At 45.4% G+C, this 144,179-nt stretch overlaps 1 protein-coding gene and 1 long non-coding RNA gene across 2 annotated transcripts in view; both read left to right on the top strand.

Moving 5' to 3' along the window:
- The first annotated feature begins 26,438 nt into the window (after window positions 1-26,438).
- Window positions 26,439-103,311, top strand: LOC146072342 (uncharacterized). The gene is made up of 7 exons (XR_014473073.1): window positions 26,439-26,530; window positions 28,181-28,231; window positions 29,412-29,532; window positions 56,560-56,722; window positions 61,637-61,801; window positions 61,909-62,069; window positions 102,797-103,311. It is a non-coding gene; the product is annotated as an uncharacterized LOC146072342 (long non-coding RNA).
- A 31,590-nt stretch (window positions 103,312-134,901) lies between these two features.
- The window catches only part of LOC146072948 (uncharacterized), an 18,173-nt gene continuing 8,895 nt past the window's right edge, over window positions 134,902-144,179 (top strand). Inside the window, exons 1-3 of the mRNA XM_083180117.1 lie at window positions 134,902-135,140; window positions 137,877-138,320; window positions 138,395-139,752. Of these exons, the coding sequence (XP_083036243.1) occupies window positions 134,902-135,140; window positions 137,877-138,320; window positions 138,395-139,752 (2,041 nt within the window). The remainder of the gene's footprint in view (window positions 135,141-137,876; window positions 138,321-138,394; window positions 139,753-144,179) is intronic.

The following is a 144,179-nucleotide window of genomic DNA, read 5'->3' as shown; positions in this document are numbered from 1 at the left end:
ATACTGCCGTATCTACCGTCTGTTTTGGGGCTCACTGCCTAATACTGCCGTATCTACCATCTGGTCTGGGGCTCACTGCCTAATACTGCCATATCTACCTTTCTGGTCTGGGGCTCACTGCCTAATACTGCCGTATCTACCTGTCTGGTCTGGGGCCCACTGCCTAATACTGCCGTATCTACCGTCTGTTTTGGGGCTCACTGCCTAATACTGGCGTATCTACCTGTCTGGTCTGGGGCTCACTGCCTAATACTGCCGTATCTACCTGTCTGGTCTGGGGCTCACTGCCTAATACTGCCATATCTACCTGTCTGGTCTGGGTATCACTGCCTAATACTGCCGTATCTACCGTCTGGTCTGGGGCTCACTGCCTAATACTGCCGTATCTACCATCTGTTTTGGGGCTCACTGCCTAATACTGCCGTATCTACCGTCTGGTCTGGGGCTCACTGCCTAATACTGCCGTATCTACCTGTCTGGTCTGGGGCTCACTGCCTAATACTGGCGTATCTACCGTCTGGTCTGGGGCTCACTGCCTAATACTGCCGTATCTACCTGTCTGGCACTCACTGCCTAATACTGCTGTATCTACCTGTCTGGTCTGGGGCTCACTGCCTAATACTGCCATATCTGCCTGTCTGGCGCTCACTGCCTAATACTGCCGTATCTACCTGTCTGGTCTGGGGCTCACTGCCTAATACTGCCGTATCTACCTGTCTGGTCTGGCGCTCACTGCCTAATACTGCTGTATCTGTAATAATAACTGCATGCTGGTGCATACTTACTGACATATTAATTGCACTCCAGTGGTGCTGTCCTGTGACATAACTCCACAAAAATAATGGAGATCCAAAATATGGAGGTTAAAAAACAAAGGAAAGATGAAGATCCACTTCCTCATAGTTCTGAAGCTGCTGCCACTAGTCATGACATAGACGATGAAATGCCAACAACGTCATCTGCCACGGCTGATGCCCAGTGTGAAAGCAGAGAGAATGTACAATCGAAACCAAACTTCCATATAAGGAATCAAAATATGAAATGTAAATTGTTGGAAGAGAAACTTAAACTTGGCAATATGCCATTTACGACACGGAGTGGCAAGGAACGGCTAAGGCCATGGCCTAACTTCATGACTAGTGGTGTAGCTTCAGATGACGAGGAAAGTCCTCCTTCTCTCCCCCGCCCAATAGGAAATTAAAGAGAGTTAGGCTGACACCGACTCAAAAAAGTCTGAAAAAATTTCAGAAAAAAATTCGGAAAATAAATCTGAAAAAAACTCAGCCTTCTAAAGACATATCCCAAATCCCCAAGGAGAGTCCTAGGGTGGCGGTGGTTGTGATGCCGGACCTTCCCATCACTGTGCGTGAAGAGGTGGCTTCTTCCACCATTTGCAGTACGCCCTCTGCATATGCTGGAAGGATCACCCAAAGTCTAGTTCCAGATTTTATTAATGAAGGTGATGTTGTACACCAGGAGGAGGATATTAATGTAGCTGGCACTGAGGAGGAAGTTGACAAAGAGGATGGAGAGATGGTTTGCTTAAATAACGCACCAGGGGGGAATGAGGCACCTGTGGGGGAAAAAGTTGTTGTCCATGGGATGAAAAAGCCCATCGTCATGCCTGGACAAAGGACCAATAAATCCACGTCTGCGGTCTGGAATTTTTTTTATCCGAATCCGGACAACAAAAGTATTGCCATTTGTAGCTTATGTAAAACTCCAATAAGCAGGGGTAAGGATCTTGCCCACCTAGGGACAACCTCCCTTCGACGTCACCTAAAGAAGCGTCACGGTTCAGTGTTTAGTTCAGGAACTGCGGCTAGCAGTCCAGCGACACCTAAATCACTTGGTCCTCCTTTTGGAGCAGAGCGACTGAAAAGCACACCACCAACTCCCTCCTCGTCAAATTCCTCCTCGATCTGGATAGGGGGGAGTCCTGCAGTCCATCTCATCTGCATGAATGACTCCATAGATTCCTCCGGAGGATCCTGCAGCGCTACATCTACTACTACTGCCGCTGCTGCTGTTGCTGCTCCTGGAAGTCAGTCATCATCCCAGAGGGGAAGTTGTAAGACCGCTACGTCTTTCACTAAGCAATTGACGGTCCAACAGTCGTTTTCCATGAGGATGAAGTACGACAGCAGTCATCCTATGGCAAAGTGGATAACTGCGGCCTTGACTGCTATGTTGGTGTTAGGAGTGTGCAGGAGATGCTTGCGGTGGCACGCAAAATTTGCGGACACTTTCGTCATTCTGCCACTCCCTGCCGAAGGCTGGAGCGGGAGCAAAAACTCTGCAACCTGCCCTGCCATCAGCTTAAACAAGAGGTGGTGACGCGCTGGAACTGCACCCTCTATATGCTGCAGAGGATGGAGGAGCAGCAAAAGGCCATTCAAGCCTACATGGCCACCTAAGACATAGGCAGAGGAGCGGGGCTGCACCTGACTCAAGCGCAGTGGAGGCTGATTTTCGTGTTGTGCAAGTTTCTCCAGCCATTTGAACTAGCCACACGTGAAGTCAATTCCGACACTGCCTGCATTAGTCAGGTGATTCCCCTGATCAGGCTGTTTCAAAAGCAGCTGGAGAAAGTGAAGGAGGAGCTAAAGCGTAGCGATTCCGCAAAGCATGTCGCTATTGTGGATGAAGCCCTCCATACGCTTTGCCAGGGTACGAGGGTGGTCAGTCTGTTAAAGGCTGAGGAATACATTTTGGCCACCGTGCTCGATCCTCGGTTTAAAGTGTATTTTGTGTCTCTGTTTCCGGTGGACACAAGTCTACAAAGATGCAAAGACCTGCTGGTCAGGAGATTGCCATCTGAAGGGCACCGTGACATGGCCCCAGCTCCTCCTTCATTTTCTCCCCCACCTGTGCCTGTGAGGAAACAGCTGCGATTTCCCACACAACCCGCTGGCGGGTATGCAGGGCATGCTGGAGGGAGTTTGGACATCTGGTCCGGACTCAAGGACCTGCCAACGATTGCTGACATGTCTACTGTCAGTGCATTGGATGCTGTCAATATTGAAAAAATGGTGGAGGATTACTTTGGTGACAGCATCCAAGTAGACATGTCAGGCAGTCCTTACCTGTACTGGCAGGAAAAAAAGGCAGTTTGGAAACCCCTGTACAAACTAGCTCTATTTTACCTGAGTTGTACCCCCTCCAGTGTGTACTCCGAAAGAGTATACAGTGCAGCGGGGAACCTGGTCAGTGAGTGGCGAAGGAGGTTGCTTCCGAAAAATTACGAGAAAATAATGTTTATAAAAAGGAATTATCAATTATTCAATATAGAGCAGGTATTGCCTCCAGAGATTATAATGGGACCTGTGATTGTGGAGTCCAGCGTGGACGAATTGATAAACTCTGAGAATGAGGAAATACACACTGAAGGGGGTGAGGAATCAGAGGAGGAGGAGGATGATGAGTGACGATGACATCTTGTTGCTGTAGAGCCAGTTTATACAGAGAGATATTATCAATAGTTTTTTTGGTGTGGGGGCCCAAACAAACCAATAATTTCAGCCACAGTTTTGTAGGCCCTGTCGCTGAAATGTTTGGTTTGTTAAAGTGTGCATGTCCTATTTTCACAACATAAGGGTGGGTGGGAGGGCCCAAGGACAATTCCATCTTGCATCACCATTCATTATTCCTACTGCTGAGAGTCATTCATATGTGGGACTTGTCTTTTAGAATAGAATAGAATCAACTTTATTGGCCATGTGTGCTTGCGCACACTAGGAATTTTTTGCGGATTACAGTGCAGCATCAAGCAGGGGATGAAGGGGGGGGGGGACATTACATACATTACATTAAGACATTACATGCAGGGGGCACATGCCCGCCGAGCTGCGCAGCGCCTAGACAGCCATCAGTGGCGCCACTGGTCGTTGCAGCAGCCAGGTGGTGACAATATAAGCAGGGACAATACAGTTTATCACACAGGGAACACATACCCACTGAGCTGCACAGCACCTAGGCAGCCATCAGCGGCACCACTCGTTGTTGCAGCAGCCAGGTATGTAACAGTATGAGCACGGTATGAGGAATAGTATGAGCAGCATGACAGCAAAGTTACAGCAGAGACAGTACAGTTATCACACAGGAGACACGGGAAACACATATGGCTGAGTGCACAGTTCCTAGGCAGCCATTGCGGCGCCATCTTGAATGTTCCTGTAGGGCAGTGTGGGTGGTGGTGAGGGCGGGGGAAGAAAGTCAGTCAGCGAGGCCGGGGGAGAGTCAGTGGGGGGGTGGGTGTGGCGCTGCCGCAGAATTACCCGGGGCTGATGTGGCCTGCTGGGGGGGGGGTGTTGTCCTACCAGCCTCTGGGTAAATGCCGAGGGTCCCCCTCCTGTCCTAGCCGGGGGGAGGGTTGGGATGGTTCGCAGAGTGAGCTGGAGCCCTTCTCACGGGGCCTGCTGGTCTGCTTGTGCCCGGCCCTCTGTGACCATAGGGAAGGGGAGGTGATCTGCCTTCCCAGGGTGCCCCCTCACTGATGTCCTGGGTGTCCCCCGGTGATGGTGTTGCCGGGGGCTGCTGCGCACTGCTTTCCACGACCGGGTGCCTCTCTGGTGTCCTGGGTCCCCCCGGCTGATGATGTTTCCGGGGGCTGCGGCGCACTGCTTTTCAAAGTCCACGGCGCTCGCCGCTCAGCCTCCTCCTTTCTCCGGCGGCGCACACTCCTCCTCAGCCTCCGCTGCCTGGCCGCCTCGTCTGCCTGTCCCCGTCCACCCTCCGCCACTCGCTGAACGCTACTTCTGAGGCCGGGGATGGTGGAACTCCGTGGATGGGGAGATGGAGCTCCACGTCCATGCGACCATCCCCGGCCTCTTCCGGAAGTTCTTTTCAATGCATACAACTGTTTGCATTCCACTAATGAGAGTAATTGATTGCTGCACCAATCGCCCACTGCCCACTGCTGGTTGCATCTCTCACCCTGCATTAATTTGGGAGTCTGCCACTGCAGCCTTTTTTTTTTGGAGCCTTGAGAGTTTTAGGGATGCTGTACTAGCCGACACCTTTAGGGTGACTCTGGTCTGTCTTGCATCAAGCACAGTGGTCTCGTGTGCATAAGATTGTTCTCTGTCCTATTCTAGAATTGTGTCACCATCACCATCTTCATTCTTGGTGAGAATGTGATCTCCCTGACCATTCTGGTCGGAACAGCTCTCCAGCTCATCCAGTACCTGTACTTTTTTAGAATCTGCATTCCAGTATCCCAGCAGCTGGCGAGTTCGGTCATTTCTCTTAGTTTTAACTCTGCTCATCATCAATCGTATCTTCTCAGTCAACGAGGTATTGCTCAGAATAAGTCCATTCACATTTTTAGAAATATGGCTATCCACAGTTTGTTCAGTCTGCCATTTGAGATTGGGATCTTTTAACACCGAGACAAACTGCACATCAGGGTCAGGATCAGACAAGGTGTTAAACGGGGTTTCTACCATGAATCAATCACATCATTAAATAAATTAATAATCAATCAATCATCAATAATCAATCAATCATAATCACAATAAAGACAGATAGGGGTCTTATTAAATATTACACAAAATAAAGAGAGCGCACTGTGTTGATCTTTTGTTTTTAAATTTTTACTTGATTGTTATTTTTAATATAATAAGTACACCTTAAAATACACCTTAAAATACACAATTATATATACATACATGTACACAATAAAAATAAATTCACTTTCAAATAAAAAATGCATTCCGACTAGCACCAATAGTGGCCCAAGTTCATATTCAATTGCCAACCTTGTATATAGCTCCCAAATAGATATAATAAAGCCCCGAGATGGAAGGGGCCAGCGCTGGGAGTTGACACAGGTGTAGACGCCCTGGTTTCTGCGATGGAGATTGCACCTGTTGTGGCGCTGGGGCACCGCCAAGATCAATCGGGTGAACGGTAGCGTAGTTCAATTCAGTCGGTTGGATACTGGGCAATAGTAGGTTTGTAGTTTTAGTTGTTTCTGATGGTGGTAGTCGGAATGTAGATAGAGTCTTGACGCGTTTCTCCGTCCAAAAATTCTGACGGTTTCCTCAGAAGATAATCTATCTGTCTTCCTGGCCAGGTTTAAAAAGGTGGGTTGTCCAATCATTGAAAGGCATTAATTAAGTCGCACCTGTGTGCGCACCTGATCAATCTGTGGTCAGGAACTTGGTGCATATATTATCGCATATTAGGTGCTGTGGAATGCAGTTCTTAATAAGATTAAAACAAAAAACATACATAGACACATTTAATACAGTTTCTATACATAGATATAATTTAATATGATTTCTATATCTTATTAGTTGTTGTTACTTTTTTGGCATCATCGAACGTTCTTCTATTTATTTATATGGAGACACCATAAAACTTCAAATATCTGTTCTTTCTCATATTAGAACACAGGAGCCCTTATGGCTTAAGTGTAGCGCGTCCGACCTGGGACTACAGCCCACAAAATGGGCTGGTTCGAGACCCAGTCTGGAGTCCACCCCAGTACATGTTTTGACAATTTATTAAAATGCTTTGATTATTCTAAATATTTAACAGAGATTTATTGAATTCATCTTTATATATATTTCTTTATATTGCATATAATAAGACATTTGCTCAATGCATATCATAAAGGAATGACTTCCTGTGTATTAGTCTAAGGAAAATGATTGAGTTTCAATCTTGTATCCCCAGGGTAATCTGTATCGATATAATTATGACCATCAATAGATTTTAAGGTATTCATTAATTACAAGATATAAAAGCAATCAACCAGTCAAAGAGTATAGGCCAAAGGAGTATAGTCAAAGAGTATAGGAATATAGGCCTCCTTATTTCTTATACTTTTCCCTATCTATTGTCGTCGTTCTATCCATAATTCAGATACATCTGAGGAAGGGGAAAGAGAAAGGGGAGAAGGGAAAGGTGAATAAGTCCTCTTAATGAAAGCGAGTAATGGGAGAGAGCTATATATCAAGAGAGAAACGGTAAAAAGGAAGAGCAGAAACCAGGGTACAAAAGAATATACGTATATGTAAACTACATAACATATGTCGACATACCATGTATCGACCGCTTCTATTCATTTCCATTTATTTCTATTACCTTCTATTCATTTCAAAGTCAGACATTCGTAGAGGTGGCTTTTTAAGATGGAATAACCTTTTTCTCGAGAAACACACCACATCAGTTCAAAAAGATTAGGAGCACGCCAGGGATCAGAACAAAATCATGTTTTTTATTATTATTTTTGTTTTTTATATATTTTATTATTATTACATTTTGTGCAGCCTCTGGGTCGCACCACACCGAACACAGAACACACAGATTCAGATGTTATTTAATTCTATATTGTCATTCAGACCAGCTGGGAACAATGTTGCTAGTGCAGATATCCAATATGCTTCTCGGGCACAGAGTCGCTCATATCGATCACCTCCTCTAGAGGTTTGTTCTATGTGCTCTATGCCCTGTAGTCTTAGTATTCGATAGTCTCTATTGTGTTTATTCTTAATATGCTTTGATAAGGAATGTTTTAAGAAACCTTTCTTGGCATTCCTTCTATGTTCTAAAAATCTGGTGTTCAGCGTTCGTATGGTGCGACCCACATACTGCATTCCACATATGCATGTTATTAGATACACTACATAAGTGGTCTGACAATCTATGTAGTTTTTGATGGGAAAATTGTGCTCGAATGGGTAGATTGAAAGCATGTATTTGGCTCCCTGATGTGTTCACAAGTCATACATCTATTTTTCTTGCACTTAAAACACCCCTTATTTTTCAAGTCATTATTACCTTCTTTTGGTGTATGGCTTTTAAAATGGCTGGGGGACAAAATATCCTTTAAAGTTTTATTTTTCTTGAAGACTATTTTAGGTTCTTCATCCAAGTGTGGAGCCAAAAGATTGTCACATTTTAGAACTCTGTAGTTATTTTTAATAATTTCTCTAAGCTGTGCTGAGTGTGTGTTAAACTTTGAAATGAACAATGGTTTGTCTAAAAAAGCTGGTTTGGGGGTGGCTTTAGATTTCAAAAGATTACATCTCTCTATTTTCATAGTGCCCTTTTCCGCTTTATCTAGAAGCCATCTCGGATAACCCTCTTCTCTAAAGGTATCTGTCATTTCTTTAATTTGATGTTTAAGTTGTATTTCATCAGAACAATTTCTTTTTACTCTGCAGTACTGATTTTTCGGAATGTTTTGTATCCATGGTTTGAAATGGCAACTATTATAATTTAAATAGCCCCCATTTATCTTTACTTTTTGTAAGTGGAAGTGATGATTTTATTATCTACAATAGAGATGGTTATGTCCAAGAAATTAATGTGCTTTTTACTGTAAGTGGAAACAAATTTTAAACCAAAATCATTAGCATTGATTGAATCCAAAAAAACTTGTGCTGAAAAGTGGTCCCCCTTCCATACAAAAAACAGATCGTCTATGTACCTACCATAGCACACCAGGTTCGCCCTGTGTGGGCTTTGCCACACATGTTGTTCTTCAAATTGCCCCATATATAGGTTGGCAAAGCTAGGGGCGAACCTGGTGCCCATGGCAGTACCTAGAGTCTGTAAATAAAAAACACCGTTAAATGTGAAATAATTGTGCGTTAGAATAAAGTGTACAGATTGTAAAATGAATGCTTTCCTTTCTTCACTTAAATTTGTGTCTGTATCCAAATAATATTGTAGGGCTATAATGCCCTTATCGTGTGGAATGTTTGAGTATAATGACTCGACGTCACATGTCATTAGTAAATAATCAGGTTGCCAATTAATGTCCATAATGAGTTTTAGAAAATGGGTGGTATCCTTAATATGTGACGGTAGTGAAAAAACTAAATTTTGTAAGTGTGAATCAACGAAAGCAGACAAATTAGTAGTGAGGGACTCAACACCTGAAATTATAGGACGACCAGGAGGTGAAGTGAGGGACTTGTGAATTTTTGGTAAGTGGTAAAAAGTTGCTACTATAGGATAAGGATTGTGTATAAAGTGATATTCTTTCTTGGAGATAGCCCCCTCTTCTACTGCATTATTTAGCATCCATTTTAGTTCTTTACAAAAATCAATTGTAGGGTTAGTACTTAGAACAGAGTAAAATTTCGTATTGTTAAGCTGACGATAAGCCTCTGAGACATAGTCCACAGTATTCTGAATAACTACACTGCCGCCTTTGTCGGCGGCTTTTATTGTAATAGAATTATCTTCTTTTAAACTTTTCAACGCCCTGTATTCGTTTGGGTGTAAGTTATTTTTCTTCTTGTTTGTACCCTGGTTCAATTCCTCACAAAAAACATTAAAATCTTTCAATGTCAGTGCATAAAATGCCTCTATGCAGCCACTTTTATGCTGCATAGGATAGAATTCAGATTTTCTTTTTAAAATTTTATTTCTGGTGGGATTTTCATTGTCAAAAATAGGAAGTAAATCAATATTATTTTCTCTCTCAAGATCCTCTAAAATAGTTAGTGCTTGGTTATCCGAGGCCTCTAACCTGTTTTGATTATAAGATTCATCTTATGTGTTGGATTCTTGGCTAAGGAAATACCTTTTTTTACACAGGTCCCTAGTATATCTATTTAGCTCTACAAATAGATCAAATAGTTGGGGTTCTTTAGAAGGGGCAAATTTGAGCCCCTTAGAAATAACTGCTTTCTCACTTTCACTCAATGTTCTAGCAGATAGATTATATATGCCCTTCTCTCTTATTCCTTTCTTGAATTTTTGGAGAGTCTTTTTCCTTCCTCCTCTGTTTCCCCTAGGTCTAATTCTTTTCTTTTCGGTGTTTCCTGACTTAGAATTTGGTATCTGTTGGTTGTTTTCCAGATTGGATATAGGTCTTTCTCTAAAAAAATATTTGGTGTTTCAATTACTGATGGATTTATGGTCTCTTGTCCTTGTTTAGAATAGTGTGAATAACTCTGTTTGGGTCTGGCTCCTCCCGCCTGATAGTCCAAGTGGGAAGAGGAGGACACATTCCTGTGTGATCCCCTCCCATTTGAATTCCTCCTACGTTGGTTTACATAATTGGATCTATTCTCATTTCTGAGTATAGGACTTTCTTTTTGATTAACATTTACATTGAATCTCTGTCTGTACGAAGAAGGGGTGCGGTTATGATTATATCTATTTTCTTGATTTTGGAACCTTTTGCTGTAAGAGCAGACCTGATCATTCTTATAATCAAAATTATCTCTTGATAATTTGTTATTTTTGAATTTGATTAGGGAGTATTCAAACTCCTCTATTTTCTGATTTAGATTTTGATCAAGGTCTTTAATTTCAGCTTTCACCCTAAAAGGTTCCAAAAGATTTTGTACTTTTTTAATCTCCACATTGGTGGAATTTATTTTATCGTCCCTATGGGTAACAAGTAATTCCATCAGGCTGAAGGAGCACTGATCCAATATGCCATTCCATTTTTTTGTCAAATTCTCATCCTCTTTAAAGGAACAAGATTTAAAAATTCTGAGACCTCGGGGTATCATTTTCTCTGTCAAGTATTTTTGTAACATTTTTTTGTCTAGCCAAAGTCTGGTTTCTATCTTGATTAGATCCTCTAATTTGTTAAACAATAAAGACATATTTGGCGTATTAGTATCTTGGATTTCTATCATTTTATCTGATGTGCCAAACAATAACCTGTCTCTCCTCCTGTTTCTATCTCCAACATTCGATGATGCCATAAGATCAAAACAGTGCTGCCCAAAAAAAATCTATCGATTTAGGGATAAACAGAAAAGGGTTGCCCAGATAGGAAAATCAGGCGCAGTTTTGCTTATGTATGTAAATGATTTATATGAATAAAAATTAAAGGTACTTGTTTCCTAGAACGGCCACAACGATTTAGATCGTTGTGGTCGTAAGATAAAAAATCGGATCGATCGCATCGCATGCAATTTGGTCGCATACGATGCGACCGATCCGATCGGCCGATTTTTCACCCGATTTTTTTTTTTTTTTCACCAGATTTTTTTAAATTGCCCCCCCAAATGTTAATAAGTGTGCTAGACCCCACGATAGACGTGAACCCGAAGCGTGGCGAGCGCAGCGAGCCCGCGAGGGGCGGCGGTGCGCGTCCTCCGACCTTTTCATTCCCCTACTATCCACTAGGGCGTGGAGTGAGAATATAATAGTGTGGCGAGCGCAGCGAGCCACCGAGCCCGAAGCGTGGCGAGCGCAGCGAGCCCCGCGAGGGGACGCGTTTAACTTCACAGGTATACGCGTCCCCTCGCGGGGCTCGCTGCGCTCGCCACGCTTCGGGCTCGGTGGCTCGCTGCGCTCGCCACACTATTATATTCTCACTCCACGCCCTAGTGGATAGTAGGGGAATGAAAAGGTCGGAGGACGCGCACCGCCGCCCCTCGCGGGCTCGCTGCGCTCGCCACGCTTCGGGTTCACGTCTATCGTGGGGTCATGGCGGGCACATAAAAAATGTGAAATGGGTCATATTGGCCCATTTCACCTTTTTTATCATTTTTCCCTATGTGAGATGGACTTAATCAAGTCCATCTCATCTTGTGCCATTATAATGGCACAAGACCGACCGATTTCAATGTTAAAAGATTTTTTAACATTGAAGTCTATGGAAAAATCGGGTCAATCGGTCGGTCGCATCGCGGCCGATTTTAATTGGTCGCGACCGACCGATTGACCCGATTTCTGTCAATCAAAGTGAAAAAATTGTTAAAAATCGGCCACATCGTGAGGATCGTGTCCCTTAATTAAGAGCCACGATCACTCACGATTGTGGCCGTTCTAGGAAACAAGTACCAAATTAAATATAAACTCAAATACACAGCTTATGTGCTGCTCCCAACAAAAGACTACTAAGCCTTGCTGGTAAACAAAATACACAAAATAAAGAGAGCGCACTGTGTTGATCTTTTGTTATTACATTTTTACTTGATTGTTATTTTTAATATAATAAGTACACCTTAAAATACACAATTATATATACATACATGTACACAATAAAAATAAATTCACTTTCAAATTAAAAATGCATTCCGACCAGCACCAATAGTGGTCCAAGTTCATATTCAATTGCCAACCTTGTATATAGCTCCCAAATAGATATAATGAATGTCACTTCCAAATGAAATTATTGTGGTTATCCAATTTAATTTAGGAAACAGTGTTTGTATGAAGTTATATTACCGGCTGATGGTGAAGGTAGCAGAAATCAAGTAGCTGCGTGTCCGCTTCCACCGGTGTTGCTCCGATGGACTGGGAGCCGGTACCGGGAGCAGACACTCCTGAAGCAGGTGAGGACTGGTCTGCTGACAACCAGCGTGGCCCCGGTGTTATGGGAGCCGACGCTGGGAGCTGACACAGTTGTAGATGTTATACCTCTCCCGGAGTATGCAGCTAATGGCGGGTGACGCTTGGTCCACTCGTTACCAGCGTAGCCCCGAAATGGAAGGGGCCGGCGCTGGGAGTTGACACAGGTGTAGACGCCCTAGTTTCTGTGATGGAGATTGCACCTGTTGTGCCGCTGGGGCACCGCCAAGATCAATCGGGTGAACGGTAGCGTAGTTCAATTCAGTCGGTTGGATACTGGGCAATAGTAGGTTTGTGACCTATTTTTTTAACTGCCATCCTGTCTGCCGCTGCAGTGCCACTCTAACATGAGCCACGTGTTTGTGCCGCACACTTGTGTGGCATACCATAGTTATCTAGCTACCTCGGTGCAACCTTTTGCCCTAAAAACAATATTGTGAGGTGTGAAGTGTTAAGAATAGACTGGAAATGAGTGGAAATGAATGTTATTGAGGTTAATATAGCGTAGCGATTTTAGCAGTTTTTAAGCTTTTTTTAACAAAAAAATCAGAACCCAAAACCCAAAAAATCCAAACACAAAACACTTAGGAGGTGTTTTGCCAAAACACATTAGAACCCAAAACCTCAAGGTAATCAGAACCCAAAACCCGAAAAGTGGCCGCTGCACATCCCTAATTAAAACTGGCTTCACTATCATAAGCCTTTTTTCTTTCTACATACATTGGAGCATTCCACCCTATGGGGAATCTTTATTGATTGGAAATGAGGATATAATGAAGCTTCGTGCCTTATAAAGGAAGTATAATATTGCATTGTATATCACCTCTGTATCACAAATTTTATTGCAATCACTTCCCAAACTCAGGCGCCGTTTAAAGTTATATACCCTGTTTTTATGTGCTAGATTGTTTAACCCCTTCCTGACAGAGCTAGTTTTGGCGTTCCTGACAGAGCCATTTTTTTCAAATCTGACATGTCTCACTTAAGTGGGGATAACTTTTTTTTGCTTTTACTTATCCCAGTGATTTTGAGATTGTTTTTTCGTGACACATTGTACTTCAAATTAGTGGTAAATTTGGGTCGATACAGTCTGTGTTTTTTTGTGAAAAATACCAAAATGTCGTGAAAAAATGGAAAATTTAGCGATTTGCAAAATGTAAAATTTTCTGCTTGTGAGACAAATAATCATACCACTCAAAATAGTTAATAACTAACATAGACCATATGTCTACTTTATATTTCCATCATTATTTCAACTTCCTTTTAATTTTTTTGGACACTAGGAGGCTTACAATATGAATAGCAAATTCTCAAATTTTCAAGAAAATTTCAAACACTGATTTTTTTAGGGACCAGTTCAGTTCTGATGTGACTTTAAAGGAATTGTATGTGAGACACCCCCATAAATGATGCCATTTCAAAAACTGCACCCCTCACAGTATTCAAAACAGCATTTTGGAAGTTTGTTAACCCTTTAGGTGTTTCACAGGAATTAAAACAAAGTGTAGGTGAAATTTCAAAATTTCATTTTTTTTGCAGATTTGCAAATTTAATACATTTTTCTAAGGAACACAGTAGATTTTACTAGAGAAATGTGACTAAAAATTGATTCCCCCAATTCTTTGGTTTTCATAAATATCCTATATGTGGCCCTAGTGTGCACGGTGACCAAACCACAGGCTTCATAATAGAAGGAGCACCTACTTGATTTTGGAGCCTCCTTTTTATGAGATTATTTTTTAGGCACCATGTAGGTTTCTAGGCACCATAAGATGCTAAAAGTTAGGTACCCCCCCACAAATGACCCCATTTTGCAAACTACACCCTTCAGGGAATTCATCTAGGGGTATAGTGTACATTTCAAACCCCCAGGGGTTTCACCAATTGTGGTACAACTGGGCAGTGAAAATGAAAAAAATTAATTTTTCATTTTCACAGCTCAGTTGTATCAAAATTGGTGAAACCCCGGGGGGTTTGAAATGTACACTATACCCCTAGATGAATTCCCTGAAGGGTGTAGTTTGCAAAATGGGGTCACTTGTGGGGGGGTTCCACTGTATGGGTGTTTCGGGGGTCATTCAACCAGAATCTGTGCTGCAAAATCCAAAAATCACTCCTTCCCTTCTGAGTCCTGCCATGCACCCAACTGGTATTTTTTGGTCACACATGAGGCATTGCCGGACTCGGGAGAAATTGGGGCACAGATTTTGGGGTGCTTTGTCTCCTTCATTCCTTGTGAAAATGAAAAATTTTGAGCCAGATCTGCATTTTTGTGTAAAAAAATGTAATTTTTTATTTTCACAAGGAATGAAGGAGACAAAGCACCCCAAAATCTGTGCCCCAATTTCTCCCGAGTACGGCAATGCCTCACGTGTGACCAAAAAATACCAGTTGGGTGCATGGCAGGACTCAGAAGGGAAGGAGTGATTTTTGGTGGTGGAATGAATGGTGGGTGCTATGTCGCATTAGCAAGACCCCCGAAGCACCAATACAGTGGAACCCCCCCACAAGTGACCCCATTTTAGTCACCAGCTTTGGGAGGGGGGCTGGCGGGGGGGTGGGAGGGGTGCTGGCGCTGCGGCAGCCGGGTGGGTGGGAGGGAGGGGGGCTGCCGGGTGGGAGGGGGGGGGGCTGGCGATCGGTGGTAAATGGTGCGGTATATACACACACACACACACACACACACACACATATATATATATATATATGTGTGTATATATATGTATATATATATATATATATATTTATATATATACATATATATACACACACACACACACACACACACATATATATATATATATATGTGTGTATATATATATATATATATATATATATAAATATATTTTTTCAGTGCTTATATTGATTTTTATTACTTTTCCTGCAGCTTGATGCTGCTGCTGCTGCTGCGGGGGGAGGGGGAGGAGGGAGGAGGGCAGCGCTGCTGCGCTGAGCTGCCGGGATAGCCGGGGAAGCTGCTGCTGCTGCCGCCGGGTGAGTGCCCGGCGGGTGCTAGGGGGTGGCTGCACATCGGTGGTGATCGGTGCTGTACTTGACAGCACCGATCACCACCGATCCCTGTGTTACCGAGCGGCTTAGCCGCCGGTAACACAGGAAACGCTGTGAATGGCTGTTCAGATTTGAACAGCCAATCACAGCGATCGCCGACCGGGGGGGGCACCCCTGCCCCCCCTGGGCGGCGAGGGGGGATGTCTGCTGTCAGGGACAGCAGACATCACCTAACTGTCACTGCGTCTCTAGACGCAGTGACAGTTTGAAGTCATGACGTACATGTACGTCAAATGTCGGGAAGTACTTCCCGACCATGACGTACATGTACGTCAAATGTCGGGAAGGGGTTAAGGGAGTTGGGAATCTCCTTTATTTATAACTTTTTTGGCAGCCATAGGGAGCGCAGAAACGGAGATACCCATTATTTCAGCTGGTGGGCCAGTAACACTTCCAGTAAATATTTGAGGGCCGTGCTCAGTTAAAGAGATTACAGATTATGCAACACAATAGTAGACCCCCTTATACTTGCCCCTTACACATTATGCCACACGGAATGAGACAAAATTAACACAGAATAAGCCAAAATTCACACAGAATGATCCAAAATGCTTGTTATGCAACCTGTATCGGGCCAAAATTTACGTTATGCCACACTGATTGAGTCTAAATTCACGTTATGCCACCCGGCTTAAGCCAAAAACCACATTATGCCACACAGTATGAACCAATATTCACATGATATTATCCAGTAATATAATAAAAAAAACAGTGTTGAAAACCAACAGCATCCAGTATTCTACTGTTATCAATCATACTTGCAGCTCCTCTTTTACCCTGGACACATAAACTAATTCCCTCCCTCCTCTTTCCCCTGGATCCAGATAGCAGCTTCTGCTACCCCCCTCCTCTCCCCTGGACCCAGATAGTAGCTTCTACCACTTCCAATACCTCATTCCCCCACCCCATGTCCCCCTGAGAGATTGCAGCCTTTCCTCCCCCCCACCCCAGTTTTTACTTCTCCCTGTGCACAGATACCAGTGGCCATACAGGGCCCTGTATACCTCGCCGGTCATGTCTGCTCTTCAGTTGCTATGTTCTCTAGTATTCCAGCCCTGCTTCAGCCAGATTGCAATCTCTTTCCTGTTTTCTGAGAGACTGTGCAGTACTACTAAATGACACCTGTAGAATTCCTAGCTAGATCTACTGTAGATCTAGATCTACTTCAGTTATAAACTCCTTAGTTACCTGCTGGGTGGAATCATGCAAGTTTCCGGCTTCTAACTGATTGCCCCATTCAGAATCTGTTCCAGTTTTTGCAATTCTCAATTGCCTTGCTGTCCAATCAGTGCAACCCAAGGGGTTTATGTTCCCAGCTCAGCTAGCAGTCATTGCTTGTGCATTGTCGCTTATCAGCTCTAATGCTGTGTGAGTTTGCTTCCAGACAGCCTTCAGTTTTCCAGAACCCCACAGCCTGCTGTATTCCTCCAGTGTCTCTGGTCCAGTCCTCTGGTCATTCTCCAGTTCAAGTCACCCATACTCCGCTACCTGCTTCATCCCACAGTCTGCTTTATTCCTCCAGTGTCTCTGGTCTAGTTCTCTGGTTATTCTCTGGTTCAAGTCACCCATACTTCGCTACCTGCATGCTGTATCCCTCCAGTTTCTACAGTCCAGTCCTCTGGTCATTCTCCAGTTAAAGCCAGTCTTCTGTTCCTCAGCCTTATACCGCCACAGTTGTCATTTCCTCAGCGTTAAAGCCACAGTATTTTACTCTTCAGCCAAATTCTACAGATGGAGCTGGCTTTAACTTTGCCCGGCGCTCGCCAGAGACTCCTCTCTGGCGTGTGCCGATGATAGGGACTGGGACGTGCGTGCATCTCATGCGAGTCCCAGTATCGTGGCGGCTGGGCAGCGTTTCCCTGCCCGTCTCTGCTTCAGGGAGACGCTGCCCAGTTCAGGGGTGGGGGGGGGGTGGTGTTTCGGGGCTGTGAGGGGGAGGCGGCAGGGACCCCCGGCAGGCAGGGACCCCCGGCAGGCAGGCTCCGTTGCCATGGGGTGCGCGAGCATCTCGTGCGCACGCCCCTGGCGGTAGCCAGGCGCTGGCTGGTGCCGGCGATAGAATTGCCAGCCCCTGCATGGATGGCAGCGGCTTCATCTGTACCTCAAGTATTTACTCTGTTTCTTATATTTTCCCTTCTCTCAAGTATTCACCTGTACTGTCATTACCATTGTGTGAATAAAGTTACTTTTCTTATCCTATTGTATCTATGGGGGTTATTCTAGTTCATTCTTTCTGACAAAATCCTTCTTAGATGGACAAAACCATGTGCACTGCGGGTGGGGCAGATGTAACTTGTGAAGAGAGAATTCGATTTGGGTGGGGTTTTTCTTCAAAGTGAGATCTATATTGCAGTGTAAAATAAAGCAGTCAGTATTTTCCCTGCACAGAAACAAAATAACTCACCCAAATCTAATTCTATCTGCACATGTTACATCTGCCCCCCTGCAGTGCACATGGTTTTGTCCATCTAAGAAGGATTTTGTCAGAAAGAATGAACTAGAATAAACCCCTATGTACTCTTCCATTTGTTATTCAGCTAACATCGCTATTCATTGGGGTGTGGTATATTTGCCTGACAGTCGGGATTCCAACAGTCATTAATCAGATGTCGGAATCCCGACTGCACAGCGGGGGGAGTGCAATGAAGCCCCTTGTGGGCTCGCTGTGCTCACCACATGGCGGGTACGGTGGCGAGCTGCGCTCGCCACCTATTTTATTCTCCCTCTATGGGGGTCGTGGAGCCCCACGAGGGAGCAGTTGGGATTCCGACGTCGGAGTAATGACTGTCGGAATCCTGACTGTCGGGGAGCCGTCTGGCAGCCATTCATTGCATGTGGTGTATGTGTGTGTGTATAAATATAAAAAATATATAATTTCTTGTGTTTATTTTCATCAGAGGGGATGAGGGATTAAGGGGGAGAAGGGGCACCAGGGGTAATAGTGTACCGGGCCCCAAGATTTCTGTTGCCAACACTGCCCATAATTACTGTAAGTATAATTTGTTGCTGGTGCTTAAATACTGGTGCAAATATCTGTTCTCATAATAATCTAAAATCTGAATTCCTAACTGCTGCTTTGTAAATTGTATCCTTAATATTTATTTATACAGTATCATTGTAGCTAGATCCAGCGCAGCCGATCTTTAGTGTATATGTGTTTTTTATGTCTGGATTTTTAATTGGAATAACAGAAGTCCTATATATATATTGGTAATCAATAAACTGATGAAAAAGAAAATATACTGTACATTCTTTCAGTATCCCGGTACCTATATGTTGCCTTATGCTGTTATCAAATAGATTCAAAATGGGTGAGAACCTTTGTTTCATGTCGACAATTACACCATGTAGTCAGTTATAGGAATACTATATTTAGTAGAATAGAATCAACTTTACTGACCATGTGTGCTTGTGCAGACTAGGAATTTTTTGTGGATATACAGTGCAGCATCAAGGTCATTTTCATACATTACATTGAGACATTACATGTGGGGAGCACATGCCCGCCGAGCAGCACAGACCTAGGCAGCCATCAGCGTCGCCACTGGTTGCTGCAGCGGCCAGGTAGGTAACAGTTAAGCAGGGACAGTGCAGTTATCGCACAGGGAACATATACCCGCCGAGCTGCACAGCGCCTAGGCAGCCAACAGCAGCGCCACTGGTCGCTGCAGCAGCCAGGTAGGTAACAATATAAGCAGGGACAGAGCAGAGAACATATACAGACATATCACACAGAGAACATATACCCGCGGAGCTGCACAGCGCCTAGGCAGCCATCAGCTGTGCCACTGGTCGCTGCAGCAGCCAGGTAGGTAACAGTATGAGCAAAGACATCGCAGTTAAAGCAGAGACAGTACAGTTATCACACAGGGGACATGAGGTTACATATGGCTGAGTGCACATATCCTAGGCAGCCATTTGCGGTGCCAACTTCCTGTAGGAGAACCACAGCAGCAGAAGTGCTCAACTGCACACAGCAGGATGGATCCTTAGGCTGTAGGGGGGGGGGGGGGGGGGGGGGCAGTGTGTGTGTCAGGGCCCAGGCTGGAGCTGCAGCTGGGGGGGGGGGGGGAGAGGGACAGCATGTAGGGAGAGGGGATAGACGGAGAGAGTCAGTGGGGCTGGAGTCCATTGCTGGGCACTGGGTGTTTGCGGCCTGGAAGCATTGCCGGGGGGTGGTTTTTTTATTTCATGGTGTCTGTATTGTGTGTGTGTGTGTGGGGGCGCTGTGGCCCTGTGTCGGGGGGGCCATCCTCCTCCGTCTCACCCCACCTCTGGCTGTGGTCCTCCGGTCCGATGCAGTGTGGACGCTTCCTCGTCCAGCACCGGGGTCCATAGCCGCATTCACCCTGAGGGGGGGTCCAGCCGCAACCTTGCCGGGGGCCTCCTCTGGATCTTGAGCTATGGCTGGGGGCCTCATCCGACCTCCTCTGCTGCCGATCTCCGCTCTATCTGTGGTCCCCTCTCCGGATCTTCATGCGCCGCGGCCGGCGGCCTCCTCTCCTGCTGCTCGCTCATCACTCTCTGCGGCGTTCTCTGGATCTCTGGGGGCCCGGGGCTCCAGGTGATGGAACCCAGGAGCCCTGCAAGTGTCCGACCTCCACCGGAAGTATAGTAGCATTTGGTAGGACACTAACCCGAAGGGGATGCGGTCACTAGGTCTACAAGTATTAGGTTGATAGTCATTAGGACCACCTCTATTCAGCAGTTCTACATGTGAAATAGGAGCCCCAGCGCCACTACAATGAGCTCCAGTGCCACTAGAATGAGCAGGGAGCCCCAGCACTGGGTGTAGACCCAGCCAGGAGTTCCGGCGCCCGGTGAGCAGAAGGAGACCCCACTGCAGCACTGCTGGAGGTACAAGTGCCACTTGCAGTGGTGGGGAGGTGGATTCAAACAGCCCCTGCTCTACCTCTCCTCATCCTCCTGCCCTACATCTCTCATCCTTTACTCCCTTCTCCTTCTCTACCCCTGCCCCTCATGTCTTCTACCCTCCCTCTCTCCTCCTCTACCCCCTCTATTCCTGCCCCTCTCCTCCTATGCCGCCGTTCACGTACTCTACCCTCCCTCTCTCCCACCCTCACATCCTCTACCCCTGCCCCTCTCCTCCTCTGCCACCCTTCACATCCTTTACCCCCTTAACCTATGCCCATCTCTCCTCAGCTACCCTGCCCTCTACTCCTCTGTCGCCCCACTGTACTCCTCCATGAACTCTCTCCTCCTCTACCCCCATATCATCCTTTACCCTCCTCTCCTCTCTTCTACCCACCTCCTCTACCTTTGCTCCTCTACCCTGTCTTGTCATCCAGTACTATCCTCTAATCCTGTACTCTCCTTTGTGGTGGTGGAGCCCTTTCAAAATTTTGCAATGGGGCCCGCACTGTACTAGTTATGCCTCTGTATACATGGGTACATTAATTCAGTGGTGATTGCTTCTGGCTGTATCCATCAGTGGTTTCCAACCTTTTTTCTCTCCTGTACCCCTTGATTAGGCTTTTCATTTAGGAGTACCCCCTCCTCTCAATCTGAAATATCCACAGTACTTATGTGTGGAGTGGAAATGAGTGGTATGGGTATCCTTATGTGTGTCCTTTTATTGAGGAGTACCAGAGGAGTAGTGCGGTCTGGAATTGGTCCCTCTGTGTCTGGCCGATGGCTGTGTACCATCTCTGGGCTTCCTGCTAACACCTGTAGTATAAATGCCGCTGCTTGCTCCACCCGTGTCAGTATGGGGCATATGATCACTGATGTCTGAAATTGCTCCCAGTGGATTGCTGGTTGAGTAAAAGCATGAGGAGACGTTGATGATGCTGCAAAGGGAACCGGATGTGACAGTGATGGTTTATCTCCATGGCAATGGGAGACTTCCTCCACAATCAGGAGACTTTTTCTTCCACCATTATCAATATTATTTTTAGTACCCCCAGGGGTACAAGTACCCCAGGTTAGGAACCACAGAATTAGGTAATATGGGTTTCTTATCCATGGCAGCTATTCTAGCTAGCAATAATATTGTTCCTATATCTGGTTTAGCAAAATCAGGTGATAATAATTCCATAAAGCCCAAGGTAGATTAATCTTAAAAGGAATACTAAGAGTATTGTCAATATAAGATTGGAAAAATGTTTGGACTACAATATGAGACCACATACAATGTAGTATATCTGCTTCAGGTAATGAGCATTTGAAACAATTTGAGTTGTCTGAAGCTCCTGTAATAAATCTGTGCACCTGTTTTATACAATGTTACACTATTACCTGGTAGAGCCGGAACATGGATGAAAATGGGCATTTGTTGTGTTTCTATAGGCCCTAGACCCTAAGCTCCTCCCTCCAGCCAATCAAAATCGAGGTTAGGTTAATATCTATATGGACCCAGGCATTGTAGTATTGATGTTTTATTCACAGGCTATATCCGGTCTAATAGTTGGCCAAACCTCTGATTTTACCATTGTATACAGTGTGTGCCACATGATAGCCATGCTTGTGCAGTTTCACAGCCAGGGTCCGAATGTCACTTACTTTTCTCTGATGGCTTAAAAGGCCTCTCATTGGAGCCTGTGCACCTACAGTGTACCTTAACATTCCTGCGAAGAAATAAAATCTTATTGCTGCAAAAAGGATTCTTAATTTGGGGGGGGGCAGATGGTTGCAATTTTCCTTAAGTATTCCCCTACAAGAGTACACATCAAATTGCCTAAAACGCATTTTTTGTAACAGAACCCTTTAAATACATATGTTCCACTTTTTACTGGAAGAGTGAGAATGAATTCTTTAAATGGAGAAATCCCAAAGGTTTTTGTTTTGCTCTCGGTGTTTTTGGTTATGTTATTTTTATGGTGTGATGTAATTGTTTGCAGCTGCTTTCTCAAATCCATTGGCTCTGCTATCCTAAGAACATTAGGCCAATGTTCTCTGTGTTCTACACAAATATTTGTTCTCAGTGGAATCTCTTTTTTTTTAAGGGACAACAATGCAATTTATGGCTTTTCTGGTATAAGTAGTTGGATGTGCTGTGAGCTTGTAGTGCACACCTGTGTTCATTCAGGAAATCTCAAGCTGTAACAGATGTTTTATCTACCTACTGTAGGATTGCTGAGAACAGATGTTTGGTGGTTCAGACAGTGCAAGTGCTGCCTATTGTTACCTGGCCTAATAGGGAACTGATAAGGACCAAACCGAGCATACAGATAGGGGGTAGGTGTACTGTATATAAAGCATTCCTTCAACTTTGCATATGAGCACATACGATGGAAGTACAATAAGTGTCTTTGTGCATTGCATAGGTAAATAAGGCACCATCAGTCTAATTGTGGCAGGTATTCAATGCTGTTTGCGAGCGGCGACAGCGAGCAGGGATTCCTGCTCGCTGTCACCACTCACCCTAACAGTATTCAACACACCCCCCCTCATACGTCACAGGACGGCGAGAATTCCCCAAAACAGCGAGACCCGCGGCTACTGCAGAAAACTCACCGTATTTAGCCGCGAGTCTCGTTGCTTCTGGGGCCGCATACGCCAATTCCCCCTCGCTCAAAAAACGGATTTCCCCAGAACGTTGAATAGAGCGAGCGGCCGGCGTGGGGGTTAAACAGCGAGGATCGCTGGTTTTCTGCAATCCTCGCTGTTTAACCCCTTCGCCGGCTGCTCGCCGCGGCATTGAATACCCCTTTAATTGTGAACTGTCATTTCTAAGGGGTTGATTCAGGATAGCTCATAGCAAGCTGAATTTGGCCCCTGCCCCGATGGTCCAGGTTAGCGCATACGCATGTGCATTACTGACTTATATTTGCGGGATTCCGGCCGAAGACAGGGCGGGCGGCTGATTTTTTTTTTTTGTGTAGCTGCAACCGGAGTAGTGGCTACTTGGAATCACTCCCCAGGAAAGTTATAGTTGTCATTCACAGTTTTCCCAGCCTGGAGAGGAGGGGCTATGGTTATGTATGCATGGATGCAGTGTAGTATGTGAGAGGTATGCACTGCAAGTGTGTGTGTGTATATGGAGGCAGTGTGTGGTATGTATGTAAGCAGTGTACAGTATGTATTGATGTTTGTACTGTATGTTTGTATATACGGCGGCAGTATGGTAAACATCCCCCGTCGCCAGTCTGAGTGGCCCGCCCATCTGCCTGGTGGCTTTGGTGGGAGTCAATTACAGGGGAACTCTTGCGAGAGGTCAGTAGTTCTCACAAGATGACTGTTAATCAGCATCAGCCAGAGACTGGGAGGTGTATTCAGCGGCAGTTACCAGTGCTTGGGGCGGCGATAGCAGGGGAATTTGTAAGTGTCATTTTTACATATGGCCCCCGAAGGATTTCTCCCCATTACATATGGCCCTTGGAAAAAGGAAAAGGTTCCCCACCCCTGGTAGTATGTTTTTCCTGTCAGCAGTGCAACCAGCAGGTGCGGATCCCCATGTTGCCCATAGCCCACACGCAGCCACCTGCAGGCGCTGGACATCACATTGGCACCCTTCTACCCAGCTGACCTCTTATTGGAGGGTTTTTAAAAGTTCCTGGATGTCATTGTTGCCAATCACTGTATAGTGAGCAGCAGGCTGTCATGTGTGGGCTTATTATTCAGCTGCTGTTTCTGCTGATATTTAAAATCTGTGCCTTTTTTCACTGTTACTGCATTTATTCAAATGTGCTGTAGTACCTGTGGTGATTGTCTCTCCTCCCTCTCTATTCCCTCCCTGCAGCCCTGCTTCTCTCTGGCAATTCTATTCCACCCAGTGTCTTATTTCTTCACTAATGCCCTGTGCCTCTCTGTCCCCTCCACCTCTCTATCTCCTTCCTACCATCCTGCACCTCTCTATCCCCTCCCTAGTACCCTACAACTCTCTATCCCCTCCCTGTTACCCTATGCCTCACCTCTCTACCATCCTGCATCTCTCTAGCCCCTCCAGAAGCTAAAAACTATTCCACATTGTTGAAGGGTTGAGCCTGATTTGCTGGGAATTGTTTTTTTTATTTTATTTGGGGCATATTTTTTTTTTCTTTTTTCTTATGGCTGAAGATTTTACTATGGGAAATGTATATGACGCATACAGCATATGCACTTTTTCCTAACTGACTGAGAAAGTGGGTAATTAGCAGTTGGGGGGCAGTCAATATAAGTCTTGCCTAGGATGACAAGGCCCTGCGTAGACCCACTATATATATATGCTAGAGGAGGCCACCTCCTCCTCTAGCAACCTCAAAAAGTGTCTGCTGTAAGGGGGCGGACATTTTGTGTGGTTCATTAGCACGAGCCAGCCAGGAGGAGAGCAGACAAGTAGATCTGTGGGTCCCGGCCACAGACCCGGCGGCACTAGCCATCGATAGCCATGCAGACCCCCGGCGCCCACACTCACTCACCTTCTCCCCGCGACTGCAGAGTCTGCGGGACCTTTGTTACGCACAGACTGGGGTACAGGTAAGGTGAGACTCCGGATGGGGCCCTAGTTTGGGTGAGGCACAGGATGGGGTACTAGGTACTGTAGGATGAGGCACAGTCAATGAGCTAGCTGCCGCCCACCGGAAGTGTAAGCAGATTGGAACCACTGCGCAGCCACCAAGAAAGTACAATACCTCTCTGGGGCACGTGTATGCCAGTGACTGGGGGAGCAGCGGGGAAGGGGCAGTGTGTAATCGGGGGGACCAGTGGGGTACAGCGTGTGACTGGGAGAGCAGCGGTGGCAGTGAATGGAGGGAACCAGTGATGGGATGGGATGAAACCAGGGGCACTTTACTTAGCTGTGCTGCTGCCTGCCAGAGGTGTAACCAGATTGGACCCACATGTATACCGGTGAGTTGGGGATCAGTGGGGGAGGGGCAACGCATAACTGGGGGAATTGGTTTGGTGCCGCGCTCTGTCACTAAGATTCTAACAATGGTTGGTTAAAATAAATGGGTATTTTTATTTATTGTATAAACAGTCTCTGTGCAACAGAACATTTGCTCTTTTCAGTACATTGTCCAGTCTGTAGAGGCTGGAAGAATGTACTCCTTCAAGAGCAACGATACGTTACAAAAAAAGGAAAAAATGTATTTACATATATATCAAAAGAATGTGTCAGAAAAAACACATAACAGAGGGGGGTGGCCAGGGGTGGCCAAACCGGTCCTCGAGATCTACCAACGGTCCATGTTTTCGAGGTGCACAGCTGTAGTCAATACTAACCGTCACATTTTCAAACCTGCTGCATTCATTCCTACTATAGATCCACAGGTTGCCTGAAAACATGCACCGTTGGTAGATCTTGAGGACAGGTTTGGCCACCCCTGACCTAGACACTGTAGATGTTTTATACCATAACCGGGTAGCCAGCTCCAGCGGCAGCTGTGATGGGAGGAGAACAGCGGCTGCATTCACTGGAGGGGACCGCAGGACCAGATTGGCCATTTAAGTCACCAGGAGGCCGGAGGAAGGTGAGGCCGAAAATTGGACATGGCTCCACTCGCTCGCAGGTGTGGCGTCACCCACAGAATTGGGCTGGGGACACTGCAGGTCAGAGACAGGGCTGAATACTTCATAATTCAGCCCTGTCTCCTGCAGTCAGTGCAGGCTGGGCCAGTATACCAAGTTGAAGTATTTGGGGGTCACACTAACCTTTCAGCATCTTACAGCCTGTGCCTGGACAGTGGACACCGCAGAGTACTGGGCTGGCTGTGCAGGCAGCAGCAATGTGGTCTCCCAGTCCCTTCTTCGTGAGTATACTGGTAGACCAGTGGTTTTTGCACCTGCGGCTGCAATCAGACTGTCACCATCAGCAGCCGCAGGCACATGATCCACCATACAGGATACGTCCAGTGTCATAAGGCTGCCTATGCACGGCAGCGTGGCTGTATCACAGACTGCTGGAAAATGGAAACTGTGGACCTTCAGTGCTACGGAAGCCATGTAGGTCCACAGTTATTACTAGTCTGTGATAAGGCTGTGTTGCTAGGCTGAGGTCAGCCGGACAGACTCTGCACTCTGCAGCACAAGGGGGCCAGCAGCACAGCAAAGAGTGACTCAGAAGCTCCCCCCTCAGCCCCCTCCACCGACCGGATCAGCTTCCTGCCTGAGTTCATCAGGAGCCCCGCCTCCAACTCACTTCCTCTCATCGTCAAGCTTCCTGGTCCCTGTTTCCCCAGCACCGCACAGGAGGGAGAAGGCAAGGCTGCACCTGACCTCAACAGCAGAGAATAACACAAAGGTACTCCCTGACCCCTGCAGTCTGTCTCTCCCCTGTTGCTATCTCTTTTAATATCTCCCCTGCAGTCTCTCACTGTCCCCTGCTGTCTCTCACTATCTCCTCTACTGTCTCTCTCACTAACTCCTCTACTGTCTCTCTCACTAACTCCCCTGCAGTCTCTCTCACCCTCTTACCTTCTGTCTCAGTCAAAATCTCCCCTGCTGTCTCTCTCATTAACTCCTATGTTAGTCTATCCTGGGCTTTTTCTCTCACCATCTCCTATGCTTAGGGCAGAGGTTCCCAATCTTTTTTGATTCACGGCACCCTAGAGAATCAGAATTTTTTTCACGGCACCCCTAGGTCCAAAAAATTTAATTAGATTGGGTTTATATGCGATTCTTAGCGGCAGTTATGTGGTAAAGGGCAGGATTTGCTTCTGTTTGTACACATTCTATGATTGGCAGCCACCAGCACTGGTTCTGTGGCAGTTTAAAACCAGGTGAAAGCCAGCCACAGAACCTGTGTAATTAATGTGTCCCTGATTAAAGGGATGAGTTGGTATCTCTACCTATGCTGTCTCTTTCAATAACTCCCCATGCGATATCTCAAACTCTCAGTACCCTGCGGTCTCTTTCACTATCTCCCCTGCAGCCTCTCTCCCCTGTGTTCTCTCTTACTCTCTCCCCTGCACTCTATATCACTCTCTCCCCTGCCCTCTCAATATCTCGCTCTCCCCTGCGCTGTCTATTTCTCTTTCTCCTGCCCTCTCGCTATCTCCCTCTCCACCTGTGCCCTCTCTCCCATGCGCTCACCCCTGCAATCTCTTATTATTCACTATCTCTCCCCTGCGCTATCTTGCTATTTTCCCCTCTCTCCCCTGTGCTCTCTCCCTCTCACCCTTTGGGTGTTTACTGCATGTTTACTGCATTTTTACTGCATTTTCAAATGTCAGGGCATTGCGGCCCATATGCCAGCTCTAGAAGCCTATGGGCTCCTCTCTGCAGCTTCCTCTCTGGAAGTTCAGGCAGTGGCAGGAGAACTGCCCTTTGTGTTGCTCATCGCAAATGTCAGAACATATGCGATGAGCATCATGACGATGGATGGCGGAATGTACTGCCACTGCTTGGAACATTCCACCCTATATCGCTCCAGAGCCACTTGCTTGTGTTTGCCCCCCAGCCCCTGGCCGCTTTCGTCTGCCCAAATTTGCTGGCTGCTCCCTGCTACTGTACGTACCTTCACCTGCTTGAACCCGGTCGGTTCCCTAACCACCGTCAAGGCAGTAAGCTAACATTTTGCATAGTGTACTGCCTTTAAAATACAGGATGATATATAAATATATTTTATATATCACCCTGATGTATTTTAAAGGCAGTATACTATGCAAAATTTTGATGATGATGACATATCACTCCCCTCCCTAAATGCCTTCCAAAATACAATACACAGACCATGCACAGTAGGCAGGACTCACATGCTTAACAAAGAAAAATTCATAACTTAGCTGTGGGATGTGTGTATATGCATGTGTATGCATTCTATTGGCCCCCTAGCGGCCAATCAGGAGCTGAATCATTCGGAGGAGAGGCACTGAAGATGAAACATCAGCGTCTCTCCTCAGTCCGTCAGCGGCTACCGGCCGGAATAATCTGTTTTTTTTTTTTTTAAAAGAACTGGACTATGTCGGAAAGAAGAGGACGTGATCTTCGCCGGAGGACCTTGGTGAGTTGGATTTTCTTCCACAGGTACCCCTATGGATTTCTTCGGTCCCTGGACCATGGAGCCACGCACCCCAGAACCAGGGACCTAACTACGGGCTCAAGATAGGTAGGTATCTGTATGAAAGGGCTTTGGATGTATTAAAGTTTTCATGTGTCATTGTGTGTGTTTAATTTACTGTTTTTAATACTGTGGAACTACAAGTGCCAGCGGGCCCTTTAATGCCCCGCATGCTGGGACTTGTGGTTCTCCAAGTACCAGCTTGCAGGGGAGGCTTGCTGGGACTCATAGTTCCACAGTATTAAACGATAGTTTATTCTTTTTTTTTTTACACAAGTTCATCAGCCTGGTGGGCCACCGGGGTTCATCAGTTCATCAGCCTGGTGGGCCACCGGGGACAGCTCCAGGCTTCAGCCTGGTCAGGTAAGTCCTGGAGGGGGGGACCCCTTTATTGGGGGGGTCCCCACTCTCCCAGGGCCCCTGGCCAGGCTGACTAGTCAGTAGGGTTAATGTTTTGGCCGCGGGAACTTATATAATAAGTGTCCCCCGGCTGTGACATTACCCTGCTGGCTGGATTGGCATGGGGCTGGTTCTTAAAATACAGGGGACCCCCACCCATTTTGTCCCCCGTATTTTGGGAACAGGACCTGGAGCCTGGGGCTGGTTTGAAAAAAATCGAGAAACCCCTATTTGCCGGGGGGGGGGGGTTTTGTTTTTTTATTATTATTACCAGCCCGGCTCTTTCAGCCTGGTGCTGGTTACGGCTGTAGAGGGGACCCCCACGCTATTTTTTTTTTTACACTCTGCACGGATCAATCAGATCCGTGCAGACTGCCTGTACGAATTCGTATTAGCGGCCGTATATACGGACGCTAATACGAATGGTTACGCCATCGGAGCGTTACAAAGCAGTCGTACTGTATTTGACTGCTTTGTAAATTCCCCTCTGGAACACGACTTTGCATACGGCTTAAACAGCCATATTCATTCGTATTAAGAATACGAATACGAAATTTCGTATTGGTATTTTTAGTAAATTTTCCCCATTGAGTCCACGCGGTCTTTATTGCTTTGTTTAACTGATTGTTACTTTTAGATATCCTGTACGGCCATCAGATCTATATTGCAAAATGTTTTCTTTTATGTACGTGTACCATGTTACAAGTTATATCTATTCTGACAGCTGTTGTTATGGTGATGGGCGCACTTGTGGTGACGTCATACAGTGGGGACGGAAAAACAGCACGGCAGCATGGCCGTCCGGCTCAGATGGCACTGGTGATGGTAATGACAGTTCATAAATGGTGAGTGCTTTATGTTTCTCATGTTTGACCTGATGAAAATCAGATGATTATATATATATATATATATATATATATATATATATATATATATATATATATATTCCTGGAACGGCACTCCCCGCTGAATGGTGCAGCCGATGGTCTCCCTCCTAGGGATTAGAAATACAAGCCGGTGCCCTCCGAACTGGCTGTAGGGCCAGAAACATATGACGATGGGGTGGCGGCGGCACTCGAATGAAAACACAGCAGGCAAGTTTTACCAACATTTCGAGACCTCTAGGTCTCTTTATCAAGGTGCTTGTGACACAGATCTGTTTCATGTATATGTAGCTACAACTTTGCTGACATGCAGCTCGTGTGAGTGCAGCAGGGACAGCAACTATGGGTGACAGCTGTACCTGGGTGACAGCTGGGCTGTCAGGGACTTGAGCCCATGCACAGGGGTCTTGGTCGCACCTCACAGGGGCAGTAAGCAGCCCATCAAGGTGCATTGTGTGTAAATGGCACTACAGGGGGCATTATGAGTGTAAGCAGCATCTCACAGGGCTTTATGTTTGAAGTCTCACTAAAATGCCATGGGGGGGGGGTGCAAAATGTATAATCACGCTACTGCGGGAACACTGGTTCCACCAGGAGAAGATGCATCCCTTGCCATGAAATTCATGGCATAATATGTAATTGGCATTACGGTGTGTGGTATTACATGTACTTGGCATTACAGTGTGAGTGTTATAACATGTACTGGGCCTTGCTGTATGTGGTATAATGTGTACTGGGCATTACAGTGTGTGGTATAATGTGTAATGGGCATTACGTACGTGGTATAACATGTAATGGACATTAGGGTGTGTGTTACAATGTGTAATGGACATTAGGATGTGTGTTACAATGTGTAATGGCATTACGGTGTGTGGCACAATGTGTAATGGGCAGTACCTGGGCATAATGTGTAATGGGCATGCCTTTTTCCATGCTAGGGTACACCCCTTGCAATTAGGCTCCACCTATTGTTGATTTGGTGCTGCCCAAGTGAGGCCACTTCCAGATATTATCCAGGGCCACTTTTAGTCCCCAATCCGCCCCTCGGGACCAGTGATGAGATTTGAAACGCTCTTCCCCACCTCTTGGTGCACAGCAGCGCGCTGTCTCTTCAAACTTAGAAAAAAGGGTACTCTTTACCTAGCACGGCGCCTATCGCGGGCATCGCGGGTACATTTATGTGTGCCCGCGACGCGACCGACGCGATGCTCACGATTTCCCATTGAAACCCATGTTAAACATGGAAATCGCGTCGGTCGCGTCGCGGACGGCCATAAATGTGCACACGATGGCCGCGACGCGATGCCCACGATTTGCCATAGGAATTAATGTTAAAAGACCCGATGGACACGATTTTAATGTTAAATGGCTCAATGGACCCGATTTTAGCATAGGAAACAATGTTAAATGGGCCTTAGAGCCCAAATAATTACCCTGAACTCTGAAATGGCCCCCCCAATTTTGTACGCCACCCCACGATCAACGTGAACCCGAAGCGTGGCGAGCGCAGCGAGCCCACGAGGGGCGGCGGTACGCGTCCTCCGACCTTTTCATACCCCCACTATCCACGTCGGCGTGGAGTTGAGAATAGAATAGTGTGGCGAGCGTAGCGAGCCACCGACCCCGAAGCGTGGCGAGCGCAGCGAGCCCCGCATCGGATACCACAAATACACATACACGATATTGAACGATGCGATCCGATTCGATTTCCCATAGGAAACAATGTTAAATGGATCAATTTACCCAAATCAGCATAGGGAAGAATGGTAAATGGGCCAGAAACCCCAAAAAAAACCACAGAGCAGTGGAATGTCCCCCCAAAAGTAGTTGACGCCACCCCGCCATCATCGTGAACCCGAAGCGTGGCGAGCGCAGCGAGCCCGCGAGGGGCGGCGGTACGCGTCCTCCGACCTTTTCATGCCCTACTATCCACTAGGGCGTGGAGTGAGAATAGAATAGTGTGGCGAGCGCAGCGAGCCACCGAGCCCGAAGCGTGGCGAGGGGACGCGGATACCTTCACAGGTAAACCCGTCCCTTCGCGGGCTTCCCAGGTGTCCGCGTCGCCATGGACACCTGGGAAGCCCGCGAGGGGACGCGTATAACTGTGAAGGTATCCGCGTCCCCTCGCGGGGCTCGCTGCGCTCGCCACGCTTCGGGCTCGGTGGCTCGCTGCGCTCGCCACACTATTCTATTCTCACTCCACGCCCTAGTGGATAGTAGGGAATGAAAAGGTCGGAGGACGCGTACCGCCGCCCCTCGCGGGCTCGCTGCGCTCGCCACGCTTCGGGTTCACGTTGATGGCGGGGTGGCGTCAACTACTTTTGGGGGGACATTTCAATGTTCAGGGGTGTTTTTGGCCCATTTACTATTGTTCCTATGATAATTTGGCTAAATTGAGCCATTTCACATTGTTTCCTATGGGAAATCGGATCGCATCGCATCGTATACCATCGTACATCATCGAGTACCGAATCCGATGCGATCCGATTTCATTACGGTGCTGTACGTAGAAAACCTGGGCGCCCAGATAGGAAACAAGTACCTAACAAGCTCTAAACAGAAACTGAATCTGACTGCTAGCAGTCTCGTTGCCAATAGTCAATGTGTATTGTAAATGTCTTCAAATGCAAAATATACCAAGCAAATCGTTAACTATCAATTCAAATGCTTGCTGTTACAAAAAGAAAATATTTTTTTTTTCAGTGAGAAAAAACATGTAGCCAGCGGAGTGAAATTTAGGGCCTTATTCTGGTTCACTCTCAGAGGCAAATTCCTTCTCAAATGGCCAAATCATGTGCACTGCAGGTGGGGCAGATGTAACATGTGCAGAGAGAATTAAATTTGGGTGACATTTTGTTTCTGTGCAGGGAAAATACTGACTGCTTTAGTTTTACACTGCAATATAGATCTAACTTTGAAGTAAAACCCCACTCAAATCTAATTCTCTCTGCACATGTTACATCTGCCCCACCTGCAGTGCACATAGTTTTGTCCATATGAGAAGGAATTTGCCTCAGAGTGAACCAGAGTGTTTGGTATCCACTTAAGTAGCTCATATATTTTCCAAAAAATACCTAAGATATATTTTCATTTTATTACCAAATTACATAAATTATAGCTATTTAAAACAGATTCAGTATAATTTTATTAACAAATATGCAACATTTTTAATAAAATTAGACTGAATACAGCTCAAATAGCTGTTATTTATACCATTTGATCATTTAAATGTGATAATTAAAAAAACAAAATCAATCCAGTTTGGATCTGCGTTAGGGTTAGAGGCACTAATGGGGACAGTAGCGTAACTATAGCTCCGCAGCCCCCGGGGTAGGCGGGGAGGCGCAGAGAAAGTGTGGGCGCCGGGGGGTCTGAGGGGCTATAGTTACCCGCTGCTGTCTGCCGGTACCAGGCCTGCGGTCACGGTCCCGTCTCTCCCAGCGCCGGCTCCTGCTGCTATAATGAAAAGTGACACTTAGAAAATGGCTGCCCCCACACTGCAGACAGTTTTTGAGGATGCTAATGTCACTTTTCATTATAGCAGCAGGAGCCAGCGCCGGGAGAGATGGGACCATGACCACAGATGCGACAGGCCAGGTGTGGGCATAATGCGGGGGGAGTGGGTGCCGAGAGGGGGGGGGGGATTGGGGGTGCCAACAAAATTGGTGGCAGGGGTAGTTACGCCACTGAATGGGGAGGTTTAGGGTTAGGCTGTGGGGGGGGGGGGGGTTTGACTAGGGTTAAGCTGCCGGGAGGATTAGGAGGAGTAGGGTTAGGGTGCTCACATTGCTTTATCACTTCATTTTATCAATTCTCAACCTTAGTACATCTGGCCCCCCCTATTACCCCTTTCACATCACAAATTTGCGATGAAAGGTCCCCCACAGCGACCCTGCAATAAGTCGGGTCACTGATGTTATTGGGTGGTGTGGCGGTGTGTCATCGGGGTGCAGGGGAGGAGGCAGAGCTTGGAGCTGATGCTGCCTCCTCCCTATAGTGTTAATGGGACCTGTTCACACTGCATAGCAACCAAGTCCAACACAGGATTAACCCTTCTTTTAACCTGGGTTGGAATGCCGGGTATTTTCCGAAGGCCCTTTCACAGAAGGAAGCGGGTTATTTGTGCAATGTCATAGGGAAATACCTCTTCATAAAACTTCAAATGGACTTTCAATACCCACTTCTTCACCAAACCAAACTCAGCCGATGCTAATCCTAACCCTCCATACCAAACTCACTGTCTACCCCATCTGTGACACCCCCACCTTTAGAATGCAAGCTCTCATGACCAGGGCCCTCTTCCCTTATGTGGTTTTCCTTCTCTTACTTAGTCTATCATCTACTCTATCCTACCTACAATGGCACCTAACCCATGGTTTCTAACTCCCTGATGCTTATTTTTTATAACCAATGATATGGCAATCTTTAGATAACACCATGTACTTGTTCTGCATTGTCTTGTACTGTAAGTGCCTGTTTTTTGGCTTTAACTGTTTATGTGCTTTGTGACACCATATAAGTGATGGTGGTAATAATAATCATAATAGATGCATTTAGAAATAAAACTGCATGGTGATAACTAAATTTTTGCCATTACATGTAAAATAAAATAATCTCTAGACAAATGTATTGGCATTCAACATACTGTACAGTAAGTCTTTTTGATAATGGAAAGCCAAATACAGTAGTCCTATGTTGCCACCTAGTAGTGAGTTGTATGTACTGCGTTTATATCAGAGCTGTAAATCTAACAAACTGAATAATAGCAAATCCTCTTTTGTGGCCACGGTGACAGCACAATGAAGAGAGGAAAAAATAAATACAGGTTGAGTATCCCTTATTCAAATATCCGTTATCCAAAAACCATACATTCCAGAAAGTGAGATTTTTTTTCCTTGCTAAAAGCACTACTAAGGGACATCTGTAACAGCACTACTAAGGACATGATATGTGACTGCCACTATATACAGTATGTACAAGAAAATGATTGCTTAGCATTCAAATTCAGTGCCTGAGATAGTCCACAATCTGTGTTTCATGTTTTGAAACCTTGTTTTATGCACAAATTAAATATTTTTGTGTGTATTCCATGAGTTTGTACAACATAAATGCAAGATACCTCAAGATACATCATTGAAATATAAAAATATTCTGAAATACGGAATAATCCGTTATCCAAAATTCTTCTGGTCCCGAGACTTTTGGATAAGGAATAGTTAACCTGCATATTCTTATTTAGGATATAAAAATGTAAATTGTTATTTGGTTGATAGGTCAACATGTTGACATGAAAAGGTCAATATGTTGACAGGGATAAAGGGGGAAATTTACTAAAGGAAATTTGTAAAAAGATTGGTGTATTTGTATCCAGAAATACACTTATTTTTGACATTTACTATCCCGAAAATACGGCAATTCGTAGTCGTATTGATGTGCTATCACTACAAATACGAATTGCCGTATTTTCGGGTTAGTAAATGTCAAAAATAAGTGTATTTCTGGATACAAATACACCTATTTTTTACAAATTTCCTTTAGTAAATTCCCCCCAAAAGGTCAACGTAGCTTAAAATGCACTTTTCAAATAGAAGTACTGCATAGCCAAAAGCCAAAAGTGCTTCTGTGTGTAAAATTGAAAGTTACAAATATTTTTTTTAAATAACCATTGTGGGGTCTCCCTTAAGCATAATCTGCACCAGACTCTTTGAGCCAGTGCTGGTTCTAAAAATACATGGGGAAAAAGATGTAGGGTCCCCCTGTATTTTAAGAAACAACACCGGGATCTACTAGTCAGTACGCTAATGCTATGGTCGGGGGCATGTTTCTATGGATCCCTGCAGCCATGACATTAACCCCCGAACTAGGCAGCCATGGCCGAGGTCCCGGGGTGTTGGGTGGCGAGTTCATATAATAAAGTATAAAGATTTAATATGGTGTTTTGGTACTTATTTCCTAGCACGGCGCCTGCGATTTTGATTGTATTGATCGTGTCGGAAAATTGCGTCCATCGCATGCCAACCAAATCGCATGCGATGCGATCGACGCGATTGACCCGATTTTTACATTGGAATCAATGTAACATGGTCCCTGAGACCCGATTTTACATTGATTTCAATGTAAAAAAAACCCAAACCCCCCATTTTAATAGAAAACCCCCTTCATGTTTTAAATGCCCCCCAATGTTAACGCCACCCCACTATTGACGCCAACCCGAAGCGTGGCGAGCGCAGCGGTACGCGTCCTCCGGGATTCGGCATGAAAAGTCGGCGGTCGGGATCCCGGGGTTCAAAATCCCGACGCCGGAATCCTGAACGCCGAAATCCCAACAAGGGGGGATGTGGATCGCCCCCCCCCTTGCGGGCTCGCTGCGCTCGCCACGCAGCGGGCCCAGTGCCTTGCTACGCTCGGCACACTAATTTATTCTCCCTCCGAGGGTGTCGTGGACACCCACGGGGGGGAGAAAGTGTCTGGATTTCGGTGTTCAGGATTCTGGCGTCGGGATTTTGAATGCCGGGATCCCGACCACCGGGATTTAAACTGCATTCTGTCCTCCGACCTTTTTCATTTCCCCAATATCCACGTCGGCGTGGAGTTGATTTTATAAAGTGTGGCGAGCGCAGTGAGCCCAAAGCATGGCGAGCAGACGCGCATAACTTCACAGGTATACCCATCCCCTCGCGGGGCTCGCCACGCTTCGGGCTCGGTGGCTCGCTGCGCTCGCCACACTTTATAAAGTCAACTCCACGCAGACGTGGATAGTGGGGGTATGAAAAGGTCGGAGTACTCGTACCACCGCCCCTCGCGGGCTCGCTGCGCTCGCCACGCTTCAGGTTGACGTCAATAGTGGGGTGGCGTTAACAATGGGGGGGCATTAACCATACTTTATAACCATACTCAATGAGAAATTGGCCATATTGGCCCATTTCCCATTGTCCCCTATGTAAAATCGCGTTGATCGCATCGCGGCCCATTATAATGGGCCGCGATCAACCCGATTTTGACTTGAAAAATTATTTAACATTATTCTCTATGGGAAAATCACGTCAGTCGCATCGTGGCCCATTATAATGGACGCGATCAACGCGATTTTCTCTTTCACCGGCAAATTAGCAGGTGAATGACAGAAAATCGGATCCATCGCGTTGATTGTATGCCTTAAGTACCTTACACTTAAGGCATACAATCAATGAGACGGGCGCCGTGCTAGGAAATAAGTACCAGTGTTTTACCTGTGGAACTACAGATCCAACAAGCTTCCCATGCATGCTAGTACTTGGAGGTTCGCAAGCGAAACAAATATTATGATAAATAGAGCACACACACCATGAAAGTAAAACTTAAATAAATAAAGCACCCTTGAATATTCCCATACATACTTTCACACATTCTTAAGCTGGCCATACATCAGAAAGATCGATCTTAAGATCGATTGCGCTCATGATTGTGTACAATTTCCCTTGAAATCCCCGGCAGTCCTTGGTGGTTTTTGGACACACAACCTACACACAATCGATCATACAATCGATCATACAATCAATCATACAATCCATCTACTGCATGATTGTGTACACAATATGTGCACACAATCTGCATACAATCCATCTTACAATCCATCTTACAATCAGTCATACAATCCATCTGCTGATTGATTGTATGATTATGTACATAAGATGTGCACACAATCTGCATACAATCCATCTTACAATCAGTTGAGATTGTATGATTGGGTACAATATCTTTCTGATGTATGGCCACCTTTACATTTCTTACATAGTGTGTACAGTATATACCAGATACATGTCCACCTTTCTGGGAGGGGGCTAGCAAGAGCGCCGCCTAATTTTTGAAGCCTCCCTTCCGTTCTGAGAGGGTAGGGAAGTATGTGTGGGACTTGGACCATGTCATTCCGAAATACACCATAGACATTATACCGGAAGACCACATCTCTCAATATTATGCACATAGCACGCGTGTTGCGGTAATTATTTGCAGTGTACTATTAATGTTTGCCTTGTGTGTATTAATGCTTGTTTTGCATTTCATTTGCTTATTGGCTTTGGCTGTTGTATGACTCCTTAGATAATGAAGCCATTGTTCTGATACACCTCAGTATACTGTATATAACATGATATCAGGTCCAGCTATACCAGGGCTGGGCAACACCGGCCCTCCAGATGTTAGTGAACTACACATCCCAGGATGCTTTGCATTAGTTTTGCTATGTGGCCATGCTGAAACTGATGCAAAGCATCCTGGGATGTGTAGTTCACTAACATCTGGAGGGCCGGTGTTGCCCAGCCATGAGCTATACCATATAGCCTATAGCTGGTCTATGTGAGCAGAAAGATTATAATATTTCCCATCCACCATAGAAGCCGATAATCCCTTTCTATGTTTACCATTATTAGTAGTACATGCTGGTTTTGATCAGGTTTTAGATCACAGCTGTCATTGTGTTTTTCACTATGGAGGTGATTCAGACCTTCTCAGCAAGGGAGTAACTACCATAGGTGCAAGGGGTGCAGCTGCTATGGGGCCCAGAGCTAAAGAGGACCACTTTTGCTGACTGATATTAATACATTTATGTAAAACATATTACTTAGTTGCTAAATAGGGGGCCCTTACAAACTTTTGCTATGGGGCCTACAAATATCTAGGTACGCCTCTGCTTCTCAATGAGGTCCGAATTCGCTCCCCCGGCCGATGGTGGGGTTTTGGGCATGCGCGAATATGCATGTGTGCAACCCCCAGAGCAACCAACTTTGGCAAGTTATAAACTCGCCAGAGCTTCATGATGGGCAGATGGGGACGAATGCGTTATGGGCGTTCCCACAAAAATGATGAGTGCACCCATAGAGACGCTGGGTGTACCCCCTGCGAATGCAGGCGTGCTAATGCATCCTTGGGGCAGGCAGCTGACGTCAGCCCCCATCCCCCAATTCTGCGGACAGTGGCCATCTGAAAAGTATTGATTTACTTTTCAGACTGAAGACATCATAGTTACATCTTAGGTAAGGCTGAAAAAAGACTTGCGTCCATCTAGTTCAACCTGGTATAGATATCCATTGCTGATTTGGTAGGTTCTGATATTTTACAGACAAATTATATTTCTTATTTGTACCCATGGATGTTTTTATCCAGTAAATGTTTGTCCAACTTTGCCTTGAACGCATTTAATGAGCCAGCCGTTACCACCTCTCTGGGAAGAGAGTTCCAGAGTTTGACTGTTTTGACCGTAAAGAAATTATTTCTACTAGCTGAATGAAATTTTTTTTCTTCTAATCTATACTCATGCCCTCGTGTCCTAGATTCCTTTCTAGTAGAAAAGAGAGTGTGTGACAGTTCCTTATATTGGCCCTTGATATACTTGTACATGTTGAGCATGTTACCCCTTAAACGTCTCTTTTCCAATGTAAATAGTCCCAAATTGCTTAATCTCTCCCCGTAGCTTAAATTCTCCATTCCCCTAATAAGCTTTGTTGCTCGCCTTTGGACTTTTTCTAATTCTATGATGTCCTTTTTATAGTGTGGGGCCCAGAACTGTACTCCGTACTCTAGGTGAGGTCTCACCAATGCTTTATACAGTGGCATAATTACCCTTGAGTCCCTAGTTTCCATTCCCCTCTTAATACATGCCAGAATTTTGTTGGCCTTTTTTGTAGCTACATTACAATGGGCACTACATCCCAGTTTGCTGTCTATTTGGACTCCTAGATCCTTTTCAAGTATGGAATTACCCAATTCCTCTCCGCTAAGGTTGTAACTTGCACACTGGTTGTGTCTCCCAAGGTGCATAACCTTACATTTATCTACATTGAACCTCATCTTCCATTTTTTTGCCCACTCATCTAGAATTGCAAGATCATTTTGAAGCATGTGACATCTTCTGATGATTTAATGGCTTTGCTAAGTTTCTCTACCGTCCAATGGGATACTGGGTTATACTATGGGATAGAGATCCTCCGCAGGAGAGACAGGCACATTAAAGCTTTCAGTGTGGGTGCACTGGCTCCTCCCCTCTATCTCCCTCCACTAGTCAGTTTAGAAAAATGTGCCTCAGGAGAGGCAGTGCTTTCTGGATGCTCCAGACTTTTTCTTCAAATTTTATTTAGTTTATTATTTTGGGGAGCTGCTTTGACCAGGCAGCTGTCCTACTTCGAGGGTGTCAGGGGTAGGGTCAGTCCCCGACCTTTTACGGTGCAGAGCTGACCCTTCTGCAGGATAATCTGTCCTGAGTGGGGCCTGTCACTGCACAGCATTGCGCTGTAGCGAGCAGGCCCCCCAGCTGCCGCACACCCCCTGACTGGTCCGAAGACGTCTGTGGTGAGTACAGGTTGGGGGTTCCACAAGGGGACACCCCAAACCATTCCGTGCGGCAAGATGACGGCAGTAGCGGCGGCCCTCTCGCAGGGACAGCGCGACCCCCCCTCATCACACTGGCATAGGGTGATGCCGCTGGACCACCAGGGATGCCCAGGGCGTTTTTTAAGCATTTTTATGTGAAAAGCGCTTCTTATGCCAGTTTAAATATACTGGAAGCGCCAGCTCCGTGTAAAGGGGGCGGGGCTTTGCTCAGAGCGGGACCAGGCTCTACTGGGCGCGCCCTGTCTCTGCTTCTTCATGCATCCAGAGGTCGCCATTACAGCTCCTCAGCGGCGTGGTGGATTTGATCCTTTGCAGCAGCAGCAGAGACAGCAAGTTATAACTGCGCAGCAGCATTGCTTAGCTGTGTTATTTACACTGTGTATGACATATCACTGTGTGTTTTGTGCGTTACCAGCTCACTCAAATCCGTGAGTTAAGGTTTAGGGTGTATTGGTCTCCTCATATTGCTCTGAGTCTACCCCACTGGCTAGTTAACCATTTGTACACACACCATAGTCTCTAATACAGAGGTGTATTACACTTATACTGTGTAGAGTTACAGTACATCAAGTGTGGGTGTTGTGTGTGTGTGCGCGCTGCTGGGGGTGTCCTGTTGCTTCATCATGGTGAAAAAGTTAACATGCATGGTGTGCAGCACAAAGTTTATTCCAGCTTCACAGTCACAGGTTACCTGTGAGCCGTGTATGCTGCCACAGCCCATTGGTGTAACCACTCAGGTCAGTGGGGTGACCCCACAACTTGTGGATGGGTCACAGGCTGATAGTCAAGAGCCTGCCTGGGCCAGCAGCATAAAAACGCTGATGGACTCTGTTGCTTCCCAGCTCTCTGCAAATACGTAGCAGACACAGAGGGTGCAAAGGGAATTAGCCATTTTGTCTGCCAGGGTTGATTTTCTCACCCCTGACTCTGATGATGATGAGGACATCCTTGAAGTGGGAGATGGGGCAAATGAACAGGATACTGTTCAGGAGCAGTCTTTAGTTCATGGTTCTGAGGCTTTAATTAAGGCCATTAGGGAAGTGTTAGAGCTTCCTATGGAGGAACCCTCTGAGGGAGATTCCTTTTTCATGACCCAGAGAAAACAGCCGGTGTATTTCCCAGAACAGGCTGAATTAGAAAGTGCTTTTAAAGGTGCTTGGCAGAACCCTGAAAAGAGGTTCCAGCTTTCAAAGAGGTTCACAAATGCGTATCCCTTTGTTCCTGTTGGTAGGAAGAAGTGGGAGGAACCGCCAGCGGTGAATTTCTCTGTTTCCCTCCTTTCAAAGAAGGTGCTGTTACCAGTCTACCAGTCCAGCAACACTTAAGTCTATGTTCACGGCCAGTGGGGCTTCACAACGCCCGGTATTGGCCAGTTGCTGGATGGCTAAGGCCATTTATACTTGGTCCACGCAGATCCAAGATTGTTTGTTGGGGGACATGTCCGTGGCTCAGATAGGTGAAAACCTGCGTCACATTCAGGACACGACACGGGTGCTTTGTGAGGCACAAAAGGAATTGGTCGCTATAAACGCGCGGAATTCTGCAATGGCCGTGTCGGCTAGGCGGGCTCTGTGGTTGCGCCAGTGGGTGGCTGATGTGGATTCCAAGAAGAGTGCAGAAAGCATACCTTTCACAGGGGAGAGGCTCTTTGGTAGTGAGCTGGACGACTGGATTTCTAAGGCTACTGCAGGGAAATCCACATTCCTCCCATCAGCACCCACTCCGGCAAAACGCCCTTTCACTGGTCAGGTCATCAGGACCGTTCCACCGCCCCTGCCGCTTTCAAGCCGGCAGCATGACGGGGTGCACCCACCACAAGACTGTCTCGAGGTGGGGGCCCGGCTGTTACACTTCAGCAAGGTGTGGGACGCCTAGATTCCTGGGCCAGGAGTCTTATTTCGCTAGGTTACAGGCTGGAGTTTGCCAGGCCCCCTCCTCGACGCTACTTCAAGTTGGCCCTTCCAGCCTCAATGGAGGATCAGTTGCTCCTTCAGGGAGCAATTCACAAGCTCCTCCTGTCCAAAGTAATCCTACCTGTACCAATACAGGAGCAAGGCCAGGGTTACTATTCAAACCTGTTCCTTGTCCCCAAACCGGACGGTTCAGTAAGGCCCATTTTGAATCTGAAGTCGCTGAACCCCTTTCTGCAGGTGTTCAAATTCAAAATGGATTCGCTCAGGTCGGTGATTGCCTCCCTGGAAAAAGGGGAATTTCTGGCCTCTGTAGACGTCAAGGACACCTATTTACACATCCCAATTTGGCCTCCCCATCAAGTCTTTCTAAGATTTGCGGTGGGAAACAGCCATTACCAGTTTCAGGCGCTACCCTTCGGGCTGTCAACTGCCCCGCGCGTCTTTACCAAGCTCATGGCAGAAATGATGGTCCTTCTCAGGCTCCAGCGGGTGAATGTCATACCCTACCTGGACGATCTGCTGATCAAGGCAGGATCGGAGGAGGCCCTGAGAAGTGTGTTAATTCTTACTATGCAGGTGCTGAGAGACCACCGGTGGATTTTAAACATACCAAAATCCTCGTTGCTCCCGAGCCAGAGAATGGTGTTCCTGGGTATGACTCTGGACACGATGGAGCAGAAGGTGTTCCTGCCGGCCGAAAAGTCTTCAGCTTTACAGGAATTGGTAAGAGAGGTCCTATCAAATCCTTTGGTCTCAGTGCACCTCTGCCTGAGGCTCTTGGGCAAGATGGTTGCTTCATTCGAAGCCATCCAGTATGCCAGGTTCCACTCCAGGACTTTTCAGCTGGATATCCTTACGAAATGGTCAGAATCCCCCCGGCAAATGCACAGGAGGATTTGCCTGTCTGCGCAGACCAAACTCTCCCTGCAGTGGTGGCTAGATTCGCCAAATCTATTGGCGGGTCGCTGCTTCCAGATACAGGACTGGCTTTTGATTACCACAGATGCCAGTCTCAGAGGCTGGGGAGCCGTGATATAGGGAGTACGCCTGCAAGGATGCTGCATATAAACAACCTCGAACTGAGGGCTGTTCACTATGCCCTATTACAGGCGGAGCCTATGCTGCAGGGCAGGGCGGTACAAGTCCAGTCGGACAATGCAACTACGGTTGCCTACATCAACCGCCAAGGAGGGACAATGAGCATGCCCTGTATGAGGGAAACCACCAGGATATTCTCCTGGGCGGAACGCCATGTAAAAGCCCTGTCGGCCATCTTTATACCAGGAGTCGACAACTGGGAGGCGGATTTCCTCAGTTGTCACGATCTCCACCCCGGGGAGTGGGGACTTCACCCTCAGGTGTTCCAGGACCTGGTAGATCTTTGGGGGCTCCCTCAGAACGACCTTATGGCCTCATGGTTGAACCACAGGCTGGACAGGTACTGTGCCCGGACCAGGGATCCAGGGGCAACAGCAGTAGATGCCCTGACTTGGACGTGGGATTTTCAGCTGGTGTACCTGTTCCCACCGCTCCCGTTGCTGGCACGCGTGCTAAAGAGGATTCGACACCAGAGAGTAGAAGCCATTCTAGTGGCTCCAGACTGGCCTCGAAGGGCCTGGTACGGGGACAGGGTACATAGCCTGGTGTGAGAGAAATGCTTTGCCACCAGCGGTATTTCGTCTTAACAATCTGTTAAGATCCCTTCAAGCCGGTTTGGACTTGGGCCTCCGGTTGGGGTCCTTGAAGGTACAGATCTCGGCTCTGTCAGTATTTTTTCAGAAGAAACTGGCGCTGTTGCCGGAGGTCCACACCTTCCTGCAAGGGGTGCTGAGGATTCAGCCTCCCTTTGTACCACCCACCGCGCATTGGGACTTGGATGTGGTCCTCAAATTCCTTAAGTCCTTTTGGTTCGTTCCTTTGGAACAATCAGAGTTGAAACATCTTACTTGGAAGACTGTTGTCCTGCTGGCCTTAGCCTCAGCCAGGCGGGTGTCTGAGCTTGGGGCATTGTCTTGTAAAAGCCCTTACCTGGTATTCCACGAGGATAGAGCAGAGCTCAGGACCAGGCCGCAGTTTCTGCCAAAGGTTGTGTCCGCATTCCACCTGAACCAACCTATTGTGGTTCCTTCCAGCACGGTACATCCTGATATCCCTCTCTCTTTGGATGTGGTACATACCCTCAAGGCGTATGTTAAACATACGGCTAGAATCCGGAAGTCGGATAGTTTGTTTGTATTGTATGATACGCAAAAGAAGGGCTCTCCTGCATCTACATAGCCCGGTGGATTCGATGCATGATACAACAGTCCTATGCATCGGCTGGGTTGTCCCTTGCTCCAGCGTTGAAGGCCCATTCCACCAGATCTGTTGGGACTTCTTGGGCGGCTGCCCGAGGGGTTTTGGCTCTGCAGCTGTGCAGGGCCGCAACTTGGTCAGGGAGTAACACGTTTGTCAAGTTTTACAGATTTGGCCAGGGAGGATTCCCAGTTTGGACAAGCGGTTCTACAGCAGACTCCGCACGTTCCCGCCTGTTCTGGTAGCTTTGGGACCTCCCCATAGTATAACCCAGTATCCCATTGGACGGTAGAGAAAATAGGATTTTGGGTACCTACCGGTAAATCCTTTTCTCGTAGTCCATATGGGATACTGGGAGCCCGCCTCTGTGCGGCTTTCTGCTGTAACGACACGGTTACTAACACGGTTAGGGCTTGTTGCCTTGTCATATATTGACCTTCTTCAATGATTATGGTGAACTCAAAAGTTGTTATGATTCACCTCTTTTGTTATTTTATGTTTATTATTTTGGTTTGGGTGTGCTGTGAGAATCTCACCACGTTATTGTTCACACACCTCCTCACATAGCTCTCCTTCGGCACAGTTTTTCATTAACTGACTAGTGGAGGGAGATGGAGGGGAGGAGCCAGTGCACCCACACTGAAAGCTTTAATGTGCCTGTCTCTCCTGCGGAGGATCTCTATCCCATAGTATAACCCAGTATCCCATATGGACTACGAGAAAAGGATTTAGTGGTAGGTACCCAAAATCCTATTTTTGTATCGTCCGCAAAGATGGATACATTGCTGAGTAACCCTATCCCAATATCGTTAATAAAAATGTTAAACAGAATGGGCCCCAAAACCGAACCCTGGGGCACTCCACTTAGTACCGGTATCGTATCTGATACAGCACCATTCACAACCACTCTTTGTTCTCTATTACATAGCCAATTCCCTACCCATCTGCAGATATTTTCACCCAATCCTAGGTTCTCCATTTTTGCTAACCTCTTCATAGAACCCTAGTAGATTAATTTGGCATGAACGATTTTTCACGAATGTGGTTAGTACTGAGTAGACGGTGATGGTCTAAATATTCCTGGATACCATCCCTTAAAAATTCCTCAAATAGTTTACCCATAATGGTCTGTAATTAGCGGGATCTTCCTTTTTCTTGAATATTGGCACTACCTCTGCTATTCTCCAATCTTTTGGTACTATACCTGACGATAGTGACTTGCTAAAGATATAATGTAGGGTGGTAGCTAGTTCATCCCCCTAATTCCATTAATACCCTCGGATGAATCCCATCTGGCCCTGGTGATTTATTTGTTTTGAGTTTGCTTAGCCTAAGTACTATTTCCTTTGGCGTGAAATCCACAATGAGATCTGACTTATTTGTCCCGTTTGTGGTAAATGTTCGTTCCACTGTCTGCTCTCCCTTAGTGAATACTGATGAGAAGAACTCATTTAACAGTTTTGCTTTTCCCTTGTCCTCAGTAACACTTTTTCCACTAGTATCAGTTAGTGGGCCTATGTTTTCCTTAGTTAAACGTTTACTATTTATGTATTTAAAAAACTTCTTTGGGTTGGTTTTGCTTTCAGTGGCTATGCGCTCTTCATATAATATTTTAGCTGCTTTGATTACCCCTTTACAAGTTTTGTTTGATTCTTTGTATTTTGTGAAAGCCTCCTCATTCTAGTTATATATATATTTTTTTTGTATAATCTGTTCTTATTGAAATTGTAGCAAACAGTAAAATGACAGCAAGTTTGTTAACATAATGCAAAGACAATTTGAATAAACACCATTCTGAATATACATTATTATTATTGTGTATATATATTTTTTTCTTAATCAAGTGTTTTGTGCTGTCATTTGAAACAAGGGGAGGGTAGAAGAGGAGAGCGGGGAGGGGAAGGGGGGGGGGATGGGTGGTGGGGCCACAGAATAGTTTGTGTAGGGTAAAATATAGAGAGATGTGAGTTCTCGGGAGGCCAAAGAAAGCATGGTCCCCGAACCTATGAAATGGCGCACCTGAAGATATCTCCAGAAGTCAGACGATGGGATGTTCCATTTATCCCTAAGTTCGGAAAATTGTTTGGTTTTAGAAGAGTTTACCATTTGGCCTGCTCTGAAGAGACCTTCCGAGGCCCAGTTGTGAAAATGTCTTAAGTGTAGGCCTGGTGTGAAGTCAGGGTTTGCCAAGAAAGAGGTTAAGGGACCAGTTTCAGAAGAGATGTGGGGGAGTTTTCTCAGGTGTTTCCAAACTGAGAGAGTGAGGGAAATCGTTGGATGTGGAAGATTGGGTTTGGGTAGCCAAACCCAAGTCCTGTTTCTAGTCCAGTCTAGAATCCTGTTAAGGATGATCGCCTGGTAGTATAGTTTTATATCTGGCAGTTGAAAAACACCTTGATTTGATGGTCTGATCAGTGTGGAGTGTTTGATTCTTGGTCGCCTGCGAGACCAGACAAATTGTTGGATTAGGAGTTTAACAGTGCGGAACCAAGATTCCGGAATGTCTATCGGGAGAGCCTGGAGGGTGTACAGCAGTTTGGGGAGCGTGTTCATTTTTACCTCATTCATCCTGCCTATCCATGAAAGTTGTTTATGGTGCCATTTGCTATAGTCGTAGCGGAGTGTTCGGATTAACGGTTGGAAGTTTAGAGAGAAGAGTTGAGAGAGATCTCTGGGGATTTTTATACCTAGATAAGTTATGAATGTATCGCTCCAGGAAAAAGGGAAAGAGCTTTTGATGCCCGCTGCAATGTGGGGGGGTGGGGGGGGGGGGGGCGGTAGAGATGTCAAGAGCGTACGATTTGGTCATGTTAATTTTAAAATTAGAGAGATGGCCAAACGTCTCTAGCTCGTGCATTAAATGTGAGAGGGAAGTGGATGGATTTGTCAGTATTGCCAGGAGGTCATCCGCGAACATTGCCAATTTATAATCCTCCTCCCCCACCCTGATACCCGAGATGTTGGGGTTGGCACGAATTGCCCTAGCTAGGGCTTCAATACATAGCACGAAGATCAGGGGCGACAATGGGCACCCCTGTCTCGTACCATTGTTTATGGGGAAAGAGGCCAGTGGCGGGCTGGGCAGGGGGGCAGGGTGCCTTCTGCCCCCCAGGCCAGAACAATTTAGTAGAAATAGGGCCACTGTGTTTGCAGATCTGACAGCCAGGAAGGTTTCTGTGCTTCCTCCCGACTGTCAGTGTGAGTGTGTGGCTGCTGCACACACGCTGCTGTGTTTAGCAAGCAGCATGAGAAGGGGGCACTGTAAGGGGACTCTCCTGCACACCCTGATTATCATTCAGGAACCTGCCATAGGAAGAATCTCATCTCATTCACAGGTTCCCCCCTCAGCCCCCCCCCCCCCACTACCAGATCAGCCTACTTCCTTATCCCGAGGTAGCTCCGCCCCCAAAGCTCGTCTTCTACTCTGGTCCCTGCTTCCCCCTGGCACCGCACAGGCTGGGGGAAAGCTGCACCTGATAATAGCTGCAGAGAACAACACAGAGGTACCCCCTGCGCTGCAGTCTCTTCTGATTTCTACTGCAGTCTTTCTACCTCTCTCTCCCTCACCCCTGCAGTCTCTGTATCTCTTCTATGGGTTTTCTCACTCTCTCCCTTTCTCCTGCAGTCTCTATCTCGATCTTGTGGTCTTTCTGACTCTCTCTTTCAGTTTCTTTCCCTCTCCCCTCACCCTTGACTCTCTCTCTGTGGTCTCTCTCACTTTTCCCCCTGCAATCTCTCTCACCCTCTCCCCTGCGGCCTCCCTCGCGATCTCCCCTGCGGCCTCCCTCGCTGTCTCCCCTGAGGCCTCCCTCGCTGTCTCCCCTGCGGCCTCCCTCGCTGTCTCCCCTGCGGCCTCCCTCGCTGTCTCCCCTGCGGCCTCCCTCGCTGTCTCCCCTGAGGCCTCCCTCGCTGTCTCCCCTGCGGCCTCCCTCGCTGTCTCCCCTGCGGCCTCCCTCGCTGTCTCCCCTGCGGCCTCCCTCGCTGTCTCCCCTGCGGCCTCCCTCGCTGTCTCCCCTGCGGCCTCCCTCGCTGTCTCCCCTGCGGCCTCCCTCGCTGTCTCCCCTGAGGCCTCCCTCGCTGTCTCCCCTGCGGCCTCCCTCGCTGTCTCCCCTGAGGCCTCCCTCGCTGTCTCCCCTGCGGCCTCCCTCGCTGTCTCCCCTGCGGCCTCCCTCGCTGTCTCCCCTGCGGCCTCCCTCGCTGTCTCCCCTGCGGCCTCCCTCGCTGTCTCCCCTGCGGCCTCCCTCGCTGTCTCCCCTGCGGCCTCCCTCGCGGTCTCCCCTGCACTATCTCTTGATATTTTCCCTGCTGTCTCTTACTATTTCTCTTCCCTGTGGTCTCTCTATCTCCATCTCCCCTGCGGCCTTTCTCACTATTTCCCTGTGATATCTCTTCTGTGGCCTCTCACTATCTTTCTCTGGTCTATCACATTATCTCACCTGCAGTATCTCACTGTTTCTCTTGCGGTATCTCTATCTCCCTCTACCCTGCGGTTTCTCTCGCTGTCTCACCTGCGGTCTCTCATTATCTCTCCTACAGTCTCTCTTGCTATCTGTCGTGTGGTATCTTGCTATATCCACTGCATTCTCTTACTAATCTCCCTGCTGTCTCTTTCACAGTCTTCCTGTCCCTTTTGATCTGTCTCTCACTTTCTCCCTGCCCCTGCAGGCTCTCTCACAATATCCCTCTCCACTGCAACCTCTCTCACGATCTTCCTGTCCCCTTTGTTCTCTCTGGCTATGGGGCCCATTTATCGACAAATCGCATATGCAGTGCGATCTGGGCATGGTATTAGCACCCAGTATCACATTGCAATATGCAATTCTATTGGCCGGATGTTCATCCCTGTGATGTGCTCCAGGTGCTACTGTGACCGCTGTACATGCACAGTCCCATTGGCCATTGCCGGAGAGGGTTCTGCAGGCTAGTTACGCAATGTGTGGCCCATAACTGTGGGGAATGGTAGCTGCGGGGAACAATTTCCAGGGATTCATAAATCAGGCAGCATCACATCTGCTGTCTCTCACTAGCTCCCTTTCCTCGGCCATTTCTTACTCCTTTTCCGTAGTACAGTCTCTATCACCCTGGGGCCACTTGCTTGTGTTTGCCCCCCAGGATAAAAGTTGCCAGCCAGCCCCTGAAAGAGGCTGATAGGGAGCCGTTGACTCGGACTCTGGCAGTGGGGGAGTTGTATAGGGCCAGTACCCTGTGCAAGGCTATGGGTCCCAGGCCGACATGCTCCAGCACAGAGCGCATAAATCTCCAGTCAACCCTATCGAAAGCCTTTTCGGCGTCTGTAGATAGGAGTATTGTAGGGATTCGGTTGCTTGATGCTAGGTGGACAAGGCTCAGAATTTTAGTGGTATTGTCCTTGGCCTCCCGGCCAGAGACAAAGCCGACCTGGTCATTATGTATTAATGAAGGCAGTAGTTTGTTGAGCCTGTTCGCTATTAGTTTAGCAAAAAGCTTGAGGTCAACATTTAAGAGGGAGATCGGCCTATAGCTGGAGCATTCAGCCGGATCCTTTCCTGGCTTGGGTAGGACAGTAATGTGGGCCTCAAGTGCTTGGGAAGGTAGAGGGGAACTTTTAGAAATAGAATTGAAGGCTGATAGGAGGATAGGTGCGAGTTTCTTTTTAAACATCTTATTATAAGCGATCGTAAACCCATCCGGGCCCGGACTTTTACCCGTGGGGCTAGAGGAGATAGCATTATCTAATTCAAGTTGAGTGAAGGGTGTTTCAAGATCTTCTCTATCGCTTTCGGGGATGGTCGGGAAGGAAACTGCATTTAAGTATGATTTTATCTGTTGTGTAGTAGGGGATTTATCAGGGTCTATGCTAGGTTGTCTCAAGTTATATAAGGCGGAGTAATAGCTATGAAAGCAAGAAGCTATCTCTGGGGTTTGGGAACACATGGTTCCAGATGGGTTCTTCATAGAGCCTACAAAGGATACTGATCTTTGGGCTTGGAGAGCATTAGCCAATAGTCGGCCTGGTTTATTGCCCCATTGATAGTATTTGCCTCTACATTTACGTAAAGAGAGTTTAACACGATTCGACACAAGTCTATTCAGTCGGTCTCGGGCCTCTGTAAGCTCCAACAGGTATGGACCTGTTACCGAGGCCTTGTGCTGGGACTCAAGAGAATGTATAGTTTCTAAGAGCTTAGAAATTTGATCTGATTTCTGTTTCTTGATGTAAGATCCCAGCTGAATAAACTTGCCCCGAAGAACGCATTTATGTGCTTCCCATATCGCCATCCTAGAGACATCGTCAGTTATGTTAGTGTCGATATAGTCCTGGATGGTCTTTTCTATTTCGCTTCTGCAATATGGGTCTTGAAGAAGGGATTCATTTAGTCTCCATGACCATTGGCCTTTAGCTCTGGGGGAAATTTTTATTGTCAAGGAGATCGGGGCGTGATCTGTCCATGTGATCGAACCAATGGATGTTTGAATTATCGAGGGAAGGTGGTGGTGGCTAATGAACAAATAATCTAGTCGCGTGTAGACCTGATGCGGGTGCGAATAGAAGGAGTAGTCTCGATCGGAGGGATGGAAGGCCCTCCAAGTGTCTGCTAACTGAAGGTCATGAAAAACCTTTCTAACCTGGCGGTGTTTCAAATTGGAGTACCGAGGTGATGAGTTTGCTGAGTCTATCTGTGGGTTCAGAGCCCAGTTAAGGTCCCCTCCACAGATAACTATCCCCTTCAGCAATGGTGCAAGAGGTGGTAGATGTCGCTTAAAAAAGGAGGGTTGGTCTTGATTAGGGGCGTAGATTGCAACTATAGTGTATTGTTGGTTGAAAATAGAGCAATTTATCAGGAGCAATCTGCCCGGTACTACCTTGTGGAGTGTAATATCGGTGACATGTAGCCTGGAGGAAAATAGTATGGCGACACCTTTGGATTTGCTATCCGGGTATTGTTGTAATACGCCGTAGGGAAGCGTTTGTTTGCAAGGGAAGGGGTTCGGGTGCTGATTTTAAAATGGGTCTCTTGAATTAAAGCTATGTCAGCCCTTTCTGTCCAAAGAGTTCTAAGGAGGGTGGAACGTTTCTCGGGTAGGTTCAGACCTCTGGCGTTAATGGAAACAATTTTAAGTGACTCTATGGTATTCATGGTGGATTCTTAGAAGGTCGTGTAGCGTGGCCTTGGGGTGTGGGGATGTGGGAGTTTTGGAAGGGGGGTGCAGGAAGAAGGAAGAAGAGAGATAGAAATGTAACATAGCAAATATTGAAATTACCCGCGACTGGAGCATCGGTTAGGGAACATAGAACCGATGTCACAGTGAACATTGAGAGGTGCGGGTGGTGGGGTACAGGGAACCAGCGATTTCAGGGGTGAGAATAGTGCCATAACATATGTGGATGAACGTTCTAGGCAATTTGCACTTCTACACATGCAAGAAAGTAGCGTGTATATTTACCACTAATCAAAACTTTTTCATTAAACCTAAGTAAACAATAACATGTAAAGCGAAACAATTTACTATAGCTATCATAACTTCCTAGTATTGTGGGGTGATAACCCGATGCTATCCAGGCTAGGCCTCTAGGATGATACGTAGGGAACGTAGTAAGACATATTAAGACAGTGTCAAATATGGTGGTAGAGTCTCTCAGTGAGTGAGCAGTGTCCGAGTATTATGAGATACTATGTGGGGGACTTGGTAGAAAAATACCAGATATAACATTGTAATCTATATAAACCCACTTGGTTGTGGGCGTAACTAGAAGTAATTAAACAATAGGTCCCATGAATAACCTAACGTGGGTTATAATCCGCTATCCTAGGGAGAGCGAAGGTTATCCTATAAAATACCATGATGGTAACTGTTGGGCCAAGATACAAAGTCTCACATGTCTGTGGAGATCAAGCCTTCGGGAGGGGCGGTGTGGCGTTTACCGGGACCTCGGACCATCTGCCAGGAATTCGGTGGTTTCTGGGGTATTGAGTTGACTGCTTGAGATAGAGGATCAATCCAGTCAGGCGTTTCGATGTTTGGGAGGCCCAAAGTCGAGCAGAAGGAAGAGAGGTGTGATGGTGTATGCAAGGAATGTGTTTTCCCTGCATGCGTGACTTGAATGTTAAACGGGAAGCCCCATCTGTACTTGATCTGCCTCTTGCGTAGTTCCTCCGTCAGCGGCCAAAGTGCCCTGCGTTGCTGTAGGGTAGACCAGGATAGGTCTTGGTAGATTTGGATTGTGTCGCCGTTGAAGTTAACTCCATCTAAGTGGCGGATCTTGCGCATGATGTCCTCTTTTTGAGAGTAGTAATGGAGCCGGCAGATGACATCTCTTGGTCGGTCGGAGGAAGCGGGGTCTTAGAGCTCGATGGGCTCGATCAAATGTGATTTCTTCGTTTGGATCGTTGCCCAATATTTTGTTAAATATTTTTGTTAATGCATTTGTTAGATCGGAGTTTGTGACTTCTTCCGGTAAGCCTTTGATGCAAATATTATTCCTCCTCCCTCTGTTGTCCAAATCTTCGGATGATTGCATCGAGATTATCTCTGTCAAGGATGCCACAGTTTTGCCAGTGTTATCTTGACTGTCTTCAAGCGTTTCAAGGCGGTTTGCCAGAATCGAAATGTCTTGCTTGACCGATGCCATTTCTTCTCTGATAGCGGAATGGATGGCTTTCATTGTCGGTAGAGTCTTGATATATGACAGAATTTCAGAGATATCATTGCCCATTTTGTGGACTGGCGCTGACGCAGAGTCTTCCGCCATGTTCGGGCTTGTCGGGGGGTTGCTGAGCTGGGGGGACTCCGGGGTGGTTTGTGTGGGTTCTTGACTCACTTGAGAGGTGAGGAGGTAATGTCTCAGGTTTGTTTGTGTGGGTTCTCCTTTTTGTGGATGGGCGTCTCTCTTTTGAGCAGGTTTCCCTGTTCTGCCCATGGTATGCAGGGAAAGATTTGTATAGTCAATTGCGCCAGCTAGCAGAGACAACTACAGCGTTCGTGGTATTTAGATAGTGGCAGTATCACCGCTTCATTTGAAAGAGTTCCCCGTCTATCGCTGGTCCCCAGAGGTTGGCGGTCACATGTCCGAAGCCATTACTTGCCCATTATAAGGGTTAGGAAGGCAGGTAGGTGTAGCCGTAGGCCCCAATGGCCCCCAGGGTGAGGGGGGGGAAGCGAATCAGAAGACGAGCTGGTGGTTGTAAGTCCGGTCCTTTAGAATCTACAGGGTTTATGCTCTAAAAAAGGTCTGTATAGCTGGTCTTTTGAATTAGCTGGAGAAGTGCAGCTGGTGATGACCTCGGGTAGTCACCGTCTCCCCAGTGTGTCCTGATATATTGTGCAGGTGCCTCAACTGGAGATAGTATCACCTTCTGGGGTGTAGTTGGTCCTAGCCCTGCTTTCACTCTGCAGGGAATAGCCCACTGTTAGGTGGGACAATGTTGAGTTAGATGTCTGCTGCAGGGGGGAGGGGGCAGAGGATACTCCACAGCCTGGATCTGTAGGTGGTTAATTATTGGGGGTCTGTGTGTTCTATATTGCGGGAGCCCAAAGCCTCCCCAGCGTTCACCTCTGCTGCAGGGAGGTGAGGTGGTGTAGGGGACCCTCCGCTGCCCTGTATGTTTATTATGATCCGTGTGGCTTCCTCAGAGGCAGCTCAAAGCCACCCCAGTGCTCACCTTGGTGTTTGGACGCTGCTGCCGTTTAGCTCCGGCAGCGAGTCTTCCTGTGTCCTCGCCTACCCTCTCCCCCGCACGGCGGGTGTCCGTGTGCAGCAAAGAGGCGGGCGTCAGCGAGCTGCTCCGGCCGGGTGAGCGTTAGCTCCGACCTCGTCTCCCACCCCAGCTAGCCGGCGTCTTCGGGTCCCAGAACTCTTCCGGTGACCTCCTCTCCGGCGTCCGGGCTTCGGCTGTCACTCCAGGCCCCGGCTTCATGGAAGCGGGTAGGCCGCAACCCACAGAGGGACAGGGGGTCCCTCCCGGCTCCGCGACGGCTACCCCTTCCGCAGTGACTGGTGAGGGAAGGGCCCTGGAATGTGCCTGGTGTCTCTGGGGGGTTGTAAGCGGGGTTTTGGGCTTAAAAAGGGCACAAAACAGGGAGAGCTCCAACGAAGCTAGCCTGCTCCCGATGGCCGCCAAGCCACGCCCCCCATTCAAGTTATTTTTATAGAATTTAAATGCTCTTGTTTTATTGTTGATAGATGACCTTACTTTTTTGTCCAACCATGGTGGCTTTTTTTTTATTGAATTTACCTTTATTTACTTTAGGAATGTATTCAATAGTTAGTGAATCAAGCACAGTTTTTAGAGTATCCCACATTTCCTCTGCATGTTTTCCCTCCATAACCGTTTCCCACGCAATTCCTGTTAGTTCGCTTTTCTGAAGTTTAGTATTTCTGCAGATCCTTTTTGATGTCATTTACTGAAGTTGATTTCCAGTGAAACCATATTGTGATCACTGTTCCCTAATTGTTCAATTACCTTTGTGTTTGAAACTAAGGGGGGTATTCAGTGTCAGGGTCACGGCAGTCGAGCTTGCTCGACCGCCGTGACCCAGTCCCGTTCTCGGTCAGCTCGACCAAGAACACGCAGGCGGGATTCAATGTCCTGCCTGCCGGGGAGCGAAAAGGGGGCGTGGCCGCGAGTTGCGGCCGGGAAGAGGCGAGCTGCAGCCGGCAGCTCGTCACTTCCCGGATGTTCTCGGCAGAACGAGCCAGACAGCTTGTGATGTCGGGCTCGTTCTGCCGAGATACCCTGCTCAATGCTGTCGGGGAAGACAGCATTGAATAGGGCCCGGCGGGCATCTCCCCGGTGGGAGGTGCTCGCCGGAGATTGAATATCCCCCTAAGTCTGTGTTATTTGTTAATACTTAGTCCAAGAGTGCCTCATCACGAGTTGGAGTTTCTACCGTTTGTGTAATAAACTGGTCTTTAAGTAAGCTTAAGAACCCATTGCTTCTTGCTGATTTACCTGTTACAATCAATGTCGGGTAAATGAAAGTCCCTCATAATTAATACCTGACCCTGATTTGATGATTGTTTGATTTGGTTAAAAAGACTCTTCCCTTTCGTTTATATTTGGTGGTCTATATCATACCCCTGTCGTAGTCGTCCCTACTGATCACCGTTTCTAGCTCCCCGATTTTACTCCCTAACCTTCTTGCATTAGCCAGTAAGCATTTTAATGTATGTATATTTTTAGATATGGCTCTAATATTGTGATTAGTTTCACCCCAGGACCCATTTGAATTCTTTACTAGCTTCCTCTTTCCTCTTTCCCCTTTCCCCTCTCCCCTTCAATAGACTCTCTACAGCCCTCCCCACCATGCCCACTGCCTGCCCTATTTATAGTTCTGGGAATTCTTCCTCTGTCCTTCCCTCCGACCATCGAATGATTTCTCCTCCGTGCATTTACAAGCGCATACATCTGTTCGCATGGTAGCGAGGAGATTCACTCCGTGGGGGGGGGGGGGGGCAGCATATATTCAGCGGGGTGGCGTTTACCTGCTCGCTAGGCAGCGAATATACGCAGCCTAGAGAGCGGGACTGAATCAACCCTACAGTATATCCAATACAAGGCCTTATAAAGCAAAACTGCGGCTTCTGTCTCTGGCATGCTGCCGTGACCCTGACATTGAATACCCCCCTTAGTTTCAAACACAAAGGTAATTGAACAATTAGGGAAGAGTGATCACAATATGGTTTCACTGGAAATCAACTTCAGTAAATTACACCAAGGATAAGGCAAGGCTGTCCAAATTTTATGTCCTTGTGGGTTAACATATAGGAGGTACACTATCAATAATCTGGCACCCCCTGGATCCAGCACTGTGCCAGATTATCAGTGGTATAATCCCGGGATTCACAGCAGACTGCCCCCTCCCCCACATTGCAGCCAATTAGAGGAGGCAATAGATCTCTCAGGCTCTTACAATGTAAAGCCAGATGGATAGCCAAATTGGATGTTATTTATCCCTCAGGTTAAATGTCAGTGGGCCAGATGCACTAAACTTCAAAAAGTGATAAAATGGAGAGTGATAAACAGCCAACCAATCAGCTCCTGCCTGCCATGTCACAGGCTGGGTTTGAACTATGGTAGGTAGGAGCTGATTGAATGGCTGTTTATCACTCTCCATTTTGTCACTTTTGAAGCTTAGTGCATCTGGTCCAGTATCTCTTATGCCAGTTTTATACAGTAATGCATTTGTCTTCAACCTATGGCCCTCTAGATGTTGTGAAACTACATGTTCCAATATGCACTGCTACATTTTTTCCTATAAGAGCAGGGCATGCTGGGAAATGTAGTTCCACAACATCTGGAGGGCCACAGGTTGAAGACCTGTGCAGTAATGTATTATTTAACAGCTAACCTAAACATCCTACTATTTTAGATGTTCTAATATTAATATATCACTGGCTATTTTGATTATTAACTTTGGACATCTTATTCCTTAGCAGGATAGATTGATTGCAAAATCATGGTCCCACCCACTATTCAATGCCATTGTAAAGCAGACTACAGTGAGATAAACCGCGTCATTGACCTTCCCAGCTCTGGGAGACATGCCTTGCATTCCAAGGGAGCCAGGAGCAGCACCCAATTTTCAGGAACCTTCCGGTCAGTTAAAAATTGTTGGCAAGAATGAACAAAGATAAATATGTGTGAACTACTGTACACCTGAGATCCCCTAGTCATTCCATAGAAGAGCTACATCTACTGTAATTAGTAAATCACAACTTCCTGTTTCTTCAGCATGTACAGAGACAAAGCAATGATTTAATCAGACTAAACAAATTAGAACAGCGCTGTGAAAAATAATATATTTATTAAAATTAATTAAACATATGGCCAACAACACAGACAAGACAAACATACATATAATATGAGTAAATACTCAGCTCCTGTTAGGGTAATTAGTAGGCATGCTTTCTTTGATAAAACATCATCCTTAACCGTTAATGAATTATTTGTAAGTCCCCCACTCTATGTGCACATAATAGTGGTATTAAGGCTTGATTAGAGCTCATGAAAACCTTAGGGGGTCCGGCTTCCAGGACCTGATGAGTGTCCCGACCGCTCGTGCAGTCCGTATTTATGTGGTCTTTTCAGAGTGTCTTCACCAATATCTGTCCTGTGTATTAGCCAGCAACGATCACCGTGGGCCTCTACACGTTTCTCCGCCTTCTATATCCTCGGCGGCTCCTCAGGAGACACAGGGGTTTGGTAATTCCCCTTTTTGGGAAACAGCTGCAGTGCAGAATAAATAACAATCAGCGCTCAAAGTTTTTTCCAGTATTGGTTATGTCATCACACTGCCTGGATGGAGAGGAAGTCATGTAGGAATTATGAAATATGCTGTGGGGACAGAATGTGCTAAAAATAACAGTGTATTTTTACTCTTTTGCAATTGTCTCTAAAGCTATTATGAAGATGTTCCGGATATGGAAAGCTGTATTTTAATCTCATATTTAATCAGATACTTCTGCGGTCAAGAAACGGCATGACGTGACCGTGCTCAGGAAATACTACTTAAATTAATTTAATACAGCAATATGCTATATATAGTTTCACAGAGTGCCTACGGTACATTCTGATAACCAACTTGTAATATGGGCAGAATAATTTCCCTTAATTATCTTAATAGACCATAAGGTGTCAATTGTAATTAACAAATGTTGAAAATAAGTGGTTCAGCAAGCCAACTGGGGTCTATGATTTATCGTGCAACAAATATTAGAGCTGGGCACTCCTCCTAGAAACGTGGTGCTTTGTTGTGTGCCTTCAACAGAGGTAATGTAGACTTGTAGAATGAAGCGGCACTCCAATCAATGTAGCGGTGAAAAAAAGCTCTTTTATTGGCAACGTTTCAATACGGATGTACGGATGAGCCTGAAGATAATACATCCGTATTAAAACGTTGCCAATAAAAGTATATATATATATATATATATATATATATAATCACAGTGTAACCACACTCCAAGCCAGCTCTTGGTAGAAGGGGGGTGCTCCTTTATGGTAGCAACGTGTGCTCCTTTAATATAGTGTATGACGGGCCCCTCAGGGTCCAATCAGGGCACTCACCAGACAATGGAATAGTGAAAAATTATTGTTTAATACATCACCACAGCATGTGTAGGACCGCAGTCCAAGTCGACGTTTCGGCCGTGACCCGGCCTTTGTCAAGACAACAGCAGTGTAGCAGAGTAACAGCAAGACAAGGAAGACAAAGGCCGAGTCACGGCCGAAACGTCGACTTGGACTGCGGTCCTACACATGATGTGGTGATGTATTAAACGCCCCTACAATGTCTATATATATATATATATATATATATATATATATTGTAGGGGCTCTGCACACAGTGCAGAGCCCCTACAATGTCTGTTTAAACAATGTGGTCAAAAGCCATAGGGCACCCCAAGACTAGGAAAGGTGAGTGCCGATGTTTAGTGTGTGTGTGTGTTTGTGTATGTATATGTATATATATATATATATATATATATATATATATATATATATATATATATATATATATATATATATATATATATATATATATATATATATATATATATATATATATATTCCGGAATTTTGTAGGAGATGGGTGGCCATCCTAAACAAGTGCAGTCTGGACTTGATGCTGCTGGTGGTGGAGGAGGCGGGCAAAGAGCTCAAGCTCACCAAAGACAAGATCCATGCATTAAAAACGCAACATGGTGACTTACTGGCATTGTCTGATTTTGAAAGATTAGCAACTAAAATCAAAACCCAATGTGACGCCAGTACAACGCTTTAAAAGATCCAAACTGGTCACTGTACAAACTGACTATGAATCCAACCAAGTATATCGCTGGTTAACAGGCTCAGAGCCCAAACCACGGAATCCAAGATTTCAACAAGCATTTACCAAGCGAAATAGAAATACCGATACCAGATTTGCACAAGCTTCATCACAGTCTGACAGTGACTTTGCTTTACCAGAATCAGATGATGGAAGTGCCAACAAAGCATAAAAAAAGCCCCCTTTAGGGGTTACAACGCGCCGTGGTCACGGCGCAAAAGAACCCGCCGGAGTAAACAAAACGAGAGGATCTTCAAAAAAACAGGCCGCAATTAAATCTATCTTCAATTTATCAGATCGCCCCTTAACTGTTGATGAAGAAAAAGTATTAAATAAAGGCCTCACGTTTGTACCGACCAACCGACATAATGCCTTTGATTGGCAAATGGACTTACATGTCATGAACCGCAAGCTAGACTCCGTGAGCATTTCCAGAACACGGAAGGTACAGCACCTCCAGGCCCTCTATCAAAATGTTTACAAAATAAAAGCAGATCAGCATTCATCCCACCTTGCCATAATCCTTCTATAATAACTTACACCAGATTACTTGACGCTTCCATGCCCCGATTCAAGGAAGCCCCTAAGGAATATCATCCTAACCTGTTCACGGCAGAGTTTAGAGCATTGAGAAATCTCAGTAATGATAAGAGCATAACTATACGCCCCGCTGAAAAAGGCGGGGCTATAGTCATACAAAACCTGAGTACTTATAAAGCTGATTTTACGCGACAACTGGCAGACACTAAAGTCTACCGGCAATTATCAACTGATCCGACTGAGCCTTATAAAGTTGAATTATTAAAGGTCTTACAAGATGCCAAGAATTCCAACAAAATTTACAAGAAAATCATGGACGCCTTAATTACTCCATTTCCCATCAAGCCCGTATTATATAGTGTACCAAAGATACACAAGGACTTGTCGAATCCGCCCGGCCGGTCACATCCCTATATACATCCATCCCTCATAACAACGGCCTATTGGCAATTAAAAAGTTTCTGGACACCCTCGGGACAGAATTTGGGTTTGACAAAATCCTTTACCTACAGCTTCTTGAGTTGGTGCTCACCCGAAATTATTTCCGTTTTGATGGTGCCATTTATTTACAACAAGAGGGGTGTGCCATGGGATCGCCAGTAGCACCATCTTACGCTAATGTATACATGGTGGAACAAGAGCGCATCTTCTTCAGTGGTTGCCAGAACAGTGGTGAGATAGTGTTCCTTGTGAGATTCATTGACGACCTCTTCATGCTATGGGACGGCCCACCTGAATTGTTTGAGGAGTTTATGCATGAAATCAACCACATGGCAGGACCTATCAAATTCACTTATTCTTGGAGCAAAGACCATATTGATTTTCTAGATGTATCTGTATTCCTGAAAGAAGGAAAATTCAGCACCATTGCATATGCATTCTATAAAAAAACAGATCGCAATACCCTGTTGTTGTCCAGCAGCCACCATCCGCCTCCTCTGAACAGGGGATTGGCTTATTCGCAAATGTTGCGAGCTGCTAGGATTTGCAGTGACATCAGTGTGCTTCCATCAGAGTTGGACATTATCATCAACAAGTTCCACGACAGAGGTTACGATCTAGCTGGGTTAAAGGCCTCCAAGAAGAAAGTATTGAGTTTGGACAGAGAAAACCTGCTTACTAAGGCTCCCATTAAACCACAACAATTTAAAACATTCACGTGGACCACTACTTATGACACCAACAGCACGGTCATCTCTATTGCCAGCAAGGCTTTGTGGCCACTGACAAAAGCTTGCCTTGCTTCAAAGCAACTAGACCCATGGCATGCTACCGAAGGGGCCGCAACCTCAGGGACATGCTGGTCCACACGGACATAACCGGGTTCGACACCAGTTTTCATCCAAATCGAAACCAGAAATCAAATGGATCTTAATGCTGCATCAAGTGTACAACTTGTTCATCACTGATCCAAGGCTCCACCTTTAAACACCCACATACAGATGAAGTTTACCATATTCGGCTCCTGTTAACATGCAGCAACAGATATATAATAAACATTATTATCTGCCCGTGCAGACTTTATTACGTGGGCATGTCGACAAGACCGTTTAAAGAGCGGATGGCCGCTCACAGATCGGCCATCAAAGGGGCCTTGGAAAATAAGCCTATTGAACAACCTGTAGAGGTACACTTTAAGGCCATGAATCATCCACTATCAGCCCTCAGATATCTGATTATAGATCATATCCCCCCCCCCTTTCTAGGGGTGGAGATAGACAGAAAGCATTATTGAGGCTTGAAGCCAGGTGGATTTTTCGCTTAAATACGGTCCACCCTAATGGCCTCAACGAGCGCATAATGTGGAATGCCTTGGTATAATACCTTCTATTATGGTCAGATTCTATTCTAGTTTGCTCTAACATGTTTTCTCCCTTGGATATGCACATGAATTGTGTCAGGTTGTCTGTGTTATCAATATAGCCCAGTCTGAATCCAACAAAATACTGTGCTTCACAATTGCATTTACGTGATATTTGCCGTTTTGTTTATGTTTCTTTATTTAATTTATAATGCACTTAGCAGAGACACCTTTTGTCTCCATCTTACACTTAGCTGCTATGTATTTGGCGGTTGTTATTTTATCTTGTGTGTTAAGCATTTGCTCATTTATTCACCCACTACTGTTTGTCCATTGTTTACAGTGACCGATCCCGCCCGGAGCCCCAGACGCTAAGCCGGTTGCTTAGCAACGGAGGAGCCTGGAGACGCAGCCAGCTGGATGCGTGTCAGGGGTAACTTCCGGCTTTGACACCCGGCAGGGAGCGGAGGCAGGAGGCGGTCTCCTTCTTAACCCACTAGGATATAAGGTAATGCACATTGCACTTTATTCTCCTTGTATGCTATTAGCCTGACGACAGGGACCGATTGGCCCCGAAACGTAGCTCAATAAAATTTTGTTGCACCTTTCCTGTAGTGCCGTGCTTTGGACCGTCTCAGCTACAGGCTGGGGTGAAGTACTGCCAGTGATTACTAGAGGCGACTCAAAGGACCCAATGACTTAACAGAAAGTGAAAACAAAATGATCTGTTTCCAACTTGCTGGATATGGAGAGTTGGAGCTGTGAAGAGATAAGAGGTAGAAGCATGTATGGAATAAGCTGTCATTTTTACGGGCTTTAACTAGGATCAAATAATATTTCCATAGGCTAAGAAATGATTCTGGTAGGCAACAAAGTACACCTTTCTATCCAGTAGGGATGAAAGATTGTTGGGAGCTGCCTCTTATTACATAAGGTGTGCAGTCTTGGGCCCCAACCTATATATTCTATATTGCGTATTTATATGTATATTTGAAGATATAAAATGGAGTAGTACCATTTACCCTCCTGTCTCTCATGACTTTAATTAGGGATCCTTGTATTTTTTTAGATTGCACATCCAATAAGGCACAATCAAGGTAACTCCGACAAATTTATATAGTACTGTGTCAGCTGTGAAGGGATTTATTTTAAGATGTGGTGGCCCTGAATTGCTGTGGTGGCCCCTGAATTGCTGTGGCTGGTCTGCTTCAGGGTATAGCAATATAACATTTGAATAGCACTCCTATTTGTTATCTATCTATCTATCTATATATATATATATACATATATATATATATCTAAAAAATGTTTACTGACTTGGTTGCGCCATTCTCAACCCAGTCAGTGATCGTAAAAAATTTTTACTAAACAAATAAATAGCTCACATACATGATAAAAAGCAGCGAATAGCTTGCCTGAGACGTGGCTACCTTCACGGCATCGTGCACAGACCTGAAGGTCTCTCCTGGTCCGAGCAAAGAGGCACCGACGGTGGGGAACTAAGTCCCGGCTTCCGCCGATTCCTGGTGGCCTCTGAAGGATCTTACTTGTTGGGCAAGCTGTTCGCTGCTTTTTATCATGTATGTGAGCTATTTATTTGTTTAGTAAAAAATTTTTTACGATCACTGAGTTGGTCGCGCCATTCTCTCTCTCTCTGCATATTTTGATTGGGACACCTGTAAGCCATGGTCTGGCACCCTTTTTTGGGTTTCAAAGTCTTTCTAAAAACCACTACACCTGAGTGTTAGGGTCTAATCACAGTTCACAGTCCTTTCTCCGGGTCTGTAAAGGGGCACTAGATACTTATTTAGAACCGCAGCTTCCAACTCATGGGGAATCCCTGGATCCAAAGGGATTAAAACAATCTGCAGAAAAAGGTACAGAGGGAAGCGCTTCTTAGTGCAACAACGTTTTTTATTTTAAAAGGCAGACTGCCAATTGATAAAAGATTAAATAAAATACATATGCTCGTACCCCACTATTCATCAGTGTGGGCTTGAGTACCACATGATATGTAAAACAACCAAAGACACGTCACCGTCGGAGTACACAGCAGGGGAACCGCGCTGGTCAAGATACACCGGATGGATGATTTTTACCAGGATCTTTTCAACGGTAGCAGCTCTCCCTCTCCCGATCAGTGTCAGTGCTGGGTGTAGGTTCTTGCGTCAGGTGAGGCACGCCCAAACGCGTTTCGTCATCATGGACTTCGTCAACAAGTGTTGTTTTCATGGCTTGAGAAAGGGGCTCCGTCCCCGAAATGTTGCCTAATAAACCACCCAGGTTTTTTTTTTTAAACAGTCTCCGAGTGCCTCCCTCATCGACATATATTCATCCTGCCCTCCAGGCAAACAGGGACGGCACCGGAGCCCTACACCCTTGTCAGCCACCAGGAGTGCAGATTCCAACGGACGCTATATATATATCTTTCTCCCAATAGATATATATAGATATATATATATATATATAATGTTGTGACCCAATCCTGCGCTTATAGGTGAGCAGCACTACTCTTAAGGCTCTGCCGCTAATGGGAGTCTGATGTAAAGGATGAAGAGAGAAGGTGTAGAGGTGCGCTCAGAAGGTGGTTTCACCAGTCCACAATTGTAAAAATACAAAATATTTATTCTACACAATAAAACAATTTAAAATACATTTGTTTGAAATCATTTACAGAGATTTCCGGTGGATCATTGTGATTCAATATGACTTCGACCATAGGTGTAGAATGATCATGCGAGAAACCCTACGCATTTCGTCCCCTAGGGACTTCTTCAGGGGTAATACACCAAGATCTAAAAGGTGGTGAAACAATGCCGTAAAGGAATGGAACTTTGGAGTAGGTTCAAAAGATAATTCAGGACATAGGAGGCTGGAAGAAGGAACAAATGAGAAGAACAAGAGGAGAGAGAAGAGGGTGGGTAGTTCCTAACGTGGAACTATAGAAGGAAGTGCAGACCATAATTTCCCAGGTCCACCTTAATGAGAAAAGGGGGTATATGAAATCAACATACCAATAGACTTTTTATACCTTGATTAGGTGCATATATATTGGGATACACTCTTAGGAGTTATTTAGGGAGGTGTGGTTGTTACTCTGATAACCCTGTGATGCTCCACTTAATTAAAAATGTAACGATATCTGGAAATCAATGCAGTGCTAATGAGTAAATAGATCGCCTGGATTCATAAGGACCAATAGAATGCTGATAGGTCCATTTATCACACAGTCTCATAGTGACAGCTAGGTTACATGCAATATGTTGTAACAATCATACAAGCATTTTAGGTGGGGCACAATAGTGAAAAGTACATACCAGAACAAAGGGCGCAATGTAACACCTCTTTAACTGATGTCTTTTTCAACTGAACAGTCAATTCTAAATGTTAATGAATATCGGTCTGTTAAGATGTAATAAATGGATACATGTAATGATTCACAACGTCAGGCTAGAAGGTAGTACTAGCCAACTAGAAGGTACTTGCTGGCTACAAAATATACTAGTGAGTATATATAATGTTACACAATAGCAGACTAGATGTCGATGTTAGCTGGCTGGCTCCCAAAAAAATATGTTGCAATACAATTTTATAGTTCCACACATGTGGGGAATTACGTCTACATAGAGTATAACAGAGGTTCAGTATAGGGAGATAAAATGCACGGTCTATGTGTGCCCAGTATAAGCGTTCTCAATCATCATAGTACATACTTTAGATATATAATACATAGTTCTATGCCCTAAACAGACAAAAATGCATGTCATACATGATACACATATAATGGATAGTTCCAAAACATAGTCATTATGGGTATACAGGACCAAGTGGGCGCAACCTACCAGAATCAACTTGCCAAAGTCACAGTCAGCGTGGAGAGAGATAATTCCCCTTTGCTCTGTGGGGCTTTATATACCAGTTCCTGTATGACCTCACTTCCGGTTTTCCGGCTGTGAGGGATGGCTACAATAGGGCGTTTTAGGGCTTATAGTACGCTTTAGGTGGGCGCTGGATGATATAGCCATATATAAATCTCCCTCTGGAGATTCTAGGCTCTTAATATGTGAGCATCTAGTTGAATAGCCATGTGGTATAATAAAACTTACTTCCGGGAACGATGTGCGTTCCAATTAGCGTGTCTGCCCTCTGTTCGGGTGCTGATCACGGGGCTGAGATCCCCGATCTCATAGGTAGCTGAGTGGTGTTGTGGGGAGGATCGGGGATCTCAGCCCCGTGATCAGCACCCGAACAGAGGGCAGACACGCAAATTGGAACGCACAGCGTTCCCGGAAGTAAGTTTTATTATACCACACGGCTATTCAGCTAGATGCTCACATATTAAGAGCCTAGAATCTCCAGAAGGAGATTTATATATGGCTTTATCATCCAACGCCCCCCACCTAAAGCGTACTATAAGCCCTAAAAAGCCCTATTGTAGCCATCCCTCAATCCACCCTCTTCTCTCTCCTCTTGTTCGTCTCATTTGTTCCTTCTTCCAGCCTCCTATGTAGGGATGCCAATCCCGGGGCTATTTTTCAATCCCGGGATTCGGGATTGAAAAATGCCTAATCCCGGGATTCCCGGGATTAAGTTCGTCAATATAATGACGAACTTTAGTCCCCCCCAAACCCAGTGTAACTCACCCGGCCATTGCTGCGGGAGCCGGGCAGTGATGTTCAGAGGCCGGCGGCTTTCATTGGGGGCCGTGTGCGGGTGGTCTGGAGGCGGGCAGATGTGCGGTAGCCGGGCAGCGGTGGCCTGGAGGCCTGCAGATGTGCGGGAGACTGACGTCGCAGTACCCAGGCAGCAGTGCACAGGTACCAGGGCACAGGTACCTAGCGGTGAGCGTGCATGGAGCATCAGACGCGCTGCACAGCGTGACCTCTGACATCAGGTCACGCTGCACGCAGCCACAGAGCAGCGCGCCGGGGTTTGGGAGAAGCCGGGCAGCGTCTGAGCTGGTCTCAGCGCTGCCCGACATTAGATTCGCGCATGCGCAGGCCAATCCCGCAATCCCGGGATTGGAACTTCCAATCCCGGGATTCAAATCCCGGCGTTTTTAGGGCCAAATCCCGGGATCCCGCTGATCCCGGGATTGGCCACCCTACTCCTATGTCCTGAATTATCTTTTGAACCTACTCCAAAGTTCCATTCCTTTACGGCATTGTTTCACCACCTTTTAGATCTTGGTGTATTACCCCTGAAGAAGTCCCTAGGGGACGAAACGCGTAGGGTTTCTCGCATGATCATTCTACACCTATGGTCGAAGTCATATTGAATCACAATGATCCACCGGAAATCTCTGTAAATGATTTCAAACAAATGTATTTTAAATTGTTTTATTGTGTAGAATAAATATGGGGTAGCCCCCCGTTTTCAAGGTGCAGAATAGTGACCCCTTGAAAATGGGGGGCAACCCTGAAATGTTGGTACACCTTTGCACATTTATTATGCTGTGATACATTATTTTATTTACAAAGTCTACGAGTGCCGCCATTGCTTGTCGGATTGTAACCTCTGTCATGCAGAGACAGACTTCTATATACCCGGAATTCTGACGGGTATCACTTAAAAACAGTATTAACTCCGCTCATATACAGGTGTCTCTTCAATGCTTGTACCAATAGGTACACTCGATTGGTCTGGGGAGATTCCTGTCACCTGTAGTAAAGCAGTCTTTACTGCTTTACTACAGGTGACAGGAATCACTCGATTGGTCTGGGGGGATTCCTGTCACCTGTAGTAAAGCAGTCTTTACTGCTTTACTACAGGTGACAGAAATCACTCGATTGGTCTGGGGGGATTCCTGTCACCTGTAGTAAAGCAGTCTTTACTGCTTTATTCAGGTGACAGGAATTCCCCCCAGACCAATCGAGTGTACCTATAGGTACAACCATTGAAGAAACACCTGTCTATGAGCTGAGTTAATACTGTTAAGTGATACCCGTCGAAATTCAGGGTATATAGAAGTCTGTCTCTGTGTGACAGAGGTTTTATAATGTCTGATGTCGCCAGTTTTAACAATATGTATATTTGAAGAGTACTAGTTCTATAACACAAACTGTACTGGATCCAGATCACCCCTCAGGAAATCCTAGCGGATAACACGCGTAGGGTTATATCTGTGAAAGTTATACTTCGCACTTCTATTCCTCTCTTTTACTATCTGTTTCTTGGTGCCTTTATTCCAGCAGGGTACTATAGAAGTGCAATAGGGGCACTCCAATGGACTTTCAATAAGGCAGGTCCACACAAAGGATTACTGACATTTCGGATTTTACTACGTTATCAAAGTAGGGACAATTTACAAAGTAGACCATACCTAAATAGACCATCACCTAAATACTTACCTAAATAGACCATCACCAAGCACACAATCCCCGCGTCTCCACGTCGCTGGCCATCCACACCCACCAGCTTCCTGTCTGGTGCGTCATGTGACGGAGCCGTCATGCCGTCTCTCATCCGGACTCCCGTGTAGGCGTCTAGGTTACTAGGCAACAAGGTGGCGGAGACCGCTGTGGGATAAGCACAAAAGAGCAACTCAATACACATATACCGGGTGACTGCAAAGAAGTTGGATGACATATGTCTAATAACGATATAATAGAGTGGTTATAAAGATATAGTAAGTACATAATAGTGGCTGGATGAGGTTATAAAAATGTTATAAGAAATGTGCTCATTCAGTCAGGAGATACGGTTTGTAATTTATGGATCCAAGATGTTTCCAATTGCAATAATCTTTTATTGTGGTCTCCTCCTCGAATGTTGTCAGGGACTTGATCAATGAGTGTGTAGACCAGACTGGATAAATTGTGTTTCTGTAGGGCAAAATGTTTAGCCACAGGTTGTTCATGTACTTTATTGACATTTTTCAAAGCTGCCCGAACTGCAGAGCGATGAAGGGCATCCTTTCACGATCGTTTTTCCGACATAGCACAGTCCACACGGGCACTTCAACAGATATACCACGTGTGTACTGGTGCATGTGAGAACGTGTTTGATCTTGAATTTATACCCAGAATGGGGATGGGAGAAAAACTTGGTCTGAATAAGGGCACTACAGGTAGTAATGTCATCATACTGCCTGGATGGAGAGGAAGTCATGTAGGAATTATGAAATATGCTGTGGGGACAGAACGCGCTAAAAATAACAATGCATTATTGCTCATTTGTAATTGTCACTAAAGCTTTTATGAAGATGTTCCGAAATGGAAAGCTGTGTTTTATGGTCATCTTGCACTTAATCAGATACTTCTGTGGTCAGGAAACTGCATGGGTGACATTGCTCAGGAAATACTTAAAGGAATTTAATACAGCAATATGTTATATTTAGTTAGTCCATATGATGGAGTCATCCTCATCTAGCCATTTAAGTGAGTATTGGGATTACTCTGCTACTCCCCTACTATATTGTTCTATTTATTGTATTGTATCACCATGGCTATCCAGAGAAGGCTAGATAAGGATGGCTCCATCTGTACCTGCCTAACCCCCCAGAATGGACGGGAGGCTCCTGGAATTTGAGTGCTGCTCCAAGCCCACTAGAAAGGTGGCCAGGTATCCAGCTTTGTGGGTGGTCCGAAGGAGACGTGATGATGTATTCGCACTGAATCACATCAATGTAGCCACACCCTATACAGTGCCTACTTTTTTGGTGCTGTATTGCAGGAGCAGAGCCACAATGATACAATCATGCTGTCACACGCCAGATATATGGGGGGAAATTTACTAAGATGAATTCGTAGAAAAACGTATTTTCATAGGAAAATACGATTTTTTTTGGCGTATTTGTATTTTTGGCATTTACTATACCAAAAATACGAATTTTCGTATTGATGAGACATTCATATTTGTATTTACAAATACGAATGAATACACCATCGATAGAATATGACAGGAATCACCATTCAAAAGAATGGTGATTCCTGATTTACTGAATAAGGCCGCTAATTGGTGTAAAACGGACGCGTATTTGGCTTTAGCCTGCACAGATCAGTGAGATCCGTGCAGGCTTAAGTGTAAAAAAAAATATTACAAAAATTAAATAATAAAAAAAAAACGGTGGGGGGTAACTGTAACCAGCACCAGGCTGAAAGAGCCGAGCTGGTAATACAAAATCAGGAAACCCGGCATATGGGGGTTCCCTTATTATTATTATTATTATTTTAATTTTTTTTTAAACCAGCCCCAGGCTCCACGGCCGGGGCTGTTTCCCAAAATACGGGGGACAAAATGAGTAGGGGTCCCCCGTATTTTAAGGGGTGTGTGGTACAGGGGTCCGACAGTCGGGATCCCAACAGTCATTAGCCCGACGTCGGGATCCCGACTGGCCGGACCCAGACAGCATGGTGAGCGAAAATAAGTGCCTTGCGTCCTCGCCACGCTGCTATTCTATTCTCCCTCTATGGGGGTCGTGGACCCCCACGAGGAAAAATAGCAGGTGGCCGCCGGGAACCCGGCTCTCTGTGTTTTGACAGTCGGGATCCCGACATCGGGTAAATGCCTGTTGGGATCCCGACTGTCGGGACCCTGTCCGGCACCCATTTCAAGAACCAGCCCCAGGCCCAACCAGCCAGCAGGGTAATGTCACAGCTGAGGGACACTTATTATATAAGGTCCCGCGGCCAAAACAGTAACCCTACTGACCAGTCCGCCTGGCCAGGGGCCCTGGGGAAATGCTTGTGAATTTGAACTGCCAACAACGTGCAACTGGAAGAAATTACAGAGGAAGCGGACAGATACAGAATGGAGTGTCAGCAGACTGCAAGACAGCCGGTATCAGCAGGAGACCAGAGGACTGAGATAAAAGCACTGCAGTCTCTGCTGCAGACACATCAACTTTCTTATATTTTGATAGAAATTAACTTGTAGTGTGTAATTGCATTGTCATTTAATTTTCTATTTTACACTAAGGGGTTAATCACAGGGAGGTAGATAAAATGGGTGGGGCCCAGATTGAGAATCTCACTTAGTGCATGTCGTGCAAAATGTATGTGCCCCTGGAGCAAAAGTCCCAGTGCGAATACATCTGCAAGAGATGTGAGCGAACGTCCGCCCTGGAAGGCCAGGTCACTGATCTAGAGCGGGCCGTTCAGCGACTGAAAGACATTTCCAATCTTGAGCAAAGCCTAGATAGAACTGTGGAGGAGTTGCAGTTGGGGCTACCGGTAGATGAGGAGGATCAGGTAGCCAGCTGGGTCACGGTCAGAAGGAGAAACAAGAGGGTCAGGAGGGATAGGCACGACATCTCGGATCTATCACACCCAAATAAATTCGCCCGGTTGGACGAAGTTTCCGTGGATGATAGCGACGAAATGACGGAGATGGATGAGACTGTTCCCTCTACCAACCAGAGGAGTGGTCCCTCTAGCTCAAACAGTCAGTGAGGTACCAAGTCAGATAGTGGTGGTAGGGGATTCTATCATCAGGAGAACAGACAGGGCAATCTGCTATCGGGATCGTGATCACCGCACGATCTGTTGCCTCCCGGGTGCTCGGGTACGGCACATCGCGGACCAAGTGGACAGATTGTTGGGAGGGGCTGGGAGCAACCCGGCGGTCTTGGTGCACATCGGTACCAACGACAAAGTTAATGGTAGGTGGGAAAGAGTATAGGGAATTAGGTAAGAAATTAAAGGCGAGGACATCTAGGGTAATATTCTCAGAATTTCTACCAGTGCCACGCGCTAGCCCAGGGAGGAAGAGGGAGATCAGGGAGGTAAACGTGTGGCTAAAGGACTGGTGTAGGAAGGAGGGATTTGTGTTCATGGAACACTGGGCGGACTTCTTAATCAGGCACCATCTTTTTTGCTGTGATGGATTGCACCTGAACGAGGAAGGGGCTGTGGTGCTGGGGGGAAGGATGGTTAGAGGGTTGGAAGAGATTTTAAACTAGGCGATGGGGGGGTGGGGGTAGCTAGATACTATCGGTCCCGTAGTGAGAATAGTAGGATTAGGGTCAAGAATCAATTTGGGGGAGGAGGAGGGGGGGAGGACATAGTTACAGGCAATGTCCGGGGTACTAATAAGGGTAATATCATGGGTAATTCCCAGGGTGCTCCAGGAATATTATGTAATAACAGTAATTTTACCTCATTACAGCTCTCAGGTACAGATGACCTTTGGGTATGGGAAGGAGTGAACGACATAGGAAGAAGTTTCAAAACTGTAAATAGGTCAGGCAGTGGGCATGGTGGGGAGGGCTGTAGAGAGTCTGAGGGGGAGGTGGGTACAAGGAAGTTAGTAAGGAATACAAATAAGTCCAGAGGAGAAATTAAACACAATGTTAGGGATGCAAATAAAAATAAACAAATTAAAATGCCTACTGGCAAATGTAAGAAGCTTAGCAGGTAAATCGGGGAACTAGAAACTGTGGTCACTAGGGACGATTATGACATTATTGGTATTACAGAAACATGGGCATTAAGCATGGAGGGATATACACTCTACAGAAAAGATAGGGAAAATAGAAAGGGTGGGGGTGTGTGCCTATACGTAAAAAATAACTTCATATCGTGTGAGAAAGAAATGAGCACAGGTACAGAGGAAGATTACACTGAGGCCGTGTGGGCAGAGATAACCAACAATAAAAAAAACCTAATAAAATTTTACTGTGGGTATGCTATAGATCTCCAAACATAAACGAAAGGGACAAGTCTCTTCTTTTAAACCAAATCTAACAATCATCAGATCAGGGTCAGCTATTAATTATGGGGGATTTTAATTTACCTGATATTGATTGGAAAAACGTAACATGTAAAACAGCAAGAAGCAGTGGGTTTCTAAGCTTACTTAAAGACCAGTTTTTATCACACAAACGGTAGAAGCTCCAACTCGTAATAAGGAATTATTGGATTTGCTATTAACAAATAACCTAGATCTAGTCTCAAACACAAAAGTAATTGAACATCTAGGGAACAGACCACAATATGGTTTCACTGGAAATCAACTTTAGTATTTTTGCTGATCCTTTATGATGTAATTTACTGAACTTCAGAAAAGCTAACTTTGAAATATTCAGAGAAGCCCTAAAAAGAATTGTGTGGGAAACTGTTTTTGAGGGGAAAAATGCTGAGGAAATGTGGGATACTCTAAAAAATGTACTCGAACCATTAACTATTAAATGCATTCCTAAAGTAAATAAGGGTAAATTCAATAAAAAAAAAGCCACCATGGTTGGACAAAAAAGTTAGGTCAGCAATCAACACTGAAACAGGAGCATTTAAATTCTATAAAAATAACTTAAATGAGGAGGCGTTCACCAATTACAAAGAATCAAACAAAATTTGCAAAGGGGCAATCAAAGTAGCTAAAAGGGATTATGAAGAGCGCATAGCCACTGAAAGCAAAACTAACCTGAAGAAGTTTTTCAAATACATAAATAGTAAACGTATAATTAAGCACAACATAGGCCCACTAACCAATATCACTGGAAAAAGTTTTACGGAGGATAAGGGAAAGCAGAACTGTTAAATGAGTTCTTCTCATCAGTGTTTACTAAGGGAGAGCAGACTGTGGAACGCACACATACCACAAATGGGATGAACAAGCCAGACCTCAATATTGATTTCTCTACCGAGGAAATAATATTGAGGCTCAGCAAAATCAAAACAAATAAATCACCGGTACTTGTGTATTTTGGCGGCGCCCATCGCATACCATAAGGCATACGATGGTATGCGATGCGGCGCGATATTATACAATGCCATACAATTTTAAAATTGTATGACATTGTATATGGCATACAATGCGATGCGATGCGATTAAACATTGTATAAGCACCCTAATGGGTGCTTACAATGTTAAATGCACCCCCCCGCCACCCCCCACTATAAACGTGAACCCGAAGCGTGGCGGGCACAGCGAGCCCGCGAGGGGCGGCGGTACGCGTCCTCCGACCTTTTCATAGCCCCACTATCCATGTCGGCGTGTAGTTGAGAATAGAAAGTGTGGCGAGCGCAGCGAGCCACCGAGCCCGAAACGTGGCGAGCGGACGCGGATACCTGTGAAGGCGGCGAGGGGACTCGATACCTGTGAAGGTATCCGTGTCCGCTCGCCACGCTTCGGGCTCGGGCACTTTCTATTCTCAACTCCACACCGACGTGGATAGTGGGGGTATGAAAAGGTCGGAGGACGCGTACCGCCGCCCCTCGCGGGCTCGCTGCGCTCGCCACGCTTCGGGTTCACGTTTATAGTGGGGGGTGGCGTGGGGGTGCATTTAACATTGTAAGCACCCATTAGGGTGCTTAAAAGCACCCTTTAGGGTGCTTATACAATCTTTCATCGTATAGGGGGCAAAAATCGCGTTGCATCGCATGCCATCGGGTGCATGGCATGCGATGCGATTAACACATCGCGCGATGGGAATCGGGGGCGCCGCTATAATACACAAGTACCAAATCACCTGGGCCAGATGGGATTCATCCTAGGGTACTAATGGAATTAAGGGAGGAATTAGCTTCCCCTCTACATTATATCTTCAATAATTCACTATCATCAGGAAAGGTACCAAAAGACTGGAGAATAGCAGAGGTAGTGCCATTATTCAAAAAAGGAAAAAAGGAGGAGCCCGCTAATTACAGACCTGTTCGTTTAACATCAATAGTGGGTAAACTATTTGAAGGATTTTTAAGAGATGGGATCCAGGAATATTTAGACCATAGTTTACTCAGTTATAACCAGCATGGGTTCGTGAAAAATCGTTCATGCCAAACTAATTTTCTTGGTTTCTATGAAGAGGTTAGCAAAAACCTTGATAATGGAAATGCTGTAGATGTGATTTTCCTAGATTTTGCTAAAGCCTTCGACACCGTACCACACAAGAGGTTGATAAATAAAATGGAGGACCTGGGATTAGGGGCAAATATCTGCAGATGGGTAGGGAACTGGCTGTGTAATAGAGAACAAAGAGTGGTTGTGAACATTGCAGTTTCAAATATGATACCAGTACTAAGTGGAGTGCCACAGGGTTCGGTTCTAGGGCCTATTTTGTTTAACATTTTTATTAACGATATTGGGATAGGGTTACTCAGCAATATATCCATCTTTGCGGACGATACAAAACTGAGCAGAGTTATTAAATCATCAGAAGATGTCACCACGCTTCAAAATGATCTTGACAATCTAGATGAGTGGGCAAAAAAGTGGAAGATGAGGTTCAATGTGGACAAATGCAAGGTCAGGCACCTTGGGAGACATAACCAGTGTGGTAGTTATAACCTAAGCGGGGATGATTTGGGTAATTCAGTACTTGAAAAGGATCTAGGAGTCCAAATAGACAACAAACTAGGGTGTAGTGCTCAATGTAATATAGCAACTAAAAAGGCCAATAAAATTCTAGCATGTATTAAAAGGGGCATGGAAACTAGGGATTCAAAAGTAATTATGCCTCTGTACAAATCATTGGTTAGACCGCACCTCGAATACGGAGTACAATTCTGGGCCCCACACTATAAAAAGGACATCATAGAATTAGAAAAAATCCAAAGAAGAGCAACTAAGCTTATTAGGGGAATGGAAACTTTAAGCTAAAAGGAGAGATTAAGCAATCTGGGACTATTTACACTAGAGAAGAGACGTTTAAGGGGGGACATGCTCAACATATACAAATATATCAGGGGCCAATATAAGGAACTGTCAAACACCCTTTTCTTCTTCTTACTTCTTGGCAGCCCGACAATGGGTTCATCCCTCTCTCCCCTCATATTCAGACAGGTAGTTTTTCCCTAGGACACTCCCCTTCTCCCACCTGTATATCAGCCAGCACATTCCCCCATGCCTCCAGTCTTTTTCCTGTCTCCTAAGAGACTAGACAGGGTAGAATAGGTTATATTTGTTTTTTTGGCTTACTGGTAGGCGTTATGCTGCCAGTCTTGGGCAGCATAGGGATGGCGGTGCCGGTTCCCGTGAAAGATGTCCTGGCCAGTGGCGTGGACGGATGATGCACAGATCCCCTTATGGTCGCGGCGGCAGCGGGCCATTAGATGTGGTTCCCTGGGTCAGCGTCTGTGGTAGCGGCATGGCATCCGGGCAGGGACCCTGCAGCAGTCAATGTCCGCCGGAGGGATCACGCTGTCTAGCTTCCGGCGGAAGTTCTATGCGGGTCAGCGGCGTGCGTTCCATCGCGTCCCCTGCAGATGACACGCACTCTGCCTGGCCGGAAGTACCATGCGTTCCAGTCCGGCGTGCGTTCCAGCTGTGGGGCGGAAGTAGCCTATATTATGCGCCTGGTCGGTGTAACAGGCGCTTCCGAAGTTTTGTGCATAGGGTCAAGGGCTGTATTCTACTGACAGCACTTTGCATGTAGTCATGGACTCAGAGGAAGCCTCTCAAAAAGTTTCTGCATTGCTGCCCAGGTAAGTCCTCTTTAGAGGACTTTTTATTTTAATTATGCTTAGGTTAGTTAGTGATTTGTCATTTGTTCAATTGTAGTGTGCTTGTGGTGACTATGAAGAAGCTTGCTAAGAGGAAGCATATTGATAAAACTTGCATTAGATGTGACTGGTGAAAAATCCATGTGTCAGGGGTGTTCGCAGGATGCTGCTGCTAGTATTGCTACCGTGTCTCAAATTAGTGAGTTAATGACATGGATGAAGAAAAATTTCGTTACTAAAGAGGAATTTCAAGGTAAAAGGTCCAGGTCACAGACCAGTTTGGACCAAGAGTATGATGTAATGCCTACTGTTGTAGATACTGATGACGATGTTGGGTCCGGAGCCTCTGGTGCGGAGTCTGGTGAATTAGTCGAGGAGGAACGCTCATTTAATTTGGAACTTGTGGAAATTGTCCTTAAAGATTTATATAAAACATTGAACTATAAACAGCCGGTTAAGACTGAGTATGACGCATTATTCGAAGACAGATCCAAAAAGGGAAGGTGTTTTCCCGTTCATAAAGTTGTTAAAGAAATCCTCATTAACCCCTTCCCGACATTTGACGTACATTTACGTCATGGTCGGGAAGTACTTCCCGACACATGGCGTAAATGTACGTCATGGCTTGTAACTGTCACCGCGTCTATAGACGCGGTGACAGTTTCAACATGTCTGCTGTCCCTGACAGCAGACATGTCCCTGCATGCCCAGGGGGGGCTGCGATGCCGCCCCCCCGTCGGCGATCGCTGTGATTGGCTGTTCAGTGTGAACAGCCATTCACAGCGTTTTCTGTGTCACCGGCGAATAACGTTCGCCGGTGACACGCGATCGGAGGTGATTGGTGCTGTAAAGTACAGCACCAATCACCGCGGGGTGTAAGGGTGACACTGGTGTCACCCCACCTCACCCCGCCTGCCCCCAAAGGCCGTGATTGGTTCGTCGGACCGACGGACCAATCACAGCCAAGGAGGGGGATTTAAACTAACGGTGACTGCACTGCAGACGCCATTCCGGTCTGGAATTGCGTGCAGTGCGGTCACCGTGCCCAGCTGCCGCCATTTACTGACCTGAACTGAGCAAAATACTTACCTGATCGCTGCTTTATCACTGCTTGTAGTGTGCTGGATGCTTCCTGGATCCTGTTACTACTTGTGACTTCCTGTGTTGTGAACTTGTGCTGCTGCTGCAGTGTAATAGCGTTAGATAGAGATAGATAGATAGAGAGAGATAGAGAGATAGAGAGAGATAGTGTCAGAGAGTGCTATATTTTGTGCTGCTGCAGTGTGATATAGTTATAGATAGAGAGATAGAGAGATAGTGACAGATTGTGCTATATATTTTTTATATAACTGACTGCTGCCCCCCTTTTGTGCTGATCTGTATAAATTAACTGATCAGCAACTTTTTGGGGGCGCAGTTTTTTTTTATATATATATATATACCTGTCAGTGCTGCTGCTGCAGTGTCATAGAGTGATAGATAGTGAGAGATAGAGAGATAGAGAGAGATAGTGACAGAGAGTGATAGAGACTGCTATATTTTGTGTCTGCTGCCCCCCTTTTGTGCACCCCCAGCAACTTTTTGGGGGTGCAGGGGTTATTTTTCCTATATATAACTGTCAGTGCTGCTGCTGCAGTGTCATAGAGTGATAGATAGAGAGAGATAATGACAGAGAGTGATAGAGAGTGCTAAATTTTGTGTCTGCTGCCCCCGCCTTTTGTGCTGATCACTATATCTGAGGTGATCAGCAACTTTTTGGGGGTGCAGAGGTTTTTTTTTTTATATATACCTGTCAGTTGCTGCCAGTTGCACTGTCAGTAGAACCAAAGGTTGTGCACCTGCTGCCCCTCACTGGTAATCAGTGTCGCACCTTTTTTTTTGTGGGTGCTGTGGGGTCTTTTTTTAATTTTTTTTTTACACACACTGTGATTTTGTGGGTGTCCTGTGGCCACTGTGCGCTGATCAGTGACGTACATCACTGATCATCTTTTTCGGCACAGGGTTGATCTATTTTTTTTTTTTTTTGATCAAATTCCTGTTGCCTTTGAGCGCTGTTCAGTGACGGACGTTACTGACCAACATCTGTGCTCAATTTTTGGCGCAGGACCTTTTTTTTTTTTTTTAACCCCTTCAAATTTTTTTTTTAACCCCTTCAATTTTTTTTTTTTTTAACCCCTTCAATTTTTTTTTTTTGTATAAAGTATTTTTTTTTCTGCACTACATACACACTACATACCCCCCGGGTTGAAATAAAGTTTGTACCCCCCCCTACACTATACACGTGTTGAAACATTTCACTACCAGTAACACAAAAATAAAAATGGCATCCAAAATGTCATCCCAAATGTCATCCCAGTCATCCAGAAGAATGTATTCAGCGGAGGAGGCATATGCCATGCTTGCCTCTGACTCTGACACAGCCAGTGAGGCAAGCGGGGAATTTGAAGGATTCGTCTTAAGCTCCTCTTCCTCCTCTGGTGATGAGGGACCCCCTCAAAGACGCCCCCGTAGAGCAGCTGAGACCCCCCCCCAATAATTGATCTCGTATGGACCCCACCACCAGACAATTTTGAGCCCCAGGTTCCTGAGTTTTTGGCCATGCCAGGAATCCAATTTGATTCCACAGGTCTCAGAGAAATTGACTTTTTCAAATTATTTTTCTCTGATGATTTTATAAATTTAATGGTGGACCAAACTAATTTATATGCCCAGCAGTTTATTGCTCAAAACCCCACGTCATCATTTGCTAGGTGGACCCCTGTAGATGCAGTAGAGATGATGACGTTTTGGGGTCTGGTGTTTCATATGGGCATAGTAAAAAAGCCAGAAATTAGGCAATATTGGAGTACAGATGTTCTGTACAGCACCCCATTTTACCGTATGGCCATGACCCGGGCTCGATTTGAGACGATCCTTAAATTTTTGCATTACACATTGCACAGTGCCCACCCAGAGATGATCCCACCTTTGACCGGCTATTCAAAGTCAGGCCGGTCATTGATCATTTCAGTGCCAAATTTGAAGAGATGTACATCCCAGATAAATTCATTTGCATAGACGAGTCCCTTATACATTTTAAAGGAAGGGTTAAATTCCGCCAGTACCTTCCCAATAAAAGGGCAAGGTATGGCATAAAAATGTATAAGCTGTGTGAAAGCACCTCAGGGTACACTCACAGGTTTAGGATATATGAAGGGAAGGATTCAAGAATTGAACCGCCAGAATGCCCCCCCTCCCTCGTAGGTGTTAGTGGAAAAATTGTCTGGGATTTAGTGCACCCCTTCCTGGATAAAGGTTATCACCTCTATGTGGATAACTTTTACACTAGCATCCCCCTGTTTAAGGCCCTTGGTTCAAGAGGTACAGCAGCTTGCGGTACTGTGCGCAAGAACCAAAGAGGCCTCCCAAAAACGCACATTGCCCAAGTAATGAGAAGGGGTGAAAGCAGGGGAATATGCACCGAAAATATGTTGTTGGTCAAATATAAGGACAAGAGGGATGTCCTTATACTGACAACAATTCACGGAGACAGTACCACCTCCGTCCCTGTACGAGGTACCAGTACCCACACCTCAAAACCTAATTGTATCCTGGATTACAATAGGTACATGGGCGGAGTGGATCTTTCAGATCAGGTACTGAAGCCGTACAGTGCCCTGCGGAAAACAAAAATCTGGTACAAGAAGCTGGCCGTGTATATCATCCAGATGGCACTGTATAACGCTTACGTGCTATTCCGTTCTACCGGCCAGAGGGGGACATTTATGCACTTTCAAGAGGAAGTCATAAAGGGCCTAATATTTGGGAACCAGCAGGCAGAGGGCCCCAGTACTTCTAGTACTGGCCCCCGTATTGTACCAGGGCAGCATTTTCCTGATGAACTCCTCTCCACTGGAAAAAAGGGCAGGACACAAAAAAGGTGCAAAGTTTGCTATAAAAAGGGAATAAGAAAGCAAACTATTTTCCAGTGTGACACTTGCCCCGACAAACCCGGACTATGTATAAAGGAGTGTTTTAAATTATACCACACATCTATGGATTATTAGGTTCATAATTTCACCGTGCTTCGGGGGTCTTGCTAATGCCACATAGCACCCACCATTCATTCCACCAGAATCAGAGCCGCAAAATCCAAAAATCACTCCTTCCCTTCTGAGTCCTGCCATGCACCCAACTGGTATTTTTTGGTCACATGTGAGGCATTGCCGTACTCGGGAGAAATTGGGGCACAGATTTTGGGGTGCTTTTTCTCCTTCATACCTTCTGAAAATAAAAAAATTTGAGCCAGAACTGCATTTTTGTGTAAAAAAATGTAATTTTTCATTTTCACTGCCCAGTTGTACCACAATTGGTGAAACCCCTGGGGGTTTGAAATGTACACTATACCCCTAGATGAATTCCCTGAGGGGTGTAGTTTGCAAAATGGGGTCACTTGTGGGGGGGTTCCACTGTATTGGTGCTTTGGGGGTCTTGCTAATGCGACATAGCACCCACCAACATTCCACCAGAATTTGTGATGCAAAATCCAAATATCACTCCTTCCCTTCTGAGTCCTGCCACTTTTTGGTCACACATGAGGCATTGCCGTACTCGGGAGAAATTGGGGCACAGATTTTGGGGTGCTTTTTCTCCTTCATACCTTCTGAAAATGAAAAATTTTGAGCCAGAACAGCATTTTTGTGTAAAAAAATGTAATTTTTCATTTTCACTGCCCAGTTGTATCAAAATTGGTGAAACCCCTGGGGGTTTGAAATGTACACTATACCCCTAGATGAATTCCCTGAGGGGTGTAGTTTGCAAAATGGGGTCACTTGTGGGGGGGTTCCACTGTATTGGTGCTTTGGGGGTCTTGCTAATGCGACATAGCACCCACCAACATTCCACCAGAATTTGTGCTGCAAAATCCAAATATCACTCCTTCCCTTCTGAGTCCTGCCACTTTTTGGTCACACATGAGGCATTGCCGTACTCGGGAGAAATTGGGGCACAGATTTTGGGGTGCTTTTTCTCCTTCATACCTTCTGAAAATGAAAAATTTTGAGCCAGAACAGCATTTTTGTGTAAAAAAATTTAATTTTTCATTTTCACTGCCCAGTTGTATCAAAATTGGTGAAACCCCTGGGGGTTTGAAATGTACACTATACCCCTAGATGAATTCCCTGAGGGGTGTAGTTTGCAAAATGGGGTCACTTGTGGGGGGGTTCCACTGTATTGGTGCTTGGGGGGTCTTGCTAATGCAACATAGCACCCACCAACATTCCACCAGAATCTGAGCTGCAAAATCCAAAAATCACTCCTTCCTTTCTGAGTCCTGCCATGCACCCAAATGGTATTTTTTGGTCACATGTGAGGCATTGCCGTACTCGGGAGAAATTGCGGCACAGATTTTGGGGTGCTTTGTCTCCTTCATTCCTTGTGAAAATGAAAAATTTTGAGCCAGAACTGCATTTTTGTGTAAAAAATGTAATTTTGCATTTGCACAGCCCAGTTGTATCAAAATTGGTGAAACCCCTGGGGGTTTGAAATGTACACTATACCCCTAGATGAATTCCCTGAGGGGTGTAGTTTGCAAAATGGGGTCACTTGTGGGGGGGTTCCACTGTATTGGTGCTTGGGGGGTCTTGCTAATGCGACATAGCACCCACCAAAATTCCACCAGAATCTGAGCTGCAAAATCCAAAAATCACTCCTTCCCTTCTGAGTCCTGCCATGCACCCAAATGGTATTTTTTGGTCACACGTGAGGCATTGCCGTACTCGGGAGAAATTGGGGCACAGATTTTGGGGTGCTTTTTCTCCTTCATACCTTCTGAAAATGAAAAATTTTGAGCCAGAACTGCATTTTTGTGTAAAAAAATTTAATTTTTCATTTTCACTGCCGACTTGTATCAAAATTGGTGAAACCCCTGGGGGTTTGAAATGTACACTATACCCCTAGATAAATTCCCTGAGGGGTGTAGTTTGCAAAATGGGGTCACTTGTGGGGGGGTTCCACTGTATTGGTGCTTGGGGGGTCTTGCTAATGCGACATAGCACCCACCAAAATTCCACCAGAATCTGAGCTGCAAAATCCAAAAATCACTCCTTCCCTTCTGAGTCCTGCCATGCACCCAAATGGTATTTTTTGGTCACATGTGAGGCATTGCCGTACTCGGGAGAAATTGGGGCACAGATTTTGGGGTGCTTTTTCTCCTTCATACCTTCTGAAAATGAAAAATTTTGAGCCAGAACTGCATTTTTGTGTAAAAAAATGTAATTTTTCATTTTCACTGCCCAGTTGTATCAAAATTGGTGAAACCCCTGGGGGTTTGAAATGTACACTATACCCCTAGATGAATTCCCTGAGGGGTGTAGTTTGCAAAATGGGGTCACTTGTGGGGGGGTTCCACTGTATTGGTGCTTTGGGGGTCTTGCTAATGCGACATAGCACCCACCAACATTCCACCACCAAAAATCACTCCTTCCCTTCTGAGTCCTGCCATGCACCCAACTGTTTTTTTTTGGTCACATATGAGGCATTGCCATACTCGGGAGAAATTGGGGCACAGATTTTGGGGTGCTTTTTCTCCTTCATACCTTATGAAAATGAAAAATTTTGAGCCAGAACTGCATTTTTGTGTACAAAAATGTAATTTTTCATTTTCACTGCCCAGTTGTATCAAAATTGGTGAAACCCCTGGGGGTTTGAAATGTACACTATACCCCTAGATGAATTCCCTGAGGGGTGTAGTTTGCAAAATGGGGTCACTTGTGGGGGGGTTCCACTGTATTGGTGATTCGGGGGTCTTGCTAATGCAACATAGCACCCACCAACATTCCACCAGAATCTGAGCTGCAAAATCCAAAAATCACTCCTTCCTTTCTGAGTCCTGCCATGCACCCAAATGGTATTTTTTGGTCACATGTGAGGCATTGCCGTACTCGGGAGAAATTGGGGCACAGATTTTGGGGTGCTTTTTCTCCTTCATACCTTCTGAAAATGAAAAATTTTGAGCCAGAACTGCATTTTTGTGTAAAAAAATGTAATTTTTCATTTTCACTGCCCAGTTGTACCACAATTGGTGAAACCCCTGGGGGTTTGAAATGTACACTATACCCCTAGATGAATTCCCTGAGGGGTGTAGTTTGCAAAATGGGGTCACTTGTGGGGGGGTTCCTAAATTTTAGCATCTTATGGTGCCTAGAAACCTACATGGTGCCTAAAAAATAATCTCATAAAAAGGAGGCTCCAAAATCAAGTAGGTGCTCCTTCTATTATGAAGCCTGTGGTTTGGTCAACGTGCACACTAGGGCCACATATAGGATATTTATGAAAACAAAAGAATTGGGGGAATCAATTTTTAGTCACATTTCTCTAGTAAAATGTACTGTGTTCCTTAGAAAAATGTATTAAAATTGCAAATCTGCAAAAAAAATGAAATTTTGAAATTTCACCTACACTTTGTTTTAATTCCTGTGAAACACCTAAAGGGTTAACAAACTTCCAAAATGCTGTTTTGAATACTGTGAGGGGTGCAGTTTTTGAAATGGTATCATTTATGGGGGTGTCTCACATACAAGTCCCTCAAAGTCACATCAGAACTGAACTGGTCCCTAAAAAAATCAGTGTTTGAAATTTTCTTGAAAATTTGAGAATTTGCTATTCATATTGTAAGCCTCCTAGTGTCCAAAAAAATTAAAAGGAAGTTGAAATAATGATGGAAACATAAAGTAGACATATGGTCTATGTTAGTTATTAACTATTTTGAGTGGTATGATTATTTGTCTCACAAGCAGAAAATTTAACATTTTGCAAATTGCTAAATTTTCCATTTTTTTACGACATTTTGGTATTTTTCACAAAAAAACACAGACTGTATCGACCCAAATTTACCACTAATTTGAAGTACAATGTGTCACGAAAAAACAATCTCAAAATCACTGGGATAAGTAAAAGCAAAAAAAAGTTATCCCCACTTAAGTGAGACATGTCAGATTTGAAAAAAAGGGCTCTGTCAGGAACGCAAAAACTGGCTCTGTCAGGAAGGGGTTAAGGAATGGGCCAATGCGGATAAACGTATTGGTTCCATTAAAGGGAGCAGAGCGACTGTACCCTATAGAGGATGTGGAGTTCCTAAAATGGTGCAATATTCCCAAGATAGATGCGGCAATGTCTGAGGTCACCACTAGAACAACGATTCCTCTGGAGGACGGTGCCTCTCTTAAAGATGCTATGGATAAGAGGATGGAGAGTGCATTGAAAAGACTTCATATCTCCAGCTCAATATCCATTAAGTCAGATGTGGCCATAGCTTCTTCAGCAAGGGCTCTCAGAATCTGGTGTGCCTCTCTACAGGAGGATCTACAGGAGCGAGTGGCCAGAGAACAGATCATTAGTAGTCTAGCTCAGATACAGCTAGCAGTCGACTACATCTGTGAGGCATCATTAGACGTGCTGGATTATTCAGCTAAATTGTTAACGTCCGGAGTAGTGGCAAGGAGGGCCCTGTGGCTTAAGTCCTGGGCGGCAGACTCCCACTCTAAAAATAAGTTTCTACCCTGCCATTCGAGGGAGAGTTCCTCTTTGGCAGTAAATTAGACCATATAGCAAGAAAAAGTTAAACTGCAGAATTAGCGCTTGTGTTCTCAAAAAAGCTCAGTCCATGTGAAAAAATCACAAAGAATTAATGTCACCAAATGAAGGTTTCCATGAAAGGTAGGATTATTGCTGGTAGAATCCTCCAATAGTCACGTCCTCAATATTGAAATATAATATGAAATGACACAATAAAGGAAAATATAGTGCATAACTTTTAAACAAATGAATTTAATAAAGAAGTGCACTTACAATTTAAATGCTTAATGCAAGCATATAGATAAAAATCGCTTGAGGCAAAACTGCGGTCCAACAGGTAGTTACAGGGTACATACTCACACCAGGTCCGGATACTGGGAGGAGCTGGAGCCCAGGGATACCAACAGTCAAGTCCGTTTGCAGCGATTGATTAAAAAGCAAGACATGCCAAATGCATTTCGGACCAGAAGGTCCTTCCTCAGCAGCGTGTCTAATGTTATGCTGAAAGTTCCTTATATATGGTGTCCAATTAGGACCAAACAACTAAACATACTTCCGCCTTTCGGCGTATTTAAAATGGCCGTGCGTTCCACCTCTAGTTAGCTGGTGCGTGGCTTAAAAGACATTGGGAGAAAGGCACTTCCGCCTTTCACTCTGCCAAACATGGCCGTGCGGTCCACCACTGATAGCCGGTGCATTCCAACATATGCTCCAGCACGGCATGAAAGTGTCAGTGCATTTAAGACAACAGGTGGAATAACGAATAATTTAACATAAAACAAGGAACTTTAAAATAAAAATATGTGTGTATATATATATATATATATGTCTCACTATCAGGATACTGGCGTTTACATCGTGACAGATACTATACTTTGTCGATTATCTGACGCTATCGGATTTTATACACACCTGAGTGAAACCATTGTCTGTAAACACAGTGTGTGTCGACACACAGACATACTCCCTGTCAACAGCGGGCACCCACAAATTTTATACCCATGTAAAGATGGATCGATACTTTCATTGATCCTAACCCTCGACCACAGTTCCATTTAAGGAAACGATTCCATACCACAATAAAGACTCTCACCGTTTTTTGGAAACCGCCATCCACTGTAAGGGACAGGTGTGTTCAGCTTTATGATCAATCTTGTTGATCCTTGGCTTTTGTTGTGCATGTATTAAACCCCTGATGAAGTCTTTTTCAAGACGAAACGCGTCGGGTTATTGAAACTGCATTCAAAAGATGAAATCCTGACTTGATCATCTAATTTTTAATAAAAATCAATTCTTTTATTGCATTTTGTGTTTTGTGCACTATACATATCATTAAGGTGGTTGGTAAACCTTTGGCGCTCTCCACTCTCTTCTTTTTCCTTTGTCGCATTACATCTCCCACTAACAGGGGGGATCTGTGGAGTAGCGGCCATATTGAATTGGGCGCTCCTTTGGGTCACTCTTTGCCTTCATATATATATATATATATATATATATATATATATAGCAATTCATAAATAGTGTCATTTCATAAAACATGAAGAGATGGTCAGAGTATGGCTAAAAACATCATTTTAAAAAATTCATAAAAATATATATATAGCAGCATTAAAAAGTATAGCAGCTTATAATATTGCACAACAATAGAGATGTTTTTAGCAGCACAAAAATTATTTCGGTACTTATGTAGTATCTGGTCCCATTTTAACATAGAATTCAATGGGAAAAAGGGGTCCTTTTCCTTTCCCCATTATCCAAGTGGGCATGGAGTTGGATATAAACCTGTGGCGAGCGTAGCGAGCCACCGAGCCCGAAGCGTGGCGAGCGTAGCAAGCCCCGCGAGGGGACACAGAATACTTTTTAAGAAATATGCGTTCGCTCGCCACGCTTTGGGCTCGGTGGCTCGCTGCGCTCGCCACGCTATATAAAATCAACTCTATGCCCACTTGGATAGTGGGGAAATGAACAGGACCAATCCTATGCAAAATCACATCGCATCGCATCTGATTGTATGCCTTAACCCCTTCCCGACAATTGACGTACATTTACGTCATGGTCGGGAAGTACTTCCCGACACATGGCGTAAATGTACGTCATGGCTTGTAACTGTCACCGCGTCTATAGACGCGGTGACAGTTTCAACATGTCTGCTGTCCCTGACAGCAGACATGTCCGTGCATGCCCAGGGGGGGCTGCGATGCCGCCCCCCCGTCGGCGATCGCTGTGATTGGCTGTTCAGTGTGAACAGCCATTCACAGCGTTTTCCTGTGTCACCGGCGAATAACGTTCGCCGGTGACACGGGATCGGAGGTGATTGGTGCTGTAAAGTACAGCACCAATCACCGCGGGGTGTAAGGGTGACACTGGTGTCACCCCACCTCACCCCGCCTGCCCCCAAAGGCCGTGATTGGTTCGTCGGACCGACGGACCAATCACAGCCAAGGAGGGGGATTTAAACTAACGGTGACTGCACTGCAGACGCCATTCCGGTCTGGAATTGCGTGCAGTGCGGTCACTGTGCCTAGCTGCCGCAGTATACTGACCTGAACCTTGCCAAATACTTACCTGATCCTTGCAAATACCTTGCCTGATCACTGCTTCATCACTGCTTGTAGTGTGCTGGATGCTTCCTGGATCCTGCTTGTAGTGTGCTGGATGCTTCCTGGATCCTGTTACTTGTGACTTCCTGTGTTGTGAACTTGTGCTGCTGCAGTGTAATAGCGTTAGATAGAGAGAGATAGAGAGATAGAGAGAGATAGTGTCAGAGAGTGCTATATTTTGTGCTGCTGCAGTGTGATATAGTTATAGATAGAGAGATAGAGAGAGAGAGAGATAGAGAGAGAGAGATAGAGAGGCCTAGTGACAGAGAGTGCTATATTTTGTCCTGCTGCAGTGTGATAGTTATAGATAGAGAGATAGAGAGAGATAGAGAGAGAGAGATAGAGATAGTGACAGATTGTGCTATATATTTTTTATATAACTGACTGCTGCCCCCCCTTTTGTGCTGATCAGTATAAATTAACTGATCAGCAATGTTTTGGGGGCGCAGGTTTTTTTTTATATATATATATACCTGTCACTGCTGCTGCTGCAGTGTCATAGAGTGATAGATAGTGAGAGATAGAGAGATAGAGAGAGATAGTGACAGAGAGTGATAGAGAGTGCTAAATTCTGTGTCTGCTGCCCCCGCCTTTTGTGCTGATCACTATATCTGAGGTGATCAGCAACTTTTTGGGGGTGCAGAGGTTTTTTTTTTTTATATATACCTGTCAGTTGCTGCCAGTTGCACTGTCAGTTGCACCAAAGGTTGTGCACCTGCTGCCCCTCACTGGTAATCAGTGTCGCATCATTTTTTTGTGGGTGCTGTGGGGTCTTTTTTTAATTTTTTTTTTACACACACTGTGATTTTGTGGGTGTCCTGTGGCCACTGTGCGCTGATCAGTGACGTACATCACTGATCAGCTTTTTCGGCACAGGGTTGATCTATTTTTTTTTTTTTTGATCAAATTCCTGTTGCCTTTGAGCGCTGTTCAGTGACGGACGTTACTGACCAACATCTGTGCTCAATTTTTGGCGCAGGACCTTTTTTTTTTTTTTTAACCCCTTCAATTTTTTTTTTTAACCCCTTCAATTTTTTTTTTAACCCCTTCAATTTTTTTTTTTTAACCCCTTCAATTTTTTTTTTTTTGTATAAAGTATTTTTTTTTTCTGCACTACATACACACTACATACCCCCCGGGTTGAAATAAAGTTTGTACCCCCCCCCCCCCTACACTATACACGTGTTGAAACATTTCACTACCAGTAACACAAAAATAAAAATGGCATCCCAAATGTCATCCCAAATGTCATCCCAGTCATCCAGAAGAATGTATTCAGCGGAGGAGGCATATGCCATGCTTGCCTCTGACTCTGACACAGCCAGTGAGGCAAGCGGGGAATTTGAAGGATTCGTCTTAAGCACCTCTTCCTCCTCTGGTGATGAGGGACCCCCTCAAAGACGCCCCCGTAGAGCAGCTGAGACCCCCCCCCCAATAATTGATCTCGTATGGACCCCACCACCAGACAATTTTGAGCCCCAGGTTCCTGAGTTTTTGGCCATGCCAGGAATCCAATTTGATTCCACAGGTCTCAGAGAAATTGACTTTTTCAAATTATTTTTCTCTGATGATTTTATAAATTTAATGGTGGACCAAACTAATTTATATGCCCAGCAGTTTATTGCTCAAAACCCCATGTCATCATTTGCTAGGTGGACCCCTGTAGATGCAGTAGAGATGATGACGTTTTGGGGTCTGGTGTTTCATATGGGCATAGTAAAAAAGCCAGAAATTAGGCAATATTGGAGTACAGATGTTCTGTACAGCACCCCATTTTACCGTATGGCCATGCCCCGGGCTCGATTTGAGATGATCCTTAAATTTTTGCATTACAACGATAATGCACAGTGCCCACCCAGAGATGATCCCACCTTTGACCGGCTATTCAAAGTCAGGCCGGTCATTGATCATTTCAGTGCCAAATTTGAAGACATGTACATCCCAGATAAATTAATTTGCATAGACGAGTCCCTTATACATTTTAAAGGAAGGGTTAAATTCCGCCAGTACCTTCCCAGTAAGAGGGCAAGGTATGGCATAACAATGTATAAGCTGTGTGAAAGCACCTCAGGGTACACTCACAGGTTTAGGGTATATGAAGGGAAGGATTCAAGAATTGAACCGCCAGAATGCCCCCCCTCCCTCGTAGGTGTTAGTGGAAAAATTGTCTGGGATTTAGTGCACCCCTTCCTGGATAAAGGTTATCACCTCTATGTGGATAACTTTTACACTAGCATCCCCCTGTTTAAGGCCCTTGGTTCAAGAGGTACAGCAGCTTGCGGTACTGTGCGCAAGAACCAAAGAGGCCTCCCAAAAACGCACATTGCCCAAGTAATGAGAAGGGGTGAAAGCAGGGGAATATGCACCGAAAATATGTTGTTGGTCAAATATAAGGACAAGAGGGATGTCCTTATACTGACAACAATTCACGGAGACAGTACCACCTCCGTCCCTGTACGAGGTACCAGTACCCACACCTCAAAACCTAATTGTATCCTGGATTACAATAGGTACATGGGCGGAGTGGATCTTTCAGATCAGGTACTGAAGCCGTACAGTGCCCTGCGGAAAACAAAAATCTGGTACAAGAAGCTGGCCGTGTATATCATCCAGATGGCACTGTATAACGCTTACGTGCTATTCCGTTCTACCGGCCAGAGGGGGACATTTATGCACTTTCAAGAGGAAGTCATAAAGGGCCTAATATTTGGGAACCAGCAGGCAGAGGGCCCCAGTACTTCTAGTACTGGCCCCCGTATTGTACCAGGGCAGCATTTTCCTGATGAAATCCCCTCCACTGGAAAAAAGGGCAGGACACAAAAAAGGTGCAAAGTTTGCTATAAAAAGGGAATAAGAAAGCAAACTATTTTCCAGTGTGACACTTGCCCCGACAAACCCGGCCTATGTATAAAGGAGTGTTTTAAAATATACCACACATCTATGGATTATTAGGTTCATAATTTCACCGTGCTTCGGGGGTCTTGCTAATGCCACATAGCACCCACCATTCATTCCACCAGAATCTGAGCCGCAAAATCCAAAAATCACTCCTTCCCTTCTGAGTCCTGCCATGCACCCAACTGGTATTTTTTGGTCACATATGAGGCATTGCCGTACTCGGGAGAAATTGGGGCACAGATTTTGGGGTGCTTTTTCTCCTTCATACCTTCTGAAAATGAAAAATTTTGAGCCAGAACTGCATTTTTGTGTAAAACAATGTAATTTTTCATTTTCACTGCCCACTTGTATCAAAATTGGTGAAACCCCTGGGGGTTTGAAATGTACACTATACCCCTAGATGAATTCCCTGAGGGGTGTAGTTTGCAAAATGGGGTCACTTGTGGGGGGGTTCCACTGTATTGGTGCTTTGGGGGTCTTGCTAATGCGACATAGCACCCACCATCATTCCACCAGAATTTGTGCTGCAAAATCCAAATATCACTCCTTCCCTTCTGAGTCCTGCCACTTTTTGGTCACACATGAGGCATTGCCGTACTCGGGAGAAATTGGGGCACAGATTTTGGGGTGCTTTGTCTCCTTCATACCTTCTGAAAATGAAAAATTTTGAGCCAGAACTGCATTTTTGTGTAAAAAAATGTAATTTTTCATTTTCAATGCCCACTTGTATCAAAATTGGTAATAACCCCTGGGGGTTTGAAATGTACACTATACCCCTAGATGAATTCCCTGAGGGGTGTACTTTGCAAAATGGGGTGACTTGTGGGGGGGTTCCACTGTATTGGTGCAACATAGCACCCACCATTCATTCCACCAAAATCTGTGCTGCAAAATCCCAAAATCACTCCTTCCCTTCTGAGTCCTGCCATGCACCCAACTGGTATTTTTTGGTCACATGTGAGGCATTGCCGTACTCGGGAGAAATTGGGGCACAGATTTTGGGGTGCTTTTTCTCCTTCATACCTTCTGAAAATGAAAAATTTTGAGCCAGAACTGCATTTTTGTGTAAAAAAATGTAATTTTTCATTTTCACTGCCCACTTGTATCAAAATTGGTGAAACCCCTGGGGGTTTGAAATGTACACTATACCCCTAGATGAATTCCCTGAGGGGTGTAGTTTGCAAAATGGGGTCACTTGTGGGGGGGTTCCACTGTATTGGTGCTTGGGGGGTCTTGCTAATGCGACATAGCACCCACCAAAATTCCACCAGAATCTGAGCTGCAAAATCCAAAAATCACTCCTTCCCTTCTGAGTCCTGCCATGCACCCAACTGGTATTTTTTGGTCACATGTGAGGCATTGCCGTACTCGGGAGAAATTGGGGCACAGATTTTGGGGTGCTTTTTCTCCTTCATACCTTCTGAAAATGAAAAATTTTGAGCCAGAACTGCATTTTTGTGTAAAAAAATGTAATTTTTCATTTTCACTGCCCACTTGTATCAAAATTGGTGAAACCCCTGGGGGTTTGAAATGTACACTATACCCCTAGATGAATTCCCTGAGGGGTGTAGTTTGCAAAATGGGGTCACTTGTGGGGGGGTTCCACTGTATTGGTGCTTGGGGGGTCTTGCTAATGCGACATAGCACCCACCAAAATTCCACCAGAATCTGAGCTGCAAAATCCAAAAATCACTCCTTCCCTTCTGAGTCCTGCCATGCACCCAACTGGTATTTTTTGGTCACATGTGAGGCATTGCCGTACTCGGGAGAAATTGGGGCACAGATTTTGGGGTGCTTTTTCTCCTTCATACCTTCTGAAAATGAAAAATTTTGAGCCAGAACTGCATTTTTGTGTAAAAAAATGTAATTTTTCATTTTCACTGCCCACTTGTATCAAAATTGGTGAAACCCCTGGGGGTTTGAAATGTACACTATACCCCTAGATGAATTCCCTGAGGGGTGTAGTTTGCAAAATGGGGTCACTTGTGGGGGGGTTCCACTGTATTGGTGCTTGGGGGGTCTTGCTAATGCGACATAGCACCCACCAAAATTCCACCAGAATCTGAGCTGCAAAATCCAAAAATCACTCCTTCCCTTCTGAGTCCTGCCATGCACCCAACTGGTATTTTTTGGTCACATGTGAGCATTGCCGTACTCGGGAGAAATTGGGGCACAGATTTTGGGGTGCTTTGTCTCCTTCATACCTTCTGAAAATTAAAAATTTTGAGCCAGAACTGCATTTTTGTGTAAAAAAAAATGTAATTTTTTATTTTCACTGCCCAGTTGTATCAAAATTGGTGAAACCCCTGGGGGTTTGAAATGTACACTATACCCCTAGATGAATTCCCTGAGGGGTGTAGTTTGCAAAATGGGGTCACTTGTGGGGGGGTTCCACTGTATTGGTGCTTGGGGGGTCTTGCTAATGCGACATAGCACCCACCAAAATTCCACCAGAATCTGAGCTGCAAAATCCAAAAATCACTCCTTCCCTTCTGAGTCCTGCCATGCACCCAACTGGTATTTTTTGGTCACATGTGAGGCATTGCCGTACTCGGGAGAAATTGGGGCACAGATTTTGGGGTGCTTTTTCTCCTTCATACCTTCTGAAAATGAAAAATTTTGAGCCAGAACTGCATTTTTGTGTAAAAAAATGTAATTTTTCATTTTCACTGCCCACTTGTATCAAAATTGGTGAAACCCCTGGGGGTTTGAAATGTACACTATACCCCTAGATGAATTCCCTGAGGGGTGTAGTTTGCAAAATGGGGTCACTTGTGGGGGGGTTCCACTGTATTGGTGCTTGGGGGGTCTTGCTAATGTGACATAGCACCCACCAAAATTCCACCAGAATCTGAGCTGCAAAATCCAAAAATCACTCCTTCCCTTCTGAGTCCTGCCATGCACCCAAATGGTATTTTTTGGTCACATGTGAGGCATTGCCGTACTCGGGAGAAATTGGGGCACAGATTTTGGGGTGCTTTGTCTCCTTCATACCTTCTGAAAATTAAAAATTTTGAGCCAGAACTGCATTTTTGTGTAAAAAAATGTAATTTTTCATTTTCACTGCCCAGTTGTATCAAAATTGGTGAAACCCCTGGGGGTTTGAAATGTACACTATACCCCTAGATGAATTCCCTGAGGGGTGTAGTTTGCAAAATGGGGTCACTTGTGGGGGGGTTCCACTGTATTGGTGCTTGGGGGGTCTTGCTAATGCGACATAGCACCCACCAAAATTCCACCAGAATCTGAGCTGCAAAATCCAAAAATCACTCCTTCCCTTCTGAGTCCTGCCATGCACCCAAATGGTATTTTTTGGTCACATGTGAGGCATTGCCGTACTCGGGAGAAATTGGGGCACAGATTTTGGGGTGCTTTGTCTCCTTCATTCCTTGTGAAAATGAAAAATTTTGAGCCAGAACTGCATTTTTGTGTAAAAAAATTTAATTTTTCATTTTCACTGCCCAGTTGTACCACAATTGGTGAAACCCCTGGGGGTTTGAAATGTACACTATACCCCTAGATGAATTCCCTGAGGGGTGTAGTTTGCAAAATGGGGTCACTTGTGGGGGGGTTCCTAAATTTTAGCATCTTATGGTGCCTAGAAACCTACATGGTGCCTAAAAAATAATCTCATAAAAAGGAGGCTCCAAAATCAAGTAGGTGCTCCTTCTATTATGAAGCCTGTAGTTTGGTCAACGTGCACACTAGGGCCACATATAGGATATTTATGAAAACAAAAGAATTGGGGGAATCAATTTTTAGTCACATTTCTCTAGTAAAATTGTGTTCCTTAGAAAAATGTATTAAAATTGCAAATCTGCAAAAAAAAATGAAATTTTGAAATTTCACCTACACTTTGTTTTAATTCCTGTGAAACACCTAAAGGGTTAACAAACTTCAAAAATGCTGTTTTGAATACTGTGAGGGGTGCAGTTTTTGAAATGGTATCATTTATGGGGGTGTCTCACATACAAGTCCCTCAAAGTCACATCAGAACTGAACTGGTCCCTAAAAAAATCAGTGTTTGAAATTTTCTTGAAAATTTGAGAATTTGCTATTCATATTGTAAGCCTCCTAGTGTCCAAAAAAATTAAAAGGAAGTTGAAATAATGATGGAAACATAAAGTAGACATATGGTCTATGTTAGTTATTAACTATTTTGAGTGGTATGATTATTTGTCTCACAAGCAGAAAATTTAACATTTTGCAAATTGCTAAATTTTCAATTTTTTTACGACATTTTGGTATTTTTCACAAAAAAACACAGACTGTATCGACCCAAATTTACCACTAATTTGAAGTACAATGTGTCACGAAAAAACAATCTCAAAATCACTGGGATAAGTAAAAGCAAAAAAAAGTTATCCCCACTTAAGTGAGACATGTCAGATTTGAAAAAAAGGGCTCTGTCAGGAACGCAAAAACTGGCTCTGTCAGGAAGGGGTTAAGGTAAGGCATACAATCACAAAATCGGACGCCCAGATACTACATAAGTACCAATATTTCATAATAAGATAACAAGGATTATAGAAAGCAGCAAATAATGGGTTGGACTAAGACAGAAAATGTTTAAATTCAAATTCCCCGTTTAACCCCTCGGGTACGAGGGTGTTCAACCGGTAGATCCATTTCATTTCTGTCTGGGCCAACTTCTTATCTAGATCTCTTGTACGACATCTGGGGGTAATTAATTGAATTCCCCAGAAATTTATAAGATAACATTCTTTAGACTGGTGCTGATTCTTGAAATGTTCTGATAGCGTATGAGTGGTTAGTCCCTTTCGAATATTATAAACGTGCTCAGCAAGTCTAACTTTTAGTGGACGACTAGTCCTGCCGACATAAAAGAGATGGCAGTCCAACCCATTATTTGCTGCTTTCTATTATCCTTGTTATCTTATAATCAATTATTTTTTGTGCTGCTAAAAACATCTCTTTTGTTGTGCAATATTATAAGCTGCTATACTTTTTAATGCTGCTATATATATTTTTATGAATTTTTTAAAATGATGTTTTTAGCCATTCTCTGACCATCTCTTCATGTTTTATGAAATGACACTATTTAGGAATTGCTATATATATATATATATATATATATATATATATATATATATATATATATATGGAAGAAAAAATAGAAGGAGCGCACCAATGAGTATAACAGTTTGACTTTTACTGATAAAAAGTAATAAGTGTACATACATAAAGGTAAAGAATAATCAGCATATCCACCGTGTCATATTGCGCAAGCCACGTCTGGACAAGGGCAGCAGAGTCAACAGCACTGGCGGGGTGGTCACACTGGATCCCACAGATGGAAGTCAGCCAGGCGGAGGAACGGTATCAAGCGTGTCAAACAAGAAGATCAGAATCGGACGGAACAGCTGATGGAGCAGTAGACTCGTCGGGAAACCACGCCCCAACGCGTTTCGTCACTACGGACTTCGTCAGACTCTGCTGCCCTTGTCCAGACGTGGCTTGCGCAATATGACACGGTGGATATGCTGATTATTCTTTACCTTTATGTATGTACTCTTATTACTTTTTATCAGTAAAAGTCAAACTGTTATACTCATTGGTGCGCTCCTTCTATTTTTTCTTCCATGTCCTTTACTCTGTGAGGTACAAGCTAACCTCCTTTGAAGTTGAGCTGCCCATATCACCTCTCCGTGGACGGAACCCATTGAAAAGATTTTGGGGACTTTGCGCAGATTGGTATATTGTCTGTATATATATATATATATATATATACATATTTTTATTTTAAAGTTCCTTGTTTTATGTTAAATTATTCGTTATTCCACCTGTTGTCTTATATGCTCTGACACTTTCATGCCGCGCTGGAGCGTACGTTGGAAAGCACCGGCTATCAGTGGTGGACCGCACGGCCATGTTTGGCAGAGGGAAAGGTGGAAGTGCCTTTCTCCCAATGTCTTTTAAGCCACAGCGCGTTTGGAACGCACCAGCTAACTAGAGGTGGAACGCACGGCCATTTTAAATACGCCGAAAGGCGGAAATACGTTTAGTTGTTTGTTCCTAATTGGACACCATATATAAGGAACTTTCAGCATAACATTAGACACGCTGCTGAGGAAGGACCTTCTGGTCCGAAATGCATTTGGCATGTCTTGCTTTTTAATCAATCGCTGCAAACGGACTTGACTGTTGGTATCCCTGGGCTCCAGCTCCTCCCAGTATCCGGACCTGGTGTGAGTCTGTACCCTGTAACTACCTGTTGGACCGCAGTTTTGCCTCGAGCGATTTTTATCTATATGCTTGCATTAAGCATTTAAATTGTAAGTGCACTTCTTTATTAAATTCATTTGTTTAAAAGTTATGCACTATATTTTCCTTTATTGTGTCATTTCATTTTATATGCCAATATTGAGGACGTGACTATTGGAGGATTCTACCAGCAATAATCCTACCTTTCATGGAAACCTTCATTTGGTGACATTAATTCTTTGTGATTTTTTCACATGGGCTGAGCTTTTTTGAGAACACCACAAGCGCTAATTCTGCAGTTTCACTTTTTCTTGCTATATGTTTTATGTAAGGTGATTATTGAATGTCACCCTAACTGTAGATAAGCTGCATGTGTGTTGTGCGCACCTGTTCACAAAATATTTCTTACTGTACAGTAAATTAGACCAGATGATACAGAGGATGTCAGGAGGAAAGTCGGTGAGACTTCCTCAGGATAAGAGGGGAAGGGGCTCTTACTATTTCCCCAGACAAAATTTCAGGCAGGCCAGATCCTATAGGCCTGGTAGGCCATTTCGGGAGAGATATACCTCAGGGATTTCCAGGGCATTCTTCCGACAGACTGTTAAAAGAGGCGATAAAAAACAGTGACAAACCATGTCCCGTGGAGAGTATCCAGGTGGCCGGAAGATTGCTGCAGAATGCTCATGTGTGGAAGCAAACGATTCGAGACACTTGGGTGCTAGAGGTAGTGTCCACGGGGTATCGGTTAGAGTTCCTTTCGAAACCCAGACGGGAAAATTTTTTAGTTTCACAGCTCCCAGTTCCAGGTATGGAGCGGGAGGCTCTGGTCTCAAGCATAAAGGACCTGATAGAATCAGGAGCAGTAGAGACTGTTCCAGAGGCAGAGGAAGGCCTAGGGTTCTACTCTCACCTATTTGTAGTAACAAAAAGTTCTGGAGGACTCAGAACAATTTTAGATTTAAGGGACTTAAATGCCAGAATTTGGAAACGGAAGTTTCACATGGAGACAACCAGGTCTATCTTAATGGGACTAAGGAGAAACGACTACCTCGTCTCAATAGATCTAAAGGACGCTTATTTTCATGTCCCTATATGTACATAAGACAGAAAATTTCTCAGGTTCTGCATCAAAAGAAACCATTTTCAGTTTACCTGCCTTCCCTTTGGCCTTACGTCCTCACCGAGGGTATTTAAAAAAAGTGCTAGTGGTCATTATAGAATGTCTGAGAAAAAAGAATATCGCGGTATGGGCCTATCTGGACGATTTACTCATCTCAGCAAGATCAGAGGCAGAAGCTGTTCGAGACGCAGAAACAGTCATCCAGTTTTTACAGGATCACGGGTGGTTGATCAACTGGAGCAAAAGTCATCTGTCCCCTACGCAAACTATTCAGTATTTGGGCGTCGTCATAAACACGGCAAAATTCGAAATTACTTTGACCAGTCAGAGGTGCAACAAGATTCAAGATCTTATTACTGTTATTCAAGAGAATCAGAAGGTTCCGTTGAGGCTAGCAATAAGTCTTCTAGGGATGATGGAGTCAACAGTGGATGTGGTTCCCTGGGCCAGATGGCATATGAGGACATTACAATGGTATCTTCTCCGATATACCAAAAGTCAGGTCTCACTAGGCCGATAGATTATGTTACCTCGGCCAGTGATCCAATCCCTACGTTGGTGGCAAAGCAGATACCTAGCATCCAGAACGATGTCTCTATCAAGTCCGCAGTACATGGTGTTAACAACGGATGCAAGCGCCACAGGGTGGGGAGCACATTGTTTAGGCAAAACTACCCAAGGTATTTGGTCCATTCAATAGTCAGATCTGTCGTCAAATCACAGAGAACTCCGAGCAGTGTGTATGGCCATGGAAGCTTTCGGTGTGGATATAGTGGGGTCTCATCTGCGAGTTTTCTCAGACAATGTAGCCACAGTCGTGTATATCAACAAGCAAGGAGGGACAAGGAGCCTCCTACTGTTGGAAGAAATTCGGTCTATCATGGTCTGGGCAGAAAAACATCTGTTGTCAGTCTCCGCACTGCACATGCCCCGAGAAGAGAACCAGTTGGCGGACTTCCTGAGTCGAAATCAAGTATTGCCGGGGGAATGGGAACTAGACTAGTTTTCCAGCAAATAGTTCGCCGATTCGGACAACCTCAGATAGATCTCATGGCGACTCCAGAAAATTCGTAAACTCCTCGGTTCTTTTCCAGATTCTCCGGCGCGAGGGTCCGAAGGTGTGGACGCTCTGTCTCAGAGGTGGGAGTTCACTCTCGTGTACATATTTCCACCATTCCCACTCATTCACAAAGTCTTGTGGAAAATCAGGTTGGAGCGAGTTCAGGCAATAGCCATTCTTCCATATTGGCCCAGGAGGTCCTGGTTCCCAATGGTAGAAAGCATGGCAGTGGCAGAGCCATGGTTTCTTCCAATATCGCATGATCTACTGAGACAGGGGCCAGTAGTCTGTCAAGACCCACAGAAATTACGTTTAGCGGCGTGGAGTTTGAGAGGAAGCAGTTAATGGACAGGGGTTTGCCTCCGGTTGTAATAGACATACTTCTGCAGGCAAGAAAGAAGGTGTCTTCAAACATATATTACAGAATCTGGAGGATCTTTGCGGGATGGTCAAAGGATAAGTTCCAATTTCCTAATGCAAACATGTCGCAAATTCTGCAGTTCGTCTGTGAAGGGTTCAACAAAGGGCTCTCAATAGCGACTCTGAATACAAATTTCTGCACTCAGCGCGCTGCTGGATAGAAAATTGGCTGAGCACGCTCTAATAAAAATATTTTGTTAAGCAATAAAGAGAATCCGACCAAAAGTCAGACCGGTAGTCCCTCAATGGGACCTCAACTTAGTATTAAATGGTCTCATGTTAGCTCCATTTGAACCGTGTGGAAGGTCCAAGCTGAAATTTCTCACATGGAAAGTGGTATTCCTGGTGGCTATCACTTCAGCGAGGCGAGTGGGAGAGCTACATGCTTTGTTATGCTCCGAACCCTATCTCAAGTTATTTCCGGACAAAGTAGTCCTTAGAACCAAACCTTCATTTTTGCTGAAGGTTGTTCCAAACCTTCATTTTTGCTGAAGGTTGTTTCTTCTTTTCATATGAGTCAAGATATTGTTTTACCTTGCTTTTTCCCAAATCCAACCAGTAGAAGAGAAGAGGATCTTCATACATTGGATATGGTTAGGACAATAAGAGTTTATTTGGATCGAACGGCTGGCTTCAGGAAAACAAAGTCATTGTTTATGATTCCGCAAGGGGCAAAGAAAGGATTCGCTCCTTCGAAACAAACTATCTCTAGGTGGCTCAAAGAAGTAATTTGTTTCACGTATAGGAAAGTTGGCTTTTGCAAGTTCCAGAAGGTATAAAGGCACACTCGGCTAGAGCAATGGCAACTTCCTGGGCAAGAGAGGCTAACGTCTCGGTCAAAGACATATGCCAGGCTGCGATGTGGTCGTCCATACATACCTTTGCTAAGCATTATGCATTGGATGTATCTGAAGAATCTTTTGGGAGCAAAGTTCTACATCAGGCCTTGATCTAAGGTATTGTAGCCCACCCTACTGCTTTGGTATATCCCATTGTCGGGCTACCATGAAGTAAGAAGAAGAAAGCAACGGATTATACTTACGATAATTCCTTTTCTTCGGAATACTTCATGGCAGCCTATATTATTACCCTCCCATGTTTGTGTTTTTCCCTAGGATCGGTGGCGGAGACATGTCAAAAGACTAAGGCATGGGGGAATGTGCTGGCTGATATACAGGTGGGAGAAGGGGAGTGTCCTAGGGAAAAACTACCTGTCTGAATGAGGGGAGAGAGGGATGAACCCATTGTCGGGCTGCCATGAAGTATTCCGAAGAAAAGGAATTATCCTAAGTATAATCCGTTGCTTTTTCTGCTAGACAGGAATCTAGGACGAGAGGGCAGATTTTAGATTAGAAGAAAAAATACTTTGTTCATCTAGAAAAGGGCTGGGCCCTCCAGATGTTAGTGAACTACACATCCCAGGATGCTTTGCATTAGTTTTGCTATGTGGCCATGCTGAAACTGATGCAAGGCATGCTGGGATGTGTAGTTCATCAACACCTGGAGGGCCGGTGTTGCCCAGCCCTGATCTAGAGGAAAAAATTCTTTACAGTCAGAACAGTCAAACTTTAGAACTCTCTTCCTGAAGAAGTGGTGTCAGCAGACACTATAAATACGTTTAAAATAAGGTTGGATAAACATTTATTGGTTAAAAACATCCACGGATAAGAATAAGTAACAATCTGTCTTTAAAATATCAGAACATACTATACAACAAGGGATTAGCTACTATAAACATACAGTAGGTTGAACTAGATGGTCTTTATTCAGCCTCACCTACTATGTAACTATGTAATAAAGGGGTCCCCACCTCCAGGACTTACCTGACCAGGCTGAAGTCTGGTGCTGTCCCCAGTGACCCTGGGCTGTGGTCACCGGGCTGATGTACTGGTGTAAAAAAAAAGAATAAACTATTGTTTAATATTGCGGAACTATGAGTCCCAGCAAGCCTCCCCCGCATGCTGGGACTTGGAGAACCACAAATCCCAGCATACGGGGCATTAAAGGGCCCGCTGGCACTTGTAGTTCCACAGTATTAAAAATAGTCAAATAAACACACTATAAATAAAACTTTCATACATCCAAAGCCCTTTCATACTGTTACTTACCTATCTTGAGCCCGTAGGTAGGTCCGGGGGTCCAGGGTCTGGGGCCTTGGTTCCTGGGTCCGGGGCTGCAGAGTCCAGGGCCTTGGTTCCTGGGACCGGGGCTCCAGGGCTGCAGAGTCCAGGGCTCCAGGATTCGAAGAAATCCATAGGGGTACCTGTGGAAGAAAATCCGGTACTGCTTTCCTAGCACGGCGCCCACGATCTAGATTGTATGTGTGGGGCTGATATCTCAAGCATCTCAAGCATCTTATGTGTTTGTGCGGCATAAGATGCATGAGATGATGAAATCAACGTGATCGACGAGATTTTTACATTGGAATCAATGTAAAAAGCCCCCAAAACACCAATTTTAATTGCTAACCCCCCTCATGGGTGAAATGCCCCCCCATTGTTAACGCCACCCCACTATTGACACCAACCCGAAGCGTGGTGAGCTCATCGAGCCCGTGAGGGGCGGCGGTACGCGTCCTCCGACCTTTTCATACCCCCACTATCCACATCGGCGTGGAGTTGATTTTATATAGTGTGGCGAGTGCACGCGGAATACATGTAAAGTAGTCCGCATCCCCTCTCGGTGGCTCGCTGCGCTTGCCACACTATATAAAATCAACTCCACGCCGACGTTGATAGTGGGGGGTATGAAAAGGTCGGAGGACGCGTACCGCCGCCCCTCGCGGGCTCGCTGCGCTCGCCACGCTTCGGGTTGGCGTTGATAATGCTGGTGGCGTTAACAATGGTTATTGGGGGCTCACGATTTTTTATCTCATGGATCTCATGGATCTTGGATTAAAAAATCGGGTCCTTAAACTTAAGGCATACAATCAATGAGACGGGCGCCGTGCTAGGAAAGCAGTACCGAAAATCCAACTAACCAAGGTCCTCCGGCGACGATCACGTCCTCTTTGTTCTGACGTACTGTAGTCCTGGTTTTCTTAAAAAACAAAACACCCGACTATTCGGGCCGGTACCCGCCACGGACTGAGAAGAGACGCTGATGCTTCATCTTCAGCGCCTATCCACCGAATGATTCTATTGGCCGCCTAGCGGCTAATCAGGAGCCAACTTTCTCGTCTTCGGAATGAAGAGGACGTGATCTTCTCCGGAGGTCCTTGGTGATTTGGATTTTCTTCCACAGGTACCACTATGAATTTATTCGGATCCTTGAGCCCCGGACTCTGCAGCCCTGGAGCCCCGGACCAGCCCCGGATCCAGGAACCAAGGCCCAGGACTTTGCAGACCCTGGACAATGGAGCCCAGGAACCTACCTACGCGCTCAAGATAGGTAAGTATCAGTATGAAAGGGCTTTGGATGTATTAAAGTTTTATTTATAATGTGTGTCAGTGTGTTTATTTTACTATTGTTAATACTGTGGAACTACAAGTGCCAGCGGGTCCTTTAATGCCCCGCATGATGGGACTTGTGGTTCTTGCTGGGACTCATAGTTCCACAGTATTAAACGATAGTTTATTCTTTTTTTTTTACACCAGTACATCAGCCCGGTGACCACAGCCCAGGGTCACCGGGGACAGCACCAGGCTTAAGCCTGGTCAGGTAAGTCCTGGAGGGGGGGGGGGCTTTATTTGGGGGTCCCCACTCCCCCAGGGCCCCTGGCCAGGCTGACTGGTCAGTAGGGTTAATGTTTGGGCCGCGGGACCTTATATAATAAGTGTCCCTGGCTGTGACATTACCCTGCTGACTGGTTGGGCCTGGTTCTTAAAATATGGGGGACCCCTACTCATTTTGTCCCCCATATTTTGGAAATGAGCCCCAACCCTGGAGCCTGGGGCTGGTTTTAAAAAAATCGGGGAACCCCTATTTGCGGGGTTTCCTGTTTTTTTTTTTTTTATTATTACCAGCCCCTGCTCTTTCAGTAAAATTATTTATTTATTTTTCATATTTTTTTACACATTGTATCCTGCACAGATCTGTCAAATTGGCAATACGAATTTGTATATACGGCCGCTAATAGGAATTGAAGTCCTTTGCCAAGTTGAGGGTACAATGCCATTGCCAATGCCATTGTACCCTCAACTTGGTAAAACAAACTTCTGGCAGTGTTCCCCTGTTACCCTCCTCCATGAAGAAAACACATTTGGCACTTAATTTCCAATGGTAAAAACGGCATCATCATCTGCAGGGTACACCAGCTTAAAGGTTACCATCTGACTGGGAAGCTCCACAAGGTCCTTTCGACTCCTCCAGCGGCACCATACACAGACCTCCGCTTTACCACACTAGTGAGAACAACGGACCCAAGCCCGGAATCAATCCCAAATACTTCAGTGGTGAGACTTTATGCCATAAATGTAATGCCTTTCAAATTACCTAAATAAAAAGGAGGACTTATCCATACAACACTCATTAAAAAACTGCCAGTGAGGGTTATTATATTCATGCTTTTTATTATATGTTTTAATGTCTTTACTGCCCTCATAGGAGGGAACAGAAAAATAGAAAGGTATGAGTTACATATAATGCATTTTGGAATATGGGTGGAATCATTTCCCTTAATTACCTTTATAGACTATAATGCATCAATTCTTGTCAAAGAAAATGAGTGCTTGCAGCAAGCTTACTAGAGGCGATGTTTCATTGTGCATAAAAAATTATAATAGCAAGAAAGTCATATTTCTGTATGCTAATAAATGTTTCTGGTAGCCAATAAAGTACACCTGTCTATGCAGTATGACTCAAAGGCTTCATTTTTCTTGGTAAACAAATATAGATTTTGGTGCCTTTTTAATGAGATAAACGTTTTAAAGGGACAACATGAGCCAAAGTCACATGCTGCAAAAAGGGTGTGGTCTCACAAGGATAGGGCAGGGCCACACCCTTTTTGCAGCATGTGACTTGGGAGTTGGATTTAGACCTCATGGAGCCCTAGGTATTACAGAGGATTCTGAGGAAGCTGCTAACCTTTTGAGGAGAGTCGGGGAAACGCGTTAGCCATTTCCGACCATCGGCCATCTCTATACCCTGCTGCCCAGGTCTCTACACTCCTGAAAATACTGCACTATTGGAAGCACCCACATCCAGGAGAGAACCCGAGGATGCTGACCACAGGGAAGGAAACCCTCTTTAATTATGGAGCTCCACTCACAAGTATTTAAAAACTTTTATTTTTATTTTTTCATGCTGCATGACCTGATCTGAACAATTAAGCCAAGATCTTGACTGCTTTACAAGTCCGGCAATTATCGGGATATATTAATATCCGAAAAAAGGGACATCCATTGTATTTAACATCCAATAAGTGTGGAGAAATAATACCTTGAACTGTGAGAGAGTTCTACAAAGAGATATCCCACCTATTGTTCTGCCCAGAAAAATGCTATTTTACATATTTTATTAATTATTTTTAGCTGTGAGAGAGTCCGCTATGATATACTATATTGTGTTTTAAAATCTATTTAATAACGGCTGTTACATATGGATTTATTGTTTAATTGTGTATAAAATTGTCATTATATTAATCTATTTATTTTTTTTGTTTTGAATAAATTACCATATATACTCGATAAGCCTACTTTTTCAGAACATTTTTTATGCTGAAAAAGCTCCCCTTGGCTTATACTCGAGTGAGGGTCCCACTTGAGTCAATAAGTTTTCCCAGTTTTTTGTTGTAAAATTAGGTGCCTCGGCTTATATTCGGGTCGACTTATACTCGAGTATATATGATAGTTACATTCAAAAGTGCTGCTTTCTTCTGTTCTTTTACCCTAGGTAAAATAGCGATTTGGGGCCCTCCTTAAACAATCCATAGCAGTATATGTTTGTTGCTGATTGCAATCAGCATCGATAGAGTACCTTGGTGCATACACCGTTAAATGCTGAGCTGTGAACAAATCAGCATTGTGTACAAATCTGAATCGGGCTATAGGTTTTCAGGGGCAAACGCAGGATTTTCAGAAGGGGGTTTCCAGAGGGGCGGAGCAAAGCACGGAGATGGACACTTAGGTGACCCAGTATATGCCGGGTCAGTTAAAGTATTATAGATAGACCAAATGTATATAAATAATAATAATAACAAAAATAGTCTGGACACACAGTTTAAAAAAAATTGGTGCAACTGCGCCGCATCTGAGTGAGTCGGAGCTGTTCAGCAGTGGCATTTGGGGTGCGGATGTGGGCGGACTTGGGGGCAGCAGAATCACAGAGGTCCTTCTAAGCGTTGTTCCGCTCTCCGACTCCAGGGCCTGCCACATGACGTGGCTCAGCAAAAGGATGATACTTAGAGTAGGTATTCCCTGGGTGCTGGGAGGAACTGGGTCAGAGAGGCCACCTCCCGCGGGAGTACCACCCCACTCCCCACATTCCCATCCCAGCCACCACCAGCAGCAGCAGGTGCCAGTGCCATGTCTCCAGCCCAGCAGTCCCAGACCTGGTTCCCCACCCATGTCCAGGTCACTGTGTTTCAAGGTGGAAGGTGGGTGGCTGGTTGCTCTGTGTCTACTGCCTCCCTGCATGCTGCTGGGGCTGAGATCCGACTCTGGAAGTCAGCATGTAACCCCTGGCAGAGCATGTACTGTTACTCCATGACAACAAGCATGTTAACCCCTGGCAAAGCATGTAACCCATGGCAGAGCATGTAAATCCATGGCAACAAGCATGTTAAACCCTGGCAGAGCATGTAACACCTGGCAGAGCAGGTTAATCCCATGGCAACGGGCATTTTAACACCCTAATATGCAATGAGCATTACGGTGTGTGGAATAATGTGTAATAGGCATTATTGCATGTGGTAAAATATGTAATAGGTATGGCATAATGTGTACTTCCCACTACGGTATGTGGCATAACGTGTAATGAGCATTGTGGCATGTGGTATAATATGTAATGGGTGTCTGACATGTGTAATAGGATAGGCATTACGGTGTAAAATTTTTGTCCCTGTATTCACCTTGGAAGCAGTGGCGTAACAACAGGTCCACAGAGGAGCTCCATCTCTGGGGGCCCTAGGAAGTTGTTGTTCCGGGGCCCAGGATTTCTCTTTTCGGCCCGGCATGCGCAATAACTTCATACATACTGCACATGCGCTGGCCTAAGCCTCCATGGGCTGCAGCAGCCCCCATAGACTTAATCAGGTTCCCAGGACTGGCGCATAGAAACATAGAATTTGACGGCAGATAAGAACCACTTGGCCCATCTAGTCTGCCCCTTTTTTTAAACATGTTACCTCAAACCATATTTGATCCTTATTTTTTTGTAAGGATATCAATATGCTTATCCCAAGCATGTTTAAATTGTACTACTGTATTTGCGTCTACCACCTCTGATGGTAGGCTATTCCACTTATCTACTACTCTTTCTGTGAAAAAATTCTTCCTCACACTTACCCTGAATCTTCCTCCCTCTAGTTTCAGTGCATGTCCTCGTGTTCTGTTGCTCCTCTTCCTGTGAAGAATGTCTCCCACCTGTACCTTGTTAAAACCCTTGATATATTTGAAAGTTTCTATCATGTCCCCCCTTTCCCTTCTCTGCTCTAAAGTATACATATTAAGATCTTTTAGTCTTTCCTGGTACGTTTTGTGATGTAGGCCATGCACCATTTTAGTTGCTCTTCTTTGTACAGTCTCTAATGTATTTATATCCTTCAGGAGATATGGCCTCCAGAACTGAACACAATACTCTAGGTGAGGTCGTACCAATGACCTATACAGTAGCATTGGGGCAGATGTATTAAGCCTGGTGAAGAGATAAACTGGAGATGAAGTGGAAGGAGATAACGCACCATCCAATCAGATCCCAACTGTCATATTTCAAACACAGCTGATTGGCTGGTGTGTTATCTCTTCCATGTTATCTCCACTTTAACTCCAGTTTATCTCTTCTCCAGGCTTAATACATCTGCCCCATTATTACTTCTTTCTTTCTACTGCTGATACCTCTCCCTATGCAACCAAGCATCTGACTTGCCTTCTTCATTGCTTTGTTACATTGCCTACCTGCTTTTAAGTCCCCTGAAATAGTGACACCTATAGTGCCATTTATACTATGCATGCGCAGTATCCTCCGTGGTACTGTGCATGTGCAGAACCCATTTTGGGGGCTGCCCCGCATTTGTGCAGACAGAGGCATCCCGGAGGGAGGGAACTCTTCCCAATGGGGCTGCCTTGAGTGACTGGCAGGTCAGACTTCCAATAGGAAGTCACTACCAGTCACATTGAAGCCAGAGCAGTCTCACAGACTGCATCTGGCTTCACTTAGGCAGATAAAGTGGCGGATTTTCCCTGGGGGGCTGCAGCCCTGCAGCCCATAGGTAAAAACTACCACTGTTTGTAATTGATTTATTGATGACAGTAACAAAGGGCATAGTTACTGTACTGTAGGTGCAGGAAGTGCACCTACTATGGGGCCCAGAGCTCAGAGGGAATTATCACATTTATCTATCTATTTATAGTGTAATACAATAAATAAATAGTATTTTACATCTCAAAGGAATCTGCTGCACTATATAAGAAACTGTTAATATATAACAGAAATTAATGCAATCTGCAATAATATCAAAGGATACTTCTCCATCAAACCCTATAAGCAATAACACAGCAAAGAACAATACTCACATAAGTACTAAGTTTACACAACACATCAAACTACTATTTACGTACAGTATTTAGCAAAGGAAAACTGAGCTAAGCTTTTTAAGTCTATGCAAACCTATGCCACAACAACAAAAAAAAGAAACCAATGTCTAGCTGGAAAGAGAAGTTCCAAGCTAGACGTAGAAAAATACTTCTGCCACCCACCCAAGAGGGTGACAGCATCCACCCTCTATTTGTCTAGAACCATCATCAAGTTTTAAGAAAGTTGTAACAAAAAAAGACTACAGGGTTGACCATGCCAGCCCCTTCGTCACTCAACATTGTAAGTAATGCCTCTTTTTATTAGATTGATGCTGTTTCCATAGAATAAAAGGAAAAACAGTGAATTCAAACTGAGCCCTAAAGATTGAGGAAAAAGGCATATAAAATATCGGAATCAAGTAAGTCTTGCACAAGTCCACCTTTTCCCTGAAGAAAGTTTACATCTCCTCCAGTTCTAAACTTTCTGGGCAGCATTTTTCAGACATCTCACCCAATTTAGAGTTGCATAATCACCCTGGTCAAACCGGATACCTAACATTTTTATCTGTGGACTGGCCCAGGGAAGGCTGTCTGGATGGGAAATATCCATATCAATAAACTTATCAATCGCTTTCTTGACCTCCTCTGCCATCACATCACTACCCAGGGCATCATTTGAGGTATCTGGATTATATAGTGCAGACGTCCCCCTCAGACACGAGGGGTGTCTGAGGGGGACGTTCTATGGAGTGCGATTTTTTTTCGCAAAAAACTGCCGAAATCGCATGTTTTTCCATTTTCGCATATTTAATGAGCTGCGAAAATGTGAAAAAAGTGCGATTTTGGCCAACAAATTGGACATTCTGGAAATGCGATGGCTGTTTCTTGCAGCACATCGCATCCAGATGTTTTCACATTGAAAAGTATACAAATCGCATATTTAATGGTATGTGATTTGTATAAATGTGTCTTAAATTCGCCCAAAATCAGACCAGGTTCTGATGGGTGAATTGGCCAGAACCCTGCACAGATCATTGAGATCTGTGCAGGGTTCTGGTGGAAAAAAAGGGTTAAACAGTTAAAAAAAAAAAACTGCACGGGGTCCCTCGCAAGAGCTGGTGCTGGTGACATAAAATCACGGTCCCCGACAAATAGGGGTCCCCTTGATTTAATGAAACCAGCACCAGGCTCAAGGTCCGGCGCTGGTTCCCAAAATACGGGGGACAAAATGACTAGGGGTCCCCGCAATTCAAGAACCAGCACCAGACCCAACCAGCCAGCAGGGTAATGCCACAGCCGGGGGACACTTATAATATAAGGTCCTGCGGCCAAAGCATTATCCCCCTGGCTGGTCAGCATGGGCAGGGGTCCTGGGGCCAAGGCCCCGGATCCAGACTCTTCTGTCCAGGAGCCCCGGACCCAGGATCCAGGGACCGACCTACGGGCACAAGGTAGGTAAGTATCAGTGTGTGTGTTAGAAAGTCGGCTCCTGATTGGCCACTAGGCAACCAATAGAATCATGAAAATCTCTGCGTCTCACCAGTCCGTGAGCGGGTACCAGCCGGGAGCAGCGCGTCTGGAGCTGAAGATGCCGGGGTCGTCGCCGGGGACCAGGTGAGTAGGATTTCCTCCCTCAGGTACCCCTTTGGATTACTACGGATCCAGGACCCCGGAATCTTCAGCCCCGGAACCAGGACCAAGGAACCGGAACCGGACTCTTCAGCCCCGGAACCAGACTCTTCAGCCCTGGAACCAGGACCAAGGCCCCGAAACCGGACTCTTTAGCCCTGGAGCCAGGACCCCGGATCCAGGGACCGACCCACGGGCTCAAGGTAGGTAAGTATCAGTATGTGTGGGCTGTGGATGTATTAAACTTTATTTTTCTTGGTGTCAGTGTGTGTTTTATTTAACTATTTCTTGGGTACTTGTGAGTTATCTGGGCGCCCGATTTTTTGATTGTATGCCTTAAGTTAAGGCATACAATCAGATGCGATGCGATGCGATATCGCATCGCATCGCATGCGACCATCGGATGCGATGACCCGATTTTTCCATAGGAATCAATGTTAAAATTGACTGAGTCCATTTTAACATGGAATTCAATGGGAAAAAGGGGTCCTTTTCATACCCCTACTATCCAAGTGGGCATTGAGTTGGATATAAACCTGTGGCGAGCGTAGCGAGCCACCGAGCCCGAAGCGTGGCGAGCGAAGCGTGGCGAGCGAAGCGAGCCCCGCGAGGGGACGGTATTCTGTGGCCCCTCGCGGGGCTCGCCACGCTTCGGGCTCGGTGGCTCGCTACGCTCGCCACAGGTTTATATCCAACTCCATGCCCACTTGGATAGTAGGGGTATGAAAAGGACCCCTTTTTCCCATTGAATTCCATGTTAAAATGGACTCAGTCAATTTTAACATTGATTCCTATGGAAAAATCGGGTCATCGCATCGCATCGCATCCGATGGTCGCATGCGATGCGATGCGATGTGCCCGATCCGACCCGATTTAGAAATCGGGCGCCCAGATAACTCACAAGTACCATTTCTTGTACTGTGGAACTACAAGTGCCAGCGGGCCCTTTAATGCCCCGCATGCTGGGGCTTGCTGGGACTCATAGTTCTACAGTATAAGACAATGGTTTTTATTCTTTTTTTACACTTTTCATCAGCCCGATGCCCACCGCCCAGGGGCATCGGGGACAGCCCCGGACTTTCAGCATGGGCTGGTAAGTCCTGGAGGGGGGGGACCCTTTCTTTGGGGGGGTCCCCACTTCCCCAGGACCCCTGCCCATGCTGACCAACCAGGGGGATAATGCTTTGGCCACGGGACCTTATATAATAAGTGTCCCCCGGCTGTGGCATTACCCTGCTGGCTGGTTGGGTCTGGTGCTGGTTCTTAAAAATGCGGGGGACCCCTAGTCATTTTGTCCCCCGTATTTTGGGAACCAGCGCCGCACCTTGAGCCTGGTGCTGGTTTCATTAAATCAAGGGGACCCCTATTTGTCGGGGACCGTGATTTTATGTCACCAGCACCGGCTCAATGAGCCCGGGGCTGGTTATGCTCTGGCGGGGTGACCCCTCGCAGTTTTTTTTTTTTTTTAAATTGCGATTTCCTGCAAATGTGCGTTTTTCAGACCTGAAAATCGCACATTTTCAGGACTAAAGAAATCGCACCTAATCGCACTATTTGGGCCGTTTTTCGCATCTCATTAAATATGCGAAAAACGGCCCAATCTTGCCATTTTCAAAAGTGCGATTAGGTACGGTAAAAATCATGAGGTTTTTACCACTACACATAGAATGTCACCCGAGGTGTACATAATACGTTAACATAAGAATACAAATAACAGCACTAATAAATCAGAACATCACTATCACATTTTTTAAATCACTATTTCTTATCTTTAATGCACTTATTCACTTTCTTTTTTGTGGAGAGGAGAAACGATACATATCTCCCCTCATTTTAATGAGAGTATAAATAAAGGTTCAATTTTAATAAAATTACTTTTTCTCAAACTAGTTGAATGGACCGCACAACAATCCCTAGTGTGCACCCAGAATATCTCTAATATTTTCTATTCTCGCCAAACAGTGTGGTGCAACCTAACAAACTAGCCAAAAAGAAAAATATTTTGAAATAAATGTAAAACAGAGTAATACAATTACATATTTTAAATGAACAAAAATGAACAATTGTGTGTAATGCAGCTAATCATTTCTACAAGTTGCTGATTTTAAATGATAAAACCAAGAAGTATTTATAGTTACATTTCCACTGTTAGCTGTAGCTATGAAGAAAATGGATACAGATTTGTGCTGCAGATTGCATATCTCTGTACCACCATCTGGTTTCTGATGATTGCATGAAGGTTGTCATGCATTCAGTAGCAAATGTGATTGATACAAAGTACAGGGTGTGGATCATTTGGTCACCAGCAAGTTGTTCGATAGTCGTTAGGTCAACACCATTAGGTCGACATGCATTTAGGTCAACATGTATCCAGGTCAAAATGCAGGAAAGTTGACATGATTCTAGGTTGAAATGGGTTAGGCCGAAAGAGTCATAAGTTTGGCAGGGTCATTAGGTGGACAGGGGTAAGGTCGACAGGGTCATTAGGTGGACAGGGGTAAGGTCGACAGTGAAAAAGTCAACATGGTTTTTATTTATTTAAAAACCATGTTGACCTGATGGTCCCCTGACATCCACAGTGGCCTTCTGGATCCACTTCAGTGGCATCTCCAGTCCCAGGGGTGCTTTGCCTCGACTGCACTGGGACCGGAGATGCCGCTGAAGAGGATCCTGAAGGCTGCCGTGGACATCAGGGGATGAGCTAAGTATGAATAAAAGGGACGGGGTGAAATTACCCCTCAAAATCTGAAATATTCTGAAAAAAACATGGTATTTGTATTATTTTGGTTTTTGGGATACACAGATAAGGGAGACCCGACCTGTATATAGTCTTACCTAGTAGGTAAACAGGGAGAGTGGACTGGAAGCTGGGCGCTATCTAATATTTATCCTAGAAAAAGCACTCAATGTAAAATCTCTATGATCAGAATTTCTGCAACCTATTGAAAGTTAGTTGTAAGCCTGGGACACACACTGGAGTATATTCAATGCTCTGATGGCGAGAAGTGCTGATAACTCGCTGTCACATTATTCAATTCACTCCCCTTCACTTGCTGTTTCCATCTCGTCTGTTCCCTGAGGTGAGGTGGAAATGACGAGTGTGGCCATTAAAATGGCGAGGATTGCCACAAAATGCGGCAGACTCACTGCATTTGTGGTAAGCCTCGCTGTTTAAGGTGATGCTTGCTGTCCTCTCATGGCGTGGATTTGACCCTTACATTGAATGCCACGGAGTGACGGTGAAGTGGTTTGACAGCGAGAATGGTGTGTTTTCGGAGAGGAAAAGTCTTGCTGTACAAACCCCCTTGCCAGCCACATTGAATATCCTCAATGTGGTTCTACAGAGCTTTCTGTCCATCAAATTATTGCACTTTTTCTTTCTACTACAGTACTGTATATCCAAGGATAGTCAGCAATTTTGTAGCTAGTGCATAAACAAGCCTGTCTAAAATGGGTAATAAATCTGGAGGAAGGTGTGTACCCATGATGCAGTTAGGAAATATAGAAAAATAGAATTCTTTGATGGTGATGGACATTATTTCCTAATTATTTAATTAGCAATGGTCAAAGGGCAACATGACTATATTGGTGTGGTTTATGTTATTTCATTACATTGTATGTTAATGCACCTGTCCATAATTGGCATACATCTTTTTACTTTTGTTGCCATCAGAAGCGGATTGGCCAGAGGTTTCCCCTGGAATATTCCCAGTGGGCCAATATCTCATGTAGCTGTTTATTTTGGCCACTGCATATACTGGGGCTATCGCTGGTTTTGTTAGAAGCCAGACCCAACATACATAAGTCCCACCCTACTCCTGAATCAGCTACAATCTGGCAAGGGTAGATCAGTCCAGGACTGGGCTTTCAGTTAAAGAGAAAGGTGTCATGTAGGAATGAGTCCTTGAGGGGGGCATGAGTAAGACATGCTACAGGTAAGCTGGCTCTTGCCTCCCTCAACGACACTCCTCTTTCCATCCAGGGTAAAGATCAGGAGTTAGTGCAGCCAAACAAAGTGATCGGGCATGGGTTCGTGAGTGTGAGCTTCTGATAAGTGAGTGGCAAAGTAAGCTTATGTAAACATGTGACATCACTACCGCACACATGAAAAAATATCAGGTTACTGTCACAGCTAATATAAATATCATACATACTTCCTTATTTATACTAGTGTTTACTGCTTTGGTAATACTATAATATGTATATATAATCCCAAACCTGGCAGCAGTGGTGTACAAGTACTACACACGGAGCAAAATGTGATCAGAGAATTCTACTAGCTTTACGTCAGGAGGCAAAGTTTTCCAGGTCTCCTTAAAAAAATAAAATAAATCTATCTAGCGTACATCTATGACTTACCACAGAAAAAAAGTGGAAAATGGCAAATGTGCACATCCACCAGACCCACCTGTTTAACCATGCTAACTAAAAAATTAGAGTCATACCCAAAGACTTTGGCCCAATGACGGTGTTAAAGTCACAACCAAAGACAATCTGCTGGGTCATAAAAAGGGACGGTTTTATCTCCCTGAAGAGACATTTCCTGTCCCACTTTGACTGTGACCCATAGATATTAATGAGCCTCAGGTCATGTCCTCTCAGGTTGACATCTAAAATCATACACCTACCTGCCTGTAGTTCTATGCACAGTTACCATACTAGTAAAAAGCACTTGGCTGCAAGAGACCAATAAGAAGGCCCATGCCTCCACTTCCTCTTTGCCTTTTGGAGGATGTCCAATTTACTAATTCTGGTCTCATGCAAAAACAATCTCAAGCGTATTGAGAAAAATCAAAGACTATAAAACTAGTAAGTTCAGAAAGTACGGAAGCCATAATAATGGGGGCACATTAGGATCCAGCATTCGTACAAGTCCCCATCTTAGAAGAGACTTTACCCTTCATAAATCACCATTTTCCTCAGAGTCCGCACTAGGAGGGGGATCTGGGTCTGGTGGTTCAGAAGCAGTTTTTATTACCAGGCACTGATTGTTCTGATTGTTATTTGGACCAATTACTGAAGCAGATGATTCTAGACTATCACCCTGAGATACAGTAACATTGTTCCCATCACCACTTAACTGCACATCACTCAGGTCACATTCATCCCCCACAGTATGTTTAGCCAGCTCTGTGCCAACTGGGTCCCAGTCCAAACTGTCCTTGATTTCTAGGGTGACAAGGCATTGACAGTGTCCCCTTGCATCCATGGCGGCCATCAAATTCCTCTTCAGTGGCATCACCAGTCCCAATGATCCAAGCACCCGCGCAATGCATCCTTGGGACCAGTAAAGGCCACCGTAGATCCCAGAGGACGAGGTAAGCATAAAAAATAAGGTGTGTGTGGAGGGGGGGGGGGGGGGGGATGCAACAAAAACCTCCCCCCAAAATATTCTGAAAACCTATGGTTTTCGGGAATATTTTAGTTTTAGGATATATGGATATGGGATATCCAACCTGTATTACTGTAGATGCTACCGTTTTATTCCCAGTTTCCTGATTTCCCTCCTGACCTGCAGCTTCCTTATCTGTTACCCACTGAAATGTCTGGCTATCTTTCCCTCCCCCAGTTGGCACATCCTCCTCCAGGTTATGCTCTGCCCAGGGGCATCTGCTGTAGGGGTGACCCTCCTCCCCGCACAACTTTCATGTAACATTGTTACACTCCTTGGAAAAATGACCCAGTTTACCACATTAAGTACATTTTATCACTGTACAGTCGCTACTTAAGTGGCGAAAATCTCTACAGCGAAAGCATGTTCTTAGCGGTCCATGATAAGAACATTGTAAGCGGTTTCTACCGATATATGCGGCAGAAGGAATGTGCGCAATATCACTATCTGTGTTCCTTAATTTGACCATTGCGTCCCACACTGCCATAGTAAAGCCAACCTTGATAGGCTCTGATTCCACATCACAAAATCTTGTTAACCAGTATTTTCTGTCTTGTACAGAAATAGATACATTTCTAACTAAAATATTCACTTTGATCTTATCCTGTTTGGTAATAAGCACAGCTTTATATGCATCCTATGGCTTAGATGACCTGTACACCTGCCAATTTATACAAAAGGCTTGAAGCCCCTGAAATGAAATAACACTCAGATCATAATCAAGGATGGATACAGCCGTAATGGTCAGTGGCACGGAAACGAGGGATGTGCACTGGCCACTTTTTTGCGTTTTGGGTTCTGATTACCTTTAGGTTTTGGGTTCTAATGGGTTTTGCCAAAACACCCCCTAAATGTTTTGGGTTTTGGGTTCTGATTTTTTTTTAAAGCATAAAAACTGCTAAAATTGCAGAATTTTAGGCCCCAATAAGACCCCAATCTGGCTTGATCGTGTTTACGATGAGCAGCCGAGGAACAGTGGGCGTTCCGTGCAGCACTGACTTGTTCTGCAAGTGTGTAACTGTTTTTATCAGTTTAATATCTAATAAGACCCCTATCTGGCTTGATTGTGTTATTATTAATAAATTTAATCTGATTGCTAAACTCTAGGATTATTACCAGTCATCTCTCAAAACATTGTCTAATGGGTGGAGGGGAGGGGGGTAATTAATTAGGTGGCAGATGGAAAAGAGTTCCCCCACCTCTCTAGGACCACATTTACCCCTGGTTTGGAGCTTTATACCAGTTCACATTACGGGTGGCTTCCTTCCTAATCGTACATGTTCAGTTAAATACCCAATAAGACCCCTATCTGGCTTGATCGTGTTTACGATGTGCAGCCAATTAGCAGTGGGCGTTTCGTGCAACGCTGAGTTGGTCTGTGAGTGTGTTGTGCTGTGTATTGGTTTTTATCAGTTTAATATCTAATAAGATCACTATCTGGCTTGATCGAGGAGCAGTGGGCGATTCGGCAGCATTCTGCAGGCAGTGACAAAAACGCTCCTGTCACTTAGGCCGTCTTCTGACCAGTGGCTTCACTAGGCAGGTGCGGGGGGTGCGGGCCCCACCGGGTGTCACCAGTCTCTGGGGTGACACCCAAGTGCAGAGCTCTCATGACGGCAGTTCCAGTCTACAGAATAATGGCTGCCGCTGAGGACACTACAGATCAAAAATATTTGTGGTCACTACCTCCATCCACCAGCAGGTGTCGCTGCCTGTCCCTGGTCCTCGGCTCCGTGCTTCCTGTCAGAGTATGTCAGCCAGGGCGGGCAGGGTGATGGAGGAGCCGGTGCAGGATGGTTGGTGGCGGTGCACCATTCCACAGACGGCTGACAGGCATGGCTGCTGCTTCGTGGCTGCAGCTAGCAGGGAGCAGCACCTGCCAGTAGGCAGTGGCTGAGGGGGTGACAAGATCTGCAGCCACAGACAAGGCTGAAGTTAGCCTCGTCAGCCACAGTGAGTTATATTATATACATATACTCCACAGCGCTGTACAAGGGCAGATTTATAAATGTGTATGTGTGGTTTGGGTCCGGGGAGGGATGCATTTACAGTATATGTGTGTGTGTGAGTGTGTATATATATGTGTGTGTGTGTGTGGGGGGGGGTGCATATACTGTATAGTATGTGTGTGTGTGGGGGGGGTTGTGTGCATATACATTATGTGTGTGTGGATATATGGTATGTGTGTGTTTGGGGGGCGCATATACAGTATATGTGTTTGGGGGTGCATATACAGTATGTGTGTGTGCATATACAGTATGTGTGTGGGGGGATGTGTGCATATACAGTAAGTGTGTGTGGGGGGGGGATGTGTGCATATACAGTATGTGTGTGGGGGGGATGTGTGCATATACAGTATGTGTGTGTGTGTGGGGGGGTTGCGTGCATATACAGTATGTCTGTGTGGCATGTGCATATACAGTATGTGTGTGCATATATGACGTGTGTGTTTGGGGGTACATATACAATATGTGTTTGGGGGATGTGTGCATATACAGTATGTGTGTGGGGGGTGTGCTTATACTGTATGTGTGTGGTTGTATGGTATGTGTGTTTGGGGGGTGCATATACAGTATGTGTGTGTGTGTGGGGGGGTGTGGAGGGTGCATATACAGTGTTTGTATGGGGTGTGCATATACAGTATGTGTGTGTGGGGTGAGGGTTGTGTTCATATACAGTATGCTTGTGTGGGGTGTGAATATACAGTGTGTGTGAGGGTGTGCATATGCAGTGTGTTTGTGTGTCGCTAAGCATTGCCTTGCTTCCTTGACCTCCACTGCCGTGTATGTGTTTGCCGTACTGTTCCCAGGGAGAAATGTGTGCTTAAAGGGGGCAATGTGACGAAGTAGCGCAGCCGCTGGAAGGTACCGGAAGTACATTGGGTCAGCGATGGAGGAACTCCATCCCACATGATGTAATTTAAGCCAGGTTAGTACACTACACTACACAAAAGGTGCTCAAACCGTCAGGGTTATCAGAAGCCGTCCCTCCTGGCAGCCCAACCCAAACCATATACCACCCCACTCACAGCCTAACTCTAACCATACCTCCGCCTGCAGCTTATCCCTGACCATACTCAAACCTCTGCAGCCTAACTCTACCAATACACACACACTCCCCGCAGCTTAACTCTACCCATACACACACTCCCGGCAGCCTATCTCTACCCATACACACACACACTCCCCGCAGCCTAACTCTACCCATACACACACTCCCAGCAGCCTAACTCTACCCATACACACACACTCCCAGCAGCCTAACTCTACCCAACTCTACCCATATACACACTCCCAGCAACCTAACTCAAGCCATACACTCACTCCAGTATCCTAACCATACACACACTCCAGGCAGCCTAACTCTACCCATACACACACTCCGCAGCCTAACTCTACCCATACACACTTTTAAGTGTTCGATTAGAAAGAACAGTTATAGTATGTACAATTAGTTTAGAAATATATATTATTAAATAGAAAAAGGAAAGTACTGTGACAAATCCAAGGTGGGGAAAAATATAGCATACTTTAGTAAAATGAGGATACAGGATATATGAAGATGGAGTATCCCCCTGACTGCGCACCCTCACAAGATCCCGCCCCCCATAATGGCTGCTTCGAAAAACGTCCCGGGCTGATTATAGATCCCAATCCGCCCCGACTCTCCTGAGTCACGTGTGATGTTGCGTGTACTCTGTGTCAATCACTGCCGGTGGCTCCCTCCCCCTCCTGATCTGGGGATTGGCCACCCGTTTATGGAGGAGGGACCCGGCTTGGCCGCGCAGGCTGAGTGAGCCTGTCACTCAATGGGGGGGGGCGCACGGGTATTTAATCCGCGGCCAGCGCCATTTTATGTCACTCTCCGTCCAGCCTCCTCCACCACCTCCTGTTCGAGTGAGCTCAGTGAGTTAGGACTGGAGGAGTCCTAACCAGCCTGCCTACTTCTTTTGTGTGGACTCAGAGACAGTGCAACACACAGTATGTATAATAATGTATGCTGGGGTATTTTGGCACTGTGGGCCGGGGGGGCATATATGGCACTGGGGTATATATCTGGCACTGTGGGGGCATATCTGGCACTGTGGGGGCATACAGTATCTGTGTCTGGCACTATGGGGGCATATGTGTAATGGGCATCATGGTGTGGGGTGTAATGGGCAGCATTATGGTATGGGGAGTATTGTGTAATTACCATCACAGTGTGGAGTGTAATGGGCATCATGGTGTGCTGCTTATTGTGTAATTGGCATCACGCTGTGTCCCGTAATGGGTATCATGGTGTTCAGTGTAATAGGCATCACGGTGTGCTGCGTATTGTGTGATTGGCATCACGGTGTGTGGCGTAGTGGGCATCATGGTGTGCGGTGTAATGGGCATCATGGTGTGCAGGTTAATGGGCATCACGGTGTGCGGCGTATTGTGTAATTGGCATCACGGTGTGTGGCGTAATGGGCATCATGGTGTGTGCTGTAATGGGCATCACGGTGTGTGGCTTATTGTGTAATTGGCATCATGGTGTGCGGCATAATGTGTAATTGGCACTACAGATAAACAGTGTTTAAGGCAGGGAAGAACTAAGCTGGACTCAATCAATTCATTTATACAGCACTTATGTAATACTTGAAGATTGGAAGTACTTCACGGTACAGACCATGCCCCTTTTCTGATAGGCCACACCTCCGGCACGCACAAGCATCCCATCTCCAGCTTCCGTGAAAATTGGGGGGGTGACACCAACCCTAGTGACACCACTTCTTCTGGCGGCACCTGGTTGTGTGATGCAGGGTGAGAGCTGCAGTGGCAGACTCCCAGAATAATGCAGGGTGAGAGCTGCAGTGGCAGACTCCCAGATTAATGCAGGGTTAGAGCGGGTATCGCCTGCCAAGTGAAGTAGAATCTAGATGGAATTTGGTACCGGGGACACTATACCTCCATCAACTGTCTAAATCCAACTCCACTGATGGCGGACACCGGACGCATGTCTAACACCAACATACAGGTAGCTGTCAAGGCCTGAAATAATGCAGGGTGAGAGCGGCAGTGGCAGACTCCCGAAATAATGCAGGGTGACTGAGAGCTGCAGGGTGAGAGCTGCAGTGGCAGACTCCCAAATTAATGCAGGGTGAGAGCTGCAGTGGCAGACTCCTAGATTAATGTAGAGTGAGAGTTGGGAGTGCAAATGCACACTTTGCACATAGGACATGCACACTTTAACAAACCAAAAATGTCAGCGATAGGGCCTACAAAACTATGCCGGAAACGATTGGTTTGTTTGGGCCCCCACACAAAAAAAAAACAATTCATAATCTCTCCCTGTATATACTGGCTCTACAGCAACAAAATGTCATCGTCACTCATCATCCTCCTCCTCTGATTCTTCGCCCCCTTCAGTGTGTACTTCCTCATCCTCACAGATTATCAATTCGTCCCCGCTGGACTCCACAATCACAGGTCCCGTTATAATCTCTGGAGGCAATTCCTGGTCTTCATTGAATAATTGCTAATTCATTTTTATAAACATGATCTTCTCCTCATTTTACGGAAGCAACCTCCTTTGCTGCTCACTGCTAGGTCCTTTTGTCCGGACCAGATGTCCAAACCCCCTCCTGCCTGCCCTGCATCCCCGCCAGCGGGTTGTGTGGGAAATCGCAGCTGTTTCCTCGCAGGCACAGGTGTGGGAGAAAATGAAGAAGGAGCTGGGGCCGTGTCACGGTCCCCTTCAGATGACAATCTCCTGACCAGCAGGTCTTTGCACCTTTGTAGACTTGTGTCCGCCGGAAACAGAGACACAACATACGCTTTAAACCAAAGATCGAGCACGGTGGCCAGAATGTATTCCTCTGACTTTAACAGACTGACCACCCTCGTATCCTGGCAAAACTTATGGAGGGCTTCATCCACAAGAGCGACATGCTTTGCGGAATCACTACACTTTAGCTCCTCCTTCAATTTCCCCAGCTGCTTCTGCAACAGCCTGATCAGTTGAATCACTTGACTAATACTGGCAGTGTCGGAACTGACTTAACGTGTGGCTAGTTCAAACAGCTGGAGAGCCTTGCGCAACATGGAAATCAGCCTCCACTGTGCTTGAGTCAGGTGCAGCCCTCTGCCTATGTCGTAGGTGGCCGTGTAGGCTTGAATGGCCTTTTGCTGCTCCTCCATCCTCTGCAGCATATAGAGGGTGGAGTTCCAGCGCGTTACCACCTCTTGTTTAAGCTGATGGCAGGGCAGGTTGAGGAGTTTTTGCTGCCGCTCCAGCCTTCGGCAGGCAGTGGCAGAATGCCAAAAGTGTCCACAAATTTTGCGGGCCACCGCAAGCATCTCCTGCACGCTCCTGTCACTTCTGATGAAACACCAAATTTATTGTGTGGGCAAAACATGGCACATGCTGGAAATTGCCCGCACAATGTTACTGGCATTGTCCGACACCACAAATCCCCAGGAGAGTCTAGGGGGGGTAAGTCACTGGGAGATGATTTCCCTCAGTTTCTCTAAGAGGTTGTCGCATTGTGCCTCTTCCTGAAACCAGTGATACACAGCGTAGCCTGCCTTGGAAGGAGCTGGCATGCAGGAGATGCTGCTGCTGCGGAAGGCGATGCATCTACCCAGTGGGCTGTCACAGTCATATTCCTTAGTTTGCCCTGATCCACAGTCATAGTCCTTAGTTTGCCCTGATCCACAGTCATAGTCCTTAGTTTGCCCTGATCCACAGTCATAGTCCTTAGTTTGCCCTGATCCACTTGTCCACATGTCCGTAGTCCCCAGTGCACAGAGATACCTTGACGTACGGCCTGGGGGCTTAGCCCTATATCTGCAGATATATGCAACCAAGATCTCTGTATTATCTGATTATTATGTGTATATCTCTCACTCAGTGTGCAATTGGGATACAAAATGTTTTCTTTCTAGCCAGAATTACCCCTCCCTTTTGGCACCTGAGTGACACACCTCTGATTGAGCAGCTTACCAACAAATGTGTTGTGTAGTTGAGAGAGGCATAGATGGGTCAGCAATAGGAGGGATTGCTGACTCCAGAATGCCATTGGAGAAGCCAGGGGTATCTCCAGGTAAGCTGGCTCTCAGATGTTATACGCCATTATCATGTGGCCTTACACTGGGCTATTAAGCCCAGACATATATGTTACTGCTTATGGGCTAGGTTTGGGACATCTTCCTGTGCCCTGAGAAGTAGAAAAGTGGGGTCTACACTAATCCGCGCAATAGAAGCTGCCTATATTTCAGGTTCAAGTGAAAAAGGACCCACCCAGACCTTTTGTGAAAACTGAGAAGAAGTTGAGAAATACTTGAACCAGTGAAATGGGGGCGCTACACCAGGTGATATGAGGGAAGAATATTCTTAGAGAAAAGAGACTAATACTCCCCATGTTTTAGACTTCCTTTTGTCCTCCTTTTCAAAATCTCCTTCAACGTATGTATATATAAGAAAGAGACAAAAAAAGGGAGAAAAAGGGCAACTTTCCTCGTGTAATATCGTTGTGACTTGTTTACAACGTTTAAAACAGGGTGCTCATATATCACAATATTTATTCAAAAATGCATATGTGGTGGAGGTTGTGTCCCCCCTTTTCAATGCACTCACAAGATGGCAAATCACAAATTGCTCTTCATAAGCCTTTAGGAATATGGTCACATAGGATTTCTTAAGCTGGATAAGTATTAGGGGTGGATCCCCCCTACCCAGTATACTCACTCAGAGTCAGACAAAGATTCGCGTATCTCACAGATCTTTGATCCCCGGTATTCTCTATTCCTGGGTGCTGTGATGTCGTAGGCGTTCCAGGGTAAGAGAAGAGGAGGAAGAAAAAATGCCACTGCGAGATACTGTATATTTAAAACAGATATCTCTTTATTGGTAAATTAACAGTGTCATTAAAAAACATATATTTCTATAAAACAATTTCCACTTTGGAGCCACTGGAACTATGATGGACCGGTGCAACCTGGAGTTCTTTAGATGTTATGATGGTGGACAGGGTACGTGGGGCCCCGTTATTTACCTGACCACAAAAACTTCCAGGTGTTCCCGTCCAATAGACCACAGGCGTCCAGAAGGGAAATAAGGTTGATGTATTTAAGAGAGGATCATCCACCGACGCGTTTCGATCCAAAAACGGATCTTTTTCAAGGCACCTCAAGGATATTGGTTGCCTAGCAACGATTGATGTGACGGGATTGTATACGGCCATACCACATGAGATGGGACTCATGGCCCTACATAGGTTCCTGGTCGCACAGAGTGACTTTGATGGGACCAAAATTGAATTTATTGTGGGTGCTATGGAATTTTTATTGAAAAACAACTTTTTTCTGTACAATGATGTGTTTTATTTGCAGCTATGTGGTGTTTCTATGGGGTCCTCAGTAGCCCCTTCTTTCGCAAACATTTTTATGTTTTCCATTGAAACAGATGTATTTTTTTCAAATGTCGTTTTTTCATCCAATTGTCTTTTGTTTAAACGTTCTATTGATGACCTGTTTATTTTGTGGAAGGGTACATCTCTTTCCCTCTCAGATCTCATTAATGGCCACAATAATACTTCCTGCCCTATAAAATTTACGTTTGATATAAACTGCACCAGGGTACATTTCCTGGATGTAGATATCACGTATAACACTGAGACATTGGAGACCAAAGTTTTTGTCAAAAGTACGGACCGCAACACCGTGTTGCAACCCCAAAGTTGCCATCCGAGAAAACTTGTAGAAAGTCTGCCTTACTCGCAGATGTTGCGTTATAAGCGCATTAACAGCAACCATGAAACCTGCAAGACACAAATCAGCGAGTTTTGTGAAAAACTCGAACAAAGGGGTTATAACAGGCAGAGGTTGAAAAAGTGTCAAGACAAGGTTCTTGATCTTGACAGGAAGTTACTCCTAGAAAAAAGAGCCGCAGATAATAAAAATATGGAGGGGATCCTTCCCATGGTCACCCGCTTCAACACCGCAGCACCTCTGATTGTGTCTACCGTAAAAAAGAACTGGCCTATTTTGGCCAGAGATAAAAGCCTTCCTTTTGACAAATTGAGAGTTATGCCCTGTTACACCAAGGGCAAAAATCTCAAACAACTCCTGGTCAAAACTGACATACATTTTAAACCTGATGCCACCAGTAGTAACTGGCTTGACAATGTCCGCACAGGTGTGGAAGTCTAGGTACACACACGCCATTTTGTGATAGTGTGGCCGCCATTTTTGGTTCGCAGAGTTGCGCAAATAAAGTTTCCATACCCGAGTATGCGTGACAATGTGGACCGGAAGAGTAGACATACTATCACATATAAATTCATAATAACACACTTACACGAAATGAAATATAGTTAAAAGGTTTAGAACGCCACACATAGCTTAGTTAGCCCTGCACACACCTGATTGTATCGTGTTTAGTACTGTTCCGCTCAGCTCATCATGCAAAGTATTCCGGTCATTGCGAATATTTCGCAATGTACACTGTCCGATAGTTATGGACATAATCCATATTCCAGAGACAGTTTCTGTTGTAAGTAGTTAACAAAGGAAACTAGCTCAAACCGGTTCTTATCCTTGCTGACGCCGAAACCACCAAACAAAGGACTCTTAAAGTTCACTCCCCTGCACCTGGTCAGACCAGGTACAACGTCTAACCCCCAATCACAGTGGACCGGACATATGATCTCTGGCCAATGAGAATGGCCTTTGACCTCCCCCTTCTGACCCTATAAGATAGGCGACCCAGAGCAGCCAGGGTCTCTTCGGCACAACTACCTTCCCTGGACCTTCCTACCGGACTATCGCTCATTCCTGAACGATAGTGAGCTCTGACCGGACTGCGCTTCGCATACTAGATGACCACGGTAAACGGTTGCATTTTCACGGTATTTATTCTTAAAGTATTGTTGGCTGGTTGTGTCTTGTATTATTGTATCCTTTCCCCTTAGCAGAGATTGTTAGTATTCATTGTTAGTATATTGTATCACTTGTTATACCTGTTTATTCTTATTTCTGTAACCCCCTTTTGTCCATTAGGGACTTTAATACAACCTTTTATATGGAGTTCTAACCTCCTTACTTCTATTCAGTGGTCGTGTCTGGTTATTCGCATAATAGCGATAAGGTACATTGCGGACTCTGTCCTTTAAAGTATATTCGCAGAATTAGAGACAAAGTCCTGCGAAGGGATCTCTTATCAAGGTATTGGTTCTTAAGTGTATAACATACAATTAAAAGGTACGCTACGCTGCGCTACGTTTTGTTCGCACGTAGCTAGGTATAAAGGGTAAGCAGGTTACGGACACATTACGTAACCTGCGCTTTTCACATATTGTATCTCTGGTTATAGTTTAATCACCGTTAACAATTGGGGGCATCGTCCGGTCGTTTCACATTCCAGAACTCAGTACCAGGCGTGCGGCCCGACCTATACCAGCAAAAGGGTGGAGGTATTATCCATTGCTGGATAGGCCAGGTCCGCGGCGGTGCGGGGTTCGGGAAGTGCTAGCGTTGAAACCCGGGGCACAATAAGTGAAAGCCACGTGTTTAAAAGCATATATTAAGTGTGTAGTAAACTGTACTTCTGCCTGCCACAAGTAGTTTAACGGGGTATAGTGTCTTGAGTTGCTTGTTCATTACAGTATATGTACCACGTGCGATAAGGTTCGCACACGTGGAATCTGTGTTTATTATAGTACATAGAGGATCCCCTCTGTGCAAAACTATAATTATTCATTGTTAGTTATCGCAAAAACAGGGACTACGCCACGTGGCGACAAGTCCTGGGCCTTTTGCAGTAACGTAAAGCGTCTATTGTGTATCACGCAAGGTGCGCGCGCACGTGCCCACATCGGGAAAGTTTCGCATCTTTGTACGTGGTTTACGGATTAAGTACGGGATTTATTTCGCATCTTGATACGTAACTCTCGGACAGAGTTAAGGGATTTATTCCACATTTAGGCGCAATTACTGCATATAGCGAAACCCGAGCGCAACCTTGCAAATACACTATAGAACACGTGGGTGGCCGATTCATCGGCGGCCTGTGAACAAACACACGTACACACGTGGATGTTCATTGGTACTGCACACGCAGCACACATAGGAATTAAGAAGTGAACAGTATTAAACCACTAGCTTTATTTAAACAGTATAGTAATATACTGCGAATGAAGCGGTGATTAATAAAAGAAAATAAGTTTTTCTTTTTGTTCATTTTCTCATAAGCAAGCAACTCAAGCATTATTTTAATAGATTCCTTTATAGATTCCTATAGCTTATTATAAGGGATTTATACCTGCATAAGAATCTAGTGAAAAGCTACCGGCCTGGGAAAATTTTCTGTACAGAAATATTTCAAAAATAAGCATAAGACCAAGGTGTAACTAGCGCCCAGTGTGAAACATAACTGAGGCGGACGGGTGTGTGACGACACGACTCAGCGCAGTGTAGTCCAGTGTAGGACAGTCCAGTTAGGACCCGGGTTCACGTGACGACGTGCCCATAGGAACTGCCCCTTCAGTGGAATTGATTCCGCTAGGAGGGTACAAGAAGATATATCGGAACGCACTTGTTTCCGATTAGCTACTTTAGAAATCCGATTTTTGGGGGTATAGGAAAACAAGTTTGCTATACCCTGGAAAAATTGTGCCGCATCAAGCAAGTTGGCTAGAAGTTCGCTGCTAGTTGAAAGACTTGGTGATTGAGTAACATTACCTCGCATTGTGGGCTCTTCGCTTGATTGCGTTGAAGTGTCGCTGTGTGGAGAAGTGAGTGGTTGGGGAGCTCTCAGATAAGTAATAACCCACCGATTATCTATTAAGCTGTGAACGTTTATTCCTGTAATTATGGGTAATAACGGGTCACGCTGTGATAACGTGCAGGATAGGGAGGAAGCAAGCCGGCCAAGAGGATCGGCTGCTTTTATTATGTGCAGGAAGCACGGTGAACTCGCAGTTGTTTACCAAAATAAATGGAGAAAAATGACACAAGGCAGCAAGTTAGAATTTCCCAGTGTTGGTAGCTTCGATCCAGAAATCTTATCGGCAGTAAAAGATGAAATATGCCTACTCTCCAGTCGTAAGGAGAGAGTGAAGCATATAAATATTCTTAAATTGTGGCAGAAGGAAGGACAGGAACAATGGGGAACCAGAGGTCTGGCAATACCTGATGCAATCAGCCACAATAAAAATGCAAATGCAACCGCTGCCACACTAGAATCAGCTCCCCCACCCCCATATGTGCCGAAGGGGTTAATGTCTCATAAGAAAGACCTAAGTAATCATGTACCTGTTACTAACTTGTACCCTGTTTTATCCCCTTACAAGGAAACCCGAGAGGAAAACGAGCAGCTGTTGGCACTGGCCGTCTCTCATGCAATTAATATGGTTGAGGGAAAAGCTCAACCCGCTGTTGAGGCCCCAGCACAGGAGGAGGAGACGGCTGATGCCAACAGCATAGTATTGGACTCAGGTAATGATGCACCACACAGCACAGACACAAATGACTCCCAAGCAGGTCCCAGTAATGCGAATGTGGTACAAACATACCCTGTACGCACACTGGAGGTTCCCTATGGTAAGGCAGACAGAGAGGGTGTGATACCTACCAGAAAGATGACCATGCTAAACCCATGGACACGGTTAGAGCTGCGGTCCATCATTACAGATTTCCCTGATCCTAGAAAAAATCTGGCTCTGTGCCGGAAATTTGTAAGGGATCTGGGAAACTCTGATGAGCCCACCAACAAGGATTGGAGAATCATGTTGAGGGCCTGTCTCCCCACTCACATTGACATCCCGAAATTCATTCAGGATAGTGGATTGAAAGTGGACAAGGAGATAAATGATGAGATCAACCAGGAAAATATACGCCTGATTAACTTACAGTTAGGAGTGTATTTTCCTGCAGCAGTGGAATATAGCAAGATATTCACTATCAAACAACAAGATGGTGAAGTAGCTAGCGAATATTTCAACCGGGGTTTGATGGCGGTATCAAAGTACACTGGTGTCTCTGAGCCTAAGGACGACCCCCACCTGAGGGAGCTGATTGTCTCTGTGCTGGTGGAAGGGCTTAGCGAAAACCTGAGAACCAGAGTCCAAACTTCTTTCCCAAATTGGCGTGGAATGACAGTGGATGCCCTACGGGAATCTGCTGTGGACCACGACCGCAACATTAAAAAGCGCAAGGAACTGCAAACTGAGAAACTGATGATGGTTAGCATCCAAGCCCTTACTAATGCCCCAAACAAAGTTGCATACCAACAACGAAACACCAGGGACACAGGCAGAAAGCCCATTATTTGCTACAACTGCAATAAGGAGGGACATATGGCAGCACAATGTAGGTCAGGAAACCCAAGGAGTTACCAAACACATAGGCGAGAATGGGAATCTCACAAAGGTGAGACACGGAGATACCCAGCCCCTAGACAATGGGAGGAGACAGACAGGTCACGCAACATGCCTCCTCCCCATCTGATGGCTGACACTGTGCTAAGGGCAACCCAGGTCAGACCATAGGAAACAGGTCATACCTGTATCCTACAGCCAGTTAGACTAACACAACACTTTGGAGAGGAACCTCAGGTGAAGGTTGATATAGCTGGAGTAAGACAAACCTTTTTGGTTGATACAGGGGCGGCCAGATCTGTTCTCAACACTCCTCTTCACTTGGGTTTCACTAACCAATCAGTAGCGGCAATTGGGGTAACAGGAAAAATACAACATTACCCACTGACGAAACCAGCGGAGGTTACAATCGGGCCTCTGCATACCAAACACTCTTTTCTGTTGGCTGCAGCGGCCCCGACTAACCTCCTGGGTAGAGATTTACTTTGCAAAATGGGATGTGTCATCTATTGCACCCCCGATGGGGTATTTCTGGACACTCCTAGAAATCTTACACAAGAAGTGCAAGATATGCTGGATAGTCCTCAGAGGCTAATGTTGTGTTCCACTGTTGTAGAATCAAATCCATCTAGGGTAGCTGAAATTACAGCACAAATACCGAGTTCCCTTTGGACTAAAGATGGACAGGATGCTGGGCTGATGGCAAATGTAGCTCCAGTAGAAATCCGCTTAAAAGAAGGCAGGATAGCCCCAAAAATACCGCAATACCCTTTAAAACCTGAAGTTGAGCTAGGAATATTTCCAGTGATCCAACGATTGCTCCAACAGGAAATCCTAGTTAGAACTTCCAGCACGGCCAATAGTCCCATTTTTCCTGTGAAAAAGAGCGGGGGGAGGGGCTACAGACTAGTGCAGGATTTGAGAGGGGTAAACAAGGTAGTTGAGAGCCAATTCCCCGTAGTGCCAAACCCAGCTGTCATCCTCATGCAAATCCCACCTCACTGTACCCATTTCACAGTCATTGACTTGTGTTCAGCATTCTTCTCCGTCCCTTTGCATCCTGACAGCCAGTATCTGTTCGCCTTTACTTACAGAGGAGTACAGTATACCTGGACACGACTTCCCCAAGGGTTCATAGACAGCCCCAGCATCTTCTCCCAGGCCTTGCATGATTGTCTGCAATCCTTTCAACCCATGAGCGGTTCGATACTGATACAATATGTCGACGACTTATTGTTGTGTTCTGAGTCACTGGAGTCATCAGTGGATGACACTAGACAGCTACTGATGCATCTCTCAGAGACAGGACATAAAGTATCAAAGGATAAACTGCAATTATGCCAGATCAGGGTTAAGTATCTGGGTCACTGCCTTACCCAAGGGCTGAGACACCTCACCGACGACAGAATCCAAGCGATTCAGAACATGGTACTGCCACAGACCCAACATCAGATCCGTACGTTCTTAGGCATGTGTGGATACTGTCGCAATTGGATCCCAGGATTCTCTATTCTGGCATTACCACTGCAAGAGATGGTTTCCTCAACTAAGCCTGATCGGGTCTCTCATACTGAGGAATCTGAGCTGGCTTTCGAGGAACTAAAGGTGAGCCTAACAAAGGCCCCAGCACTGGGAATGCCAGATTATGGGAAACCCTTTGAACTGTACGGAACTGAATCAGGTGGGTGTGCGGCAGGAGTGCTTGTACAAAAACATGGTGATGCCAACCGACCAATAGCGTACTACAGTGGCCAGCTGGACACAGTAGCACGCTCACTCCCAACTTGCTTACGAAGTGTGGCTGCAATAGCACAACTAGTAAGTAAGAGTGAGGACGTAGTGCTGGGACACGATTTAACTGTTCATGCTCCCCATGCTGTCTCTGCTCTCCTAAATTCTGCCCAAACACGTCATGTGTCCTCAGCACGGTTCACTAAGTGGGAACTGGCGCTGATGGCCCCAGTAAATATTACCATCAAAAGATGCAACACACTAAACCCAGCCACATTTCTTCCTCATGTGCCCTCCAAGGCACAAAGGGTGGAGGGTGATGGAAATGTTGCTGAATATGGTAAAGCAGAGTTTAGTGAGAGTGAGGACAAACATGATTGCATGACCTACCTGAATCAGACCTTCACAGCACGTCCTGACATAAGCGACAGCCCATTAAGTGAGGTAGACATAACCTTATTCACAGATGGTAGCTGTCATAGACAGACAGAGACAGGAGAGCTTTGCACAGGCTACGCGGTAGTAGATGGAGAAGGTATTGTGGAAGCTGAACCCTTAGGACCACCTCACTCAGCGCAAGTAGCGGAACTGGTGGCACTGACCAGAGCATGTGAACTGGCTAAAGGGAAATCAGTGAACATATATACCGACTCCAGATATGCTTTCGGAGTAGTCCATGATTTTGGAGCCCTATGGCGCCTCCGAAATTTCATGACGGCGGCTGGCACACCAGTGGCGCATGCGACGTACATTAGGAGACTTCTGGGAGCTATCCAGCTTCCAGACAGAGTGGCTGTTATCAAGTGCAAAGCTCACACATCAGAGAAAGACCCGGTGTCACTTGGTAACAGCCGCGCTGATGAGGCAGCGAAAAGGGCCGCATGCCCTGTAAATATTTTCACCCATCCCACCAACCTTTGTACACTGAACATGGTATCCACATCCAAACTGATAGACATGCAGAATTTGTGTTCCCCACAGGAAAGAGCAGTATGGAAGTCGAAGGGATGTGGCCAAGAGTCCACCGGACTTTGGAGAGATGGACAGGGGAAACCAGTGGCCCCCAGAGCATACCTTCCTAGTCTAGCCGAGGCGGCCCATGGGCTGACACATCTTGGGAAGGAAGGTATGTGCAAGCTGGTAAAGGCCTACTGGTGTGCACCAGGGTTCGCTTCTCAAGCAGGTAGAGTGGCAATGTCATGCCTCACCTGTTTGAGGAAGAACGTTGGAAAAGCCATCCCAACAGAGCCATCCCACATCCCTCCTACAGAAGGCCCTTTCCAGGTAATACAAATCGACTTCATACAGTTACCACCCTGTAGAAATTTGAAATATGTATTGGTTTGTGTTGACATGTTTTCCAGCTGGGTGGAGGCTTTTCCCGCTGCATCCAACACTGCTACCTTTACAGCAAAGAAAATATGTCAGGAGTTTGTCTGTAGATATGGTATCCCAAAGGTCATTGAGAGTGACAGAGGCACTCATTTCACAGGAGAGGTCTTCCAAATCATGTGTAAACTCCTGGGGATTAATAGTAAACTTCATACTCCATATCGTCCCCAAGCGAGCGCCAAAGTTGAGAGAATGAATGGTACTATTAAGAACAAATTGGGTAAAGTTATGGCTGAAACAGGGTTGTTATGGCCAGAGGCACTGCCTATTGTGTTGTATAGCATTAGGACCACTCCCAGGACTCCGCTCAACCTGTCCCCCTTCGAGATACTGTTTGGTCGGCAGCCACACATCATGATAGACCCACAGGATGATCTAAAATGTAATAATGAGCTAACTGTACAGTATATCCTAAAGCTAAACAAACAGCTAAGGGAGCAACAAAAGCAGCTGAATTTGCTGAACCCTGATATGCCTACCGAAAATTGTCATAATCTTAAACCAGGAGACTTTGTTATGATCCGAAATTTCTTACGCTCAGGTTGTTTGATAGACCGTTGGGAAGGACCGTACCAAGTTTTGTTGACCAGCACTACATCGATTAAAGTCGCAGAGAGAGAGACTTGGATACATTCGTCCCACTGCAAGAAAGCCAGTAACCCAGAATCCCAGTGTGCAGAGAGCGAGAGAGAAGAAGTGTCGCTAGAAGCATTGTTTCGGGAACACTGAGAAGCAGCCAAGGTCGAGCAACCTGAGTGAACAAAGGTCTAAGAGCAGAGCAAAATAAAAGTCTCCTGGGTAGAGATGATGGAAGGACTCCAAGCAAAAGGTTCACAGTTATGCATATATGTCTTTGTTTTCTTTCTGTGTTCTTTCTTTCATCCAAAAAATACTTGGTGGCTGCCACATTCTAGAGCGATCGGAGCGGAGTCCTGACAGTGTAATAATGGACCCAGATATGGGTGAGGTAGAATCCCTAAACCAGCTTGACACTTTGCCCATGACAGGAGAAGGTAAAAGGTATGAGGAAAACGTAGTTCAAGGGCTATGTGATGATTTATTGTCTGGTGAGTACTGTGTCTGTAGGTATTGTCAACCTAAAATGGAAGAAGGATGCATCCAGCGATGTCAGTCGACCAGTAAGGCAACTACCGGCCAACATCCTTTGAGTGATTACCACTCATTAGTGGGTAAGGTTTTAAACCAAACAGAATGCTGGGTGTGTTCTCAAGTATTACATAAAAGGAGTAGTGTAGGCCTAGTCCCATACCCGCTTAATATTTCAGAGATAAGCGTATTAAACAAGGGGAGGCCATTGGATAAGAGATACCTGTATACCAGGTCCCCTAGTCTTAGATTACACCCATACCAAGTGGATAAATCCCTGGTATGTATGAACTTCTCAAGTTCCAGAACAATTGGTACTTGGGAAGTGACATGGCAAAACCAGACAATAACTTACTCCCAGCGTCCAGATGGAGAGCCCATAGATAAAGAATTATTGTTAAAAATCCGAACCAGTGGAAGACACTATAAATATGTTTACACGGTGAAGAAAAGTAAAATGATGGCCGGCAGAGTATCAGCCGGCTACTGTAATATGACCCTACAGCCAGAAACATGTGAGGAACGAGTCAGGGAGCAGGGGACGGGGATGTTCTTATGGATAATGTGTGACAAGATAATGAAATACTCTGTCCCTTATTTTCTCCCTGACGATGTTTATTATATTTGTGGTAGAAGGGCGTACAAATGGCTCTCCATGAACTACGTTGGTATTTGTTATCTAGGCAGAGTGTTACCGGAAGTGATGACCCTCACACACGATGAGATGATAAACGTACACAGAGGTATTTCTCCTCCTTACACTCATACCCATTATGACCAAATTCATAAAAGGGATTTAACAATAAGAAAAGAACCCCTAGCTTCTGAAATGATACACGAGTCGTTCGGTATCCAATTCCTCATTGCATTAGATATCACCCATACCGCCAGAGGAGTTATCAATTTTAAGTATATACAAGCATTAGCAAGCTTGGTAGATAACATCACTGAGATTTATGATGACACCTTTAGATACACTGGGAAGGAGTTACAAGCGTATAAAAGAGAGCTAGTTCAACATCGAATGGTGTTGAACTATCTGACAGCGATGACAGGAGGATATTGTGTCACCCTCTCTACACAGTTTGGGGTGAAATGTTGTACATATATCACCAACAATACTGAAGACCCAGAAGAAATCATCGATCACCGGATGGATGAGATTCTTCAGCTTAAATGGGAATTTAGAAGGTAACATAATATCAGCCTGGCAGAAATAGGTAACAAAGTTAGCGAATGGACCTCCTGGTTGAATCCAATGCACTGGTTCTCTGGTTTAGGAGAATGGGCGCAGGGGATCATAGCTAGCATAGGAAAACTCCTTCTCTGTATCGGTGGTGCCATCATAGTCTTTGTGCTATTGTTCAAATGTTTAAAGGTGGTGACCCGGGGAAAGGCAAAACGTACCGAAATCATGAGTGTAAGAACGAGAGATACAGAGGAAGACCAGGGTTTGGTATATGACCCTAAAATCGAAACCACCTCCCTTTAAAGAAACCATATTTGTGAACGTGTATATGTTGTAACCGCCCCTGTTTTTATTTTTATCCCAAAATTGTACATTATCCTTCGTGACCCTGAGTAGATTGTTCGATAAATGCGGCCCATCGTTTATCCATGATCCTGGATCGGCCGAGAGCAGATGGTTTACTCCCCTTATATGTTTATTTCATGTATCCCAATTTCTCTGTTTGGATTATGAATTTCTGTATTGTCGTGTGAAATGTTTTGTAATGTAACAGTTTTATATATTTACTGTTAAAGGGTGGACTGTGGAAGTCTAGGTACACACACGCCATTTTGTGATAGTGTGGCCGCCATTTTTGGTTCGCAGAGTTGCGCAAATAAAGTTTCCATACCCGAGTATGCGTGACAATGTGGACCGGAAGAGTAGACATACTATCACATATAAATTCATAATAACACACTTACACGAAATGAAATATAGTTAAAAGGTTTAGAACGCCACACATAGCTTAGTTAGCCCTGCACACACCTGATTGTATCGTGTTTAGTACCGTTCCGCTCAGCTCATCATGCAAAGTATTCCGGTCATTGCGAATATTTCGCAATGTACACTGTCCGATAGTTATGGACATAATCCATATTCCAGAGACAGTTTCTGTTGTAAGTAGTTAACAAAGGAAACTAGCTCAAACCGGTTCTTATCCTTGCTGACGCCGAAACCACCAAACAAAGGACTCTTAAAGTTCACTCCCCTGCACCTGGTCAGACCAGGTACAACGTCTAACCCCCAATCACAGTGGACCGGACATATGATCTCTGGCCAATGAGAATGGCCTTTGACCTCCCCCTTCTGACCCTATAAGATAGGCGACCCAGAGCAGCCAGGGTCTCTTCGGCACAACTACCTTCCCTGGACCTTCCTACCGGACTATCGCTCATTCCTGAACGATAGTGAGCTCTGACCGGACTGCGCTTCGCATACTAGATGACCACGGTAAACGGTTGCATTTTCACGGTATTTATTCTTAAAGTATTGTTGGCTGGTTGTGTCTTGTATTATTGTATCCTTTCCCCTTAGCAGAGATTGTTAGTATTCATTGTTAGTATATTGTATCACTTGTTATACCTGTTTATTCTTATTTCTGTAACCCCCTTTTGTCCATTAGGGACTTTAATACAACCTTTTATATGGAGTTCTAACCTCCTTACTTCTATTCAGTGGTCGTGTCTGGTTATTCGCATAATAGCGATAAGGTACATTGCGGACTCTGTCCTTTAAAGTATATTCGCAGAATTAGAGACAAAGTCCTGCGAAGGGATCTCTTATCAAGGTAAAAGGTACGCTACGCTGCGCTACGTTTTGTTCGCACGTAGCTAGGTATAAAGGGTAAGCAGGTTACGGACACATTACGTAACCTGCGCTTTTCACATATTGTATCTCTGGTCATAGTTTAATCACCGTTAACACAGGTAATTTCAGATGTTCATGTGTTACCTGCCAGTTTTTACAGACAGGTGACACCTTTAATCACCCATATTCGGGTAAAACATATGTCATCAAACACCACTTTACCTGCAATTCTACACACATTGTGTATCTTATCACCTGCCCCTGCAGTATGTATTACGTGGGGAAAACAGAACGCAAACTGAAAGAACGCATGGCGATGCACAGGCACTCTATACGCAATGCCCTGACAAGTGGGAAAAGCGATCAGCCGGTTGCGAGGCATTTCGCTGTTAAAAAACATCCCCTGTCCAGCCTCAAATATAGAGCCATAGATTGTGTTCCAGCTTCCAAAAGAGGAGGCGACCGTGCGAGAGCACTGTTGCGCAAAGAGTCCTGGTGGATTCACCAGTTAGACACGATGTCCCCTCGGGGGTTAAATGAAATGCTACCTCTTGGAATATTTCGTTAAACATGTTTGGTCATCATGTTCTGTGCATTTTTTGTTCATTTTATGCTGCTTATTGATTATATATCTCTTGTTCTTTACAGTGCTGGATTATTCCCCGCGTGTTTGTTTTGTATTCATGTTGTTATGATGAAGGTGATGTCATCTGAGTGCGTCCCTAGTGAGTGATGTCATTCAGGCTGGACTGAGGGGCGGGTACCCAGCCCCGCCCACAGGAAACAGCATTTTCTCTTTCAATGGTCCTGGTGACACAGCTCAACACTGGGATGTAGGAGGGTCCGAAGGAGCCAGGCACCTATCCTAAAGCTTTAGAGGGTAGGCTCCTCCCCTACTGCATCCCTGGACTCTTCAGTTCGTGTTAGGTGCCCACTGGAGTGGGTGCTATTCTAAAGGGCTGCGGGAGCAGCCGAAGAAATAGAGTAGTTAGGGAATTTTTATTGTTTTATTAACTTTCACCCTAGCTAGGTAGGCACAGTGTGAGGATTCTCATAGTGAATCCTCACACTGCTAGCGCAGCAGGAGCTGACAGAATCGCGTCCTGTCAGCTCACTGTGCACAGGGGAGACGCTGTCTGGTCTCCCTGTGCAGCGCTTTTAGCCTCTATTAAGAGGCTGCCTGGGCTCCGGAGTATCCTGAAACCGGCTCCACGTTTAGGTGGGGATCATGGGGGACAGGCGCTCCGTGATGGCGGCGGCCATTTTATGCGGAGCTTACACGCTGAGCTCCTATATGAGAGGACAGCAGCGTTGTGACAGGCATGTTCCAAGTGGTCCCCAGTTGAGGGTGAGACACTGGAACTAGGAAATCCTACCTAAGGAGCGGCTGGCTGGGGGTGGTTGGCGCCAAAAGGTCACGGACCCCGCAGCAGCAGGGACTTTTGGTCTCTTCCTTCACTCTGACTTTGGCGCCTTTCAGAACGCTTGCAGCGGAGCTGAGCTGGCTTACTGATCCTGGCAGAGTGACTTGGATTTCCTGGGCATCGCTTCCCCGCAGTTGAAACCAACAGACAGATAAGTGACTGGGTGCATTGACTCTGTATAAACGCTTGTACATTGTTTGCACTGTGTATACTGAGATATATATATATTTTTCACTTGCATCATGTCTGAGCATCAGGCTGTGGTTTTGGGGGAGGGAGCCCTTAGTGCACTGAGCGCGTGCAATGTTTGCACACAAAAGTTTGTCCCTGAGCAGATGGCCAAAGGGGGCTTATGTATTACTTGCGCTGATGTGAGACCCATGGGCAGTGAACCCCATAGGGCAGAGCAGAGTGAACCTGCGTGGGCCAGTGCTCTAGGCAGGTCAGTAAACGCTTTGGTGCAGCTTCTGGACAGGCAGAGTGATGTGTTGGTAGAATCACAGAGACCTATGCCATCATCTCAGCAGTCTTCTGGCTCCTTGCCTCTTACCCAGGCAGATCCTGCTTTTATTCAGGTGATGCAGGATACTGCGAAGGGGATTAACAGGTTCAGTGAAATACTGGACAAAATGGATGATGTTGCAGGGACCCCTAAAAGGTCTTATGCTATGCCTACTGTGGTAGATGAGGAGGAAGGAGCGTATACTGACATCCCCTGGGATCAGGGTGATGATTTTGAAGAGACCTCTGCGGCTGGTATAGAGGATCTTATTGTGGCTGTGAAGCAGGCTTTAAAACTGTCTGTGGAGGATAAGACTCCTGTTAAAGGTGTTTTTAAGCGACAGCGGAAGGAGGCTGTTACTTTTCCTTCAGATGAGGGGTTACAGGAATTATTGGAAGGGGCTTGGAAAACCCCGGATAAGAGGCTACAGATGCCAAAGAGATTCCTTAGTCTGTACCCCATGCCAGAGTCTCATGCTGAGCTCTGGGAAAAGGTGCCTGTGGTGGATGCTTCAGTGGCACGTTTATCCAAAGCTACAGTATTGCCTGTACAGGGCGGTGCAGCTTTTAAAGATTCTGTGGATAAAAAGCTGGAGGGAAACCTCAAGGCTATTTTTGAAGGGGTGGGGTTTACCCTACGGCCCCTTATTGCCTCAGCCTGGGTCTCTAAGGCCATGATAGAGTGGGCGGGTGAATTATGCACCATGCTGCAGGCTGACCCTGGTGCTTTGCTTATAGCGGAGAAGATTAAGGCCGCTGCAGAATATGCGGTGGAAGCAGAAGAGGAAGCGCTTAAAATGGCGACCAGAGTGTCCACAGTCTCTATTAAGGCCAGGAGAGTGCTCTGGCTTAAGGCCTGGGAAGCGGACAATGAGTCCAAGAAGGCCCTAGAGATGTTAGCTTTCAAGGGAAAGTTACTTTTTGGTGCCGAATTAGAGGAGATTATAAAACAAGCCACGGGTGGCAAAAGTACATTTCTGCCGGCCCCCTCAGCAAAGCAGACATCCAGATTCGCTGCTTTTAGGCCATCCTTTCGGCCCTCCCCTAGAGGTGGTGCGTCCTTTCGAGGACAGTCTTTCAAGGGAAAAGTTTCAGTCCTCTAGGGGCAAAACACAAAGGTCCAAGTTTGGCTCTTTCCATAAGAAGCCGGCCTCCAAAGGAGAGGACAAACCCTCCGCTTGACTGTCAGGGGATGGGCCCGACAGTGATAAAGGTGGGGGGGGGGGCGTCTCACACACTTCAGGGACGCATGGGCTTCTCTAAACCAGGATGCCTGGGTTTTAGATATTATAAGCCAGGGTTACAAAATCCCTTTCAGAGGATCGCCTCCGAAGAGGTTCATCCCCACATCTTTGCCAAAACAGGCGCTCCTGCGCACAGCTCTTATGAGAGCGGCCCATTCCCTTTTGGAAAAAGGGGTGGTTATTCCGGTTCCCAGGGCAGAGTGGAAGAAAGGCTTTTACTCCACTCTGTTCCTGGTGCCCAAACCAGACGGGTCTTTCAGACCAATACTAAACTTGAAATCCTTAAATGTCCATCTATGGGTAGACCATTTCAAAATGGAGTCTTTAAGGTCAGTACTCCTGAGTCTGGACCAGGGAGAATTTTTGGCGTCCATGGATGTCCAGGACGCATATCTGCACGTTCCCATTCACCCGGAACATCAGACCCTGTTGAGGTTTGCTATAGGAGACCTGCATTTGCAATTCCGGGCGTTACCCTTTGGGCTAGCAACCGCGCCAAGGGTATTCACCAAGATAATGTCAGTGATGGCGGCGGTGTTAAGACTCAGGGGAATCACAGTATCACCCTATTTGGACGATCTCCTGTTCAAAGCAGAGTCAGCAGCCATGCTTCAGAGCCACTTGGCAGAGGCCATCAGTTTTTTACAGGCTCACGGCTGGATTTTAAATTTGAAAAAATCTCAGTTGGTACCATCACAGAGGCTTCAATTTTTGGGGGTCACTCTAGATACCCATCTCCACCGGGTATTTCTTCCGGAGGAAAAGGCCAGGGATCTGGTCACCCTAGTCCAGGAGATTCTCGGGGCTCGGAGCATCTCAGTGTGGAGGTGTCTCAAGCTTCTAGGGAAAATGGTGGCGTCATTCGAAACGCTTCATTATGCCAGGTTCCATTCTCGGGTGTTCCAATGGAACATATTGTCAGCGTGGTCAGGGAGCACTCTGACCATGAAGTCGGAGATGATAGTGCTGTCTTCGGACACTCGAGACTCCTTGAAATGGTGGACAGAAGTGGATTCCCTTCAGTGGGGTCGATCATTACAGACCTGGGACTGGTTGGTAGTAACTACCGACGCCAGCCTAAGGGGCTGGGGGGCAGTAGTCCGGGATCTCAGGCTGCAGGGTCTGTGGACGCCAGAGGAGTCTGTATTGCCAATAAACATCTTGGAGCTGAGAGCCGTCTGGAAAGTGATTTCCTTGGCAGGAGACAGGTTACGGAACCTCCCCTTGAGGATTCAGACAGACAATGCCACAGCTGTGGCGTATCTGAATCACCAGGGAGGTACACGCAGCAAATTGGCCATGTGGGAGGTATCCAGAATCTTCCTATGGGCGGAACAGAATGTTCCAGCTGTATCGGCTATATTCATTCCAGGAGTAGAGAATATAGAAGCCGACTTCCTGAGCAGGGAGGAGCTCAAGGAAGGGGAATGGAGCCTACACCCTCAGGTGTTTCAACAGATCACTTTAAAGTGGGGAACTCCGGATGTGGACCTGATGGCATCCAGGTTCAATCATCAGGTGCCCAGGTTCTATTCCAGAACGAGAGATCCACTAGCGGAGGCAGTGGATGCCATGACTACTCAATGGCAGGGAGATCTTCTTTATGCATTTCCTCCAGTGCCAATGTTAGCGAGACTTTTGAAAAGAATACAGGACCAGAAGGTTCCGGTGATCCTTGTGGGCCCAGATTGGCCAAGGAGGTCCTGGTACTCGAGGCTTCAGAAGTTGTCTGTGGACTCGTGGCGTCTGCCTCCGAGACCAGATCTGCTAAGACAAGGCCCATTCAATCACCTGGATTCAGATCGATTGATTTTGACGGCCTGGCTATTGAAGCCGCCATTTTGAAAAGAAAAGGATTTTCTCAGGCAGTAGTACAGACTATGATAAAAGCCAGGAAGGCTGTATCCTCGGCAAATTACTATAGAGTCTGGAAGACGTACATCAGATGGTGTGAGAGGCGAAAGGTTCACACATCTCACTTCAAGTTATCAAGAATGTTGGAATTCTTACAAGATGGGTTTTCATCAGGCCTAAGCCTTCAATCATTGAAGGTGCAGATATCGGCCTTCTCCATCTATTTCCAAAAAAGGATAGCCATTTTGCCGGAGATTCAAACCTTTTTACAAGGGGTATCTAGGTTGAAACCCCCTTACAAGCAACCAGTAGCACCTTGGGACCGGTCACTGGTTTTGGATTGCCTTCAGAAGGCACCTTTTGAACCTTTAAGGTCGGCGGACTTTAAGTTTCTCACGTGGAAGCTAGTGTTTTTGTTAGCAGTAGCATCTGCTAAAAGAGTATCAGAGTTGGGAGCCTTGTCATGCAAATCTCCCTTCTTAATTTTTCATGATGACAGGGCTGTTCTGAGAACAGTGCCTCAATTTTTACCGAAGGTAGTCTCTGCCTTCCATTTAAATCAGGAGATAGTTCTACCTGTGTTTCAACCCCCAGAGGGTTCTAAGAAAAGGGACAAGTTGAAGACTTTGGATGTTGTGCGTGCCTTACGCATATATGTGGACAGAGTGAAGAGTGTCAGAAAGACTGACACATTATTGGTACTGTATGACATACAAAAATTGGTTGGCCTGCTTCTAAGCAGACTATTGCTAGGTGGTTGCGATCTGTGATAGCCTTTGCATACACCAAGGTGGGTAGGCCTGTACCGGCCAGAATTAATGCGCATACCACCAGGTCAGTTGCCACCTCTTGGGCGGTTCGACATGGGGCCACAGCTGAGCAGGTTTGCAGAGCTGCCACTTGGTCATCTGTTCACACATTTGCCAAATTCTATAGATTCCATGAGTTCGCGTCGGAGGACGCATCATTCGGGCGAGCAGTGCTGAGAGCTGCAGACCTGAGCGTACCCTCCCAAAGGACCGGCTCTGGAACGTCCCAGTGTTGAGCTGTGTCACCAGGACCATTGAAAGAGAAAAAGGGATTTTTGTAAGAACTTACCGTTCGAATCCCTTTCTCTGATATGGTCCTGGTGACACAGCGATCCCTCCCTTACGCTCAGTAAGTATGCCAGAAGTTTCATGATGTTCATGTTAAAATGGTTAAAAGTTAACAGTTTCTGTTATAAAATGTGCATATAATATGTGCAGGCGTTTGTACTGAGTTAATGTATTCCAGTGGCTTTGAAAGATTGAACTGAAGAGTCCAGGGATGCAGTAGGGGAGGAGCCTACCCTCTAAAGCTTTAGGATAGGTGCCTGGCTCCTTCGGACCCTCCTACATCCCAGTGTTGAGCTGTGTCACCAGGACCATATCAGAGAAAGGGATTCGAACGGTAAGTTCTTACAAAAATCCCTTTTTCCACATGATGTGTATACTCTGCTATATTAAGGTCAGTGTTACATGTTATCTTTATCCTGATGACTAAACAATAAAGTTTTGAAACGTTGATCGAACCTCTGTGGCAGCATATCGTTTATTGTTTGACTGATCGTGAGTGACGCACCTTCGTTTGTATATCACAGCAAGTCCCTGCAGTGAAGGCACCGATCGCTGAGAGGTACTGTTACTGGGAGTGCCGGACCGTTTTATATATATATATATATATATATATATATATATATTTTTTTTTTTTTTTTTAAGTAGTGGTAAATCATTCTTATTCTGTAATGGTATGATTAAGATTTTAGTGGTAAATATCTAGAAATTAGCGCTTTTGTAAATATAGATCTTTATTGCCATGGAAACCAGCAAGTCACTGTAAAATAGAGCATTTAAATGTATCGGTGATCATCCTCTTATTCTCTGCGGTTTCAAATAAATGGTTCCACGAGAGAGGACAAAAATAGCTAAAGCCAGTATTCACAGTTGATTTTTAATTATTTTGGATGGGGGATTAAATTAAAGATATATATGGGAGAATTTAATAAGATGAGAGATTCAGAAAGTCAGAGATTTGTTAAGACATGTCCAGTTTTTTTTAAAGTGGCAATCATTTACACTGCAAAACCAGTTTGATTTTACAGTCTAAATGATTGCCGCTTTTAAAAAAACTGGAAATTTCTTACCAAATGTCTCACTTTCTAAATCGCTCACCCTTTTAAATTTCACCCTTACAGTCTTCTCCTATTCAACTCTGGTAAGCAGTGTGGTGTAACCTAACAAACTAGCCAAAAGAAGAAAAATATATCGAAATAAATGTAAAACAGAGTAATACAATTATATATTTTAAATGAACAAAAATTAACAATTGTGTGTAATGCATGTAATCATTTTTACAAGTTGGTGATTTTAAATGATAAAACCAAGAAGTATTTATAGTTACATTTACATTGTGAAGTTCTTGTGTACAGTGGGTGTTAGCTGTAGTTATGAAGAAAATTAATACAGATTTGTGCTGCAGATTGCATATATCTGTATCACCATCTGGTTATCTGATGATTGCATAAAGTTTTTCATGCAGTCAGTAGGAAATGTGATTGATACAAGTACATTGGTGCTGCTGCTTTTCTCTAATGTACCAAATGTTCCACTAACACTTTTCCCTTAGTCAGGGAACATGCAAACTTGTCAACGCGACAACCTAGTAAAATGTTCAATTAGAAGAGAAATGCATTGTGGGTCATTGTAATACAGAAGCAACAAGTTGTTTTAACAAAAATCATTGCACAAATTCTGTGTCTTAAGTAGTGTATGCAGGGTGCAATACTTTCTATTCGATCCTGATCGAATCACACGGCACGGTGTACACATTTAGACTATATAGTACAGATCTGTATTATATAGTCTTGTCTGCACTGTCTATTTTTCAATTAGATTTCAATACAGTGGGGCCGTGCATCAGGATCGACTTGAAATTGCACGTGTTTGCATTTCTGTTATATCATAGCTGCCTACCCTCCTGCATTCTGCAGGAGACTCCCTGAAATAGCAGCAATCTCCCTCTCCCCCTCATTATTCTAGCAATCTCCCTCATTTCACCTAGCCCACATTATACTGTTACATTTTTTTGGGGGAAAAAGGAATGAGAGATAGATACATTTACATTGAATCATCAGCACCATTTCCTAGCACTTTACCAAGTATAGTAGCTACATTTGTATATAAGTCATTTTAAAAGATTCCTCTCAGGTGTAGCAGTACACACCCACACTACTAGATGCCACATTCACAATCTCTTTTCACAATCTCTCCATATATGGAATTAGACAGGCTACCAACTATAATCTCCCTGAAACTAGTTTTCAAAAACTTGCTTATATAAGCAAAAAAATAGATTTTGCTTATATAAGCAAAATAGAAGACAAGTATAGACTACACCGAGCTGTGTGAATGCCCTATTACTGTTAATTTTTTTACACTAAGCAACTACTCTCTGTAATGTTTATGTTCAGATGGAGCCCCTTTCATTCATTCCCAGTGCCTGCCAGAATGTCCCCGCTGACTCCATTAGACTGGGACACGATCATCTCATACGCACGTGCGTCCCAGTCAATTGGCGGCTGGGCAGCGGAAACCCTGCCCGTCTCCGCTTCAGGGAGATGGGCAGGGTTAGGGGAGGGTTCGTGGAGGTGGTGGGGACCGGCGAGCGGGGAGGCGGCGGGTGGCAGTGGGGAGCTACGTTGGAACGGGGTGCACGAGCATCTCGTGCGCACGTTCCTTCTTGCGACAGATGGCGGGGCCTGCTGGCTGGTGGGGGCTAGCGATTCTATCGCCAGCCCCTGGAATGCTCACAGGGGCTCGATCTGTAACAAGCTAATGTGCTCAGGTATGCTGATCAGAACATATACCCCTTTTCACCCCTTAGGAGTTTGAAAATCACTACTGGGTGGCTGTATGTAACTGTCACCATTTTCAGACCACCCAGCAGGTCTACCTGTAACAGTTTCCAGACTACATAGTAGGTAAACAGAAAGAGTGGACTGGAAGCTGTGCACTGTTTACAAAAGGCTAGAAAAAGCACTCAATGTAAATTCTCTATGATCAGAATTTCTGCAACCTATTGAAAGTTAGTTGTAAGCCTGGGACAGACACTATGGAGAATATTCAATGCTCTGATGGCGAGAATTGCCGATAACACCATCACAGTATTCACATGAGATGGAAACGGCGAGTGTGGCCATTAAAACGGCGAGGCTTGCCACAAAATGTGGCAGACACTGCATTTGCGGTGAACCTTGCCGTTTAAGGAGATCTTCGCTGTCCTCTTACAGCGAGGATTTGGCCCTGACACGTTCTACTATATCCAAGGATAGTCTGCCATTTTGTAGCTAGTGTCTAAAATGGGTCATAAAGCTGGAAGAAGGCGGGTACCCATGATGCAGTTAAGAAAAATAGAATTCTTTGATTGTATGGACATTCTTTCCTTGTCAAAGGGCAGCATGACTATAGTGATGTGGTTTATAGGTTTGTTATTTCATTACTTTA

The sequence above is a fragment of the Crinia signifera genome, chromosome 4, assembly GCF_055691185.1.
Source record: "Crinia signifera chromosome 4, ASM5569118v1, whole genome shotgun sequence".
NCBI classification, from domain to species: domain Eukaryota; kingdom Metazoa; phylum Chordata; class Amphibia; order Anura; family Myobatrachidae; genus Crinia; species Crinia signifera.
Note: the sequence above shows the minus strand (reverse complement) of the source record. Positions and strands in the feature narration are given on the sequence as shown.